Genomic DNA, 103537 nt, shown 5'->3' with positions numbered 1-103537 from the left:
TAATATTACAGATTTGTTGTCCATAATCCAATTTACGCTTGAAGAGCAGGGATTCATTTGAAGAGATTGTGTCCATTTAAAAAAAGAAAAATATTGGCGGGGTGGTGAAATCTATCAACTTCATTACAAAATCATTCTGGCTGGTGACATTCTCTATGTTACGATATGATACCCATGTTATAAACGCTGCTAAAACAAACTCATCGGTAATATCGCTATCCTTGTGTCCGTATAAGGCTTCCGACTTGTACAAATGAATAATGAAAATAGAAGAAAACAACGTATGAATAAGTAATATTTAATATACATACAATATTTGTAAACATATCAATACCTAAACAAGTCGATCAAAATTATCCGTATAAATACATTTTTAATTTAGTCTCCATAAAACAGACATGTTTCGTACAAGGCATGATGAATGCTCAGTAAGCACAATATCACGTTTTGTACACGTACACGGAGTAAGTTTATGCCAACTCATGCATTCAGGATTACTAAACTACTCAAATAATAGATAATAAAGTTGGTCAAATACAAAGAACCATAACATTACTAGTGGCCACATTGATGACAAATGGGTATTCATTTTGGATTTTTTTTTAATGCACAAAACAACTCTAGCTACATGACTATGCTTTATACGTGGAAAAACAACTCTAGCTACATGGCTATGTTTTATACGTGGAAAAAACAACTCTAGCTACATAGCTATGTTTTATACGTGGAAAAACAACTCTGTCTACATAGCTATGTTTTATACGTGGAAAAACAACTCTAGCTACATGGCTATGTTTTATACGTGGAAAAACAACTCTAGCTACATGGCTATGTTTTATACGTGGAAAAAACAACTCTAGCTACATAGCTATGTTTTATACGTGGAAAAACAACTCTGTCTACATAGCTATGTTTTATACGTGGAAAAACAACTCTAGCTACATGGCTATGTTTTATACGTGGAAAAACAACTCTAGCTACATGACTATGTTTTATACGTGGAAAAACAACTCTAGCTACATGGCTATGTTTTATACGTGGAAAAACAACTCTAGCTACATGGCTATGTTTTATACGTGGAAAAACAACTCTAGCTACATAGCTGTTTTATACGTGGAAAAAACAAACAGCATACACTAAATCCTTGTTTGTAACTCAACAAATTCAATAAATTGTAAAACATTAAGCTTAAAGCATTTTTTTTTAATTTGTTACTTTACGTACAATTGCAAAGAACACGGATTTGGCAGATGCTGTTCCACGTTGTTTTGTCAAGTAAGAAAACATAGCAGAGTAACTGTTGTCTTAAGAATTAAAAAATCCAAAATAAATACCCCATCTGTCATCCATATGGCCACTTTAATATTATATATGAGGGTCATTCAGATCACGAAAATAAAGAACTTTTTTCCCCCGAATATTCAAAATATACAGTCACCGATGACCATATTGATGACGATTTGATATTTATTTAATGTTATTATGACTTCCTACTTCAAAAATCAATGTGAAACAACACTCAGTAAGCATGTGTTTGCAACTCAATTTGCTGCAAAAGTAAAGAACTCGTTAAAAACATCAATGGTAAAAATGCAACTTTCAAACATCATAATTCTATGAGATGAATCTTTCAAGAAAATATTTATGACGAGTACGAAGTCAAATACGTGAAAACGTTACGGGCATTTAGAATTTAAGACCAACACAATTATCATATGAACGTGGTGTAAAATATCGTGTGTGCTTGCCTAAACATAATGTAATGTTTCAGATATAATAATTTATGTATATATTCTTAAAATCTCAATTTGGGAAAGTATGCAACAATGCATCACAACAGTTCGTCATCAACAGACACCCCAATTATTATGGCTGTAGTGTAGTGTACTGTAGTGTAGTGTAGTGTAGTGTAGTGTAGTATAGTGTAGTGGTGTGGTGTGGTGTGGTGTGGTGTGGTGTGGTGTGGTGTGGTGTGATGGTGTGATGTGGTGTGGTGTGGTGCATTGGAGTGTAGTACAGTGTAATGTGATATAGTGTGCTGTGCTGTACGTATACTGTTAGTACTGTGCTGTTCTGTTCTGTTCTGTGCTGTGCTGTGCTGTACTGTACTGTACTGTACTGTACTGTACTGTACTGTACTGTACTGTACTGTACTGTGCTGTGCTGTACTGTACTGTACTGTACTGTACTGTACTGTACTGTACTGTACTGTACTGTAGGGTTATTCTAAACACTTTTAGTGCAACGTGTGTGTGTGGCTATCGTCACTGTGACTTTGAAAAAAAATTGTACAACTTCGGGTTCTTTTATTGCAGGACAAACTGACAAAGGTATTTCTTTCAATCAAAATTGCGGTATAGCTTTCAGAGTTTAGAAGTTGTTGTATTTTGCTTTAAGCTTACTGTTCCGCTGTACTATTTTTATTATGCCTATCAGTTTTGCGATGATGTCTATTTTGTTGCTACGGATGCCGCTTTAACACCCGCCAGAAAATACATTTTCTTGTTGGAAAATGAAAGGTATTCAATGAATGTTATGATACAAGCTACAGTTAAACACATAACTAGGACTACGTGACTTGATACCCCAAATATATCAATAATTTATGTTTTATGTCCTTATTGACAGTGGGCAAGGAGTATTTTGGTACTTCGTAATCGCACTATTTTATCTTTCGTAAATTCTAAACGTTGAAATAAAGTCCGTAAAAATCGTACATGTAAAAGAAAAGTTCATAAAATTGTACCATAATTGTACGACGTTTGACGGATTCAATGCACAATCATGTGACAGTACCTCGAGTCGAGTATTTCGGACGACCAGTCACACGATTGTGCATACTCAGGACTTTGCAAAAATAACTCAGCGGACAGCGTGTGTCTTTTTGGGGGTGGTGGTGTGCATGCAAGCCCAAGCTCAAATTCTTTTTCGGTGGAAAGGAAACCTGAATGTTATTGGAGATCATTGAAGTACATGAAAGATCGTCCTTCTGATCACCTGCCGATATCACGGTATATTCGTCAGCTCAGTGCGACTAAAGTGGTACAGCTTGGCATAGTTTAATGACAACCGTGTAACAACTGCACATCACCGTTTCAAAGCTGACCACGCCGGTACCCCGTTCCAAATATACGCGATTTACTATGTTTCAAACCTGGGCAATATGACATACAAATCATACGGTATAGTAAGTCGATCATAGACCCTCCACCAACACATTTTCTTCTGATGTGTGTTTTCATCGATTAAGCAATATTTCTATTATGATCAGAAGTGCATGTGTTTAATCCATACAGCACAAGAGCGCATACTTCTGTTCCTAAATTTTCATAAAGTCCCCACGGCGAGAGGGAAGACATCCCCTCCCGGACCCACTCCGACTCCCACTCGGTCGCTTCTTCATCATTACTTAGTCTAGTTTCCGCCTATGGATCCCTATTATTTTACCTGCTACTTTTAGAATTGACAATAAAAACACATGTTCAATATACGACAATTCAAGACGATTATTCAAACACTGTGTCAAAAATAGCACAATCTGGGTTTATACGTTTTCTGTACGTAGTGTTTTGCAAAGGGCACTCCCAGTTCTTTACTTCTTGATTGAAGCTTACTTGACCATCACTTGAGATTGACTAAACTCAAACTTGGCATTAGGATATGACTTATAAATGATGCGATGACGTAATTTATCATACGTATACTAAAATGTCGAGAAAATCCCTATAAATTGTTCGAACAATGGAAAAAGACAATTTTGATATCTGAGAAGGCACGACGTCAACATTATACTAGAAAGGTTAAATCTCGGTTTTATTAAGTATTTTCAGTCGAGTAAAATGTTTATAAACTCAGCTTGTGCCACTTTAGTACAGGGAGACGATTCTGATGCAGATACAGACGACTGCTTATTCTTTTATTATCCCACCATCTTTATGTTTGGCATGAATACAATCAAATGAGTGATAGATGCATTCATATCAAAACACGACTCTACGGTGATGACGTTAGAATATGCCCCTCCATCAGATGTCTAGTTATGGTTTTTAAAAATGATGTTTTTTGCAACAACAAAAAAATGAAATATTTTCGTAATTTGTAGTTTAACACTTATTTTTTTCTGTAAAGTGTACTGAACCCCCCCCCCCTCTCTCACCCCCACCCACCCTACCTGAGGCTGATCATCTCACTGTCCTAGTCATTGTCCACAAATCTATACCAATAATAGTGACTATTTTGGTACATGGTCTGTGTAATATCAAAAGCAGCCCTATCGTGGTCGCCGGTGTTTTATTATTATCTCGCGTGTACTTTGAACTTGACCTTAGACGATACCCTTCCTGTAATTACAGATCAAGTTCAACTGTAATCATGTTTGAATCCCAGGGGCAGACTTTGAGTTCACAGCAGTCTAAATATGAATTTCATTCTCCTCGTTATCTAACTTATCTGCCTGCGCTATTTTTTGTCTTGAATCGAAAAATATCAACATGGGGTAGGTACGTACAAACCGACACACTGCCAGGTTCGTCATAGCTGAGAGTCGATTGTCTTCCCGCTTCTCATGGACAGCACCGAATCGCTTCCTGTGAGATGAAAACATTTCCCATAATGCACCGTTCTGCATCACATCTGGTCATTTTCCCCGTTCTTGATATTTACTCATCTTGCAAAGATAGCCATAGAGATAATTAGGCCCTAATTAGGAAGTTTCCAATTACGTACATTTTAGACTATATTTCCGTAATTAGTCCTTCATAGATTGAAAAAAAACAAATACCTATGTAATGAATCAAGAAATTAAAAAAAAATCCGGTAATGACAATATTGGGAGTTATATATAGTGTACGAGATTGTAACCAGTGCGTTCGACGAAACACTGTCATTGTCTCTTCATAGTTCCTAGATTTTTAGAAAGAGTTTTGAAGTTTTTCCTTACGGTAAAACTTCTGACACCTGATATAAGAATGACACGAAAACCTTAGCAACCTATGAGACAAAACTGAGTTCGGTAGTGCACCCATCTATAGCTAGTATTTGGGGTTCTGGCCTGCAGCTTTGCCAGTTAGATCAAAACACAGGAATTGATTAATGTAGTGCCGTTACAGTAGTGGGAAACAGCCATTTGCCGTTAAATTGTCAATGTGGTGGCAGCGGCGGTGGAATCAAGTCCTTGCCATTGATTGTTGGACTTGTGTCCATTTTACGTAACATTGATTCCCCCACCCCTTGTAATTACTGATGGCTACCTCACAGTGAAACAAATTTTGCCAAAATGTCCAGACTCATTTGATGTACAATATAATTGTAATGAATAGGGGGGAATTAGGCGATGGCTGGAGTAATTGAAGCAATGAATTGATGTCAACCTACTGCAGCGTGACGTTGAGCTTTTAGCGTGATAAAGACCGCCGCTACTTCTCTCATATCCCAGGTAAATTCTGCCACTGCCACCGAAATGTCGTTTTTCTAGTAATCTGGTTATCAAGTAGCCTATATCATACCCTTTGCCTAGTTTCAACCAAGCGAAGGGTCTTATCTATGCTAGCTATTAAGAAGATATGATAGAAATATAAGGTCGCAGTGATTCTATGATAGAGTACAGGGATTGTGGTTAGATTCATATCCAACAGTGTTGACAGTAAACAGTGACAACGAACTACTTTGGTAACATTATTTTTCACTTTGCCCATTTCTCTAGTTGAGCTTTTATTCAGCAAAAAAGTGATACTTCAAATCACAGTCTCCCTATCACGAACTATGCTCAAATTGAAAATTTTCAAACAAGTGGCAGTTGTGAACATTTTGAAAACCAAAGTACATATGTATTCTACTCCTTGGAAATTTGCTGCTGTCTCGAAATCTTACCCCCCCCCCCCTCCCCCGCCTTCAATAAATCTAGAAAGCGACTTGAAAGGTGTGTTGTCTGTCCTACAATCGAGTACGTGTACATATCAGGTAGATATTTTGTTTCGCCATGCATCCGGCAATCAATGATCCACAATCATGTATTTCCGATCTCTTTGTCCGTCAGCCATGTATGGATTGTACATAATAGAAATCTAGTTTAAACCAATCACATTTTCCGTTCTTTTGTTAGTTCAAGCTAGATGTCATTAAACCAATCACATTTTCCGTTCTTTTGTTAGTTCAAGTTAGATGTCATTAAACCAATCACATTTTCCGTTCTTTTGTTAGTTCAAGTTAGATGTCATTAAACCAATCACATTTTCCGTTCTTTTGTTAGTTCAAGTTAGATGTCATTTCCTGATACACTGTGATTAAGCTCGGACCACGGTCTGAGGATTAACACAGTCATTCATTGTCACGAACACCTGTTTAATGTTCACAGTTCAGAGTCCGATTGTTAGCAACCGTGATCGTTAAAGGTAGAACATACGAATTTACAAATTGAATTATGTTATCTTTTTCATTTGTATATCACACTCACTTAACTCTGAAGAGCTACCCGGGGAGAGAGGGGGGTACTGGTCTAGGAAACTGGAGGGGGTGTATATCCGGTGTAGTGGTTGGCATGACCGAATCGAACATAGCAAATTACCTATTTTTTTACAGTCGAGATTAAAGGTTCAATCCGTTGTTATAGTTACGATTCGACACGCAAAGTACATGAGAAACTATGTGAATTTCCGGTAAGAACCCCTTCCCATTTCAGACAAAACAAATGCAAAATGTACACCCCATTTCAGAGCCGGACACATAAAAAACACCTAAGATCTCTTTCGTCGGCATAAACATGTACTTTTCGATGGGGAGGGGGGTCAAACTAAAAGAAGATACAAACTGCAACACGTACAACATACGTAACGAAGATGTGGTCTGTTTGAAGTAAAATTCATCCTTGGTATATTTTACGCCCTTTTATTTCCAAGGTTACAATGTCATATGGTAGAATAGCAGACATGACAGATATCTATCGTACATTTCCCCCGTCAATCTGAAATGATTAAGAAATTGTTGCTTACGTCATTGCCTTGACTGTCTTCATCATAATCTGGTCAACTGTACGGTATCCATCTACGATGTTAGTACTCATATTGCGTGTGCTTGCCTACGACAAACACAGTGTTTAATAGTATACTCGACATGTGTCTTGTTTTTTTTAATTGCAAACAACCAGTTTTAGATTCATGTCATATCGGTCAAAAAAAAGTACAGGTCTTTTATGCCATATCCCACAATGCACCGCTTCCTATATATTTTCTTCCGTGGACTGTTGTGTGTTCAAGAGTTGGAAAGATTTCTTTTAAATTATTAACAATACAAGATTCATATTCATCACGTGACAACAAGTGTCCGAAAATAAACATGCAGATGTATGTTTGTAAACACAATATATTGAAAGTGGAATGAATCAACCGAACCCTCTGATTGTGTCCATTTGTATACAATTCACTTGGAAATGAGCGTTCTGTTTATCTGATGGGCTCACATTTAGCACTCTGTCCGGAGATTGAAATAAGCGGACCAAAAGCTAGACCTTGAAACTAGACAATTATGTGTTGTGATGATCAACGTCGTGAGTGTGGTGATTTAACTGTACTAGACCCACAAAATTGTATGATTTGAGAGAGCGGCCACACATCATTACCATTAAACGCGTGAGCTAATTTGTCCTCGAACTATACAAGAGTAGATGCAGGTACGAGGTTATAGCTATTCGTTGTAAGGCAGTATTCAAAGATGATAACAGTGGTGGGGGGTTCTTGTTGCCATAAGTAACATATTTATTGTAGTTAGTGAAAGTACACGAGTCACAATGCAATATTCATAGATAATAATGGAGGGGGGCAACTCAACTCATGAGCCACATGGCAATATTCATAGCTAATAATAGGATGGTGGGGTGGGGGGGGGTCTTTAAGACTCTGACATTGCCATTCGTGGTTTCGTCTTACTCTAACAGGCAATTCTCTACAAATAAATTGTTCTGGCAGTGGTGCGAAGAAGAGCAAAGAATATCGGTTTCGTGAACTGGGAGACTAATATATTGCGTGGATAAGTAACATTTGGTCCACCACTTTGTAGCCTGTAGACGACACACTATTAAGACTGCATGATGTGTGGTTCAATTATTGAGTTTGGTCAACCGTTGTGTAGGAAGTCATGAGGAAAACCTAAGAGAGAAAATAAGTAGGATTAATACGGAGAAGGCAAAATCATACATGACTCATGAAGTGCAGCATCGATGTGAAAACCTGAACACTGTTAAAGGGACATAAACTGAATTGATACGTGTGGGGGAGAAGAGGGGAGGAGGGGGGGGCAACTTTTGCAGCATAGCTGTTTGCAGTATTCTACTTACTGAAATACACTTTTACGTCATTTTCTATTGGCAGAACTCAACCTGGCATTTCAGTATTAAGCAAAGACAGTTTGATAGCATACTTTGATGTGCGTATCAAGGAAACCCCCTATTATGCCGTAAACTATACATATTCCTAATACCACCGAAGGTATTATCGACACTAACAGTACACTGGAATCAGTTTCAATTTGTTATATTTTCTGTAAACACTGCTTTATAAACCCAGTTTGTTGAATCCTCATCTTGTGGTATTGATATACTCACAACCTCCAACCACAAACACAGATAGATGGTAAGAGACTGTACAAACAAAGTCCATTGATGTGGGACTGTATCACGTGACGATGACGTCAGATTTCTACCACGGAGTACGATCCACGTGAAATGAATGGTCACAAAAACTAGGAAAATGAAACAAAAGTATTAAAATATATGTTATTAGATAAAAATGCTTTATAAGATATTAAAGGCAAAGTAACGGGATAACAGACATTCTGTTCGATAGTACATATACCATAATTCTACCTTCCTTTGTTTCAAATTCCAACGGAATATTAAGACTAAAACATAGCAGGAGAAAAATCTCAAAAATAATACACAACTGGTACACTTTAACCATGGATTTTGGAGGAGAAAAAGGTTCACACGTCTTTGGGAACAACAAAATGATAATTGTTATGTTGTGACACAGGTATGGTACACTATGCCGAAGGTTTCGTTCCGTACTTTTCAAAATTTGTATCAATGATTTGTAATGTACAGTACTTTGTCCCTACTTTGTCGGAAAGGAAGCCGACGATATATATATAGATTTGTGAAGATGTGGGGGGGGGGGGGGGTTAGGGTATGTGAAGGCAATATTAAAAGTCAGGCCATCTAAACCGTGATATACCAGTATGTAATATTCAAATTAGACTACTACAGCAAGAGTAATAGGAGGGGTCGACTAAAAGGTTTCACTGTTCAGTAGCCTGTAGTATATTTTTAGTGTAAAACTTTATGATTATAAGAAACAAATGGGCAGACTCTGTTAGTTTACTGTCGACTTTTATACAGTATGAGATCGAGTAGCAATTGGAAAGTACCTTGCGAAACCGATAATATAATTTCACAAAAGAATATTATGAACATTTTTTGAATAGTAACTTATTAACTTAGTCTAGTGACACGGGTCAGGGGTCATCGTTTTGTGTCTTTGCATATTTCGTCAGCTTTTAATAGAGTATTAGCAAACGATGTGTGTGGTGTCATGACAACGAACTATTTATAGCTCTAGTCTGGCGATTTATATGAATACCCGGACAAAAAAAAGTGGGATTTTGGTATGAGTGAAATCTTATCAAAGATAGTCATTACAATGAGCAAACACTAATTATACACCCGATCAATACAGATTGGTTGCTCCCTTACTGAAAAGTTATTACTTTACTTGTGGCTGTGGTTGATTCTAGTCAACATACAGCGACGGTTTGTACCATCAACTTAAATATAGCGTCATAAATTATCTGAACCATAAATTTTACCTGAATCAAATTTAGGAGTCCTAACAGCCCCTGTCAATGTTTAACCACAGAGTCAAGTTTACCTGATTGCTTGATAAAAGGTTCACTGGTGACGTCATATATGTCTTTAGTCTACCAGTTATTGGTACTGAGTCGGATCTGAATTTTCGATTCAAGAGTTGCCTTGGTTTCAAACTTAACACAATGAATAGATTTGAGTGCACCGCCATGACAGTACTTGTACCCAAATACCAGTGTAAGCCCAACACTATAGCATCAATTGTGCTAAGACGTGTGGATTAGGCTACTTCGTCTGTACAGCTACATACACCCTCTGTCAAATTTAAAGTAACTTCCTGCTACACAAATTTATGGCCATTAGGATATACTTCAAGGAAATAAATTTTCGAGTTTATTGTGCAGGTATCATGGATTTATTGTGGTGTATTCATAATATTCAAATGAACAGCTGGTGTCACTACCTTGGGAATACCTGATTTGACTATCATATAGCATTTACTAAGGATGCAAGATAAAACAGTGATGATGTATTTGGTGGCGTTCATTTTTTTACGCTCGACTACATCTTCCTTCACACTGGTACAAGATACGTGTAAATAAACTTTTAAAAAAATACTGTTTTGGGGTATACCACGCACTATGTTGTGTTTTTAGGACAGATATTTTGTTAATATTACTACTTAGGAGGCAGGTGATACATGACCCGCTATCTGTGCATAGTCAAACAAGAGCAAGTACGTCTTTGTCGAAATGAGCTCACTAAACGTGTCTGTCGTACCCTGACCTGGCCACATTTGGTACACGACAGAAGTAAAATTCTGTCAGAAGCTCATATTGACTAGTGCCTCTGATATGTCAACCTGGTGGAAGTCAAATTTTATTTGACGCTCCAGTTTTATCAGATATTATAATCTGTCGGGACGGATCGTAATGTTTTGATGAGAACGTTTTACATGGATCGGTACATTTTACTTGCCATACAGTGAAATATCGTCATAGAAATGCTTGGAAATGATGGCGAGAATATCACTCTGTATTCTGGCATTGTCATCTAGTGAAGCTCTTCTCCCAACGTTCTGCATGGTTTACTCCAGGATTTCGTTCGACAAAGTGGTCCGCTATTTTGGGTATTCTGGAATGGATGAATGACCGGGTACTGGAAGAACCAGAATGGGTGGAATTTAGGAGAAAGAACGAGAATATCAAACCCTGCCAGGCTTCCCGAGGGCGAACCATGGAGAGACAAAGGTACACATTTTTTCTGTTATTGTTATTGTGGTCGCTTCCTTTATGGGCCAAGCATTACATGTAAGCAGGTATCATCTACGTAAGTCGTCTTAAAGCATAGCGACCATTTCAAAATTATGACGTAGAAGGCCAGTGTGTAAGGGTTCAGGGTTCAAACAGGGTCAGTATCGTAGTCGACCCCTGATCTGACTTCCAAACTCCCTGAACAACTTCACCACTCACCGACGTCAAGTAAAGTGCGGATCGACGCCTTCTTTTCGTACGCTAGAGGAAGAAACAGAAGAAGGACCGTGGGGGAAAGTGTAGGTGTTTTCGATTAATTAATGGCTAAGTGAAGGTGATATGACACTATCACCAACTGGCTGTTTTTAACCCAAGAAAAATAACAGGGCACAGTTTCTCTGTATGCATACACAAATTGAGTAATGGAGAGTGCTGTACAACACATGCACACTCATTATATTTTCAACACTATCCATCATTCAGCAATGCTAGCATGATTTTAAAGATACTACATGTCCAGATTTTTAAACATGTACCTTTTTATATTTGTAATACTTAATATTTCCAACAAATGTAATAGAACGAACGTTGATCAACAGCAAACAGTGGAACCCAGTTAAGTGACGCCCCCGCCAGCCAACGGCAGCTAACTGTGTTATGAATTTATTACCTCGCCTACGTCCATTCATTTTATTTCCATTACTGTATACAATAGCCATGTAACAACACCAATAGCATATTACTTAAATCATAAACGTAACGACACTCATCTCAGCTACTGTTGGATTCAATATAATGTAACACTTTCAACGACCGTGTCCTGAAATTATACATATTAACATATTTATATGGTCGACAAATATAGCCTAGAACAGGTTCGACATTCATCGTTCTAAGACTGAGGAAAGACATGTTTCTGTGACGTGACCCAAGTTGCTAGTGTCTGTACTTTTGACAGTTGAACTTGATATCACGTGCAATGATCATCGGAAGGGTAATGTCTGCTATTAAAGTGTTCTACTGAGTACACATATGCAAATTAGATGATACGAGAAGTGGAAAGAAACAAATGATCGGTCATTTACATATTTACCATTTATGGTATTGATAAACGTATTTTGTTCATTTCACTTTGGGTGTCGAAGATCCTTCAGCTATTGATCTCTTGAGAGAGAGAGAGAGAGAGAGAGAGAGAGAGAGAGAGAGAGAGAGAGAGAGAGAGAGAGAGAGAGAGAGAGAGAGAGAGAGAGAGAGAGAGAGAGGAGATAGAGAGAGAGAGCCAGACATACAGACAAACAGACAGACAGGTAGACAGACAGACAGACAGACAGACAGACAGACAGCCATAGTCAGCGAGAGAGAGACAAACAGACAGAGACAGGCAGACACACACACACACACACACACACACATAGACAGGTAGGCAGACAGGCAGGCAGGCAGGCAGACATACATACAGACTGACTAAGAGACAGACGGAGACAGACGAACAGACAGACAGGCAGAAAGACATACATACATACATACATACATACATACATACATACATACATACATACATACATACATACATACATACATACATACATACATACATACATACATACATACAAACATACATACATACATACATACATACATACATACATACATACATATACACAGACAGACAGACAGACAGACAGACAGACATTCAGACAGATATAAACAGAGTCAGTAAGTTAGTCAGTCAGTCAGTCAGTCAGTCAGTCAGAGACGGAGAGACAGAGATAAATAGACAGACAGACAGACAGACTGACATACATACAGACAGACAGACAGACAGACATACAGACAGACAGACAGACAGACAGACAGAAAACAGACTTGCAGTCTGAGAGACAGACCTACAGACGGACGGACGGATGGGCAGACAAGCAGACAGATAGACCTATAGACAGACAGGCAATGGCGGAGACGGAGACAGACACACGCACGCACAGATACAGGCAGACAGGCATACATATAGAGAGGGATAAAGCGATATAGAGACACAGACAGACAGAACGAGAGACAGAAAGAGGCAGAGGTAGACACAGACAAAGCTAGACAGCAACAGATAATGATAGAGATACACACAGAGACAGAGAGGTTGACGGAGAGAGACAGAAAGAGAGGCGAAGGGACAGAGAGATGGAGATAGAGAAATCAAAAGGGGGTGAGAGATAAGACAAAGCGACACAGAGGGAGAGACAGGCAGATAGATAGGGGCGAGAGAGATAGAGACTGGCAGGCCGAGGGAGGGAGAGAGGGGGAGAGAGAGAGAGGGAGAGAGAGCGAGACAGACAGACAGACAGACAGACAGACAGGCAGACAGACAGACAGACACGAAGTTGAAGAGAGAGAAAGGGAAAGACAGGCATAGAGAAACGGGTTAAGAGAGAGAGAGAGAGAGAGAGAGAGAGAGAGAGAGAGAGAGAGAGAGAGAGAGAGAGAGAGAGAGAGAGAGAGAGAGAGAGAGAGAGAGAGAGAGAGAGAGAGAGAGACGGGACAAAGATAGACTAAGAACGACCGACTAATAGACAGAGACAGATAAACAGGCAGAGCGAGGGAGGGGAAGAAAGAAAAAGAAAGGCAGATACAAAAAAGCAGAGAGACACGAAAACAGTTTTTCGTAAATTATATGTTGTTAGGAATAAATTAGTGTTTTGCGGTCACTTTTCCTAGTCAGATGCCTTTACATAACATAAAATCAATTATTTCCCTTTTTCTTACTTACTGTACTGCCAAGTTTTATGGGTTGAAGTAGTAGTCCGTTCGTAGTGTTTTCAACCTCGTCCAGGAAGAGTTAGTCTTCATACGAAAACTAGCCACAACTTAGTTATAAAAAATAATTAGGAAAACTGAATATGACCGAACAATCGTGATCAACATGAGAGTACAACGACGCCCATGGGTTAGTTAGTAAGCTATCGTTCGTCAAACTAAATCACACTAAATCAAACTAAATTCACATTTTTTTCTTATTTAATGTGTACAATGTATTTGTCGTAAAGTTTGACATTGCGCGTTTAGCGGACTGATGCATTTCATGAAAACTACTGGTTATTTTTGACCTTTGCATCTGCGTTCGGCCGTTTGGTTGTGTCGCACCATTTGCTTTCAAGTTTTAGTTCAAAGACAGAAAGTTTGTAGATGAACATTTTTATGTAATCAAAATTGTGACGATCGAGTAAAAAAAAACCAATGGTTTGGTGAGAAATTATTACGTTTGATCAAATAAATTTCATTTATCAAATTGTCACATTAGAACGGTTGTAAAGTAAGATGATGTTCACGTCAACTTGTACTTGTTAGAACACCCCCCCCCCCTTCAAAAAATTTGCTTCACCCACTCTAACCTATGCATGTTTTAGAACTGACCTTGTTTAACTTGTCATATTAAGTATAGTTTCTTCAACGATAGTGGCTATTTCAAAAAAGTATCTTCGTTAGAGGCGGTGTTGCTGTCACCACCCTCCACCACCGCTAGTAGTATTTTAATGCAACATGTACGAAATCTGTTGTCAGACACTTATGCATACATTTTGTAGCTGCATATTTAATGGGTAAAAAAAACCGGCGTACGTGTGGCCATATTCAAAATATATACAGTATTTTATACCCTAAAAGGTCATAATATTCCACTCAACCTCTGTTGATTCGTTCTACATGTATATGTAAATAATATGTAGACTATCACATTCACCGCATCTTCATCAACATGTCGACAAATTGCTTCCATTTTTTTTACGAGATACTCTTTCAAAGCAGAACACAAAATATACGTCAGAATGTGTAACATCGTTCAAAGACCTTTTGAAATCCAGTGAAAACAAATTCAAATCACAAGTTTCGTTCGGTCAATATGGCAGCCAGGCGAGTTTTGTTTTAAAAGTGTTCCTGTAGGCGCTTTTGACAACAGACTATTGAAGTACATCTCTAGATTTGTGACATATTCAGGGTTGTGAAACTTCAAGTAAATTTAATAAAAAGTCACAGTTTTGTTATCTGTCAGAATGGCCATTTTGTGTTCAATGGACTGACACAATGATGGTCAACAAATCTTTCACTGGTTTCAAGTATGTTTTAGTCGTCAGATTTCACAGAATCGTGTAAAATTATTGTCAGCTAGTCGACTTTCGAGATTTAAAATGCCACTTTGCCAGTTTACTATAGTATTCAGAACCATCATTGTAGGTGATACGTTACCCCCTTCCCTCGCATAAAGAATTCGTTACTTGGGCCAGTTCAAGAAAATTAACCACCGAGCAATGTGGTCCTGTCCTGTGCTATCATGTATGCATCAGGAAATATACAAAACGATTTCGGACAATTCCGTCAAATTTGAAGACCATTTTAACCCAGTTTTTAAGTTTTTAACATATCAGATTTGATGATAGAATATCATTGAAATGTTTTTGACGTGGAAATTCGAACAGTTTCTCGAGAAATCTCTTCAAACAGCTCGTTCCCAAATTTTGCTGACCTCGACGAGTACACATTAGATGCATGTCAATGAATATCTTTGGCGACGTTTCTGACCCGTTGGAAGTTGTAAAATACATTATCATTAGATTTGTAAATTACAAAGTAAGTTTGACATACGATTGTCTCTTGTAAAATAACACACCAGCTAATGTGCGTTTCTCACTTCTCAAGAGCGCTGGCGCAACTGTAGTGAAATACCGCCCTCGAGCTTAACGGTCGTATAGCAGGGTAGTGGTGGATTCTCAGTATTAAGTCTGTGCTATGCGTACATGAAACTAAGCTCGGCATCTGTTTTCACACATTTTCCGTGTTGCACACATGAAGACAAATGTACTATAAAACCATAAATATTCAAGTTTGCACCAGGTCGGTAAGCAGGAGGTCACAAAGGTTCGTATCGGATCATGAAGTAACTAAACTGACGGTCGATACGAATGGCAAACTGTCAGGCTGATTTTCTACACTCTAAAATTTAACATGCTCAGCCCCACGCTCCAACCAAAAAAACCAAATAAAATATTTGTAAATGATCCGACGACCACATTGAATCCACTGGTCGTAATGTCGTTAACCCTACATAAAACATCGTTGTAAACCACAACCTCTTTTACGGCGACACGTACCGTCCAAGATGTACGTACCCCTCAAGAGTGTCGCTGAAGAAATACCAGCTCTGTTTTGTGAGATTGACATAACATAGACCGAACAAAACTACTAGAGGTATTGCATACACGCAAAAGAAAACGACAGAATCTACACTTGATAAAATTGCCAAGATAGCCTAATATGCCTTACTTATTTGCGTGATGTGATGTGGACGTATTAAACACATGAAACATGAAGGAGTTAGTGTTAAAAAAGCCTTAAACTACACTTTTTGCGATTTTTTCACTCTTCAATTTTATTCATGCGTGAAAAAGACCAACGTTGTTCTGAAAGATGAATAGTGCCGTAAAAAACGTTAATTATATCGTAAATTTGGCTCAGAATAAAAAAAAATAGTAATAAAGTTTGTTGTTGTTGTTATTTTCTAAAGATGGCGTATTTCTCTAAAGCCCTGGTTACATTTCCCGATAGTTGGTTCTTCTCTTATCTAATCAAAAACTGTTCCGGGGTGAAGACAAACAAAATTTGACTTTGGAGTCATATGGCCCTAGTGTCGAAAATACGTTTTGGGCATTTTTCTATAAAAAAAAAACCTTAACACTTTCGTAGATGGGCGGTTATAGCACTAACACCTTCGTCCACGAATGCAATTTGAATGTATTGATGGTAAAATAAACATAGCGTTATCATGATAAGAGGAAAAACATACATACTTTATGAAAATGTTAAATATATGGAGCTGAGGAAGAGGATAGTGAAAATATGTCTATGGTCATTTTCCAAGAAGGAAGAAGACCAAGAATTATGGTAATGACGGTGATGGCGACAACGACAGTAGTAGTAGTAGTAGTAGTAGTAGTAGTAGTAGTAGTGGTGGTGGTGGTGGTGGTAGTAGTTGTAGTAGTAGTAGTAGTAGTAGTAGTAGTAGTAGTAGTATAGTAGTAGTGGTAGTAGTAGTAGTATAGTAGTAGTAGTAGTATAGTAGTAGTTGTAGTAGTAGTAGTAGTAGTAGTAGTGGTAGTAGTAGTAGTAGTAGTATAGTAGTAGTAGTAGTTGTTGTTGTTGTTGTTGTTGTTGTTATTGTTGTAAACAGGGAACTTTATTACATTGAATTTTAAAAATTGACAAAACTAATAGTGAACAGTCATGTAGAAATGGAATTGGAGAGTTGACTTTTAGAAAATAAATTTGATATTTACATTAGTAGTAGTAGTAGTAGTAGTAGTAGTAGTAGTAGTAGTAGTAGTAGTAGTAGTAGTAGTAGTAGTAGTAGTAGTAGTAGTAGTAGTAGTAGTAGCAGCAGCAGCAGCAGCAGCAGCGGTGGTGGTGGTGGTGGTGGTGGTGGTGGTGGTGGTACTGGTCATGATGGACTTTTAGTCCTATTGGTCAAAATAGCGGAATGGACGTCCTGCAGTTTTTTCGTCGAGTTAATAACCGTTTTATACGTTTTTTAAAGCTTGGATAGTGTTTGTTATCTAGTGATAACTCAGTTTAGTCTGGGTTTCTTCAGCAATGTAATCATTTTCGTGTGAACTGCCAAGTATCGAGGTAAAACTCGATATTGCCAATTCTAGAAGTATTACAGTATTTGGTGTTACATTACCTTTGGTTTATCTGAGTCAGGTACAGGTTGAAGTAGGCGACTGACACTAATCTAACGAGTTTAGTTAGCATTCATAGTACCATATACCCAAAAACAATAAAACGCTTTCACCATTAGACAACCCTGTGTTTAGAAGCAATAATGATACTGTATTCGTTTCATGCACCTCGTTTGTTTATTTCAATCAATCAATAGAATCGGCAGGGATGATATTTGACGAAATAAACATGATTCAAGTTTATTCGAAGGCATTGAGTCAATCAGAACGGAACACTCGGTGGTAATACATGGGTTTGTTTCAAGCCGTGAAATTGACACAACAGGAATGAAACTGACAACACTAATAATAACAAAACGCGTTACCTTAAGCTTATATACGTTCTGACCCTGCTACCTCATACCTTATGTTAGTTTGAGAGTTGTAACTCGAATCAGTCAATTCGACAACAATCACGGCAAAAATAAAAACTAGGTACACATCAACACCCCTTCTTAAGTGTTCATTTCATGAAATGTACTTAGTTGTAACTAATATACATAATACAAATACAAACAGTCGACAATGTGTTACTTTGGTTGACTTTTCGATAGATTGGTACGGGTCAGATAACGATACTCAACATGCACACGGAGTAAGACCACTCGTCTGCCCCTATTTAACCCTTTTAACTTTTCTCCTTTTTCCTTCTTTAATAGTCCAACATTGAATACTAGTTATTGCTTTGTTTGTCTTTCTTCATTTATACTGTAACATAGTATCAGGTTGAGTAGAATCCCAGATTTCGTTTGCTAATCAAGTCTGTGCGACATCTAAGTAGTCCGCGGTCGGTCAGACATCAGCGTGTACGAATGCTTCCATATTGCCGGTCTCCTCTAGGCCGAATGCAATAATCGTTACAGTAAAGCCAGGCATAAAACTAGTCTTGTCTTGAGAGAAAACAAATGAAAACTTTACCTGAATTGACAGGGCATTTTTTTCCAGATTTACTGACAATGAATAGTAACGTAATTAAAATGTGAAAAAATGTGTTTTTTTATCGACGCGACGGACACTCAACTCGTGAAACCGAAAAAAAAGATAAACGTTACTGTTGTTACCATGGCATATTTCGACCTGTACTTTCTAAACGAAGAAAAAACGAACTTTCTCCTACTGTCTGGTTGAGAACAAAATCGTTTACTTTGGACCTTGCTACATAACAATATCAACACCTTGACATTTATATTTTAAAAGATCAAAATTGCAGTCCGAAGAAAAACGTAATAATTGCGAAAGCAGGTGCTATAGGGCCCAAAAAACATTCAAACTGAAACCAGGGACCTTAGAAGAAATATTCAAATCAATCCAGTCTTCAGGCTTTAGAACAAAATAATCTTGTACATGTACTAGATTTCCATGCATAAAATGAAGTCGACTTGCGGAATCGGCTCTGTACAGACTGTTTTATGGAGAGTCTTAGCAAGTCATATCTTGTGGTCTTGGCATAACTTCTCTTGTTGGATTTTCGCTCAAGTCCTCCTCAAAATACACATACTTGAACCAAAAATAACATGAAAAGTACTATGTTGTGTTTTAACCGTTTGCAGAACAACATAGGCACTAAAATGAGAGGTGATATGAAAATTATAATGTCGTTGACAAAAAAAGAAGAGATATATTTGTAATAAATGAAAACAAAAACAATATCAGACGAAGAACGCGGACGAGATCTGTAACCGCCAGTTACGTAAGTACGTGTGCTGTATTTGTATCATGAAGCCCCGAGGAAGAGCAGTATCTTCTATTAAATACACATCTTAAAAGCAATAGAAATTTGTGAAAAACTATAGACCGTAGGGTTGGTAAAATCCACATTTACATGAAAATTTGTATTTTCCATTAGTAATATGAACGTCATTTTCCCTGCTCCGACGAATACTGGGGGAAGTGGATTAAGATTCAGATTGTCAGTCATGTTACGACTTATTTACTGTGGAAACTCAGACGAGTGGCTCTGACAACCCAGACACAAATTTTCCAACTGAATACACTCGTTGCGTGGTCGACAATTTGTAGATACCCACCAATCACACAGTGTCTTTACAACTCATTACTTTTTAGTCGAAATGACGTAAAAAGGTTACTTCGCTCCACAAATGCTGGAAGATGCGTTGCATATCCTAGGAGCCGACACTGACTGCGACTCTCCGACTCTCGAACTTCAAAGTACAGTTGTCGGATTCGATTTGAACACTTTCTCCTCGTCTTTTACATTTTAACAACATCTATTTCCAACTCCCAAGAAACCCCCAAGTGATATACAACTTAACGAGAGCTCGATTCAAGAATGAAATACAGTCAGCTAACAGATGTCAACTAACATTGTTCTGCACTTTTGAATTCAAATAATGGGCTACAAAAATGGCGAGGTGAAACTCGTATATTTTACAGCCTCTTAGATTTACATATTCGCTCATTTCATCGTAACTGACCACATATATACAAAAACAACAATAACAAAAGGCTTTACGAAGGACGGATCACCGTAATCCCATTTCATTAGCTTTGAACCTATTATAGCTTCTTGTCTTTGCAGGCTAAATCACTTACATGATGGATTCAGGCTCTTCCGTAACGTCCAGACAAAATGACTAGTACAGATTCCGGCTTTCCCGTTCAGCCAGTTCTATTCCTGATCCCGGTGATTCCCGGTGTCAAAGTAACCTGAATTGGCATAATTGTAACCAACTTTACAAATTCAATTATCCGGCTTGCTTTATGAACACAGTACACTCTTTCCGTCATAGATACTTTGAAGTACAGTTCAAGACATTGGAAATTCGAAATCCACTGGGGTCAGAATTTCATCGAATATTTTAGCAATGATGGACGCACGATACGATGGCTTCCCCAGCCAGTTCATACTATAATTTTATAAAATCACAAGTCTGATTTTGTATAGCCGACATTGTATAAGGTCAGGCCAACTGAAAACCCCACCTTTTTCCACGATCTTGATTTACAGTGCAACGTTGAAGGATGAAATACAACCATCTTACAAACTCTTTGTATTAGCTACCACAACGTATCAATGGCTGACAAAAGTACAGCTCGTACGTTTTATGACTTCTACAATTTACGTTCCCGCCCAACACATCTCACATAGTTTTTTTTTAAAAAACAATGAAAGGAGAAATAGACATTAATTCGTTCCGTTACATTATCTTTACTAAAAGACTTCACATTTTTAAAGTGCATGGTTTTTTACGTACTGGTGTCACGGACCATTCAGTACATATAAAGAGTTACGACTCTACCAGCAGTAGCAGCAGCATCGTCGTTGGTGCGTTTGTGTCAAGTATAGCTTTTTATTTCATGTTCGTGTGTTCAGTTTTACTTACACAAGACTGAATCCCATAATTTTCTTTTTTATCTAGTTTTCCATGCAAAGCTAGTAAGGCATAATGAACAACACATAACATAGCATACCAACCTGTATTTAATAACCATAGTGACGTCGGTAAGATTACACTAGATTATAGCGTATGCTGAATCCTTATCGAAACGACCCCCGAAACAGTGTTGTGGATTAGCTTTTTTCGTTGTAACCTATCACCTACATTTCTGCCTACCCACCTCTCCAGGTCGATTTGTTGTTCTTCGTTTATTCAACTGAACCCAAAGCCGTTGCGGTGTTTCAATTATAATGCTTTGCCTCGTTTCACCTTCGTAGTCTCCCCTCACAACCTCACAAGTACACATGAAAATACCATAAGCGTGGATAACATTTCGATGGTTTGCTGTCCACGCTAAACAGCAACTATCACAGCTTATTGACAAAAATTTGAATACCTTCATTGGAATTTGTATCCATGTTTTGTTTGTCTCTCAGTAAACATTTCACCAGTCAAAGGTACGTTTATAGGTGAAACAAGGGACATATTTCTAGCGTGGTTATACTTAAAGAGTACACGGCACGTATGTTTTCAATGTTAGATGCTACCGGTTCATCTAATTTATATAAATAAAATACAGCCTAATGTCATATTAAGTAAACGCAACTCGTGTAATCCTGACTGGTTTTAGACTTTAAGTTGAACACACACTAATTAGACAGGTTGTCACAGAGTCTAAGTCTAAGCCAGCAGAATTGTTGTGAATATGAGAAACACAAACATGATAAATATGCAGACACATACTATATTCAAAATATATAGTTAGTTTTGATGACTGTATATGTATATATATGTTGTTGTCGTTCGTTTTTGTTGTTATTGACAGAGATTATTTACAAAGGGACCCATTTATTTACCGTCAATTTCCCTAATTGTCTAAATTAGAGCTTCATGCTCGAACCCCTCCCTCCCCATCTCAAAAACTAGCTTATTTGAGGACTGTGCTTCGTAATAAAACAACATGTTGTAAGCTTACCACCAGGGCACGAGGCCTGAGATTCTGATGTTAGCGTTTATCATTAACAATAATGCATGTCGTTCGGTTCCAATTTACACGAAACGTGGGCATTACCACCCAACTCCATCCCTCCCTCCATACATAGACATTATCATCAACTACAGCAACATACATCTATCCTTCCATCCATCCATCCATCCCTCCATCCATCCATCCATCCATCCATCCATCCATACATACATACATACATCCATCCATACATACATACATACATACATACATACATACATACATACATACATACATACATACATGCATGCATGCATGCATGCATGCATGCATGCATGCATGCATACATACATACATACATACATACATACATACATACATACATACATACATACATATCACATACATACATACATACATACATACATACATACATACATACATACATACACACACACAGACACACAGACACACACATACATACATACATACATACATACATACATACATACATACATACATACATACATACATACATACATACATACATACATTTCATTTACTCATTTGTATCTCCGTTCTACAGGTACTACATTTTCTATTTTAACCTGTAAATCACGTGAACGCTTTTATATACTCACTATGGTGTATCTTCATCTTTATTCACATGAGTTGCTACAGCGATGTATAAATAGATAAGACCTTGTTTTGTGTCGCAAATTGTACTTCGATAAAGTCATTTGCATGATTTACCCCGTATCATAGTTTAAGCTTAAATCCCAAACCCATTCATGCTACTACTAGAATTACAATTTTCTTCATATCATTCACTATATTTGAATACAATTCACAACTGAGATCAGTAGTACATTCGAACTCTTCATTGGTATACTGACGTTAACCCACTACATAGTTTGATAGTACACAACGGTGTGTGTCCTGGTTAAAAGTAGTAGAAACTCAACGAACGTGTAGGTTATATATCAAAGTACACTGTAGTTGTAGGGTGACCAATGTGTGTGTGTGTGTGTTGGTGAAGGTAGTAGAAACTCACGGCATACAACGGACAGGCTATATTTCTTATTCGGTATGCAAAGTTACTTGCCAATCAATCCATGTCTTGTACATATGAACTGACGTGGTCAGTGAGTCACCTGGGATACTGCTGTCGTCAGCTACGTCCTGGTAATTTGTCTACTAATATGATGCTGGTCATTGGAGATGAAACCGGTCGACATCGACTGTAAATACTGTTATTTCATCACATCTAGCAAAGTGGCTGTGCAGAGTCGGGCGAGATGCGATTTTCAATGAAAGTTGACCTGGTGAAATTTAACTTTGTAGATGCAAACCTTATAATAAAAATTTAAAAAAAGATGCCACGTAGAGTACAATTTCGGATTTCTTACCTAACAACACAGCGTCACGTTCGTTATACATGTACGTCGAACAGCTGTAAACGAACAACATTTTGTTGTGTTTGCACGTGTTCGCCATTAGCACAGTTTTACTTTTTACCACAAATTTAGTATATTAACAATTGGCCGACTTTCGCTTGTTGTGCGAGACAGTGTAAGTGTTTGTTATCATTACCAAGTGACCGAACTGAATATTTTAACTGATGAATTTATTGAGAGATATTATACTATACTATCATACATTTAGTATTTTGTATAATGTCCGTGCCTAAAAGTCACAAAATTAGAAAACATCTGAATAGTTACAACATGGACCACACGTGGGTACAATTTTAACCTGATCAGGGTGACATTCCTGTGCAGCAAAACGAGAAGATAAGCAATATACTAGTTTTTGTTGATTTCTATCAACAACGCTCACAACAGGGAAACTTTGTACCTGCAGTTTGATAGCGGACCTTTAATGTAGTAAACCATAAAAACACTATCTTTTCTTTTGAAGTGACACAGGATGAGTTTACAATCTTTTTCTACTCCATGTAAATATTTATATAAAACTTCAAAGTATAATGTTAACGTAACGTCGACGCATGCCTTCGTTGGTATTACAAATCGTCTTGTGACGCTGTTAGCAGAATTGGAATTTATGACATAAGAGACGGCACCTCGACATTTTAGTACATGTATGCTAGATTATCTCAACGAATCATTTATGGATTATCTCAAGGAATCATTCATGGATTATCCGTGAACACCAGGCTTGAGTTCTGGCAATAGAAAGCTAAGCTTCTGAATCAGTTCAGTTAGTCTTAGACATAAGGTATTTGTCTGAGAGTAAGCGTTATATTACAGGTGCATTTTACATGTAAAAGTAAAAAAAATACACAATAAAAGTCAGCTAAATTACTGTAACAACCTATGTCTGTACCATAGACATTGGACAGCGTCTTTACATCTACGTCTTTCCCACTCTAAACTGTATACAATAACAAAGTACAGAATTCAAATCACACGTCTTTCTCACTAGATTTCGTATGTAAATTGGTTCCACATAGCAGTACTAGGTAAAGAGACAAAAGTACGAAATGAAGCAAGCAACAACCGTTATTGTTACACTACTTAAAGTTCGACGAATGGTTTTTACCGTAGAATTCGTCAGTGTCAAAAAGATGCTACAAATTGCTTGGCAAATCTAAAGATTCTCCAGAATTTCGAACAAAATGTTCACATGTAAAGTCCAGGTGACTTTTGATACGTTGTCAATTGTTAAGTTCAGTGATAAATTGTTACGGTTATGCGAGAACTCTTGTTGTTGTAGTTTGTTTGTTTGTTTGTTTGTTTGTTTGTTTGTTTGTTTGTTTGTTTGTTTGTTTGTTTGTTTATTTGATTTTTTTGGTTTAAGTAACGAATGCTACGTCAACACAGTTTCATCTTAGTTGTCATCGATGATGTCGGGCATGGAAACTAAAAACAAAGCCCAAACCTTCCAATAACACTACCAAACAAGCCAAAACACAAAAAATATATATATGTTAGGTCTTTTTGTCTCTATTGTATGTGTAACATTCATCCGCAATTGTAACGTTTATCGTTACACCATCGCTGTACAGAATTCCGTGCTTGTCACTTGTTGAAGTGTGAATATACATCTGAAAACAGTAATGAAGACATGCTTCATCTTCACACGTTAGATGTAACCTCTTTAGCGTTTTAACAAATGTATCCAGACAGTGTCAAACTTTGAGGAAAGACAACTAATTAAACAATTCGAGTATTCTTTTTTTACTTTCTACGAAATATAAAGTTACCAGCCATATTTCCACGATATTTGTTTTTATGCGTATGTAATATGTAAAATAGTATTGCATAATATTATGTGAATATTTCTCATCATGTTACGTTTAGATGCAATTGACACATCGCATTCCGAGATCGCATTCCGAGATAGCAGTCCTCTTAAATATCAATATACAAGTACATCATTCAGGAGCAGGCAACGTCATTTTCTGAATTCATTTTTAAAAAACGACAAATAGTAAATAAACAATATTGACACTGACACAAGTCAGAGTTTTGAGTTATGTTAAAGTGGAAAGTAAAAGCTGTTCATATTTGCCCCCCCTTGCAATATTTCGCGACATGCTCTCACTCTGGATCCATATGCCCACTAATTACACTACACAGAAATATTTGTGTCTGTCTCCATTTTTTCCTCACCCCCTTATCAGCATACTCCAAAATACCCCCCCCCCCCCAATGAGCTTTATCTTCTCTCACTTACGTTGCTGTTAGATTAATCTAAGACCATAAAAACGAATCATTCTGGATTGCATTTTAAATGTCTTATAAAGTTAATAATGCTAAATGATGCCCACAATATCTATACTGTAACTTATCCTTTCTCTCCTTACCACTCAGCTGAAATTTAAGTTTTTGCCTGTGTCCCACTGAGAAATCGTGTGCGAATTGCTTTTTACACAAACAACTTCGTTGGCTGTACCTGATCCGTACTTGCCAATTAACCTGTCCCGCTCGCTATCCAACAAGCGTCTTGAGAAAGAAACACGGCTGTGTAATTGAAAATGAACGTTTGCTGCTGAACACCATTGCCCCATGGGTACGATATAACATCGAAACCACCATCACATCTTTAATATACACTTAAATGTCGTAAAGTTTATAGACCGATAAGCTACTGTTATTTACGACGTGTTTTTCCCTTTCTATTAATAAGCTATTTACAATAAGCGTAATACATATACAAGGCATATCGTACCGAACAAAACAGTGTATTTTTATATATGGGAATATTAGCGAACCCAGTGATATACATGTATTTTACGTGAAGCAACAATGTATGCTAATACATGAATATGGTAGTGTGAATTTTGAATATATCAAACAGTCAAAAGAAAAAATTTTGACGGTTGGTCATACCTATTTTTAAATCTTATTTGGAATAAAGAAGATACGATGAATTATGATCACTAATATGTCCAAAAATAAATATCGTTCATATACACTTAAATCGATACATTGACAACATATTATTTGACAATTTGTACATAGAGGAGACATCATGTAAGATTATAATTAAAAAAACTTAGATTTAAATCGACGCAGGAATTCGCATTATGACGTGTAATCGTAAGAATGTCGCCATGATAACGACTGCAATTATACTGTAAAATAAAATGTTGTCAACATCCGACCAACTTTGCCCCATATAATGCACTTCCGACCAACTTTGCCCCATATAATGCACATCAGACCAACATTGCACCGTGTTATACATTTAGTATAATGACAGGCAAAGTGCGAGAGGCGGATGATCAAGACGAGTCTTTGAATTTTACCGAATATTCTCCATACAAAGCAGCAACCAGTAAGTGTCTGCTGAGCTAAAAGGCAAACATCAAACTATGGAAAGTTTTTCATTTATCTGCCATTTCATTCAGCTTGGTGCAGGATTCCGCACTGGAGAGACTTCACTGCGATGAATACTAAACCCGTTTATGATAATAAAAAAATTTAAAAAGAACATCTCGAAAGAACTTTCAATTTGATAAGGAAGGGAACACCAAGAAATCAAGTTTGTAGGTCGATAGCTTTGAAGTGTTTCAGGACAATTTCTCAAATACTTACAAAATATTTTTGTTTTAATTTGTTTTGAAATCCATTAAAACGATAAGAAAATTAAACCGAGACAAACTAAAAACTTCACGATAGAGAATTATTCATAAATAGCCAAACTTATAGTCATTAGAAAGTGAATACAGTTATTTTTACTTCGAACTTTTTTTCCCGTCACTTTGAATTCTGCGTGAGTACCACACTGAAAATTAGAGTTGTCTGTTTTCTAGTGTTATCCTGGGCATTACTTTTACAATAGTCAATACGTCATTGCCAAATCTAATCAAATCTAGTCTAATATAATCTAATATAGTATAGTGTAATGTACACAATATTGACAGAGTATAATTATAGATGTATGTATGGAATTAAACTAATATGTGACAACTTAAAACCCATGGGATGATTTTTCCTGGATAGAATTCTTCATTTCATAATACAGTATATTCTTGAAAGATGTTCTCAATCGATTATTGTCTGGGAGTGGTGCATGTTACACGTCAGAGCGACGTACGTAGATGATGAGGACTCAACTGGAGTATTTCACGAGGTATGTATGTATGTATGTATGTATGTATGTATGTATGTATGTATGTATGTATGTATGTATGTATGGATGTATGTATGTATGTATGTATGTATGTATGTATGTATGTATGTATGTATGTATGTATGTATGTATGTAATGTACATTGTATGTATGTATGTATGTATGTATGTATGTATGTATGTATGTATTCATGTACATTGTATGTATGTATGTATGTATGTATGTATGTATGTATGTATGTATGTATGTATGTATGTATGTATGTGTACTTAATGGTAGAATACAGTTCATATGTGTTACACTTCACAGGTTTTTATTGACTTGTAGTAAACAGCTTAACATGGAAACGAATTTTACGAGGGCTCTGTTTTTATTAGACCTTTTAAATCTAATATTTTGCTGATAAAAACATAATGTAGATTTTAATTTTTATGATACCAATGAAAGTCCAAGTATTTTTATATCATTTAATTGCTCACAATTTAAGAGGTATTACAGAACCTTTTAAACTGGCTATATTTCCTTTAGGACAGCTACTTTCGACGTCGAGTGATTTATATCTAGGCTTCTCTAGGTAATATTTACAGCAAGCGATTCGTGTAAACTATACTGCCTGGTACTACCTTAGTACTGATAAACAATGAGCATAATCAAACCGACCACGTGTATGTTAATAAGGTAACCTAGGAGCCAAACAACTTTAGATTATCCTTTTATCTTTGACATCAAAATAAAACACAATAGAGAAACCTTGATGTGTCTACCTTTGATGATTTACAATTTGTTTTGTCTCAGAACTGATGTTATTCGAGTAGTTTTGTTCAATGTTTAGCAAGCCTGTAACAATAATGGCTTCCATCAGGTGAGGCAGCCACCAGTCGGAGATCGTTTGACACGAGTCGGCATGAAGTATACTAGTATTGGGCTTCAAGTGAATATCAGCAAAATACAATGTTAATTAACTAAATCATAGTAAACAGAGGAGTTCGAATAACATTTCTATTAGATTCTTACATTTTATGTATACCTTCAATCAACTTCTCTCCAACAACGGCAAAAATGAGAATAAAAAGTATACAAATAATCGATGGATTAATATTGCAAAAGCTGGGCTCTCGTCGCCTCCCAAGGAATGTAACATCTTATCTTTGAGATTAGAAATACAGATACCTTGTAATATTTTATCCAAATATCAATGATAAAACTCACTCTACAGATATGTCAGTCAATATTATGTACATCACTGTTATAAGTTGTAAATGTAAACCTCTTTAAGTTTCCATCTGAATAACAATTTTGAGTTTGGCAAGGTAGTTTATTGCTGTGAATCCACATATTGATATAAAGGTATTATAGTTCTAAACTGACAGCTATATCCGCAGGTATTTCACATCTGATGGATAGCAGCTATTTACAGGCCGTCATTGCGAGGAAAATAGCGTTGAAGACACTTTGCGGGGATGTTTTACTACTCCTCGTTATTAAATGTAATGATTTGTTTTATCTGGTTGTCAATTAGACATCAATCAATAACCAAGACAAGACGCTAAGTAAATAGTATGGTTGGTTGGTTGGGTGGGTGGGTGGGTGGCGGCCATGTTGACAAGACAAAGATACTAGTAGAATTATCAACAAGCGAGTAGTAAAGAAACCATGCTTTATGGACAACCTAGTAGATATCAGTGGAGGGACAATACATCATCGCCGCCGCCGCCACCACCGTGACCACCACCACCACCACCACCACCACCACCACCACCACCGTCGTCGTCGTTGTCGTCGTCGTCACTACCACCACCATCACAACAACAGCAACCACCATCATTACCATCCTCAAAAGTTCACTCCTTACGCCAACATATTCCTTAGACATCTTTTGTGATCAAACAACGAAAGTGAAATTCAACATTCAGAGAAAAGAACATGATGATTAGAATTGTAAGAGAGCTTTCGCATTAAAAATTGTTGACGAATATCAACCATCATCCATGTTCTATAGATAATAGTTCATATCCGGGCTGTTCGTAGCTAGGCAACGGTTTTTTATATGCGTTTTCTTCATTTCAACTACGATGTATACCTCACATTTAGCACCGAAAAAAATGACTAAAGGCAGAAAAGAAACCTACAAAAGTCTTCTCTTTTTTTGTCCATTACCCATTACCCATTCAATAATGTATCCAATTTATGTATCAATAGATTCCCATCAACCACGTCAGGAATGACCAGTATGCCATTCCTAATTCTGAACAGCTGTTACCATGGAAATACTTGATATTGAATTCTGAAGGAGAAATGCAAAAAAAAGTGGAGACAACATTTAAAGCCCTTTTTAGCCTATATCCCGAAAGACGTCAAATATGTAATAGCGAACCACAATTATACAAATTTACCAATCATGGATAGTGAATCATCTTTAGGAGGTTTATAAACCTAACTAGAAACTAATATATATATCACCTGTAAACATTTTCGTAATAAAAAGAAAACAAAATGCGGCAAAAAGTCGCCATTTAGCATTGCTTTCGGTCGAATACTGCCGACCAATTTAAGAATCTGCAATCATTTCCGTGAAAGTTGACGGGACATGTGTTTACTGACGTGCAAATATTAGCATCACCAACTCCGTGATCATTTGTGTACTTAGATGACAACGGTGTGTGTGAGATGTGTCAGCTAACTATGTAATGATCAATAGACTGAATCTATATCCAAATAAAACTGATAATACCAATTTATGAACTTCAGATATGGATTGTAAAACAAATAGTAACAGACAGATATTGACGTTGATAGCATCGAATTACTGTCATTGTAAGATGTATCGGTTACACGGCGGAGGATCCCCGTGCAGGCGCCAGTTCAGATTACTTTATCAAAATTTTGCCGACAGTAGATATGATAGTTATTTTTTTCTATTAACGCGTGCATGTATTACGAAAGTCAATAAAAGCTCAATAACATGTACACCCATGTGATTTGACAAAGGATGAAACTGGGGGGATGAAGTTGATTGATTCTAAATATATACTCTGTGCAAGAAGGGAACGAATGACTGTTTGCCAGGACAATATATCTGTTACTTGCAGGGTGTTTTGTAAAATTACAAGTCTTGAATTTGGTGCTTGTTTTCCTGTGATGAAATTACAGAAATGACCAATGAGTTCAAACACGGCCAGTGAAGCCTTGTAACAGTCTAGCAACCATATAACCATGTATAGAGAAAATTGCGCCTCATCTTGCGTGTGATTTTACCAAAATGTAGAAATTTTTGTTTGTATTTTCTCATATCATATTTTTACCTGGCATGCACCTAGTCAGCTTTAAAGGCCAGGGTTTCAATTCCATGTCCCCGCAGCAGTATTACCTTATCAGTGGAACCATAAGGATTGTTATATATAGGATCGGATCAGTCCTTTGTTCTGGACTAACTTTTCCAACAGCTCTGCCAGACAGCTGTTTTGACACCGAAATCGTAAGCCTAATCTGCACAGGCTGGGCATTTAAAACTGTAGTTTCGGCGGGATGCGTCGCCTGTCAAGGAGATCGCATGTCTACACCAGCATTTACCTGGAGTTTGTCTGATTGACAGTGTCGTTACATTTCGCAAGTTTTATATTGACTTGTAGTAGCAAATAGTTGAAAATAAAGATGGATTTAAGGAGGATTATGACCAGGATTTTGTCACAATATTGATATCTAATATTTCATATATTAGTCATATTTAAGTGAGAATTTCTGAGGTAAATACTTCGTTGATAACGATGATTTATAAATGAATGTTATTTTATCACAATCAGGAATGTCACTGTGACCAAATGTTTCGTCTAGACTCGATTGACTTCTTCAATGGACTGAATATTTTCACCAGGTGTTAATAAACCGATGAACTAAAAGATGATTGGTTTAGGATATACGATAGAAAAGATAGTCTTTTCTTCTTTAACGTCTTAAAGTTTATGGTTTAAGAATCAATTCCTCAGTTTATGAAGGGAGTATCTTTTGTGTTTTGTTTTATTTTGTTTTGTTTTGTTTTTGTTTCAAATTTCGAGTTTTTCGCTTCAAGTTGACATCAAAGTTTGCAGCTTAGCAAAACAGTATAATCGCACATCATCTCGACCAAGTCATTTCCATCAAGTGTATTACAGACATGACAGGAAAGGACACATGCCTAGCTGTAACAAGTGGTCAAACGTCTTCATTTTACCATTCATTGCATGATGCACTTGAGATTAAACACACAAACTAAATTGTTTTGAAGTCCTCTACGTTACATGAGTCCGTTGAACAATTACCCCATCGCAAGCGGAATACAAAGTCAATTTAGATTGTCCGTATTCAATGTAGCCACCGTGAAAGTGATGTATGTCCGTTTAACTTATTCCCAATTGCAGCCAGCATGACAGTGGAAAATATTTTGCTGTATTCTTTTAAAATGTGATCAATTCAAACCAAAATTTTGTACGTATATTATTTTTTTTTTAAATGTTGATGGAAGAAAATTGGAGTTTGCCAAACATTATAGGGAAAATTTTCTTTGTGCTTTTGGCGGGAAAAAGCTCACGACAGTTGCGGAAATGTGTCGTGTAATATCCTAGACCCTCATGGATATAGTTAGTTAATACGTCAAGTCAACCAAATTCTGTTTTCCACAACACTACAATTTACTACAAAAATTCACCAAAGAAATTTGTGTTGAATATAAAAAGAACTCTGAACTGAGGCAAGACAGGATCGAATACTTATTATTCCAGCGTTCGACTTTTGTTACAATAGAAATGATATATGCACATAATTTATATTTAAAAAACGGTGGAAAACGCATAAACTTTTACCTAGTGAAATTGGAAAGTTAGTTTGATGAATGAGCAATAGGTCAATGCCTAGATTAATGGTGAATGTCATGGGCCGATATTTCAATGACTGTATTCACAGGAGCACCATTTCATATGAAGGTGAGGATGGGGAATTGAATATCTAACAACAACAAAAAACCTACAAGCACGGTGATGAGGACATGCGACCTAGGATTGGTTGACTTTTTTGTATACGTGTAAGTTATTACTAGCCCAACCTGTAGGATATCTGCATGGAGACCTATAGACGGTCACGTTCTGTAATATGGAGGGTGCATACGTGCAGTAGCCGGTAGGGATTGATGCTGCTAATCGCCCCAGCCCTGCAGCAACATTCTTAACGACTCTGTTTTTCTACCATGGTCTGCGTAATGTAGCGTGACTTTGAATACTACTACAACTATATCACCTACTGTCTATACTCCCACTACTTTATTATTTCATCGTGATTTTTTTGGGGGCTGGATCGCTTCCAAAATATTGTCAATTCACAGGAGGTTCAACAACCTGTATTCTTACAATCGTTATGCTAAAGATTTCCTCAATTGTAAAAAAATTTCCTACTTTACGTCGAAGCTTTTCATCTTCATTAAATTTCATGAAATTACGTTATCAAAAGTTAGGTTAATGATTTGCCAAAGATAAGTTCGAACTTATTTCCAGAAAAGGGTCAGTGAAAATAAATCAGATGTAACCCCCATGTTACAAATTGTCGTTTTAAAAAAAATATTCTTGTTTTCTGAGCAAAGTTATAACGCCGCACCCACTGTCGCTATAATTATGTACCAATCTTTCAACGGGACACAGACAGATTTAAGTGGTGACGCGTCTTGAAAAAAAAAAATATTACAAGAAATGTTCTTGATCTGCTTTTGACGAACAGGAATAATTTGCATCATTTATCAAGCCCTCGCAAAGCGAACATTCAATAAATAAGAAAGTGACCCTGGACTTCTGTTGGCAAGCTGACATCAATTCTGCGCTAGTTGAATTGCGTTTGATAGACTAAATTAAAATAAGGTGTCCTTAGAGATGTGTTGCCAATGCAATAGCTATGCATCTGTATTACACAGTATTCTTAATGTATACAAACACAATGTGAGTAATTTGTTATCATGGTTTAGTACTGCTATATTGATGGTGACACTCTACAACCAAACTGGTAATAAGCTTGTGATAGAAACCAGAGTTTTGTATACTCCCCTGTACTAATCCACCAATCGAAGTAGCTAAGGTCAGTGCAGCCTACACAAAATATTAATCAGACAAAAGACGGGTTTTTTTTGGCTATTTTTAAACTAGCTCGACTTTCCTGACCATTTTCTATTAATTTTCGCACTGCTGCTGTCGCTGTAACAAAAAATTACTCGTTATTTCACGGGTTTTCCGTACGACTTGCGTTGTGGGACATGTTAGACTCATAATATGCTAAGTACCGCCTCCATGACAGTTTGTGGAGAGGTTCATGTAACGGAGTGAATTTTAATTGATTGTTAGGTTTTATACACGATTAAACGTAAGCAGTGACAGACAAAGGGACTCGTGCCATGCCTTAAACTGTTTCATAAACTGTATGACCTACAAGCTCCAATGTTTCCGTCAAGTCTGAACATTTTGACAATGTCTCTCTTATAATCTACGTCATTCATGCATGGATACATATCACATCAATGCTCACATTACTCTGTTATCATGTTTTACAAATCATACCTGTATACACTTGCTACAAATGTTGATATTTTGGTATATAATTTATTTGCAATGGATTCCATAATGTGAGGCCGATTGACAAACAAATGTATAACACTGTGGCATCATTATGTACTAAAATAGTTCGGTTTCCGAGATCTCATTTAGAGCCACATAGGCCAGTACTTCCATGATCTACTAAACGTATACTCAAAGTATACAACTCATCTAATATTGTATGCATGTCCATGTGTGTGTTGAAGTCAACATAATTCTGCTTCATGGTAAAAACTTTGTTTCACTACAATTCAACTTATTTTGGTGCACCCAAGATAAAAATCATGTTACGGAATCATTTATTCAGTTTAATGTTAAATGTAATGCTGCAGATCGGTTACTACTGAAAAATGAATATTTTTCTGTTACTGAAAAAAATAACAAAAAGGATGATAAAAATTGTGGTTTATTTTGGATTTTTTTAAATTCTTAAAACAACTTTACTGTGTTTCCAACTTGGAAAAAATTATGTGAAACGTACATATCTGCAACTCAACAAACTTCAAAAAGCTAGCCCTTAAGAAAGTGTCTGAAAAGTTTGTTATTATACGTACAATAACAAACATTTTACACTAATTTTTTTTTTAATTTTTGGCAATTTATTGAGTTACAAACATGGACTTAGTATATGTTGTTTCACATTATTTTCTTCACCTGGGAAAACAAAGTATAGTTGTTTTATGAATTAAAAATCGAAAATAAATCTCAACTTGTCATCTACATGGCTACTGTAACGTATCCTCAAAACAGAAACAACAACAACAACAACAACAACAACAACAACAACAACAACAACAACCAAACGCGTACCATGATGCTAATAACGGCAGTAGTGATCACCTAGCGTTATAGGAATTTCGGTAGTTTTTTGTTCGACTCTCGCATCACTTTGCATGAAAGCTTAAGAACGTGTTAGAGAAGAAAACTTACTCAAAACTTATAAGAAAATAAAAACACTAAATTAATGAGAACTGGATGGTCTCAAAAAAACTCAACTCAAAGGATTGCCAAAAGATCTGACTAGATTTCGCCCTGTTAGCAGAACATCATCAGGTCTGTAATTGTAAGAAATATTGCAGCGTAATTTAGATGACGCGTTAAAAACAATTTTTTGACAGGGTATGATATTCTTGATGATGTAGCGCGTGTTCTCTTAGTAGTCTGTATTCTTATGTTAAAACATCTGTTGGTATTCTTCCTGTAATAATGAGAATCTATATGGGGTATACTACATTATCTAAAGTGCTTTGTGTGTGTGTTTGTGTGTGTGTATAAAAGCATCACATTTACTACCTGTTGTGCCCATTAATGGAGTACGGATGAAATCACCATTAATGAAATGACTAAAAATTCTAAATTAGCGTCAATCTCATTACTTTCACAATACTTAGTATTATCAGAGATAGGAAACGCCCCACTCAGCTAACCTAAATTGATTCTAAATTTACCCCATTATCTTGTTTTGAATTTGTTATATCGTCTGCAAAAAAGACAATGTTTTTCATTTAAGGACACTTTCGCATACATTTATACATCACCATCTTCTTTTAATGCCTGTATCCACAAACATTAAATTTTTGCCAATCTTTAAAAGATACATGTGCTGGGTTTTTTTCATCGATAAAGTAGAAGGAAAAGAAGTCGACTTTTATACAATTTCGTTTTCTACGTCTGACGACACGTACACTCGTCGAGTTCACTAAGGTCAAATAGTATTATTGGTGATTAAGTAAAGCCTCCGAGTTAGAAGACTACGTCATCCAAACAGGAATGCTAAATGACTTGTTGTCTGACAGGCATACAGACAGACAGACAGACAGGCAGGGTAATTGATTACTTAATATTCATTGGTCATCTTTTTCTTGACAATTATCACACTGCCGTTGAGTCAAGGAATTTATCAGGTATGGAATTATGGCCCACGATGTGAAAGGTCGATACGTAGAAAACGCTAGTTATTTAGAATGATAAATCAAATTGCAGGTACACCTATTATTGAAAGATGGTACAGGCCAACCTCCGTTCTCACCTATATGTGGTGAATGTCTTCTTTTTGGTGTGTCGTTCTAAAAAAGAGAGCGAGTAGAGGGTCTCTTGTGCGTTTTTTTAAGTTTTTGTATTTGATGGCATGATTCTCTCAAATACTGCGGCTTTCAAGTTATACAACATATGTTGTGTGATTAGCACATTGCAGTGCTGCTGTAAGATACATGATCATAACGATGGGATACTATACAAACCAACATTGATTGAATGAATGAATGAATGAATGAATGAATGAATGAATGAATGAATGAATGAATGAATGAATGAATGAATGAATGAATGAATGAATGAATGAATGAATGAATGAATGAAAACTACAAGTAAAAAAATAACAGCATACACAACCCGTTTGGCGATTCGTTGAAGGCAGATTTTTTTTCATTAAAGTAGTTGAATTAGCATTGTAATAAATCTAATTTAATTTAGGTGGAAAAAAAGATCACGTGTGTAGAGAAAGTGATAGAATGAAACAGATCGCATACCTGAGGGGGTATGCTAATGATGTCAAAGTGGTATGATTGTCTCGCTTTGAGAACGAGACTTCAACTTTCGATGACGTCCATGCACGTGAGTCAGCAATCAATATTATCATCATTGGTGAAGGTAAGGCAACAGGGTGGTGTGGATTGTGTGCAACAGTCACGTTTATTTGTCTAGAATGTATTTACTTTTTTTCCAGCAAATCGTAGCAGATAAGCCGGGTTTAGTCACTTTGGTCCTCGTATCATGAACGATCTATGATTTGTTTATTTTGTTCTTTAATTGTGATTAATCCGTTTTCACTTTCTTGAGAGGTGTTGAAACGTACATCGGCGACACGTTAATTTTCATGTAGATTCCCCTGGCGATTGGAGCGGTCGCAATCATTAAATGCCTGTGTTCCTTACTTGAATACTTATATGTGTAATACTACAGTAACTATACATTCCAGTCAATGTTAATTTTTTATCGCATGCCAGTACAGTCTGCATGTTAACCACTTATAGGTAAAATGAAAACAAATGTGTGATATATATGTTTAGCTAAAAAAATATCTTCTGCGAAATACAATATTTAGTTTATACTTACTGTGTTCAGTTAAAGCCCCATTATGCTATACATTGACACAGACTAGTGTATGTGTATGTTGATAAAACTTTGCAGTGCACAATACAGTACAAGTAATATGGATGTGACTCTGCTTTGTCAGCGTACTTGTGCCGTTATACATCATCCTTCTATTTGTAGCTTTTTTACACAATATCGCACCATGCCGAATTCAAAGTTGTTGGTTAATCCATTGTTCACAAACAGCCAAAATTTCAGCCTACGCTATCTTCCCCGTCCAGGGTCGATATAAAATCATTTCCGAGCTTGCAACATAAATTGGCGTCGTTACATTGTTTTAATATTTCATTTGTCGACCTACCGTGTTTGTACGCTGTAAAAGAAGCTCCACGCAACCCATTAATTTAGCCCACTTGAATCGATGCACCTTTTTTATATTGTTCAAACGAACATTTTAACAAGAAATGATCTACTCCATATACACAATGTTCGACTGTAGATATCAGGTCCGTAGTAAACTCGGTGGATAGCTTTTGCGGTCCTAGTCAACATATGTGGAAAATACAGTCGTCCGGTCAACATGTTGTCAATATAGAAGATCCATTTGTCAAACTTATTTTCCAGTCATTAAGGAAATTAGTACAATGTCAACAGCACTCAATATTTTGACTGGTACACAAGTTATTCGGCTTTCTTGCCCTCCTTGGTATAGTACGTAGCTGTGGTGACGGCTTTACATGTAAATGCATAGAGGAGAGCGTCCACAATGCGCTTAGCTACGTTGTAACCCGCCTGTCTGGTGAAAATTACGAGCCTTCTGAGCCTGTGTATTTACCTGTACAGACGTAGACTTTACGAGTGGTCATAAAATTTCTAATTGGATAATTTAGACGATGAAGTCTTAATTACGGTCACAGATAAAAGCAAACTAAAGTGTTAAATGTAATGCCGACAGCACTATGTGTATAAAACAATGATTTACGAAGGCGACGATACGCAGTGTGCGTTGGTGGGATTTTACGGCCGTACCGTGCACAATCACTAGTGTGTATAGGCGAACCGTCAGCAGGGAAGCAGGGATAGCAGACTGGCTGCAGTCGTTTCCGAGATAGCGTTGTAATTGTAACGAATTCGGCGGCATGTCGTTCTGAATTGGGTTATTTTTTAACTCTAAAATATTATAATTATGAAACAGAAGAACCTGCAATCCACTAAAAGAAATTGACCGCCAAAATCCACACGGAGGGAGGCAAGAATGACAGACGACGACTGCCATGCCACGACTTACTTCGATCAATGATCCATCGCTCTCAGTGCAGACAAGAACGCACCGTCACGCATACTACGTACAAGAGGAGATTATCGCCAACTGAAGATCACTGAAGAATCTGCTATCGCTTGTACGCTTGTTGTTACAATACCTGTTTTATTTGAACACTAGTTCTATTTGTTAAATTACCTGGCATGTTCTTTTATTTTTACTGCAGTATTCATGAAACAATGAATATTTTAACTAAAGTGTTAATGTTGTGCATAAGGGCTAGTCTTGTGGACTGGCAGTCTACGTACGTGTTGAAGATGAAGTGTACGGCGATGCATGCAATGTCATTTTCACTTCAAAAACACACTGTATTCTCGATCCGGACAGTTTTGAAGTCTACATTTATGTTTTTTATTATTATTATATAAATAATGTTCTTTTTTTATTTAGTCTAGGAATTGCATATACTCAATGTAGACGGATTCGACATGCACAATTTACAAATAATTAACAGTTGCGGTTCTCTCAACGTCCTTAATATGTTACCATGACGTTCATCAGATGAATTGTGTACACATATATTGAGAAGTATTTTTTTTAAAGAATTTATATCGTATATTTTTATCCTGGTCAATATAATAGTAAACAAATTCATGCTTTTCGTATGTTATCTAAATTTTGACCGAAATGAGAAATATCGATAAATACACACCATTCTATATATGCTGTACTCGTCATCGAGAACGCTGCTTTTGCAAGACAAACATGGCGTCAACACAACTGCGATTCGTCAGGGGACTCCTACTTACATTTCACCAATACATGTGTATTTCACTGTTATGCGTTTTAATGTCTGATTTTTTACATTTGAAAGAGTACAGAAATTCTTGTTACCATATTACGGACACGTTTGCTATGATATATATTGAACACAGACAGTGTGTTCGTAGAAATGTACACACAGTCGATGAAATTTACTGTGTGCTCGCAAATGAGGTCGAGCGTCACGTGTTCAAACCAAGGGAATAAATTGTCTTTGTCAGAAAATGCAACCTACAAACCCAGTTTTAAAAAAAAAGATATATCCTGTGCTGTTGTACTAGTTAATCAGATATTAAGTTAAAACTGTCACACTGTTCTAATAGGGAGTAGTGAATGGAAAAAGAAACTGTCCTACATCTGTACTCTGGTACAACCGGTAAGTCTAGTGTACACACGATGTAACGTGTATATAGGATGCGTCATACTACTGTCATTTACTGGGTCAAGGTCTTTATTCCAATAGTCAAAAACAATTTAAAAAAAAAATAGTTTGTGAGATTCACGACATTTCGTTCAAAAACATGTGGTAACAAACCGCCATTTGGCTATAGCTAGAATTGAGAAAGAGGTTGCGATAGAACAATGTTGTGTTGTAACTACACACACCTACACCTACAATTTATACATTGTCTGTATTATTGTTGTCTGACTGTTTATAGTTTATCCCTACGTATTACAACGTTGTTACCATGAAAAGGAATGTACTACTTTTTGGACAAATCACTACTGAGCTAGCGTTGTTGAAGTGACGTAAAAATTACTAGTTTAAAGTTAAATTTTAATTCACAAGATCATCTTGGCGATCAAAGTATCGAGGGGGATTAGTATCGACTGCTGAATGTGATTAATCATTATGACCCACATAATATTGATCGCATACATTGTAGTTGGTACAAACATGATAGAAAAGTCTTCATTTATTGTCAAGGTGAGTTGATGGTTGTCGTGATGTCATTCCCAAGTGAAGGTTTCTCGTGATTTCTAGACCTCCTTCTCTGTGCTTGGGGGGGGGGGGGGGTAGTCCAGTCTTAAAACAAATGGAATCGATACTAAATATGTTCATTTCCTATCTGTTTCGCCAACCTATGTCCGTCCATCCATGGATGTAAACATCCGTCCATCTTTTCACTCGGGCACACCCCCTTTTTCCCTCAATCTATTATGTGTCTTTTCAAAAAAAACTAATGTTTGAATGTTTATTTCACTTCTACTCCGAAACCTACACTTAACAGTATACAGTAGGCGAAAATTAAATTGAAAACATCTTTAAAACAGGTCTTATACACCAAGAAGACGTCACCTAGATATATTTCATGTGCTTTTATAAGGTAAAAAGCCAAGCCAACACGAGATACGAAAGTTAACATAAGAATAACGACCAAATGGCAACAGTAAGACCGTGTGGCTCTCTTGGGGAGTGGACATTGTTGTCCCATGCATGCAGTGGGCTACATTCGTTTTCTGTCGAGAGAAAGGAACTAACCCTTGATTAATGTGGTGTTTGTCATTGAAACGGCTTAAATTGCTAGCGGTTTTTTTATTGGTGAGTTGTATCATTTGAAGCCATACTGTTAAGTATGTTTTACTAAGTGCTGCTGAAGGCGAAAACTCAGACAACGAAAGTGCTATTCCTTCAAGTTATTCGGATATCTTGTCGTTAAGACACAGTTGTACTCACAATTGCGAATCTGTGTGTCTTTTCTCCCTTCTGCTAATCAGTTCCACGTTTCCATGTGTCAATGTTACTTGCTTTCGTTCTGACGTCTAGTTTGAGCCCATTCCTGGTGTTTCCATTCCTGTGTTGGAAGTGGCAATCCCGCCAAAATTTAGGATCGACTCATGCATAATTTATAACTGTTCCTCATAGCGTTATTGAAATGGGTCAAATTTACTCATAAAAGAAACATCTATTTTTGTCACTAAGGCCTTAAATTTAAAAACTTTTGAACGATAAATTTTTAAGAAAATGGCAAGATTTACGCATGCATGGCCCCTAGCTTGCCATTTATCTTGTGTAAGTGTATTGCAATGTACACAGTGGACTATAAATTCAACCGTGTAGCGTTTAATAAATCCTGGCGAACAGCAGGTGAAAGTGACTACGACGTGTTTTGCTTCCTGGGCCGTATGCGGGCTAGAACAATCCCGTACTAATGGACAAATGCATGTGTTGACAAAGAAATAGAGTTTAGGGCCATATGCGACGACGGTTTTTAAATCTCTGGAGTACAGTACAAGAACATATGACCTTAGACATCAACCCAACCACCTGCTTTTGGTTGACGAATGGGATTTCTGAGAAATGAAATTCGACTTTGGGGATTCACTTTGTAGGATTGAAGTCAGTTGACAAATGTGTGATTTGAAGCAATGCCAATGGTGACAGAACAAAACATGATATTGACCAAAACAATGTCAGAATTCATTGTAAACCACTTAGTGTGTCTTAACTCTATCATGTCATGAAAATGACCGGGCCACATTCGTAGTGTACCAACCAGAACTTAAGTTTCGAATGTGCAACTTTGAAACAGATCTCGACATCAACCATGTTTATATTTATTTTTTTTAATTCATGTTCCTCTTCAGCAGTGACAATAAGGACAATTTGTATTTTAACTAACATTACCAATCTGACTTTTTTTTACTTCAAGTTCGATCCGAGTTTCATTATGTCATTACTTATACACAGTAAAAAAAAATGTGCCAGTACAACTGTTAACTTTAACCCCGATATTACACGATTACCACCACAACAACAGTTAATAAAACCTTAACGATTCTGATATCATTTTACTGGTAAAAACCACAGCAAAGCAAGTATCTGACTGGCAACCTTAATATATGTTTTCTCTTTCACCTTTGTTTATCATGTCTAAGTAGAAAAGAACAGTAGTTCACATCTCTATGGTGATTGGCTAGACATAGCGGCCCTAAAACGAAGAGTGTATACGTGCACACGTTCAAATGTTGTCATATTTGCACATCTGCAGGGGGGAGGGGCTCTGTGTTGAGACCACACCCAAATTAAAACAATTTCATTACTCATCACCATAGATGGTTGGACTCTCTTTTCTTTTTGCATGACTTTTCTTTGGTAAATATGTTTTCAATATATGGTATACATATATGGTCTACTGCCTTGTCAATTGCCACTAGGACCACATGGACAATCATCAAAAAACACATCCTTGATAGTATTTGGCCAATTTAAAAAATGAAACCCTGCGTAGATCGAAATAAATTACCTTTTTAGTTGCGTCTATAATTACTGAAATTATAATAGTTAAAATAGTGAGTCGCATATTTCTGGGTGACGTTGATTTATTGTACGACCTTCGCTCCGTTTGTTTATAACAATCGGTTGAGCCATATGCAAATATCTATCGCCATACCAGGCAGTAAATGCATGTATATCTATCGTGCCATTCGTCAAAATTCGTTACTTCTCCGCACATCTAGACTTCCGAATGGGCCATCATGACAATAGCTGTTGAGTATTAGGTAAGAATGGTGTACGGTTTTTCTCGAGTTTATGATGTTGTTCAAAGTCGTCTGACTTCGTGTTTAATTGTAGAAGCATCGTTTGTGGTATAGTGTGTGTGCTTTCATTTGATATTATAGATACGCGCGAAAGTGGGGGTCAAGGATACTGTAACTTTTTCATGGTTTTTATAAATTATAGTCCCTGCCGAGCAACAACATTTTTACTGAAACGTTTCCTTTTTTGCCCATATAAACTTATATACTAAGAGAGTCAAACCTTTATCAGTGGTATATAGTTGTCGGAGAAGCGTGTTTTATTTTGGGGGTTTTTCCTGGTTTGTTTCACAGCAAGTCAGTGGTTCACTAAAGCTCTTCGTCGAAGTCGACATGGGTATATGCTACTACGGGTCTTGCCAAAGGGAAAGTGTGGGGTACCCCCGCTGTATCATCATAAGGCTACGTGCGCACAGTGTCATATAATTGGGTGATATGTGATAGACCGCGATACTCGTATTCTCTTCTTTTGTATGATGTCACAGGTACATTTTATTTGACAGTGGGACTATATTGCCTTCCAACATTGCCGTTTCTTTTGACTGGAGAGTGATATCGTGGTCGGGTTATCACAATATATCCACCCCTTGACCCAGGTTGGTTTCGACTCAATAATCCTGTGTGCACGTGTGCAACTTCACTCCCGTCCCAGAGATTGCATAATTTTTGTTTTCTTCCAACGGCTTTCCTTTGGTAGTTTACGTATTGTCAAGGTGTAGCTGGCGTCTGGTAGAGCATGACTCACAGGTTTTTGACAGTTGACCTCGATATTAGACAAGGGACAAGATAGTGTAAGCTCAACGCTGAGGTCGCTCGTGTACTTTGGGGTCACCCTAAATGCTTATCATGAGAGGTGATCGTTCAATCGTCGGCCAAGATATCGGCGGGTTGACCTTCTCTGGTACGCGTACGTACATAACAGAAACCTAGTTCACTTCTTTTCGTTGTCGAAATACAGCCAGGTTACTTTACGGACTTCCAAAACAGACGCTTAGGATAATTCGTATTTGTAACCACGATGTAATTACACAGGATATTACGATGTATGTGTACTGAAGCCTTGAAGGTGCGTTCTCGCTGGTGCCGCGGAATTGTATTCGCCCGTTTCTCGTAAATAAGCAAGTCTTTGGAGTGGAACTCAGAATTACAACAAGCAGTACCAGAGTCGTTCAGAGTGAGTGATTTTTGTCAATGATTGTCTTCAGCTACAAGTTCCATATATTGTTTCTAGTTTTTAAATGACGAAGTTTATCACCAGTTCACATTCAAACAAACCTGAAATCATGACGAGGCCATACAGCCAAATCGAGGCGAATTTTCTGTGTTGTTGTTTAGTAAACGTAATTTCCCAACAGTTGAGTTGACCTAATATCATTTGAGCTGACCAGTTCCTGTAAGCTGTAGCATGATTTAAGTTTTACACCGTTACACCATAGTTTCATATGTTGCCGGCTAAATTAACATTAGAACTGTACATGTACTTCACAGATAAATTTATTGTGAGACGGTTTTGATGAAATGAACAAGTTCTCGATATTTTTAATCGGAATAGGTGGTCAAACAGAAACCCAACCTAAACACTTATAAACAGGAAGTTGAGACTTCTGGGTATTATAAGCAATGGACAAGTTGAAATATCTAGGCCAAGGCCTCCCTTTTGATCGAGTTGTCAAAATTACTTGTATAATGCTGTTTTTCATGACTAGAAAAATGGAGGGGTAAGGTACATTGATGTTTGTAAGATTAGAGATTTTAGTTGTTGAGGTATTGTATGCATGCAAATAAAGTGAAAGAAACTACTAGACATTCCTGCGATTTGGTAATTATATATATATATATATATATATATATATATATATATATATATATATATATATATATATATATATATATATATATATATATATATATATATATATATATATATATATATATATATATATATATAATTATATAACTCGGTGAGTATCAATCTGCTAAGACAGTGCTCTATACCACAGTGGCAGAGCGCAATAGTTTATATATATATATATATATGATTCACTGATTTGAGTTTTGTGGTTGTGAGAAGGCAAGATGTTGGCCTGATCTAGTTCTAGGACACACAGTATCCAATAAATTACTTTTCACTCTGGGGTCAACTATAGTATGTGTACCATTGCATTTCAAGCCCTTGCAAATACACACTGCACAGTTTCATTATATGTAAACTTCTAAAACTTTACTCTCACCAAGTTAATTTGATATAGATCACTTACAAATGTGAATGTTAGAAAGCAAAGATTTTAGATTGATGGGGAGACGGAAGCAAGCTAGGCATCGAAGTGATACCTCATGCAGACAGTTTTCAAACAAAGCACCAAAATGTCATTACTTATCTAAAATGTCTCGATTCCATTATTTATTTTAATGGCGGAGAGCATGACTGTGGGTATGTTGTGATGATGTGATATGTGGGAGACTAGTCAGCACCCCTAGTATAAAGCCATCTGAAATGTCATATTAATGTCAGCTTGCACATGTTAGGAAGGAAGCCGGATCTGGAACTCATGACCCAAGAATTACAGGTCCCGTTACTTCAACACTTAGATACAACATTTCATGTTTTTCTATTGGCAAAAGGTTGTTCTGGTTTAGTAATAGTTCATCATCCATGTTAGATTTTGTCATTTTTAACGATCGTTCGTCTTACTTGATACCCATTTTGTTTTGGACTGTATGCCTATACAGAGTTGTGTGGTTGTTTTCAAGTACATTACATCTGTATGTTCAAATAAACAATTAAGTATTTTGCATCGCATGTTGTGTCCATGTGGAGCGATATGTAAATGATTTAAAGCCATCAGAGCTCAAAGTTCATGCGGTATCCATGGTGTTTCCATTTAGTGTCATACATTGCTTTACTGTAAAATACCATTACGTGCCAGGTCTTTCTGTGATCTATTGTGCTTAACTTGTTCAGCAGTGTTCCATCGTGTGTTAGGAGTTATATCCTCTGCTGTTTCCCTGCCAAGTTCATTCATTTAGCGTAACAGTTCCCTAGTCTGTCCATTTATGCAGTGTACAGTATCACATAGTTTTGGGGATACTGTCCAGATGGTCTGTAGATACCACTTGGATAGTTTTTCGGTTATTTGAATCTAGTATTGTAGTGCAACCTAGCTCATTATTTTTATGCAGTGTGTTTGTTAACATCACCATACATACGTATTTGTCTAGGTCTACCTGCTTAATAGAAGCTGGTTAGCAAGCTTCACTTAAAACTGTTTGTGTGCTATACTGTCTAACCAGTGACTACATACAAATATGCCCTTCACTTCAACTTTGCAATCAGAACTTAATATTAAACCCAATAAATTTGCTATCCACACCCGCATACTGTTTTATAGCTAATGTTTAAATGCTTCCCATTGCGTATCTCAAGTGTTACATTTTGAGCTGACTGTAGCTAGTTTATCAAGTAGGCAGTAATAACTGCTTTAGGATTGACCTCGTGATTGTCAACATTCGGTCTATCAGCAGCATCACAGTGTAGCTTAAATGATGTTACAATGCCAGACAAGGTGAGAGCTCTAGTGATGTTAATTGGTCACTCAGTTTGGTGTTATCTGGCTAGTTTCTTCCAAGGAAAGCTCTACCACTGTTGGTCCACACTTGTTAAATGTCAGTCAGCGATCATTGCTCTCATCAGATGTTCAACAATTACTTTGTTTTATAATGGCGCGTATGGTGTATACATGTCAGTGTTCAAGTGTGGACAATTCAGTAAACTTTTAAATAGACGTGCAGTTTCTTTTCAAATTTGTGATTGATGGTTTGCACTTGAGAGTCTGCCAGTACTTTGAGACCTAATTAGTCTATGGAGGAGTGTTCTTCCACGTCACATCAATGGTTTTTGTTATTTCAATGAAGCGCTGACTCTGTGGTGTTATCAAGGTTGACCCCTCGATACAGTGGTTCAGACCAGGCTGTACAAACAGGATGGCTGGACAGGATGTATTATGATGTGAACCAGAGGATGAAGTGGCTAAAATATTACATTCAGAGACAGATGTGGGCTGAGTATTTAAAAATGCATAAACTTCCCTATCCTCATGTAAGGTAAACATGTTGGGATCCCAGACTGGAGTCTTATTTCAGTGATATTTACAAATGTTTAAAAATGGCCTAGGGATATTTATAGTTATCGCTATTTATTTGTCCTAATGTCTTACAACAAGGAATAATGAGAGGTAATGTCAGCTGCAGCCACAGCTATTTGTAAAGTTTATGGAATTATAAGCATGAAAAAATAAGACGGTGTAAAATATGTTATAGACATCTAACCTGTCTGTTATGATTAGAATTGTCAATTAGATCATGGTACATATACGCATATGACATTAAATACGGTATTAGAAACCTTCGCAGTTGTCACTTCATGTTAAAACGTTAGACTTTTAATTTGTCATCATGCATTTTTTTTCTGGGTGGATTCTTTCTGTTAAGACCTCCTTAACCACATTGCTACATTAATCTACCCGTCTGATTTCATATGCAGCTGAAAGGTGACAGGTTTTCCAATGTTTTCCAACATAAATTTTAATAAATCGGAATGACGAAGGAGGTGGAAATCTAGGAAAGTCAGATCAGTGTCAGTATTGGTGGATTAAAACAGGGATTGATATTCCGGTATGTGGAGATGATAAATCTCTTGTTTAAATTGCGTCTTATATGGTTTTAAACAAAATCACTACTTGTTTTAATTTGAATAGTTTCTATAGGGGAAGTAGGAATGTTTTGCTGAATATGACATGGTAGTAGTCCGGTGTTTTTGGTAAAGGTTGGGAAACCCTGGTAACTGAAAGGGGAAATATGGTAAAACTGGTGTCGTTTCCATAATTTTGGTGAGGAACCTCAGCGAAAATGACATGGGAACGCTGGTAGTTTTTAACTGCATAACACTGCAGCAGTTTTGTTCCTATTAACGATAAAAGCATAACATTTTGAACATACCCCAAACAAAAGAGGTACGAGTCATGATCTTGTATTCAGAGAGCATAAATAGTAATTTGAACATCTCCTCCCAAAACAGAGGGGTTTTTGCAAATAACACCTTAATTTAACTTTTAAGTGATTGTTTAGAATCTACTACAAACACAGTCAGACGTGTAGATCGAGAATTTTGTAGTCATGCCAAAATCAAAGCGGTTAATTTGTTGTTTAAATTTTTCTCTATAAATTTGACTGGATTTAGTCTTCTTGAATGACACCACATGAATATGAAAATGGTGGTGCATGTATGCACGCCCAGAAGGTTTGTGTTTGTTATGAAATGGACCAGACGTTCATTTTGATTCCATCGTGCCACGTTGTGTTTCATTTTAATGCTGGTATGAGTGTTTCAAGCTTTTTGTTGGACATTCTCCCCTTCCCCCCTTCCCTGCCGGCATGTCAAGTTGACTTAGCCTTATGATGTAGGATATTAAGCAAAGATAGACAATGTCGATTTGATCATTATCAAAAAAACATCCTACTTTAGACACAATTTGACAATTCTCTTTGTTTTTCTCAGTTTTGTTCATATTTGTTCACATGTTTCTGTAAAAGGAAACGGCCATTTAGCATGTGAGATTTGAACAGTAATTCTTACCATTATCCTATATTAGTACTAGTAGGTAAAATGCAGGAAGAGGTGCTCACTACCAGAACAACAAAATTAACAAATAAATGACACTAAATGAAGGAAATAGAGGTAAATAAAGAAATCAAGTCATAATCTTAGATGAGATATTAATCAGATTGGTAAAAGGAACATGCAAGTTATCTATCGGTGAAATTTTTTAGGGATTATGAATCAAGAAACAAAGTAAGAATTTGGGCAAATATTGAGTTTAAAATTCATCTAGAACAGAAATTAATAGGTATGGTCCTTCTGAAGAATCTCATTTTTGATTCGTTCATTCAAAATATAAAAGTCACCCGGAAAAAGCTTTTAACAAAAGTCCAAAAAGGCAAAAGAAAATTTTCACCAAAATAATTAACCAAAATTGTTATAAGTGTCACATCATAATGACCAAATTTCAGTGTTATATCAGTTTAAAGGTAAATTCATGCATCATATATAAATGCTGCATGTACATTGTAGAGGTGAAATGTGTAGTTCGATGTAGTCACCTAGAACTATAACTCTATATTGCTAACTGTACAGAGGTGAAACACAACATGAAATGGAGAAGGCAAAATGAAACAATCAAGAATGAGAAAATGTAGAGGACCGTTTACAGCAAATAGAACATGAATGATATGGTAAAATGATTTATACAAGTTGGAGAAAAATCATTACCGTGGTTACACGACTGTTTATAGCTTTTTACTTGATGCATGTATATGCCTAGTGGTCAGAACAATATCAGAAATCATTGTAGTGATGAATATGGATTATGCATATGAGAAGTAATCACCATCACAACTCCCACTAAATAACACGATATAGGATCACCTGCTTTCATTTTCTGCCTAAATGAGCCAATTTTTCCCACCAGGAATTCCAGTTGGGATATGGAAAAGTGTCATTTGTAAGAGTTTTATGGTCACCATGTGGTCACCCTTGTATGACAGGCAATCATATCTGTCACACTATTTCATAGTGAGTTATTGGTATTCAGTTTCCAATATAGCAAGCTAAGGTTACACAGCCCCAGCGCATGATGAATTGCCTTTCAGGGTGGACAGTAACATACTAACAAATTGATACGTGTGCCTTTCATTCAAACTGCTGACAAATGTGTCAGATCATATACATGTACTTAGTCTCCACACAGCTTTTGAAGGTTCAAAATAAACATCATTAAGTTGTAAATTAGGAATCAAGATTAAAACGGTAAATCTCTAACTCTGACCATTAAGTGTATACTCAAGTGTAAATTATAACATTTAATTGATTATTGATCGGTTTCTTTCTACCTGATGAAACTGTATCAGGATAGATTTATGGTTTATATGTAGTGAGTTGTTTGTAGTAGAAGCCATAGGTAAACATGTTGGCTGGTTTGGAATAATTTCCCTGTTAGTGGTGTCAGGTGAAATATGGAGTAGCGACCCTCTTCTAGCTGGGTCATTTTCAATATTTAAGACTAAATTTCAACAACTGTGTCAGGTTGTGTAAAAAAATATACTACTAGTAGTCACTCCCAGGAACTGAGTCAAGGTGACCCTGTCCTCTCAAAAACCACCATTTTACATCAGTATCATTCCTTCTCATACCTCTGCGATAATAAACAGCCATAAAGTATGTTAAACATTGAAAAGATCGCCGAATCTAGCAGTTAAAAAGTCAAGCCATCAGATTCTTTGCAATTGTCCGCCATCACTGAATGTCATTTTATAGATGGAAAGTGACCTTTGTTTGAATGGCTTACCTTGTTATATTGTATAATAATTGTATAATTTACAACAATGATTCAATCATTGATAAATTCGAGAAGGAAAGTTAATGATTCAATGGTCGTACACAACTTTTCTATAAACATCAAATCAATCATTGAACTGAAAAAGGAAAGTTGATGAGTCAGTGTTCTATAGATAACTTTTTGTAAACATAGATTGAATCACTGATTTAAAAAAAGAAAGTTAATAAGGCCAAATAACAAAAGAATATAGTGTGTTTCCAGTAACTCGACCGACCCGACCGAGTTTAAGCACCCCAACCATAAACATTTTTTTGTATGCAAAAAGGTAAAATGGTAACAATTTTCTTCTATTTCTGTGTCTTCATACCTTTGCCTCATCTTTGGTCACTTTTTTTTGAAAAATCGTATTCCGGAGAGAGAAACCATGTCTTTTTAGACTATAACAGTACAGTCCACATAATGTTTTTGTCTACTTAACTTATGTCTTTGTTTACTTCTTTTACACCTCATCAAACTCTCACGAAAGCATTGTGATCGACGAGTATCTTATCTTGGGGTAAAAGTAATTTTTTTTAAATTTAAATTAAAATAAAATAAAAATTTTGATCCACCTACCCTATTTTCTGAAGTCATGTTATCAGAAACAAACAGTTTAATTTATTTTGCCTGATATGATTTTCTATAGACAGTTTTACACCAATTTATTGTGTAAACTTGCTGTAATTGTTGAAATTCAAGACTGATTCATTTCTGGGTTATTGTACCACGTATTGTATTCAAATATAGTTGTTTCGTAGTTGTGACCTACCCTTGTCTCAAGTGTTATATTAATCTATACATGTTACCAGGCCAAGAGAATGATAAGGGTGGTGCCAAGATAACGATTTAGTCTGCCACCTGCCAGAGTTGTAAGATATTCATCACACTTAATACATACATAACATGAAAATATTGTACAGTAGAAATTGAATATTTGGATGTTATTCCCCAATATTTTTCTTCATTCATTCAGCCAAGGAAAATATGAGTGACCTAAGGGGGCTTTGTCACTATGAGTCACTAGACGAGTAGTGACAACCCTTAGTATTTTGCGGCTAAATGAAGAAAAATATTTGAGAATAATATCAAAGAAAAATCAAGAAAAGTAATGGCAATTTTGAACGTTTTGACTCATGGTCGTGACATAGATGTGTGTTGTCATGAAATAGAATGACCAGAGTATATATTCCATATTTTTTGTTCAACTTAGCTCGTTCATGGTATAATTTCAAATGGCTGGCTGGCTGGCTGGCTGGCTGACTGACTGACTGACTGACTGACTGACTGACTGATTGATTGATTGATTGATTGATTGATTGATTGATTGATATTTAGTAATTCTTAATCTTGACACATCTTTTAATTCCCATTCTTGAGATATAAACTACTGACAAATTCCTCCACAATACTTGTATGTTGTTGATGTTGTTGTTGTTGTACCAGTTGTTTCAAGTTTTCAATTCAGTCACAATCTTGATAACATAAACTAGATGACATATTTTCTTTGCTTCACCTCAATGTTAGCATTTTTGCTATTAGTTGGAAGAACCTACAGTAAGGTAACAGAGGTGAGAAATCTGGTAAAAACTTGCATAGAGTTCTGTACCTTGCTACCATAATTGTAGTGGGGAACGTAAGTCAAATATCGGAGAAACTCAGGTAGACTTTACCTACCATGTATAATCATAAAAGTTCATATATATATCTGACTGCCTTCTGCTATAAATGGACATCCTACCATAGACTAAACTTATAATATTCTGACGAGAACGTTACCATAACAAATGTACGTAATTTAGGCATACAATTTTTGAAAATTTGTAGTGACAGAGTTGTGTATATACTAGTATATGTATGGAAAACGGTACATTATTGATGCTAAAGTTATATGAATTTCATAAATTTAAAATAGTTATATGGATGAGGATTGGGGTATTTATTTGGAATTTTAAATTTAGAGAACAATTTTATCATGGCTTCCTACTTGAAAAATCAATGTGAAACAACATATGCCAAGTCCTTGTTTGTATTAAAGTCACTAAATTGCAAAAGCATAATAAAAATATATATAAAAATGTTTGTTATTGTCTTGGTCAATGTTGTTTGATGTTGATTTTTCAAGTAGGAAGCCAAGATAAAATTGTTTTGTTAGTTATATAAAGATCCCAAATAAACAGATAAATACCCTCATCCATATGGCCGCTGAAATACTTTTAAAAGAAAAATATAATTTCTGTGTATTGTACTATAGTGCAAATTATCTTGCCAATAATAATTTTTTTTTTTTTTTGAAAGACGGTAAGACAAAAACTGTATGGCTGTGTTACGGATAATGTACATAATTTCCTTTTATCAATGGAAAAAAAAACAGTATAACTAGTGAGGGAGAGTTGTACAAATAGCTCTTAAAAATGACTGTAAAAAGCTTTTTCATCTGGTAGCATGGACATTGAGGATGAAATATTTGCAGACTAACAACCAAAAGCAAGACAAATGATAGTATAATTTTGGACTACCAGCATATATGTTGGTCATCACTTGTACGATATTTAAATCAATCCATCCGTTTTAGCTTCTGTAGGTTTAATATGTGTCTGTGTCTGTGTCTGTAAAGTAGATGAAATGCAATGATGAAGTTGATTGAAAGTTTGCTTAGCTGTTTTCAAATTTTATGTTTGTCATCTCCTCTTTATAATACTTAGCATTTTATCATGGCCGGGTCAATAAAAATCATGCATGTTCAAAGAATATTTTAACAGGCGCCTTTTGTTTAGTGCATGTAATTTTCACTGTTTTTTGAAACAGCAGCAAGTTAAGGAGTCCTGGGATTCAGGATACATGTTCACCTCACTGTGTCAATACTTTGGGACACAAGTATGACCTTTGAACTTTCACCGGCTATAACTTTAGTCTATGGAACATTGGACACAACTATTTTCCTTTTTGAGAAGATAGTAGTATGTTGTTACCTGAAGTTCTGAGTTACAACGTTGGTATGTGTACAAGTATTTGGTGTTAATTAACCATGGATGTACTCTGCTAGGGATTATTTTTTATGGTGTGGATCAGGAGTGAGTTGCAGTATTTCAAACTATCAGACTAAGTTATTAGTAAAGCTTTGTTATGTTCATCAACTTGACAGTACCTTAAATTTACCAAGTGACTCACTTCCGGATTTACATTGACTGATATTTTTTGGAGGTCAAATATTTTCATAACACTTCGACAGTCACATTGTGTGTTCATATATGTATCAAACATTTGTTTGCAACTTTTTTCCACCCGGATAAATAAACTCATAAATTTTGTTGCAGAAGTTATTTATTGTACACGGTATAGTGTACAGTGCATTCAGAGATGGTTTTGTAGAGTCCATGCAAAGTTCTGTTGTGTGCGTTTATGTGTGTGTGTGTCAGCTTTCTCTGGTCACCAGTCTGAATATCCTGTTGAGTTTATCTCCCCAATTAATCATGCTATGTTTGTTTATATTTGCAAAGTGACCCATGTTTTCATACATTAACATGTGCATTTGTAAGATGAAGGTCAGTGTACGGTTGTCAACCCTTTTCTTTTATTATATTGTGATTCTTCATTCCAGGAAACGATTCATTGAAAGCGTTGTAGATAATATTCACAACTGTGTCAAAGATGGCAGCTGATCATGAAAGTGTAGCTAGCGGCGCTAGTGTGGGAAGCAAGAAATCGATACGAGACCGAGTACTGTGTGCAGTTTGTAGTGATGCAGCAAGTGGCCGATATTTTGGCGCTATCATCTGTGAGGCCTGTAAGGTAAGTCTGAGAATGTGGAGTTTAAGTGATAGTACGTGCCATGGAGTGACTAGTACCATGCCAATCTTCAGTTCACTCTAATAAGGCTGTCGTGAATGCAAAAACATCTGGCACATATCCACTGCAAGTATTAGTCAATCCATGGCAGTTGATCCAGTAGATAGAGAGTCAGCTGATACCTTTTACTCATGTTACAAATTCCTGAATTGAACATAATGGTACAAATACAGCTAAAGTAGATGAAAGTTTATACTAATTAAGTTGTACTAAGTAGTCATATACAGTAATATTACCCACTATCAAGTTTGTTTTTTTCCGCCATACATACTGCCATAGCATGCACCTATAAAACCATTTCTTTGTCTTACTTGTTGACCCTGGGCTGAAGTTCAAGGTCATAACCTTACTTGTCATAAGTCCATAGGTCTTCATACATACACACACACGTACACCTATTATACTAACTGTGATAGCTTAAATTTGACAAGTTCATGAACACATACTGCTGAGTTTCTGAGTCAGTTCCAATGAAATGAGACTGGTTTCGTTGAGGAGTTGTTGTGTGTTTTTTAAAAATGAAGTATAACTTGGTGTAGGATGTCAGTAACAAACATGTGATTTATACCATTAGTGTCAGTTGGAGAGTTTGTAACCAGACTTCTCACATTCCAAGCAGTTAGCCAAAAGGAAGTACAGTGTGGTACAAGACTCACTTGTTAATTAATTTATGGCATCTTTTGTACTGAAAAGAAAACAATAATTGATTTGTTGCCTACTTTGTGCCAAATCACCACCATCAAATATCTTGTCACAGATGAGGATTGGGTATTTATTTTGGGATTTTTAATTTACAAAACAATTTTATCATGGCTTCATACATGAAAAATCAATCTGAAACAACATTGGCTATTAAAGTCTGTGTCAATACATTGCTAAAAACTAAAAAAAAAAAAAAAAAACATCTGCTAAAAGTTTGTTATTGTTCTACAATATCAACCATTTTACACATTTATTACGTTTTTTGCAATTTTTTGAGTTATAAACACAGACTTTATAGTCACTGTTGTTTCACGTTCATTTCTCAAGTAGGAAGCCATGGTCAATTTTAAAAAAAAAAAAAAAAAATCCAAAATAAATACTAAATCCTCATCTGTATGGACAGTTTAAGGTAATTATTCATTTGTTCCCCTTCCCCTCCCCTCCTCCCCCCCCCCCCCCCCCCGAAAATAATAAAAACCAAAATGTATATTTCATTATTGTCTTGTTTGATATGAGTAATGCTTCATTAATACTTAGCAACTCTCTCACACTATAAATTTCAAATTTATGATTATGAGATGTATTTGTCACTTAGATTTACAATGTACAACGACAGTGTTTGTTTTTTTAACATGTCAATATAATTTAACTATTAAACCTAATCAGGCTGCCCTAATCCCTGGCTGCCCTAATCCCTAGACTCTGACTTTAAACCATAAATATCTTGTCCGGGGACTCTGATGGCCGAGAGATTTGTTATTGGCTTTCAAATCTCGGATTCCTCCATGAAGGCTAGATTTGCAAACCAACTTTGACATGTCTCTCTAAGGCTAAGACAGTCAGGGTGTGTGTGTCTTGTGAAGTATAACACACACAAAAAAACAAGAAATACATATTAAAATGGAGGTGCTATACATCTACCCAGGTACACTAAATCATTTTAATAGCGTACTATGCAATAAAGTTTGCAAACAAACTGTTCTTGTATTGAGCTATTTTTAGGGAGGGCCATAAATTTTATACAGGTAATAATTTGTGGTACTGTCATTCAAGTAAAAGAGTGTCTAGCCCCATAAAAATAACCGCTCCATTTGTATGCCCTGTTGTCTTGTATTTTTCTCTTCTTCAGCAATACACATTCTCATATCATGTGATAACTGTAGTCACGTATTCTCCATTATGACACTCATAGACTTGTAATGTGAGCTCAGTGCACGGATGCATACAACAAAACTTCGGTTTGACTGATTTGACTTGTGTCCTCATACTAATATAGAAAATGTGAAGGCCGTCAAATATATAGAGGGGTTTTTTTTGTACCGTGTTTTACAAGTCAAGGACAGAATTTCAGTTTCATTGTAGCCATCCATCATCCATCAAGTCCTGACCTTGTGAGTCAAGGGTATCGCAGTGACAAGGAGAAAATGGCACGTTCACTGAATACATCATTGTGGTGCAGATCAACGTGCAAACAGGTGTAGAAATTACCATGTGCGTTCGAGTGATGCTTACACTTTCACGTTGACAAATATTTGAAAAAATGCACAAATTGTCAAAGATATGGACTTTGTTGACCGGCAGAACAGTGCACACAAAAAATCTTTATTTTTTTATGTACAAGAATTAATATAATGATGTTAAACTGTAGTTTATACTAAAGAAACATTTTGATACTTTTTTTTAAAGTGCTCCTGTTTGTATCCATTTTAATATCTCTCCTGTGATCCCAATAAATCAATATGTTTCACAAAGAAAAATATGATAAGAAACACTGGGTCAGTTAATCTCATTGTGTTTGTATTGCAACAGTGTCAATTTGAGGACAGTGTCATGAATATTCATATATGCTAATTAGACATGACCTTCACCCTATGAAGCCAGTGCTTTATTTATATCTGTTTCAGACAACATAATCGGTACTCATCTCATTCAATGTAACAACTTTCAGCCATTCATGTATGCTATGGGGGGTGGGGGACAACTGCTGTTAGAGTCTACCGATATGATATATGTATTTGTAGTAGAAAACAAACACTTCAGACTTTGTTTTTGTATCTGGCCCACTATTTGAGTGAAAACCTTTGAGACATAATTGATGAAAGATGTGTGACTGAATTTCAACATTTGGTGACTGGAGCATTTTTATGATTCAGAGAATGTGTAAAGAGACACTTGGGATGAGACCAGCATTATATTTCATATTTTTAACTTTTTAAATGACTTACATATGTTGAACTGGTTGCCGAGACAACATAATTCACCAACTGACAAGACTCAATCACCTCATATGATGCAATATTGATTACGGTATTTTATGATATGAATTTCCAATGCTCATACAAAGGGAGTCTTTATGTTAGCAAAGAAGATTTATGCAAACTTGTAACTTTTATTGGATCATCACCCCTTCCCTTCCACCTCCCCCATAAATTCTATGAATGAAGGAGCTGCTTTTGTATTGACACCTGGTTCACCTGTGTGTCCTCCATTTGATCTCCCCATCCCCAAGTTTAGTACAAAAATTCAATTGATCTAAATGGAAAAAATGGAGAAAAAAAATACTCAATGTAAACAAGAAACTTTAATACCTATATACCGTAGATATACAATTTTTGACACAACTACATCTCCCAAATGTAGCCTTTAGGTATGTTTTCTCACATTGTATAGCCTTTCAACAGCAGTTATTACTGTACTACCATCTGTATTTTTATTGTAGCCTGGAACAAAAACAACCCTGTGTCCTTAATTTCAAACTAGTTTTACAAGTTTTGAATTTAACCTGCAACTTGTATTGTATCATTTCTTAAAACACGTCAAACTAAAACACAACATAGTATTGATAATATAATGACTTTTATGAGAAAAATCTGTGATTAGTCTAGAAATCTTCTACTTAACCCATCTAAAAATCAGATGTTGCAATGCACTTGAGAGCACAAGTCAGAAGTTATGAAAATTAATACATTATTTGGAAAAAAAACCCTCAAAAGATGTTGTGTAAAAGAATTTCACCAAATAAAGAAGATTATTTTAAACATCTTAACCTACATGGAGTGAACATTTGAGATTGATGTTTGAAGCACTGGTTAGGATCTTTTGATATTTAAACTATAACTCTCTTGTTTCTGTTAACTCTTTCATGACTAGAGATGGGTTTTAAATAATATGGGGACCCAATTTATATGAATATTTTCATAATTACAATAATATTACTTTATTAGGAAGTAACATGTCTTTAATTCCAGTCTAAAATGAAGTTAATATATGCCAAAAACTTACATAAAACAAGAATTTTGTCCAAACAATTTTGGCGGGAATGTTTTCAGTATTGAAGGGGTTAAAAAGTGGCCATTTGAATGAGAAATGGGGTTTTTATTGTGGATTTTTAATAACAAAACAACTTCACGATGTTTTTCAAATTGAAAAAATGATATGAAACAACGTAAACCAAATCTGTATTTAGGATTCATCAATTGCTAAAAAACATTATTTTTTGAAAAATTTTCAAGTTATTAAACATATAGCAAGCAATTTTCTAAGCACACTTTTTGGACATTTCTTAGGGCAATTATTGAGTTACAAAGACAGACTTGATCTTTGTGCTTTCACATTGCTTTCAAAAAAAAGTAGAAAATCATCATAAAAAATTGCTTTATTGATTTAAATCGAAAATAAATACCCATTGCTCATCAACATGGCTATTTTAAAGCATCATTGTCCAGTATCAGGTCTTTCACATAGCACTGAAGTCGTTTACCATGTAGTGTTACTGATCAAGGATAAAGTTACTACTATAATTAAGTGATACATTGATTGAAGCTGTAATGTCTGTTTACACATGAAAACACTCACTGACTAATAACTCCCGACCTTCACCTTACATTACCTTTAAAGGTCATTGATCTGGATGTGTTATGGATATCTAACAAACAATAGTTCAATTGTTTTGGGGAGGGGGGGTTTGACTACTTCTTGCAGAGGAGGGGGGGGGGGGGGGGGGGGAGTAACCACACATGTAATCCCTTCTGATATAGTGGCACACTTATCATTCCAGTGTTTACTTGGATGTTACCATGACAATGCTTGTTTTACATAACTTACTTTGCAGATCATCTCTGATCCTAATCTTCATCATGTGCTTTGTTTGAATGTATTTATTTCATTATGATGATTCTGACCTTGACCTTTGGCCTTTTGTTTTATGTGTCACAGACATATCCATGAGATCAGGGTATGGTTCAAAGGTTAAGTACTGTGGTTTGATAATGAGGACACATACTTTGACTTGATCATATGGATAATGCCACAGTCTCAGCTCTTGCATTCCACATCATATGATTTACAATGTAATGTTTACTGTGTAGGTTACCATCGATGGCTTTGTCCTTCCCCATGGCTTAAATACCATTACCAAAAGATCTTTTTGTATGTCCATGGCAGTATTTGATATGGTTAAAACCTAATTGTACCATAGTACAAGGTGGCATAGTTCCTGGTATGTACCAGGTGACATGTAGTGGTACAGTACTAGGTCACATGTAGTGGTACAGTACTAGGTCACATGTAGTGGTACAGTACTAGGTCACATGTAGTGGTACAGTACCAGGTCACATGTAGTGGTACAGTACATTCCAGGTCACATGTAGTGGTACAGTACTAGGTCACATGTATTGGTACAGTACCAGGTCACATGTAGTGGTACAGTACATACCAGGTCACATGTAGTGGTACAGTACTAGGTCACATGTAATGGTACAGTACCAGGTCACATGTAGTGGTACAGTACTAGGTCACATGTAATGGTACAGTACCAGGTCACATGTAGTGGTACAGTACATACCAGGTCACATGTAGTGGTACAGTACTAGGTCACATGTAGTGCTACAGTACTAGGTCACATGTAGTGGTACAGTACTAGGTCACATGTAGTGGTACAGTACTAGGTCACATGTAGTGGTACAGTACTAGGTCACATGTAGTGGTACAGTACATACCAGGTCGCATGTAGTGGTACAGTACTAGGTCACATGTAGTGGTACAGTACTAGGTCACATGTAGTGGTACAGTACTAGGTCACATGTAGTGGTACAGTACTAGGTCACATGTAGTGGTACAGTACTAGGTCACATGTAGTGGTACAGTACATACCAGGTCACATGTAGTGGTACAGTACTAGGTCACATGTAGTGGTACAGTACTAGGTCACATGTAGTGGTACAGTACTAGGTCACATGTAGTGGTACAGTACTAGGTCACATGTAGTGGTACAGTACATACCAGGTCACATGTAGTGGTACAGTACTAGGTCACATGTAGTGGTACAGTACTAGGTCACATGTAGTGGTACAGTACTAGGTCACATGTAGTGGTACAGTGCTAGGTCACATGTAGCGGTACAGTGCTAGGTCACATGTAGTGGTACAGTACCAGGTCACATGTAGTGGTACAGTACCAGGTCACATGTAGTGGTACAGTACTAGGTCACATAGTGGTACAATACTAGGTCACATGTAGTGGTACAGTACTAGGTCACATGTAGTGGTAAAGTACTAGGTCACATGTAGTGGTACAGTACCAGGTCACATGTAGTGGTACAGTACTAGGTCACATGTAGTGGTACAGTACTAGGTCACATGTAGTGGTACAGTACTAGGTCACGTGTAGTGGTACAGTACTAGGTGAAAGGGTGGTGCTACAGTACCATGTGACATCTGGTGCTACAGTAGCAGATGACATCTGGTGGTACAGTACTAAGTGAAAGGGTGGTGCTACAGTACCGGGTGACATGTACGAAGTGGTAAAGTGCCAGGTGACATGTAGTGGTACAGTACCTGGTGACATCTGGTTGTACAGTGCCAGGTGGCATCTGGTTGTACAGTGCCAGGTGACATCTGGTTGTACAGTGCCAGGTGACATCTGGTGGTACAGTACCAGGTGGGTTCTTGTGATACAGTACCAGGTGAGATCTGGTGGTACAGTACAGATGAGATCTGGTTGTACAGTACCAGGCAGCATCCTGGTTGTACAGTACCAGGTGACATCTGGTGGTGCAATGCCAGGTAATGTGGTGGTGCAATACCAGGTGATATCTGGTGGTACAGTACCAGGTGACATCTGGTGGTACAGTACCAGGTGACATCTGGTGGTACAGTACCAGGTGACATCTGGTGGTACAGTACCAGGTGACATCTGGTGGTACAGTACCAGGTGACATCTCAGTGGTGCTACAGTACCAGGTGACAGCTGGTTCTACAGTACCAGGTGACATCTGGTGATACATGTCAGGTGACATATGGTGGTACAGTACTGGGGATATCCAGTGGTGCAGTACCTGGTAACATCTGGTTGTACCATCATCAGTACCAGGTGAGATATGGTGGTACAGTACAGGTGAGATCTGGTTGTACATTACCAGACGACATCCTGGTTGTACAGTACCAGGTGACGTTGTGGTGCAATACCAGATGATATCTGGTGGTATACCGACATTACCAGGTGACATCTGGTGGTTCAGTACTGGGGATATCCAGTGGTGCAGTACAGGGTTATACCATTATCAGCTGAGATCTGGCGATACAGGACCAGGTGACATCTGTTGGTATAGCACAGGGTGACATCTAGTGGTACAGTACCAGATGACACCAGGTTGTACAATACCTGGTGAGATCTGGTGGTACTGTACCAGGGGAAAGCTGGTGCTGCAATACCAGGTGAAATCTGGTGACACAGTACCAGGCGACATCCAGGTTGTACAGTACCACATGACATCTGTGGTACATTGTCAGTTGACATCTCAAAAATGAAACACTGTATTGAAAGAATGAAGAACGATTTGTAAAGTTGCTTTTCAATGTGTTTTTGTCATACCATATGATTGACATGTTGTTGCACAGTACCTGGTGATGCATGATGAGATGCCACAAGGACAGATAGGATCATGTATTGGTTTGTCTATTTGTTTGTTTAAGTCATTCTCTAGAAAAAAGCTAGCCTTACAATTCATTCTCTGTTCTCTCTTTTAATAGTGTCATTATCTCTTTGTTTCCAAACAAGACAAGGATAGAAAAGAAAAATATAGTGTTTCATTGTATCGCCTTGTGTGAAAGTTGGTACAACTGGTCTATAGGGGTAGGTTGTTAATGACTACCTTTCTATCAAGTCATGTGTGAATGATGTAGCTGTTTTGGTGGCCAAGAAATCAGCAGTTTGGCAGACATGATGGTGATGGAGTGATGTCAGTCGTTTCAGGTCATGCCAGTACAGACCTTTCTGGCAGACATCGCATTTATTGGTGAGGTTGGTGAAAAGGCAACAAGAGACATAGCTTGGGGGTACTGAGGTGTAATTTGGGAAGTGTTCAGTTACTTGTCATCTAGCATAAAGTGCCTCAAATCACTGCTTTAAATGTAAGAATTCAAAGTATCTTGTGAAGTGACACGGCAATTAGTACGCAGTTGGTTGGGTGCACTACATATGTCAGTCATCCAGTCATTGACGTAAACTTGGTTGCATCTGTTACAAGCGAAATGACAGACAGAAGATCGATGAGTCTAGTTTACATTTTTTGCAATTTTATGACGTCAAACTAAATCGTAGTTTGCATATCTCCAAAAAAAAAAATGACTGCTTGTGTCAAAACCTTTTCAGATATTACAAATGTATTGACAGATAAAGAAAGTTAATTTGTATGGGAGTCCTTTATTTGTGCCAGCCAGTCTGTCTACATTGCTTATCTGTGTTTTCAGTAGTGTTTGCCTATATTCAATGTATATGTGGCAAGAACTATCATAGACACAGATCAGTGACGTAGTAGTAGCGAGGCTAATGATTTGTGATATTGCATGTATCATGAGATGTAAATAAGATCGCATGATTTTGTAATTGGTTGATACCCGTGATTGTTTGTCCAGTAACTGTATTTCAACGCCTGATAAATCATGAAAATGGGTTTTATGTTTACAATACTTTAAGTGACAGATTGTACAGCCTATACATTACATACTTCACAACGTATCACTTCCAGCTATGGTATATATATTATTAAAAAGTTCACTTGTATGATCAGATTCAATTACGTTCCATCAAAGTTACAGGAATAGGCTACAAATGGAAGAGTGTGCACCACAATATAACACATTTACTGTACGGTTTGTAGAGATATAAACAAATTGCAATCAATGATTAACTTACCTTTGTGTAATGTAAACAAAATCAGGCAAAGTCACATGAATGATGAGTATTAGCGTGTGGTGTAAAGGTATGCAGCACTCATAATGAGAATGGGAAGATATAATACCAGTCGAATTTTAACCACATTATTTAGAAAACCATAATCAGTACACATTGTCATGGAAACCATATGTATATATCAACAAAAGTGGTTTTTAAGTTGTTTTCAGAACAGATAAGATATTGAAATGATGATCAATGGTCAAAAGTACAACATTTAAAAAAATGATTTTTCCAACAAATAATAGTTATAGTAATGTTGTTTTTATGTAGCTCTTTCCCACTCTGTGCACAAAGCAGTTACAATTATTACCCCTAGCATGGATCTATAGTGGCACAACCACCCTTTATACTTCCTCAACTCCCTGGGGAGCATACAATCCATCCGTACAAGCACATAGGATTAAAGCATTCACATTGCAACCTCTCTCCTACCAGGTCCCCAATTATACAGCTGGGTTGACTTGGACCCAAGCATGGTTCAGATCTTACCCAAGGACTTTAGCTATTCAGAAGCAAACAGCAGCGGTGAGGCGCGAACCTGCAACCCTACAGATTCCAAGTTGACCACTGTAACCATTGATCATCATAACTCCACAGATTACCGTGTTATTCAAATTCAAGTATAGAGAACCGAAATATTGTTTATTGATATGCACACTAAAATTCATGGTGGGGAAAATTTTTTTGTCAGATATGTGGTATTTTAATAATTAATGCTATTACGGCTTCTCAAAATTGATCTGCTGACACATGACACATTACACTAAAAAATTCAAAAGTTTGTCTCAAGTTTTCAACAAAACTGGTTTTTACAGTTTTCTTTTCCACAAAACACTGATAAATTGAATTCAATTTTCAAAAAGTTCCATATTTTTTACACACTTCAAATCTTCTGTTTTCTTCCATTTTTGTGCAATTGATTTTTAGTTTGAATTATAAAATAATAATGGAAAAAGTCCATTGAAAATGATTAATGTAATTTTAGCAAACACTGGAACACTTCTTTTTTTTTTGTTATATTTTTTCATACAAGTATCACCAGTTTCATGTGGCCTTTCACTGGCTCTGTTTGATACAAGCACACAGACACCAGTAAGAAATTGCACATGCTACACGAAGATTGAATGAATACAGTTTCTTGCTACGTTTTGTCTAAAAAGGAAATGAACTATAAAGTTCACCATGGAGACATCAAAACTATGATACCCATGTTTCTGCATCTCATTGCAGTATGTTTTGTTTACTTTATCTAGACAAACTTGAAGCAAGAAATTGCAATCTTCTTCTTAAAATGTAGCATGTACAGCTTCTTAGAGATTTCTGTGCAGTTGTATCAAACAAAATCAATTGATTATAAAAGTTTTTATTTTTTTAATTTAGCTTTATAGTAGTTTTGTCTAAAACATGATTCAAAAACGAAAAGAGAAAGTTTACCGTGATCCTGTTTGAAATGCAAGTTTTATGGCATGTGGCATTTTAATGGACCTAATCCAGACTAAGTTTAAACCCATAATATATAAGACAGAGGTTATCACATGTATTTATGAAATAACTGTAATTTTTCTGTCAAAACAGTGTGAAAGTGTATTAAGAAGTATGTTGGATAAGAACATCTATCTTAAGGATGGCTTATTGTTAAAAAAACAAAAACAAAAAAAAACATCATCGTGTGAATTTGTATCTCATACTTCGTATGTTGTTTTGTTAGAAAAATGTAGCCAATATAAGGGCCCACCTGTTGTTATATAAGCACATTAGTGTCTAAATAAAAGATGATGTATATGGTACTATGGTAGATGGTTTGAAATGTGAAGGCCACAAGATAGTTTAGACTGGTATGGGATTCTAGACGGCTGACAGTTTGATGGATACACATCTGACCTGGGACAGATTCAACAATTTATCACATATTGTGTTTCAACAATGGAGTATAGGAATAGTGAGAGTCTGCACGTAGTTGGTTTACTTGTTTTGTTGTGTAATGATGCAGATCTTGATGAACGATGTTCCAGCCGCACATATATCTTCTTTATGTCTAGTGTCACTATAATTGAGTAGCACTGGGCAAGACTAACATAGCCAGCTGTCTTAATGACCAATAAGCTAGACGACTGCTTATGATTTGCCACAGAAAAGGCAACAATAGCAGCCAGCTAAGATTGGTCAAACACTGTTCTCATTCTCCCAGCTAATGTCAGGAACCATTGAATTGCAAACAGTATCGCGGACAGTGGCGATAAACTAAAGAGCAATTTGTTTTGTGTGGTACATACAAGAACTCTATAAATGTCAGTGTAGACCTTGAATGACACAGTGACAGCTTTTCTTTGCTATCTGAACATCGCCTGTCTGTCTTCTCTCCCACAAATTTGCATACAATTTTGTCTTCCAAAGAACCAATAAATCCCAATTAAAGTGACTATTACTGCTGACCTTGATTACTTCTGTTTGAATTTAAAAAAAAAAAAAAAAAAAAAAACTTTTATGTTTTCCTTCTCATTATTGATGACCAGTTTGATATGGATTCTGAAATGATAACAATATTTTGATTCACGTGACGAGCATTGAATACCCATTTCTGCAAATATTCAACAAGAATTTTTAGAATTTATAATAAAATATACCGTTTTCTTTACAGATTTTCTTCATTCGCAGTACTAGGAAGGGAGAGCCTGAGTTTGTTTGTGCAAATGGTCAGAGATGTGAAATCACACCCACTACCCGGTTGTTGTGTCAAGCCTGTAGATTCCGAAAATGCATCGCTGTAGGCATGTGTAGAAAAGGTTAGCTTTTTTAGAATATGGCCTACTTTCATTCAGTCTTTGGTATTTATCTGACACAGATTTGCCAAGTAGGCCAGTACGTACACGTATTGCTTCATAAATTAGAAATCTCTGTACTTAGTATAATTCTAGATCTTGTCAATAATTCAGCCAGGACAAAAACTAATAGTGATTTAAATGATAATGAATCATTTGTAGGATTAAAAATTACAATCTGGTTTCTGAGGTACTTGAAATGTTCATCGCAATAATTTGTCAATGTATATAACTCTCCAACATCAATTCGGGTTTTTTTTGTATCATTTTCAAAGCTTTGTGATACGCCGGGTACGTTGCATAGAGTTTGATAGCAGAACTAACTTAACCAATTATGAGGAATGAAAGTTTGTAGACAGCCATTCACACATGAAGAGTAAAATCTTTAGTTTAGAACTGAAACCATTGACTTCTTTACCAGTGAGTGCGAGATGCCATATATAGGACAGTGACAAGAGAAATAAACAAACAGCAATTCATATATGTTGAAGTGCATCAAATCATTTTTAACTGTGTTAGGAATTGGTCAAACTACATTTCATATTGCATGATTCACACTGTTAAGTAGATTTTACATCATATTTTTTGAGTTGAAGTGAATCAAATAACTTTTTTGGGTTGAACCACATCAAACTGCATAATTCACTTTTCTGAGCAGCTGAATTTATTTCCGAGCTGGGGTGCATCAGATCACTCACATTATTCACAAGTTGAACCATGGCAGAGTATTTGAACTGCATCAGTCACTCGCTAAACAGCTGCCTCATAATTCTTAGCCGGTGTCTCAATTTAATAGTTCACTTAAAACCACATCCTGAGATGAACTACATTATAATTGTATGAACTACACATAGCTGCTACAACATATTGTTATATTTTATGCAAGCACTTTCCTACACTGTGCTCAAAAGCAATCTCCGATCATCACCATCCTGGCACAGACCTATAGTGGCACAATCACCTTTTTATACACTTCAACAACTCCCTTGGGACTACAGAGTCCACCACCTATGCATCAGATGTGGTAATCTTTAACCAACCATTCACACAGTCTAAGCTACCATGTCAGTTGAATTGCATCATTCAAAACATGTGTACATATCTGCATCACAGTTCTTGTGTTGCAGTACTTGATATCACTTGTAACTGCATCACATCACAGAGCAGCATCGCACTCTACTACTGCTAATCTGAACCAGGAAAAGACTTTTTTGATTTATTTGTCATACTTGTCCTAAAGTCATGTTCTCTTTTACATTCTGATCACCATACCTTCTCTCTTTCATAAAAATCAGATTGCACCAACTGCACAATGCAATTTTAGGGGCATCCTAAAGATGTATTATAAATTATATTATGTCATTTCTATATGATTATTACTATCTCAAACTACTTTTCATCTCAAATCTTAACATATTGTTATGAATATATAATAATTGATGATATTTGCATGATATTTAAATGAGTGTGATCACTCCGTGTACATGAAATTACAAGATCGCAGTGTGATTCTTATGGAATTTCACCATTTCAGCGTAATAATAACAGAACCTCCAGAGGTGTGAGTGTGGGTACTCGGGGGGTATTTGCAGACATGATTGCAGTGTTCTCTGCTGCACTTTTACTCACTTCACTCATGAAAGTACAGCTGCAGAAAATAACGCAAGCACTCATGCAAATACCCCAAGTAACGACGCCACACTTACATTTATGCTTTGTTTGTTTTTTCATATAACTATTTCGGTATAATTACTCATAATTACTTGTGTGAATTAGATCATTATACTGGCATATTTGATAGATTAAGAAATATGTACAATCACAGTTTTATTTGCTTTTACAACCATTTATATCCAATATGATATTACACATTTTTTGGGATTGTCCCAATAATAAAATATGTTGGTTATCAAATCAAATCAAGAGTAAAGTAAATTACACTGTGCAAAAAAAAAATGATGCAATCATGCTTATTTAAGAATATAACTTTTTGAAAATCTACATAATAAGTGCATCTTTTGTGACACCCAATACTCCTTTTTATTTTACAGCAAAAACACCCAAAAGACCAACACCAGATCAGATTTTATGTCGTGTATGTGGTGATGTGTCTTCAGGAATTCATTTTGGGGTTTACACATGTGAAGGATGCAAGGTAAGGTATATAGTAGTCAAATTAGATGGCATCCTGTCCACATGGCGGAGTCTTTATTTATTCATTCTGAAAGGTTACATGTAATGCAATAGGATAATTTTTAAATAAACAACTATCACGTTGAGCAATATTTCTTCTCGGTAATAGGTATTAAGTTACCAATGAAAGTATAAATAAGGCTGATAAGTATATGTGTCACACAGCAAAATTGGTTTGAATTATATTGCAATTAATAACAAATGTGTCAGGATGCAGTAACCTGTGTGCCCTATACGCAAATATGACACGCCATTGACGTACACTAATTTCTCTGTGACGCACCAACATTTGATGTTCCCCTATATCTCTTACCATATGTGTCACTGGCCTGAAAACGCACTTTTGATTGTTTGACCGATGAAAAAATTGTCTTTAATTTGAGTATCTAAACTATATAGCACTGATAAAGGATGGCACAATTTGGCCCAATACAAGATCAATTTTGCACAATGTGGCCATTTTTAGCAGGGTAAATGTCACATACTTCCCAATCAACATACCCACACACACGCACACACGCACGCACACACACACACACACACACACACACACATACACACACACATGCAAACACACACACACACACACACACACACACACATACACACACACACCAATATCAAAGTAGTGCTTTCAAAAACTCATCCCTAAAACTCTATTGTTTATTGATGTCATTTCAAGAGTAAACAGACGTTGATCTGCAGGCTATAGCCTCATTCATTAGACAAAAACTACACAGCTTAAGAATGTAACCTAAGTATCTCAGACATTAGAATATATATGAATCTAATACAGTATCATTATTGCAAATCAATATTGTTTTTAGATGTAGTGACCAGATGACTATTTAAACTAATTAAAGTGGTCTTGATAATAGATAGATTTGTTAATCTATGTCGTACGACGTGGATGAATGTGAAGCTGTCTCATCAATATCTTACAAACTTATCATTGCTATTCAACTTTCACTGAAATAATTGCTTTCAAAGAATACATTTAGTCTTTGCTGTAAGCCATCTTAAATTATACAAAGGTTTCTCGTTCATCTTCCTTCCTTCCTTCCCATTAGTTTTGTTTGTTTGCCTTCAAATTACTGTTAAGTTGACTTCATTTCTTCTCATCTCATGTCTTGTGTACGAGGAGAATCCCAGTATAGAACAGATTATTTGTTGTCTTTCATCTTAAGACATAAATGTCTCTGAGATAGCTTACTTGGTTAATCCTTTCATAGAAATGATTATTGACTTAAAAGTGCAGAGTAATGGAATTGACCAGTTTTTGAGATACCGAGTCTGTTCAAGAATAACATGTAATCTGAAAATGAGTCATAAAAATGTAAACTTTGAGTATTTACATAAATTTGAATGATTACCTCCTCTCATTTGACAATTGCATGTAGCTCCTAATCCAAAGCAAGCAATCTACTCAAATTTTATTACCTATTTACTGGTTAAACAGAAATTAGTTTCTTTCCATTAATGCATCGTGATGATTATATGGAGTTCGTTTATGTATAAATATGGCTAAGAATTTGTGTTATCACTTTTTATCTATCAACAGGGCTTCTTTCGACGAAGCTCTAATTCCGGTGATCATGTGAACTACAAATGTCAAGGAAGCAAAGATTGCGATATAACGCCAACAACTCGTAATCTGTGTCGATTCTGTCGCTATCAGAAATGCTTGACTGAGGGAATGTCCCGTGATAGTAAGACATCTAACTATATGAGTAATTATTAATTTATTAGTTTCTTCTTATTTTATTAACTAATTTCTGTTTGCACTGTTGTGTCTTTTTGTTCTGTCATGTCTGCCATAACACAGCATGATACTAACGGTTTTATTTTTGCTTTTACAGTTATGTTCATCCCGAATTTTAGTGTTTCTTTTACTTCTGTATCGTTTTCTTGCGTTGAAAACTAGGGGAGAGGAAAAAAAGCATTCTCCATAGCATATATCATACAGTACAGACGGTGAATTAAATGGACAGTGTATCTTGTAAGATAACGATGAACTGGGAGTTGATAATTGGTACAGTAACTCTGTATTGTTATTGAACTTGGAAGTGATAATTGGTACTGTCAATGACTTTGAACTCGGAAACTGATTGGGATTCATGGAAAGCTATCCAGAATTGTTTTCTTCCTACTACCTCTTGTAGCATGCCTCAAATGCCTGCACTTATTTATTTATTTATTTATATATTACCACTACTAAAATCCACTAATTCCATAGTATCTTTGACTCACAAGTCTAACATGTTCAGTTTATTGTTTTTCTCCTCAAGAAATTCAACTTGGACGTCACCACAAGGATGGCAAGGATGAAAAAAGTGAGTGATCGCTAACATTATATTGTCCATTTAAACATATATGTAGTGTTAACATGTGTGTCAAAATTTACAGCACCCTGCCCATCAATATCACCATTTACAGCATCCTGCCTATCAGTCTTTACATTTACAGTAGCCTACCCATCAGTGTCAACATTTACAGCATCCTGTCCATCAGTGTCAACATTTACAATACCCTGTCCATCAGTGTCAACATTTACACTGTGAACATTTATAGCAGCCTGCCTATCAGTCCTTACATTTACAGTACCCTGCCTATCAGTCCTTACATTTACAGTACCCTGACCATCAGTGTCAACATTTACACTGTGAACATTTATAGCAGCCTGCCTATCAGTCCTTACATTTACAGCACCCTGCCTATCAGTCCTTACATTTACAGCACCCTGCCCATCAGTGTCAACATTTACAGCATCCTGCCCACCAGTGTCAACATTTACAGTCCTGAAATGTACAGCACCCTGACAGTCAGTTACAGCACTTTGCTAACATGGTCAATCAAAACAGTGACATTCATCGTAACTTTTATATGATTTCCATTGAAATACTGAAGTTACTATTTTGTAAATAGAAGCATGTATTGGTATAATTTATTCTTCTTTTCCATCTAAAACCAGAAGTCCCACCAATCACTTATGACAGGGAGAAGAATGAGACTGCCAGTAGTTTAGGAACACCATCACCTAAAGGAGACTCAGAAAACAGGTTCCCAACTCCATCATCTCAGCATTCACCACCTTCAAGATTTGTGTATCATACCGCCCAGTATCTACCACAGTGGGAAAATCCAAAAGAACAGATAGCAGATGTCACAGAAGTGTCACAGGACTTTGAAGAACTTGAGATAAATTCTCAAGAAAGTAGTAATCTTTCATCACCAAATATGATTAACGGCTATCAAAATCAAAATCAAAATCATGACAGTCAAGGTTATGAGAGTAAGTATTACAATTCTCCGCCATCAAGTGAGCACCTGGTATCACCACAAACTCAAGACAATGTCAGTCCATTCTATGACCCCATCCAAACTGTTCCAGGGCCATCCGACTTCAGTGGACTGACTGGAGAATGTAACTTGGTAGCTATTCAGAAGATCATTGATGCTGAAGATTACACTGGCATTCCTGTCATGAATACACCAACATCATCACCATCATTAAACACAAGTGGCAGTGCACCAACCAAACAAACATATACAATGGAGATGACCAGTTGCCCTTCAACGGTCAGTCAGGACAGTTGTATGCCCCCATCCAGTAATATAAAAATGACTTGCCAAAATGAACCAAAATATAGCAGCTCAGTACCTATGCACCATCCAGCATCGTCCCAACATTCTAGTCAGTACAACACAACATATTTGGTTGACTTAGGGTCTGGACTGCGCTTTCCACCCCCTTCAACTTGTATGATGTCATCAACTGTCGAACGACATTCCAATTATCACAGCCCAAGTAGCAGTAATTCTCACGTTTATCCAGTGCCATTGAAAGAAGAGTTGTACAATCCACAGAGACCTGAATGCCAGGTAGGTGTTACGAACACACTGAGAACTGTAAGACCTAATGTTATCCGTTGTATTCATGACCAACACCAAGTGAAAACAGAAGCCAGTAGCTACCCATTAGAGAAACCTATTTACAGCTATTCTCCGAGTAGTTGTGATGGTGTTGTATCAGAGATGCCAGACCAACTTAGCCAGACAAGTCAAGAGCCTTACTACTCAAGTACCATTGAGTCAATACCAGTTATATCATATGAAGATATAGACCATCCTGTCACTAAACCTAATGGTATCGATAGTTGGTCATATAATACCACCAATCCACATGATGTTAAAGTTGATTCAGTGCCCTACCCACCCGTACCAGTCAGACAACAGCAAGACCATATTACTGCATCCAATATGTGCAAAACCACAAGTGTCTCTGGGGCCAGTCATAGACAGAACAGTATGCCCAGTGTATTTCCAGAACTTGAGCCCTATGCTCAAGATGTCAAAGAACTCGACAACTCAGGTATGAGCCAATCACACCCAAATCTTGCAGTGAAGCACCAACAGAACAAACATTTGAAAGAACATGTACAGCAGAATCAAGAGAGGACGGGACACTGGAACTATCCAGACCTGGAAGCCAGAATGCATCCTCAGAAACAAGATGAGGGAGAGGATTATTCCATTGGTTTGGATGGATTCCAGGCTTTCTGGGAAAGAGTGTCAAAGGAACTGGCAGATGAAAAACCAACAATTCAAAACAGCTGTGATGAGAAGTCAAAACAACACCCTTCCCCGGTGACTTGCACAAGCAATGATAGAAATCTGATTTCTGAGAGACCAAAACTGCAAGCTCAATCCGTTCATCGTTCGATCAACAACAGGTATGCTGGTACTGAGAGGACGATACTGCAAGCGTCACCACCTAACCGTTTACCCAATGACAGGAACGTGGCTAAGGAAAGATCATCCATGCATATGGGACGTGATAACAAACATGTCAATAATTCAAGAAAGAATAACTCTGTAAAAGATGAAATAAGTGTCGGAGGAAAAGGAGTACAAGTGTATGCTGTACCTATCATTTCCTATCCTACAGTATGTACCAAATCAATGAAGAGGGAACATCCAGATCCAGATGAATATGATGGAGAAGGTTGTACAACACCTATGACTGTAACTCCTCAACAGATTAGACGACACATACGAGAGGCTCTTAACTCTATGCACCAAGCAATGACTGCATACTGTGACTCTGAAGAGCATTCCAAGGCTTCTGTTGAGGTAGGAATGAATTCCTTCATTTACGCAAAATTGTAATTTTGTACCACTTTAAATTTTTAGAATGCATACAACGTCGCAAATTGCAGTGACGCTATCTGTCTGACTTAAATTTGCCACCCCTGGCCAACTTCAATTCAAAGTGTCACCATTTTACAAATGTCAACTTCAAAAACGACGCAATTTTTGAAATATCTGTCATACTTCTTTAGCCAGCTCTGTCCTTCAAAGTGATAATACAATGTTACAAATATCTCTCTGACTTATTTTGGCAGCACTGGCCCAAGTTCAAAGTGACACCATTTACAAATTGTATTTCACTTATTGTCCTAGCTATTCAACTTGTAAGGTTGATTAACTAAACTATGTAAAACACTATATTTAATTTGTAGGTCAGTCGGTCTGGTCGTCCTGTTGGTTCAGCGTGGGATAAAGTCAAAGAACGTGTCTTGTGCCAAGATTCATCTATTATCAAATTTGCAAAGAAAGTTCCAGGTAAATACTATGCATATCTCTCCTCATGGAAGAAGTCATGGTACAGTAGGGGGTCTTCTTTTTTAAACCAATAATAGCTTTAATAATTACTGTACAGATGTGCGTGGTTCTTTAATCCTGCATTGTCCAAAATTCCATTGGGGGAAAAATCCTGGACAAAGTTAATCTATTCCAGGAAATTCCTGGAAAATGCAATGTATGAAATGATGAGCCATTATGAGGTACTACTTTTTCATGTGCAATGCCCATGGTTTTATCTAAGCTTTGATTGTCGTGAAACTATTCCGGATGTTACTACTTGAAACAATGCAGGAAGATCATATCATGTGTATATTGAGGGACAATGTAATAATGATATCATTTAGTACTGTGACATCACTAGTCATGACAAACCATCAAGTACAGAATGGAATGATACAGATTTATCTACGGTTGTATTTGATTTGTGAAGTTTACACTCATTTTCTGTTTGTTTGATAAATGCATGTTGTTTCTTATCTCCACCACTTAGGATTTCGAGACCTTGCAATATGTGACCAGATCGTTTTAATCAAACATAGTGCCTTTGCTGGCCAGGCACCATTTCTTGCCTATCAGGAGAACGTTTATGACTGGTTTGTTAGAACTATTCTGGATATGGAATCCCTAAAGAATATCGTATCATACTTCAAGACATTGTTGGATCGTTTTGTTGTGGACTTCAGAAAATTAGCACTGAGACCTGAAGAACTTGGACTGTATACTGCTATGATTATTGCTAATCCAAGTAAGCATAGTAATAACCTGTTTAGTGAGGACAGCACTCTTCCAACATGAATGTTTTTGTAGCCGCTTAAAACTGCACTGCAACTGGAGCGTTTCTTTAAATAAAATGTTTTTTTAGATACAATAACTTACTCATAATATCGTACACTATGGGCAGTGTTATATCATCTATGGGTCAGTGTATTTTTTTGTAACTGTATACACGATAAATTAAATCAAATTGATTTTTCGGTCTGCACCCAAAAATCAGCGCCCTCAAAGGCAATCAACCTGTTTCTGTACTGCTTATGGATAATATTGATTGCAGCTAGTGAAGGTTTTAATGCTATTGGGTGACCGAATGGCAGTGCATATGAGATACACTGAACTGAGAATCGTTTGAGTTTCACACTGCGTTGTTAGTACCAATCAGGTATCACCCACGTATTACAAAAGTTTTCAAAAATAACATTTTGTATTTATTTTACAATTGAAGCTGAATTTGACTTTTGAACAACATGTTTTATGGCCAAACAGCAATGAAATGATGACTGTAACTGCAGTACATACTGCGATCTACTGTAGTGAGTCGTTGGGAGGGAAATGTGTGTAAAAAGGAATACATGTTTAATAGTTAATTTTTTGACACTTTATTTAAAGATTGAAACTTTTTTTAATGAGGTTTTTGATGAGCATTTGGTAAACAATTTATCTGTAGATGCACCCCAGTTAGCAGGCAGGGAGTCTGTCACAAAGCTACAACAAGTTATAGAAGATGCTTTGAAGATTTCAATTAAAGGTTTGTGAGAAATTTGTACTGTCTTCATTTTTTTTTTTTTTTTAAATCATCATTTTGACTAATCTTAGCCTGTTTTGACTTTTTTCCGTAAGTGTTGTTTTTGTTATCGAGCGGAGGAGTTGAATTGTAGGTCAATCTAACTTTATTGTGATGTACTGTGTACCTAGCTGGGTCAGGTCAACCAGCATGTCTGATCTATTGCGTGATCATCCCCCACCCATATATCAATTTGACTAGAATTGGGTGGGTATAAAAAAAGTCAGAACAACAATGTTATATGTTTTATTTTTTTACTGTGAGGGTGTCAGAAAGTTTGTTCCAATGCAAAATCATCGTTATCAAACCAGAAACTTTTAAATATGAAGTATTGGTCCAGAAGTGATCAGTTGTACCTCAGTGTACAGGGAGTACTGTGAAGTGTATCAGTAATTTGGCCAGTAGACAGAGTTCATCACCACAAGACATGCCCCTGACAGTCAGGGTTGGAAACCCCAATAACAGAGAAGGAAAATCTAGTCACATTTGCATAGATTTCCATATCCCCTACCATAACGAAAACACCATGACTTTGAATCAAGGCCCAGACTGTGTTGACTGGTATCTCTGAAAGCAGTTGTTTGATGATCAGTTACTTCAACACCATAAATTATCAACTACTATCTCCTAAGTGAAAAGTTCATGGTTAAAATATTCAAGGATTCTGTATCTGAAGTATTATCAACTCTTACACTGAGTATACAGTTTATGAAACACCCAGTAGCTGTAGCTCATAATTTTTTTAATTCCTATATTTATGCTGATTTGGTAAATTATGCATGCAAGTCTGAAATATGTAAATGTAGCATCATCACATATAGATCAAACACTACACAGCAACTCACAAGTTTATGATTTATTCAGAAACAATTAAATGGATTTGACTATTGTTCCACAGTAGAAAGTTAGCTGAAGAATTGAACGGTTTCTAGTGTTTATTTAAAAGATTTGGTGTAGTAATTTTTTAACCAGTAAAAATCAACAAAAAATAGCAAAAATGTATGCTAGTTGGGATTCACTCCGTTGTTTAGTAAGTATTTAAATTGTCCTTGGTTCCACAATCATTTTTACCAGTGTTTCCAACCAATATTATATTCCACTGTGGAGGAAATTCTGATGCCCGGATTTTTCAGCTTTCCCCGTTCTGTTTAAAACCAGGGTTCACAAAACCTTCATTTAAAATACTTAAATAGGAACAAAGGCAAAGCTGATTTCATCCTAGCTGCTTTAGTTAATGTCCAGAAGTCACTTTCAACACCTCTGTGTTGTGGAACTACTCTAAAAATAAGAGAAATAAAATTATTCTAAACAGCCATGAAAAGACCAACAGTACTCTGGGGCAGGGAATTCTGGGTATGGAGACAACATAGGTGCTCGGTGACATATGCTTACATCATCAAACACTTTGGTGTATGTGGCTATTGTTTCTTCCTTATGGTTGCATGGCATCTTTATCCGATAAGGTAGAGACAATAGACAGACTAATAGATACATTCACAGGTGATGTCAGGTGGGTTTATGAAATGCTGGGTTGGTCACAGTTCTTTAGGAAATGTTTGGTCAAACTAAAACTTAGGGCAGGTCACAGTTCTTTACGAAGAGTTTGGTCAAACTAAAACTTAGGGCAGGTCACAGTTCTTTAGGAAAAGTTTGGTCAAACTAAAACCTAGGGCAGGTCACAGTTCTTTACGAAGAGTTTGGTCAAACTAAAACCTAGGGCAGGTCACAGTTCTTTACAAAGAGTTTGGTCAAACTAAAACCTAGGGCAGGTCACAGTTCTTTACAAAGAGTTTGGTCAAACTAAAACCTAGGGCAGGTCACAGTTCTTTACAAAGAGTTTGGTCAAACTAAAACCTAGGGCAGGTCACAGTTCTTTAGCAAAAGTTTGGTCAAACTAAAACCTAGGGCAGGTCACAGTTCTTTAGCAAAAGTTTGGTCAAACTAAAACTTGGGGCAGGTCACAGTTCTTTAGGAAAAGTTTGGTCAAACTAAAACTTAGGGCAGGTCACAATTCTTTAGGAAAAGTTTGGTCAAACTAAAACTTAGGGCAGGTCACAGTTCTTTACGAAGAGTTTGGTCAAACTAAAACCTAGGGCAGGTCACAGTTCTTTATGAAATAGAAGTTAGATAAACTGCTGAAGTTGTGTGGATTTCAGTTAGGAAAACATGATGTGAAATTTGAAAAGATAACATGAAGTTCATTTCAACATTGGAAGGTGTATTGATTCATGGCTGTTGTGTGCTCAATGCACATGAGGAGTGATATAAAAAGATTATAGCCACCTCACCACTTGACCTTCAATCATGTCTTCATGGTAGGGAAAATAGTGCATTGCACTTGGAATTTGAGGAATTTATCAGTTTTTTTAGACATATGACTTTGTAGCTAATCAGACTTGATTTGTTGGCAATGACACCGTTGACTCCATTGGAGGTCAGGAGGTCATTGCCTTGATATATTTCACACCGCTGAAGGACATCTAATTGCTCATTAATCTTCATTTTTGTTGACATGATTTAACCATCTTCTCGTTCTGCTTATCTCACTGCAAATACAAAAATCAGTTGAGATTCCTCCAATTTGTGAGGCTGGGCTTAGTTTTAATAAGGGAAGTGATTAAGAAACAGTAAAGGCTTTGGAAGTCTTGTGTTCATGGTTATACAAGGTGTATAGGGTTTGTAGTATGTACTGCCATATATTGATAGAACACCATGATGTACAAAATGTAAGTTCTTCTTTCCATGCAGTTCTTCTTTCTCTGGTCTGGGTCTCTGTATGGCTGTCTAAGTTGTCAGTCGATGCCATTTCAATGAAGATTATTGTCTAAAAGTGCCATTATGATTTCACCAAGGAATGTAGAGTACAGCTTGATGTAACTGAGGAACACGGAAACATTTTGAGTTCATTGCAACAGTCTATTTCAGTAACAGTGCATCATTTCCACATCCGCACGTGGGAGCTCACATTTAGGCAAAATGTGTCTGTGTGGATTTAAACTTCTATGCCTAATGAAGTGCATACAAATGTACAAAGACACTAATTTTTATATATAAATTTATTTGAAAATACATAAAATATACAAGATTTGACATCTTGCTTTGGATCGTGATGAGAGAAAACTAGGTCCTAATCTAAGTGTATTTGACATACTACCTTGGTGAATGAAATCAAAACATAGTCATGCCTGAAGTCCTTCAGCTCTGGTACCTTAAATGTCCCTTATACACGCCGGCTAACACAGTGTTTTCAAACATTTAAATGACACATGGCAGCCAAAAGCTTGACCTTTGTCACATGATTAGCAACCATTCCTAGGCTGTCTCGTAAGATCTCACCACTACAATATCCCTTATTCAAATTCTTCTCTAAACAAACACATACTCACTGGCTGTACTTTTTATGGGCTAATGCTAAATTTGAGGTATAAAAACACTTATTAAAATTTTGCTATGTGTTTCTGTTTACCTGATCTTTGTGGCAAAAATGTGACTTTTTGCAACATGAAATCTTACTGCATTCATTAAATATTGATGAGGTTTTGTGAATGAATGAATGAATGAATGGGTCATGTTTGACTTTATAATTGGCCTTGATCGTAAAATATTAACTCACACATCCCATTCTTGTTTGTCGGTTATTTTCAGAGAACAGAGGGAGTCTGGAGCTCTATGAAAACCTGCAGAAGTTTTTACCAGACCTTTCTGGTATGAATGCAGTTTTAAAGAATGGTTTCAAAAGCAACGCCTCAGCAGCCAACTTTGACCTTCCCGCCCTGAGTGCAGAGCTTTATTATTAAACTCAACTATAGGGGGCGCTATCACTAACAACAGGATCAGATGATACCATACCTGTCTGTTATACGCTATATCATGAACGTCAAAATACCTTGTCATCCACCCATGATGGCTGATATAATCTTGTAAAGGAGGAGCAAAAAATATTTCCGGACAATATCACAGAAACTGATCTAATACATATGTACATATGTATGTACGTACGTACGTACGTACGTACGTACGTACGTACATACGTACGTACATACATACATACATACATACATACATACATACATACATACATACATACATACATACATACATACATACATACATACATACATACATACATACATGTAGTTAAAATGGAAATTTATGGAATAGTGATTTTTTTTCTCTGGTGATTTTATTGCAAGTCAAACTCAATGTTTCCTTGTAAACAATATGTACACTTTATAATGTCAAGTAATACTACTAAAATGTTGCAAACCTTACCATTTATTTACTGTATCATTTTCACTGTTATTCTGTATTTTGTTTGAAATAGTATTTTGTACTGTCTATTTTTGTAGGCCTTTATGATTCATTCTTATCTTTGACTAGTATATATTTGTCATAAATCCAAGGAACTTTTAACACTTTTTATCTTTATTTTGGAAGAAAAAAATTCTCTTTGGTTTTGAACTCCCTCTTTGGCAAAACTTATGAATTTGAACTTTGAACTCTATGGTATTTGTAAATAAGGAAGTGGGTTTTTTTTCAAGACTGAACACATATAACTTTTTAAGCAAAAAAAAAAAAAGTGGAAATTTTACTGCTAAGTTGCTAAAAGCATTGTCATGGCAACACTGGTGAGGGAAATTTTACCTCTGTATGCTGCATTTCTGTTGTAACTAAATTATTGGAGATAGAATTCAAAGTTTGGTGCCAAACAAAAATTATTCATGAAGATAGTCAATATTTTCTGTTTTAACAAATAGAAACACGCAATCAGGCATTGTTTGTGTTTCCAAGGAAAATATATATTTTAGAAGCTAAAACTATAATGAACATGAAATTAAAAAAATCAGAGCTCTAAAGAACTGCCAAATTCTTCATTTTTCAGACCGTGTGATATCAAAACTATAATTCCTGTAGCCTGGAATATTAATCATGGTTGGCACTATTTTTAATTATCTCCATGGGAAGCACTTTTAAAGATAACCAAAAATGCTAAATCTTTTAGTCTAACATTCCTTCAAAGAAAAGAAAGTTTTCAAATAACTAAACAGTATCAAACAAGCAGTTAGGATAAATTTCCCTTTTGTTAAAAATGCTATGTAGCTGATGATATTTTTTTGTCAAATATCCACAAATGAATTTGCTTGAAAGCATACAATGTAATAGTAGTGTTACACAAGTCGGAATTCTCCAGTATACGTAGTCAGTTACCTGTCGGCATAGATTTGTGTTTTTAAAAAAACAGACAGTCTGTGCACTAGGCTTTGAGCAAATGATTACCAGTAAACCTGTTTTTCAACTCTTATAACATTTCTGAATGCTAACTTTGGCTACTGACATGACAATGTACCATATTGTATCTATGAAGTAGCGTGTATAGAGAAATAACACAAAAATAGGTGAATCTTGTGAAAAAGTACAAATTGGGAAATCGCCATATGTAAAAGTGAAACAACTTTTAAAGTGGCACAAGTTGAGTTCGTGACTTCTTTACTCAAGTGAAAATACTTACAAAAAGCTGCAACTAAAACTATTATAGTATAAATGTTTGATGTCGATGCATATCTTCTACGACATTTCAATTTGTGTTCTGGCATTGTTAGAACTGTTGATTTGATAGGAAGTGCCTCAATCTGATTAAAATCCGATGTAGTGTACACGTCATGATTTCTTTTTGGCTGTTACGTTTACTGCCGTTTGTTCTTTTGTGAGCACTCATTACATACATCTGACACAACACAATGGGCATTCCCATACCACATCTAAGTGCTGAGTGAATTCACTCAACGAGTGAGCTCACGTAATGCACCAAAACATACAGGTACAGTTTTTCAGAACACCCTGTTCGAAAAGAGCAATCTTGCACTAGCTAGTACACAGAGCACAGACAACGTTGTTATCGTTATTGTTTGGTGGTTCTCTTTCTTTCAATTTCAAACGTTGAGTGTACATATTGTAAGACGGATTCTGATTGGCTACTCATAAGTACAAGATTTAGTACGGGAATGCCTATAGTGTTGTGTCAGATGTATGTAACGGGTGCTCACAAAAGAACAACTACAGTAAACATAACAGCCAAAAAGAAATCGTGACGTGTACAGTACATCAGATTTAATCAGATTCGAAGTGCCTGTACATTCTTTGAGACACCTAATAAATTATGTCATCGGATCATTTATAAGTTCTATTTTAATCCCAGATTTAAGTTCAGTCAGTTGCAAGTGGTGGTTAAGTATACATCAGCAACTAGAATACTGTGAGTAACTTTTAATGTGCAGAAAAAATTACTCTCCGAAAAACTTATAAACTCAGCTTGTGGCCCTTTAATTATTATAGTAAGTTGAATACTACCGATACCTTCTCATTATGCAGCAAATATTATCCTCAACAAAATATATAACCTTGTCAAGCCTTCATCAATGTATCCATATTTTAGTTTGTTCATCACTGTGGTTGACATAGATTCAGTTCATGTGGGGATCATGTTGGGTCCACAAGTGTTCAGATCTATTTGATTCTACATACGAGAGAATAATGACAGACTTGGCTCTATACAGGACGATCGTTTGTAGTCCTAACCGTGTGCAGGCATCTAATATTATTACATTACATGTACACTTAAAAACTGAATACTCCTAAACATGTACTTTTTGCTACTGTTAAAACTTGCTCCGTCCTCATCCACACGGTGTCATTAAATTCAAGTCAGCTACTCATACCCCATTATGGCAGTTGATAAAACCAAAGAACGTAGACAACCAGGAAATCCAACACACAGTATGATAGCATTGATCAAACGTCAAATTGAAAATTCTGCTAAGACTAAGAGATGATGATTAGGAGTTGCAATGTTCACACTATCTTTATCACAGGGTGATCAGATTTGCACCATAGAGGTGCTACATAGCTGGTAAATTGAGAACATCATAAATCACAACGTGTTTGCGATAAATTCTTCATTTTACAATACTTTTCAAGATGCTACATAAAAATTATGATTACGTTCTGAAAGATTATCAGATTGAAGGAACTTGAGTCAACTTTTGTTGTCCAGGTTTGCCAGCAGATGTCAGGAACACATCTTTGTTGAGAAGTCTTCTAATTCTGAGTACATGTACAACTAGTCTGTAAGGTACGCCATGATAGGGCGCCCTCAAACATCAGTTTACCTGAGGAGAGGAGGGCGGTGAGGGACACGATGTATCTTACAGTCTAGAGTATAACTTGATGGGTTTTATCGGGGCATTATCTTGAGCGTCAGAAAATGAAATCAAAATAGAAAACTTAAGTAATTTTTTGTAATATTTCATTGTTTATGTTTGTTTGTTTGTCTGTTTGTTTGTTTTTTGTTTGAAGTATGTCAACATCACAGATTATTTATTAAGCTCACATAAATGCGGTAGCAAGACTTTGTCTTTTGGATGGAGATGTTAGGGTAAATTCACTGTAACACAGTATCGACATAGATCAAACTTTCACATATACTACCTTAGGTAAACCACATAGTATACTTGGTATTTTAGTTAGAATAGCAACCTGCTGTAAGTATCGTGTTTGAAAATTTAAAGGAAAAAATATTTTGTAAAAGCTGCTGTATCATTTAGCTGAACAAAGGTCCAGTCTTTATTCTAAGGAAAGTTGTGTAACATTTAGTACCATTAACTTTTATTCTTGAACCAGAAGGCTACACAGTGTGAATTTGGTAACTGTTTTCTTAATGCTTATTTCTGTATATGCTGAATTATTTGTCTAGTCACACTTAGAATAATACACTTGTACAAAAAAAAAATACAAAGGGTTACTATGTCAGGGTATATGTACATGGTATGGTTAGTAACTTACTCTCTCTCTTGTTTAAAAAATGTGCCAAATATGTCATTTTGTTTTAACAAGCCTTAAATTCAGAATACTAAAAGTCAATGTTGCGATTGTCATCCATCACTACACAAGTGAATTTTAGAAATTAATGTCGCCAGTAAGTTAATGCTGTTGGAAAAACAAAAGATTGTAAAGTTTAGCCACTAGGAGTGCTGTTCAAAAGAAGCCCGTGACCTCAAATTAGTGTCTCAAATTAAAAAACAACGACAGAAGAGTCCTATACACAGTGACATATGAAAATTATCTTTTCCCAATGTTTTGGGACTACTGTCAGATAAATAGCATCTCTTTTTCTCATTTTTTCGTTGCTGAACTGTTGTACTATATTATAACTAGAACCAAGCAATTGGCATCCAAAACTGAAATACTAACACTCATTTCACTAGTTGTAAGTGGGATATGGCTTTTACAATCAGATAACCAACAATATATTCACTGAAAACTGTTAAAATACCACAAATTAGACATTGTATATGTTAATCAGTGGTCTGTTTTATGTATGCGTAGTATGTGATTCATTGGTGACACTGATTGAATATAATGCTCCATATTGAATTTGATTGGAAATATTACACCATACTATGTGTACTGCTACACAAATACACAGGTGATTTAATACTGTTTATACAGATTATAAGTAATATCAATAATTATATCATCTCAGTAAAACAGTTTTAAAAAATTGTACCAGTTGTAGCTAATGCAGCTTTAACCAAATGCCTTTTGATTGTGTAAAACTTCTTAAAAATATGACTAAAACATTGACATGTATACATGATCTTAATTTTTAATCTTAGAAACCCCCCCCCCCCCAAAAAAAAAAAAAGAAACTCAAAAGTTCAATATGATAATGGAAGGCAAACACTCATAACAGGCTGTACACTTTAAAACTTCTTCAGTTACAACCATTTTTCTGAAAGGCTGTTCTGAATGAAATACAAAAATTTCACACACAAACTTAAGCTAAACCCCTCCCCTTCTCCCCCCACCCCACCCCAAATAGGAAAACTTTTTTTTCAGAACTTCTGTGGCATTCTGACTTGGTCTGTTCAATGTACAGAGCTGTTGTCAATAATCTGTCATTCTTCAAAGTCCAAGTACATGATATTATCAAATAAGGATTTGCATCAAGCTTCCAAACAAATTCTCAAAACTATTGTTCATAATTTTGTGATTTTTAAAACGAGTTACAATAGTTTGCGTGATTTTAGCCTAAAATGGCCATGACTTTTGATTCACATGAATATGAAGTAGACGGGTGTAGATATATACTACTTTGGAATTGGGTTCCATCTATTGGAGCTAAGATTGTACGATGCTTTCGTCCATCTTGTATGTTTACCTCTTTAGATATTCACTCATTTCACAAGTCAACATTAACTTGCCATATTTACCTGACAGGTCTTTGAGAAATGATTGTCATGAACTAATTTGTAAAAGTGTGTTAAAGTCCCCACTATGCTGTAAACTCGTTATTTTCAGAATATATAAAATCAAGTCTCTCCTCACAGAAAAATTATGTACTGGGCTGAAATAGATGTTGTCCACGAGCTACACCTAATTTAAAGATTCGTTGCTGTGTGCACTCCTTTAATCACAGCAGTGTTAGTACTAAAAGAGCGCCACCATGCAGCTAAGCAGAGAGAATTAATGTCAACAAAGTATATAGAGAAATGCTGTAAATAGCTTGAATTTTAATCGTTTAACTGAAGAGAGGTCATTCACATCTAAACTGAAGGGCTAACATTTATGATACTTGCCTCGTGCGTAGATTTAGAATAGTATGAGATACTTTATAATGTAGATTATTGTAAAACTTTGTTGGGTTTTGGGTATATTGTGTATTGTAATGTTATGGCTTGGTATAACAATAAAGTACCATGTATGGGAAGGGAACTGTGTAGTATGTCAGTTGTCATTTTGTTCTCATTTTTTGCTGACTGAAAATATCCATCATGAAATATTAGGAATGCATCAAAATTTGAGACTTTGGAAATTAGTCTGTTTCTGTATTAATATTAGCCTACTTGTAGACTTGAATGACTATCGCTACTACACTATTCCGCTATCATATTATAAACTGACATTTTGATTTTTTTTTTTAATTTTCGCTCCGTTCTCAATGATGAGTGAAATTCCAAAAATCGAAATGTCAGTTTAATAGGATAGCAGAATATCCAGTCGTTCAAGTCTACAGATAGACTACGTTAATATTGCTGTTTGGAGAACATTTCAGTGTGTAAGGATTCGAATAGTCATGCACTTTCTCTGCCTTCTAACCACCCTCCCCCCCCCCTCCTTCCTAGCAATTCCTTATAACTCCCCACCCACTTCTCCTTGTTAGTATTGTAACTCTTCCCTTCTCAGCCATCCCCATGGCTCTAAGTGATCGATTTGACTTCACAGTGCTAGTGTCTGTTTAGAACAACCCAACTATAAATTTTAGTGATTTTGGTCAAAAATATGATTTTTCGTTAAAAAAAACACACAAAAGATTGGCATGAAATTTGATGGGGATGTTCTTTGGGATGTGTATGTAAAGAACATGATCCCACCAGTAATATGTAAATTAGGCCTAAAAACGATGTTTCGCAATCATGCGAGATTTCGCAGTCTCGCAAGATTTCATTTTTTTTTTTGGCAAACCGATAAGAACACATCACCAATAAATAAATACATCAGACTGTGTCAGTCTACACATTTCTGTGTATGTATCCATACAATGTTGGTTTTGTATTGCTGTATGTATAGAAACATAATAACATTACGGAAAGCATTCAGCTGACATCTAGATATATAAAAAGAGTGATAACTTTTATGTGATTATTAAAATGTGATATTATCTCGTTTGTTGCAATTTTGACAACTTTAATCTGTATTTTGATTCCCTGATAAAGTATAAGAACTTTTGCTGTCATGCATGCATTGACAAAATAGTGTCACAGAGTCACGTTATAGTATACTCCCTCTACGGCAAGTTTTTGAGATGGCACCGCTCTCCTTGACTGGTGACACTCCTTCATTTTCGTTCAAGCAGTTTTTAAGGCGATCTTTGATGTTTTGTTCTGTTTTATCTTTCGATTCAATAGTATCGACATTCAATGTTATATTTGCCACTCTGTACCCCCTCCTACACCAGCCCACCCCTACCCACCCCACCCCCCCCCCACCCCCACACCCACCCCCAGCAAAACTACACTTTTCACCGCTGGTGTCGCTTCTGAACTGCAAGGCAAGTCGCGCATCGTTCCTCAGTACTGTAAATCGGAGATATGGTCTAATAGCTAGCTCAGAGGCTTGTTTTGGTGTTTAATACTATCTCACGAAGTGCGGAGAGCTTCTTGAGATAGTAACAACAAGGCAAATCTCTGGGCTAAGATCGGACTAAGATGGGGGGAGGGGACGCCTACATATTGTATGAGATGGGAACATTTCCTCTCGTTACTACTACTATGATCACTGTGACGTGTCAATGCATTTCATCCTGTGTTGTATATTTCAATTTCCATCCTTTTACTTTGTTTAGGGTGAATACACCGTGACCATGGTGACATCACAATCAATTTCAAGCCGTCGAAATCGATCAATACAAATATAGGCTTATACAAACCGCGAATAGTCTCTTCACCGTGTAGCCATGGGAACGGGACAGTCTGGTCTACAGCTAGCCAATCAATGGCATGCCACCGAGAGGCATCACGTGTCAATATGATATCCAAACTTCATAGAAACCTTCACCCATGAAAATAAGCTTTCTCTGATGACCCTGTGGCATTGGTGATAAGCCTTGCTAAAATCATGAAAGCTAAACAGTTGTAATAATCACCAAAACAATTTGTTTTACTTGTTAATATTCAACAACAACTCGCTTTTTAAAAATAATGGGTATAGAATGTCCGCCACAACATCTGTAAGTGATGTTTATTTTCAATCCATGGAACTGAAGTACTTGCTGGAGGCCACAACACAATTATGCCATCGAACCTGTCAGTTGTTTGTATTTGATTGAGCAACGTTGACCATCGTGTCGTTTCCCTGCAATCCCAATCAAGCCAACACACCGCTTCATCTCCATCAACGACACATTTGTTGTGTGGGTGATCCGCGATGCCAACAAGTATATATCCTACAACAAAATTAAAATAAGACAGAATGAGACAAGAGAATGCTAGTCTGGATGACCAGACTGTGGACGTGGTTTCTAACGGTACCCTAACCACAACCACCAGAAAATGCAAATGCATACTTTTTTTGTGAGGGCTTTTCAACAATGTCATTGTCCCTCGAATTATTCAATACAAAAAAATGTAACTTTCTCTTGTAATTTACTACAAAAAAGCAGACCTGGATAAACTTGAACACAAAATGTCCTTTGTATGAAAATTGCTTCCCCTTTGACACGATTTCAAGTTCAATGACCTATCTACAGAAATTGGTTCGATCATTAGACATGTTCTCTCTATTGTCTGTGCTTCGACTTTGTCGTCCGTTAAGTGACAACAAACCCGTCATAGATACGGTCATCATTCTACATGTTTCTTTTTAAGCTCCTTTGAAAACAAAACGTCTCCACAAATAGCTGAGCACGTACCCATCAATATATGAGATAAAAATCACTAGTTCGTGACCCGCTATCTGATTGTATTGTGAACTACAGCTAAAATGTCGCAGATTATACTTCCAGCAAACACAAAGATAATGAACGCAAATAGTTATTTAGGTAACTGTATAACGTTATCAAGTAAAACCATCGACGACAATCTAGGTTAAAACAAAGAGACACGAGTTCACTTTGATATTTTAACACTGAGAAGAAAAGTTATACAAACAGTTTGAGCCAGCCAATATTTGAGCCAGCCAATACTTGCTGTTAAACTTTTCACTTTTCACTTGAAGAATTTAAATTTTTTTTGAACGGTGAGGATTTTGACGTCAAATGAACATAAAACGACACTATTACGTCATTGTCGTAAAATATTGTAAAGTATGTCCATTTTACGGCACTAATATTTTTTGTTGTCCGCGTAAAAGTGACGTTCTAACCTTACCCGATAATGGAAACAGGGAAGAGACTAAAACACACTTAATATTCTAAAGACCATAATAGTATTTCTACTGACGACAGTTATCGTAGGATATAGTCTCGCTTTCAAAAAATAGTCACAATTTTGTCACAAAATACTTGTTTTACTCTTTTGAATGTTTTCCATGTCCTATGGGCAACTTCCTTCGAAGAAAATTAGTATTGTTCTGTATAATGTAGACAAATACACTCACACACTCCCTGTGTAGATTTACGATATCATTTTGTTTTATATAAATCTTTTATAGGTATCGCACGCCAAAAAGTTTACAGCTGTCTACAGCTATGACATTTATTCAGAACAAGGTACGGTTAATAGTTACATCATGGAGTTTTTCATTACCATTTCTTCGCCAAAAACAATCTGAGCGCAGTTTTTAAGCTATCGCTTAATTTATCTACGAACGTGTGGGCAAATATTAAACAAATGAAGTTGACTGAAACAAGTCTCTTTTTCCGAATCGGTAAAGTTTTCCCCAACGCATAACTTCGTTTTCAAATAACATTAACCATGTTAACTGTTACAGTATGGCCTACCACTCCGGTGCCAGGTTGCTTGACCCGTCAGTTCAGGGGGAATTCCGACGGCATTCTCTGTGTGACATTTATATAACAGAGTATGTAAAGTGGTCCTATGTATAAGTACATACATATGAAAGACGAATCAAAGTCTATCATATTTCAGGATAAAATTATACCGTACTAAAAATATGTTGAAGTTATTATTATTACTCTTTTTTTTCTATATTTTTATAAAATGATCAAAAAAACGTGTGGAATTGATCAGGGGCCTCGTACTTGTCAATTTTTACCACCCACATCGTAGGCTGTAATGCAAGGTCTTTGTATCCAGAAATGAATGGAGCAGCTGCGAAGGATGATTCTTGGAATGGAGGAAGGCCGCGACAGAATAGAACGAAAATTCTGGCTACAAGTAGAAGTCTTTCAAGTTGCTGCCACGGTACATACAGACGTCGCCCGAGCGCAAGAATCTCTCATTGTCTCCTCATAACACACATAGTGACTTCAAGTTGTTGGACGGCGTACTCAGACTACCTTTTGTTACATACATCATTTGAAACTATTTTTTTTTTTTTTTTTTAAAAACTCGCTATGCCATCTGACTGAATATCCGACCGTTTACATGTAAAGAAAGGCGTTTATTTACATATTTATTATAGTTCGTAGGATAAGAATAAAATGACTGATAAAGACACTTTCTGGTTTTCTGAACAGCAAAAATACCCCCTACATGAACAATTATCTATAATATCGCTAAAAGATTATAAACATGCAATCCCAAACATCGGTATATTTTCTGATAAACATTGTGGTTGATGCCGAATGAAATAAAAACAACCGCATTCATTTAGAGATAAAAAACACGAAGTAAAAAAAAAGCAACTCTTCTTTGATGTGTAAGCTTACAAGTTTAAGCGGGAAAACACTCATGTATGTCTTATCATATGCATATTTATTATATAGGGCAAATTTGATCTTCACATTTTTTCATCTGCCAATCTTCCATATCATCAACTGTCGTCGAAACAAGGGTTCGTCAGACCCGTTTGAAATGAGAGCTCATGAGAGCCGTTCGTTCAATGCACCAGTTAAGGTTGACGTCGAGACAAATCAATAAGCGAACATTAGAGATTTAACATCACAAAAATAGTTTAACGAGAGACACTCTATGAAGCTGAAAGAGAATTGATAAAATGTCTGTCGCCATGCCTACAAGTGACTTGTTGTATAACATTGATTCGTTCCCCTTTACCCTATACGATATTCCAGTCACTATTTCAAAGTCAAAAAATCGAAACTTGTGCTTCTGAAAATTCTTGAGGTTTGACTTTCAGTGGATTGCAAATGGTTCGTTTTCGCTTCACTATGTGTGAGAAAAAACGACAACAATTCTCATTCTTAGAGGAGAACTTCATCGGTCAAAGAGTTATCTAAATTTCGCACTGCACTTTTTAAATTTTTCGCATATCACGAAAATCAATATCGTCTTATTACAGTACTAGGAGGTGTAATTAAACTAATGAAACTTTTAATTATTTGATAAACACGTGTAAAAGCAAGATAATCGATAATGTCGTAACGTTGATAAGGACTCGTGTACCAGTCGTAATGTCCAATGTTGTCGATTAAACTTTAATTGAATGTGTACTAAAGACACTAAGAAATGAACTGAGACGAACACTTGAATAAATACATTAATGTTGTGACATGTCATATTACGAAAAAAAAGAATGCATTGAATTCTCGAACATCGAAATACGTGAACAGAACACACACCATAATTTAACAGTTTTTTTCTAATCGAATGTCGACTGTGCCGCTGACGTCATCAATACAGAAATCAATAGTCTGCAGGTTGTAAAAACTCTGTATAGACAACCATTAATTGACGATATATTTGTATTTATTTGAGTTTGTTACGAGCATTATATGTATCTGTCATTGTACGCCTGTCGTTAAAGTAAACCATCAGACTTCACAGTCAACGTCAAACTTTATAGTGCATATCCGTCCTTTAATTTGATAAAAAGTTCACGTACTTACTACAGAAGTGAAGAAACGGTAGTACTACGTCACTGGATTTGGGAACCGTGACTTGAATTGCATTGTTTGGACATATTGAATGGAATTCGTTGCCATAGTAATATTTCGTGGACGTCTGTTATTTTGTGTTTGGTGTTTTATTTATTTATCATTTTTTTACTAGGGTTTTGTTTTCAAATTATCAACAAGATAGACAGAGGCCGTCGATGACGTCATCACCTTTCAGACGACAGACTTATCCAAAAAACAATATTCACAGCACATCCCATGAGGTTTTGTTTAAATATAAATTGTGACAGACTCGCCGATATTTGAGGCGGATATATCGAGGAAAGATTTATCGACAGTTGGTGTGGTTGCGTCTCGAGAATTAAGTTTTCGTACTTCAAACATTTCTACGAATCTTGCGACATACATGTACTGATAGACATTCTCGCAAACCAGAGCTGGTATTTCTTCCGCTACGTCTCGACGGTGCCGTAAAAGAGGTCGTGTTTTGCGACGATGGTAATAAGAGTCCAAATACTAGTATCACCTACTATAGAATCTTTAAACACCTGCCATACCTTGAAATCTGAAGCTGATACAGAATAAATTATACGAAATCTCGTTTAACTGCAATAGCTATAGGTCACAGGTCAAACACTCTAAACCGGTGTTATTTACATTTTATAATCTCTGGCTTGGGTATATATACATCTTTCATGTGGTTAAAGATTCTTATAAAAATGCAAATGTTTATTTTTGTTGCTATTGTTTGTTGCCAGAAGGGGTTTTATTTTGATGAATAAATTAACTTTAGAATCACGAACAGACATATGTGCGCCATTTTCCTATTGTTACTGTATTAATCATGTCAGTCACATTCAAAAAGTAATTTCTGTCCCCCAGAAATACAACTACTTGTTATCGAAAGAACCAAATAAAATAGACATTGTCGTTGCTATGGCAACAATATTGAGGTGGATTTTTTTGCTTATCATCTGTCGTTGAACTTCAAATACAAAAACGAAGTGTTTCGATTATTCACGCAATCAATGTGTACGTACGTCTGTATGAGGAAGAAGATATCAGTCAGACAGGTTCTTTAATGGTGTCACCTCAAGTACATTAGATACGATAGAGGAGAGATAATAGACGATAACAGATAAGTTGTATCTTGAGTGGACGGACTAGACATAATCCCGTCCTATTTAGTTACCATAGACACTAGATTTTGTTACATCCATAAAGGTGAAACACTGGTGATAAAGTTTAAATAAACATGGAGTAGATGCCTTTAGATGCATGTTTCATATGTCGGTGTTTATTTCTTAGACTCGTTTTGCGAGCCCCTGAAAATAAATGACCCGACTCCAAGACAGTCCTAACAACTATTTGGACACCAAGACATGTATGCAATAGACATTCTTTGAATATAAGTATTTTTTGCTAGATACGTCAAAGTGTTATCTGCGACGAGGAAATTGTAGATCATTCCGGAAACAAATTCTTCAAATGTGGCAGCTGCCTGTCAAGAAATCAGGCAGACATAACAGAATGGATGGTATTGTGTGTGGGGGTATTATGGAGTTCATCAACGCGACGTATTACGGAGTATTGACCAGTCGGTGATTTCACCGCTACTCACTAACAACAACCGTGGGCGTTAATAACACTCAGCATCTGTTGATGAGATATTGCTATTTACGCGAGTTAAGCTGTTTGGTCTTTTTTTTTTTTAAATATTTAACTGGTGAGGAAAAAAAGTTTTGAATTTGAGTAGCAACGTAGCAACGTAACAATAATCAATGACTGTCAATATTCTTCTTCGAGAAGTTGCTAGTCCTCGAGATATAGTTGCTAAATTGGGATGTGACCTTTCACATTGTATAGAAGAATATCAATATTTGAATAGTACATGCTATATCGGCTTCAATCGTTTGGTTGTTCTCTAGATCGTAAAAATATCGAGATATATAATATTTTTTTCACGTCTAATATTCAGAACGGAAGTGATAACACTGGAAAATATGATTTCCATCAACTCGGTAATAAAAAAATGACTTTGATCTTATTTGAGTTATTCTGGACTAGACATGATCTCTACTTCTATTAAATGACGTCATCGGATTGTTTAAAGCCACACTAGCTGCAACTGAGACGTTTGTTTGTTTGTTTGTTTGTTTGTTTGTTTGTTTGTTTGTTTGTTTGTTTGTTTGTTTGTTTGTTTGAAATAAAAACCGTGTTGCTAAATATAGTGATCTAATCGTAAAATCGTACACCCTGAACAATATTGAACCAACTGTGGGTAAACGTATTTGTGTAGCTGTACTCATAATACGGCGGTACAGTAATCTAATTAAATTCATTTTTTGGGTCCGCACGCTGAAATAAGCACCCCAATACGAGCACGGTTTCAACCTGTTACTGAACTACTTATAGATACATGTAAGATAGACATGAAATTAACCGTGACATGTACAATACATATTTATTTAGTATTTTGAATAATTTCCGGTGACTATATTGGTGGTTGTCTGATAACGTCTTTGTTTGAATATCAGGTTTGATTTCTGTATAGAGTAAATGGCGGTCAAATATGTCCCAGAAAGGAGAATACTACAATGTGCCAGAAAGAGAAATACCTTAACACGTATAAACTCGGCACAGGCGTCTTAACGGTGTAAAGTTGGGACTGTCAGTTAGACAATTTTTCCAGTGCTGGGTACGTACCATGAAACCTTTCAGCTTTACTACATGTATGTTGTCATATGTTATTATAATATTAAATGTTCACCTATACGTATATGTAACTTTATAAACCGTTGAATGGCGAAAATTAGTTTCAAGACAGACAAATTTTGCGGGAATTGTTAAGAGCGGAAATTGAAGTAATAGATGATAAAGATATGAAAAAAATGTCGAATGTGACATTTTAATACATTCTACTTTCGTTTTGACAAATATTCGATTATTGATTTTCGTATCAGATGACAACTCGTGATAAGGAAGAAAGTACAAGTTGAATGCCTGCAAGGTCATTGGCATCTGTAACAGCCTGAGCTTTCAGAAATGACAGGGGGAGAGGGCCGGGGGAAATCAGGCCCTGGCTGTTGCGTAAAATATTACCCTCTCCGCTTGCAATACTAAAAAGCGACCCTCCCTCAATTTTCTTTCTCTAAAATATGACCCTCACTCGTTAAAATATTTCAAAAGATGGTTTAAATATTGCCAGAAATGGAAAAGGGCACCAGTCCCAGAATCAATGATTTCAAGGACTTAATCTCACTGCTGCCACCACGTTGAAAGGTTTAAAGGTATTGGTTATACATCCTAACTACTAGCACCACAGTAAATTTGTGAAAATTAGTTTCAAGACAAACAAATTTTACGGGAATTATTGTGAGCGGAAATTGAAGTAATAGATAATAAAGATATGAAAAAATGCCGGATGTGACACTTTAATACTTTCTACTTTCGTTTTGACAAATATTCGATTACTGTTTTTCGTATCAGATGACAACTCGTGATAAGGAAGAAAGTACAAGTTGAATGCCTGCAAGGTCATTGGCATCTGTAACAGCCTGTAGCACATGGAAGGATTGGAGCTTTCAGTAATTACAGGGGGAGAGGGCCGGGGGGAAATCAGGCCCTAGCTGTTGCGTAAAATATTACCCTCTCCGCTTGTCATGCTAAAAGGTGACGCTCCCTCAATTTCCTTTCTCTAAAATATGACTCTCGCCAGTTAAAATATTTCAAAAACATGGTTTAAATGCTGTCAGAAATGAAAAAAGACACCAGTCCCAGAATCAATGATTTCAAGGACTTTAATCTCACTGCTGCCACCACGTTGAAATGTTTAAAAGTATTGGTCATTTCCCAACTACTAGCAACTAGCAACACAGTAAATTAGTATAAACTGCATTGCTTTAATCAGTAATCTGTACATGTGTTTGGATCTCATTGGCTGAGTGAAGGCCAGAACGTTACTTCCAAATAATAGATGGACATACTCCCAACAACTAAGGTCAACATTTGTACAACATTATCCCTAATATTAAAATGTTCCTGATTTACTCCTGTGAGACCCACTTCTCTCCTAAAATCACAACCGACAATTACATCACTGTATGGTTGTCAGCAGAGATTTGATGATAAGATCTGATTTTATAGTACCTAACCCATAACCCTAAGCCATAATTTAAGGTAAAGTTGGGTTGTTCATTACCATGGTTATAAGGGTGCTATAGTTAGTAAAAGTGAAACCTGTTTTCATGACCTCATATCAATAGTTAATAACCATGAAAAGCATTGTCAACACTTAAATTACATTTATTTTTAGGGTAACCTAGGGCAAGGAAATTAATTATTCAGCTTAATTACTAAATGTGTTATTTGTGCTGCAATTGTCTTTATACCTCACTATGTTATACATAATTACATAGTGCCCAATGAACCCAAACCGAGTTTGCAGCAGTTGGACGATGGCAGTGATGAGATGCCAAAATCATAAAATAATGTTGAGTCAGACACTATAATGAATCAAAGTAAAATGTGACCCTCCCTTCCTCCCATTTTCTAAAATATGGCCCTCCCCTAGAACCAATTTGTAAAAAGTGACCCCCACAATTCCCCCTGGTCCTCCCCATTGTAAATAGTGAAGGCTCCCTTAGAACGTCAATCGCTTAGTACCAAGTTTGTATGTCTTCTTAAATCTTACAGACAAAAATTTTACAGGTTTCGTGATTTTCATTGTGATATCTTACAGGTTTCGTGATTTTCATTGTAAAATCTTACAGGTTTTGTGATTTTCATTGTAAAATCTTACAGGTTTCGTGATTTTCATTGTAAAATCTTACAGTGATTTTCATTGTAATCTATGTTACAGTATGACTGACATATTAGCATAATACAGACATGGACAGTTCGTATGCATAAATTATAAAATTGAAACATTTCATCTCATTGTTAAATATACTATATAAACATTACTACCACGTATTCTAAGTCAGCATAGACAACACAAAATACAGCATTTGTGTCCGTGCGTACTAACAATGTCTGTATTGTCGGTATTGTAATTAACTCTCTAAACTCACCTCGTTTCGGTAGTATATTTCGAACCATATCTACTATGGCTGTCAAATTTGGTCCAGCTACTAAATATATATGTACTTTTTGATTGATTTGTTTGCATGGTTCACTTTGCAATATCATTACAATTATAGAATACAACAGTGGAAACCTAGCTTTCAACCCACTAACATATAAGATAGACACAATCGAAAACTAAGCTTCGGAAAACATTTTTAATTTTTCCCACACTGGTGTGGCTTGTCTGATGACTTCCATGATTTTACATTTTCGGGGACTTTCAGTGTTTATATTATCTTGATTATTTCCGCATAACAAAGGCACCGCTATCCCCCACCATATAAACAACAATACTATTCGTTTTTTGTCTATTTTAGTAAGCTGAAAGCTTGGTTGCCGACGTAGTATTTAGGTCTGTCTTAATTAATACTAGTATTTTTTATTTAGCAGCATAGAAGTTCAAGATGGTATCATAGCAACCAAACGGACGTGCACGACTAAACCATCACACGATTCGAGAACTCGAATCAATATATTGGTTTTTTGGAAATTCAAGACGTTATTTGAAGTTAGTTTTAGTACAAACACGAGACCAAATACAATCCTTTATGGTGTCAGGTGGTATGGCTTATCAGTTATGGGTTCAATACCAGAAGCAAACTTGTGATAGATAGACGTAGGGAAGCCAGACTTATCGAGTTCCCATGTAAAGTGTGGTGTTATCAGTGTCGTCTCGATTTCACCGAAAAACGCCAACGTGTTGGGTTCCGTTGTGGTGCTACGTAATGGGAACTGACAAAATTTCTCGAGGCCAGACAGATAAACTGTTATCATGCAGCGCTTGTTGACCAATTTGACACTTCGCCTAGTTTGATACTAGTACAGGGAATTTCAGTATACCATTCAGTGGCTCTGTTTGATACAACCACCGCAGAAATAAACAAGAAACTTCACATTCTACACTGTAATAGCAAGATCACAATTTATTGCAGCTACATTTAGTCTGAATGAAATAAACCACTTATATTTGTAAACCAACTTACTGCAACAAGACGCAGACACACGGGTGCCAATGTTTTGAAGTCTGCATTTGATGTCTACATGGTGGTAGTATAGACAAAATGTTGCAAGAAACTGTATTCATTCAATCATGGATTTTTTTTAAATTTACAAAACAATTTTATCATCATTGATGGCTTCCTACTTGAAAAATCAATGTCAAACAATCTAAACCAAGTCTGTGTTTTGTAACTCAACAGAGTGCAAAAAGATTTTTTTTTTTAAAACATGTAAAAAGTTTATTATACATACAATAACAAGTTACATTTTACATATTAATGTTCTGTAATTTATAGAGTTACAAATAGGGACTTGGTCTATGTTGTTTCACATTGACTTTTCAAGAATGAATACCGAATCCTTATCCATATGGCCACTTAAAAGTGTAGCATGTGTAGTTTCTTATTACAGTTTCTGCGTGAAACATACATGCTGGTCGGTGTTTTGATATCCATTTTATGTTGTCTTTCTACGCCTCACATATCATACTACATATTCTTTTGAAATGTACATTATTTTGTGTACGATGGTATTTTTTGAAAATGTATATTTTAATTTATTTGAATGCGATGCATACATACATTGTTATTGTTTCCACGATGTATATGCATGTATTTTGACAAGTCGTGTTTCCTCTAAGCCAAGAAACCGCGCAAGTAAAAGTTTTTTGTTTGAATATTTTTACCCAAATCTACACACTGAGAAATGTCACCGACACCCACCCTGCTCGGGAAATGTTATGTGGGATATGTTCATAATATTATCTTTTCTGTGTGTGACATGCATGTATAAGTTTATTAAATTCAGTTTTTCATACTATATTGGATTTTGGACACTCTTCACAAACAATTCCAAATATGTATTTGCGCTATGCAATTTAATACTAATGCAAATGTTGACACCCTAGGAAGCATAACCAAGGTATTTTTAATATAAACTTTCAAATTATGCAAGAACCGAAAATATTTGGGAATGTGACGTGAAGGAGTTAGGTAACGGTTTTGTCAGTAAGACATATAAAAACCAAGGAAAGACAAACAATACATACTTGGTGTGAAATCTAAAAATTTTCAAAATTTTCTTAAGTTGTACTCTCTCTCTCTCTCTCTCTCTCTCTCTCTCTCTCTCTCTCTCTCTCTCTCTCTCTCTCTCTCTCTCTCTCTCTCCTCTCAATGCACAGATGAAAGAGGAGTAACCAACGAGAAGGCGTAGTTTGAATTCACCCTAAAGGCAATGTCTGTGGGAGTCTAAAATAACTCTGACACCTTGTTTGGCTACATAGAATTTGGTACTTACAGTCGTTTACTGTACTTTTTGTCGAACACGTGAAAAGCCTAACTTGTTTGTTTGTCGATTTAACATATTGAAAATCTGAAACCAATGTTACTTACCCCTCTTTTTGATGTCCTGATATATCATCCCCACCCTATCCCCATTTCCACCCGAAAAATACACGAGAATTTAGGAAGTTCAACGTGTTTACAAAAATAAAAATGTCAAATAATAGAACATTTTCTGCAAGTTTAATGTTACGTTAGTTTCATCTTGATATATAGTCTTGTCACATTTTGTCATACAGGCCCATTTCCTAGATAGCTTGATTTTTTTTTTTAGAAATATCGTCATTATATTCAAGTCACTAAAATGTAAGATAGGTATGTGGTATGGGTATGGTATACGTATGCAGACGGTCGATACTATAAAACTTATGATTCAAACCACGACAGTCTAAAGTAAGCTAATGTCTTAAATTCAACAAATTCAATGCGCTGATCGTGCAGAATACAACTTATGACGTCCTTGTCATTTACGAACCAACGACTGAATATAAAACGTATTTGTAGTCATACATACACGAATGGATTATTAAATGCAAAAAAATGTATTAAAAACCAACAACAACAACAACAACAACAACAACAACAACAACAACAAAACAATGACACTAGTGAATACAGTCGATCTTGTATACGCCAATATCTAAATATGTTCTCATTAAAAATGATTTGACTGGTTTGCGTTTGATGGGGGTGGTGGTACGTATGCAAAGTTTTGTTGTTGTTTATGTTTGTGTGACCTGTTGGCTTGTTTTGATTTGTGTTTATGTATGTGTGTGTGTGTGTGTGTGTGTGTGTGTGTGTGATATTTTATCCACATACATATTAACTTAGTATCGCAGGTCTAAAAACGTCAATAAAGACAACGTAATATCGTTGAGATGTAAAACTAAAATCAGTATTTTGTTGACAGAGGAATATTAAAATTTGAAGAAAAAAGTCTACCGTCAAAGAATCGATACAGGTATATGAAGGCAAGTATTTGTACTTTTGAAAATGTTATATGGATGAATGATGATTTAGATAAGTTTAAGGGTTGGTATGAAGGTGCACTGTAGTTTATGATTGTAATTTTGTTATAGAGTTTTTGGGTGAATTTTATGTGTTATGGGGAAGGAAAGCAGGGCTTATTAATATTCCAAATGCAAGACAAATCATCCTAGGTGATAACCAAAAATGTCATTATGATTGAATTTTGTTATTCTTGTTGCTAAGCGTTATATTCATACTTTAAAGTTTAGAAAACACAAAACAGATTTGATGGCATACAAAAAATACTTGCAAAATATTCAGAGTGTAGAGTTTCATATTGCGGTTAGAAAAAGTAAATTAAATGCACATATTAAGAAATGAGGCCAGTTTTATGAAATTGATAACTTAAGAAAAGTTTTCAGATACAAAATGTAAAAATTTCCATCCTTGAAAAGAGTTGTATATTTATTTGTAATAAGCCCAATGAAAATGTTATTAAATACACACAAAAAAAGAAAAAAAGAAGGTGTACTGATTTGATTTTATATTGCCTTTGATTTTAATAGTAAAGATGAAAAAGTAAATGCACACTAAAAATGGCCAATATGATGAGATAGTAAATTTGAAAGACGGTATGGTATTTCCTCTACAGTCCGGCGAAGAATGTAAACAGTCTATAAAAAATAAAACATATTTTAAAAAATTAACTATATGATATGTGATATGTAATGTTAGGATACAATCATTGATCGTTAAAGAGTCGTGTTGAATTGTTCAACTTTCCATGACAATCATTCGTTTCGTCAAAACCGATAGCCTCCTAACCCCCCCCCCCCACTCCATTCTAAATCAGTCGATTGCTCACAGAATTACTCCTTTTGCCTGCCTTTTTGTGATGTTTTGTATTCTCTTCTACACTCAACACATTTGCTCCACCCGTCCAATTATTCATACATTTGGAGATATCGCAAAAAAAATTGCCCAGTTTTACGAGAATGTCACTTGGTTAATAAAGCATAGATAAATGTATGCCAATATTTTATCCTTCCCATCAATTCTTGTTTCAGTTATCGACACGAGGCTTGCGTCTAGTCTCAAGTACTATTGGTATCATCGCTCCATTGGTCACAATAACAAATAGACGAACTGCCGGAGGTCAAGTTCATTTTTTTGCTTATAATTAGAAGGAGTGTGTGTGTGTACACAGACAACAATATTTGTACAATATACTATAATACAGGGTATGATTTCCAGCTTGTCTACCCCCAGCTGAACCCTAGCCTACTGGATTGTTATGAAACCAAACACAACTTTCAAGTTGACTTACTGATATATAACAGTAGCGTATCGAAGGACGTTCCTATTTCCACATTATTGTGCATAATGTATATATACTTTAATATTTTGTATTAAACTTAAAAAATATGTCAAAAGCCGTAGAAAAAAGTATGCGCGCAAGTTCAATCTCCGTTCGTCTTCGTAAACTCGTTTCTTGACTGCCTGTGCACCCCGAGCGCCGAGCTGGGTCATTTTAATTGTATTGTAAAAACATTCAGAAATGGAAGTTGTCTTTTTTTGGAAGTACTGTAAAAGAGAGGCGACAATATCGCTTGTATTATAAGTTGAATTTACAGACATTTCGTTCGATTATAAACCTAATCGCGGTATTAACTGTTTATCTAAGGTGAATTCCGGTGCACCCACGGTCATATAGTCGAAGCGTGGTCAAACATGTGCAAGCAATAAGCCGAACGTGTTGCTCTAATTGGCGCCTCTGGTATCACGGTGTAGGTAGGTCCAGGAACAACCCCTATAGGTGATGGTTATCGGCTGTGCACTTGTACCAAACTGACAAAAGAAGCACATTCTTTCCCCATTGCGGTTCGTCCACTTTAATGCACACATTAGCCATCAGCGTAGTCTGAGACAGATGGTTAGAACTGCTGCAGTGCCTAAAATCGGTGGTGTTGTCTGAACAATGAAGTTAAAAGGAGAAACAGCTATAAACCTGATATGAGTCATCAGCGCGTTTGATGATGTGTGCTTTAGTATGCTTTAGTTAAGGATTAGTGTAATGGAACTACTAGCAATTAATCATTTTTTTTGTTCTTCCCCTGCACCACTACCTTGATGCTTTCTCCGTTCTCCCTATTGCCAAAATTATGATTCACGTCTCGTAACTTTTAGACGACGCATAAAAAAAAATGACTTCATCGAAAACTCGGAACGTATACTACACACATCATCCTCTCCTTCAAATTGAATATACGTGAATATGTTGTTTTATGGTGCTGAGATATGAGCAGTTAATAGATGGAAAAGTACTCGTGCGTGAAAGGTCCAGCTGGGGAGAATTTAGACGACGATAACAAATCTACACGACAAACTTTAACAAATGGATATGTAACAATCAATAGAGCGGGTTTGTGTTTGGATAGGTCGTTATACAGTTGATGGTTGAAGATGAATCGATCAAAGTGAACACACGTGTGGTACACACGGTCACCAATTATTGACCGTGTTCCTCTCTTCTCCCGATTATTACTATACTATTAGAGCGTACTCAGGTACCTCCATAATGACGGCAGACGGCCACTCACTCTATGATCACACACGTCATCGATATGCCGTAATCATTTAATTCGTAGTCACTGCCTGCAATCTTTCTATGTGATTGTAGATGAGTGGAGAGAGAGAGAGAGAGAGAGAGAGAGAGAGAGAGAGAGAGAGAGAGAGAGAGAGAGAGAGAGAGAGAGAGAGAGAGGAATACTTTTTCGATATCCATACATGTACTAGTATACAATTAGGAAACGAGCAAAATTTGCAGAGAAAATAGGAAGAGGCACAGAAAATGTTCAAAAACTATTTTTTCCCCTTTATTATGGTTTCTTTGTAACTAATTAAACACCAGGAGCGGTCGTCTACACCATACATTTGCAAAATGTAGTGTGCAATAATGTGCTCTCACCTATATTTTATTATGAGGCAGGTGATACCCATCAGCTTATGTCTGTGTGTCTCTCAGCGAATATGTATATATACAAGCGCCAAAATGGTTAAAAACAAAATCTAATTGCTGAAATAATGAGATACTGAGGACCGTATTTATGTATTCTGTGGCAGGCATGTGTAGTTTCAAATTGATATCTTATGCTTCTAAATGGCCTCCTACATGTCCTTATTTTCAAAAATGTTTTCACCTTTGGAGGGTGACACCCCTTCCACATCCCCCACATCATCAGTCATCGTGGTGATGTTATCTCTCCCTCAAATCAAGTGAGGGGAAAACCTTGTTGGCTAAGAATCTCTAAGTATAAGTTAGAGCTCATTATAAGTTTTCTGCTTGCAAATCCCGCTGCGAATTTTCTTTTTGACTGCAGTATTTCCTCCTTGCCCCCAAAAGTGCCTGTGGTTACAAGTCTGAACGTCAGATGATCAGATGACGATAAGCCTATATCCTAACACCGCCTCCCCCTGCCCCCGGCTAGCTCCATACTGTGGCGGGGACGTTATAAAAGTAAAATCTAAACACAACAACAGAGAGCAATATGAAGAGTTAAAAATGTTCAGATTCTACCGACGTTTACTACAATAATATTCATATCTCTCTTTTGAATGCAGTAAGGAATGATTTGCACTGTATTGTGTGTACCCTATGTTTTTCAAACCTGATCGGCGAGGGCGCCGCCGCTCGGTGGAAGATACAACATTGGATCTCTACTTGCCAGGTAGCCTGATCAGGTAGCAGTAGTATTTAGCAATAACGGTTGTAGTGATTCTTTGAGAGGAGGGTTATACTCAAACAAAAAGGTTGTAAACTTTACGATGGTTAACCAGTAGCTGAATATATGCACGATCAGGAATTCTCCGTTGAACAATAAAGGACCATATCTTTGTCGCTTGGTTGCCGTGGAAAGCCAACCGGCATAAGTGAATTCAGAGGAGCGTGAAGTGGGATTGTTTAGGGGCATGGTACCAGCTGCGACTTCTCTGAGTTAA

At 36.4% G+C, this 103537-nt stretch overlaps 1 pseudogene across 1 annotated transcript; it reads left to right on the top strand.

Moving 5' to 3' along the window:
- Positions 1 to 11059: 11059 nt before the first annotated feature.
- On the top strand, positions 11060 to 66143 carry LOC144444530 (steroid hormone receptor ERR1 pseudogene; annotated as a pseudogene). Its single transcript, XR_013481855.1, has 3 exons — positions 11060 to 11100; positions 54171 to 54361; positions 65994 to 66143. The product of XR_013481855.1 is annotated as a steroid hormone receptor ERR1 pseudogene (transcript).
- Positions 66144 to 103537: the final 37394 nt, after the last annotated feature.

The sequence above is a fragment of the Glandiceps talaboti genome, chromosome 2 (assembly GCF_964340395.1).
Source record: "Glandiceps talaboti chromosome 2, keGlaTala1.1, whole genome shotgun sequence".
Lineage (NCBI taxonomy): Eukaryota > Metazoa > Hemichordata > Enteropneusta > Spengelidae > Glandiceps > Glandiceps talaboti.
Note: the sequence above shows the minus strand (reverse complement) of the source record. Positions and strands in the feature narration are given on the sequence as shown.